Genomic DNA, 144,179 nt, shown 5'->3' with positions numbered 1-144,179 from the left:
TTACATCATGACTTTTACAATTTACATCTTAAGGGAAAAAACCCATTTAAAACAGACCCTCATAAACCACCCAGTTCTGCGACACAATTATAATCTAGCAGATTAACACACTAAGATTCTCCTAAAATTCTAATGACAAAATCCATCCCGGCTTTGGGATTAGGCTGAAGGAAAACTCTGCCGATCATGGATCGATGAGACGAAAAACCTTCCGGGACGTAGATTACCATTAGAAAGCTAGGTCCACCTAGGCAATTTACATACACGACTCATATCTGCTAAGATTATATCATACATGCAGACTGGGTTTACAATTAAAATGATCAAGCTGCTGATGACTGCAGGATGGCACGGACACGTCGATCAGGTGCTACCCCTTTTTGCAAAGAAAAAGGTGGTGTACTGCATGGGTAGTTGACCGGTAGTGGTCAACATCTGGCTCTACTTGGGGACACGTTGCTGCTCTGTAGGAATGTGAGAATCCAGAATCTGTATCCATACAACACAAAAAATAAGTAGCGTCCATCCAAAAATCATGATATACATTAAGCACATGAAAGATAAAAGCTCTTCATTTATTAACTATTTGGAAAAGCAAAATCTAATCCTAAAACAGAAATGAAATGCTGAAATGACAAGGAGTAGGGTTAGAAATACAATACAAAGGTTACCCTTGGCATCAGATGTGTTCAATATAGTGTATACTGAGCATTTGCCTGCTTTCAGGCAAATCTGTCGGCTGCTTGTCAAATGTGCCTGTCCAATTTTGCATATGGTAGGAATTTTTCCTATCCAAAAATCAAGCTGCTCGCGACCGTTTGATGCATCAAACCTTCTTCTCATTCTCTTTCTCTTGCGCTTTTTCTTTGTGGCAGGTTGTATCACTGATGACATGGAACTTTTTGTTTCAAAACTATCAGATGAAGTATGTAAGATATGCGTGATATATCTTTCTTTATCCTGCATCTGATCTTTATCATTTTTAAGTCTATCTGGATCACCTTCAATTAACCATCTTTCAATCGAACCAATGACCTCCTCATAATAAGATGGAGCCTGTTGCAACAAATGAGAAGGTTCCTGGTTTCTCTCATCCTCTGACCATTGTTGAAACTTTTGAACCTGTATTTTAATGGCATCCATTTGACTAGAGTGTTCAACCTTTATAGCACTGATTTGCCTGGCATGGTGTTCTTCCATATCTTTTATTACTTTATCGTTCTTTTCCTTTATGTTCATCAAGCAATGCTGCATGGAGTTTATTTCTTCTTTATGATTTGCTTGCATGGTGGCCAACTAATTATTATGATCGAACGTCATGATAGTCATTTCTTCATCCATAGTTAATAACTTGTTTTGCATAGAATTAATTTCCCTATCATGATCAGCTTTCATGGTCGCCATATTTTCCTCTAAGCCTGACATCTTGCTTTGCATGAATCTAATTTCTGTATCATGATTAGTCTTTGTAGCTTCAATTTCCTTAGCATGCTGATTTTACATAATCTCCATCTCCCTATTATGTTTTTCCAGGTGGGTGCATAAAGTTCTTACATCATTGATGTAATTAGTTTGATTAATCTCCATGTTTTTTACCAGCAGCATTAGTTCTTGTATAATTTGCCTTTGATCTTCCTTTTCATTGTCATTTGTCCCTGCTTTTCCACTATCATGGACTTGATCTGAAATAGTACAGGTGGATGACATATTCTGATATGAAGAATCGTCTTGGAATCTTTCACCGACAGCTGGACCTTTTATCAATTACTTTTATTCTGTTGCAGAATTTTTGGGGCAAAAGGCAAGCTGTTTGGATTACCATATCTATCTTTAAAAGCGTTGACAATGTCTTGTAAAGAAGTGAAAGAATCCTTAGGAAAATTATTAAACCAATTCAAAGCATCACCCTCTAAAGAAAAGACAAAAAGACGCATTTTGATATCTTCATGATTAAACTGAGGGGGTCTACAATATATGATCATTATGCGAGTAAACAAGCCTAGATGCCTTCTAACAGCGATTGAATCACCACCCGAGAACACAGGTAATTTAGAAATGGCCTCCTCCGGAAAATCATGGAGACGGTCAGTAAAATGACATGGTTTAAATGAATAATCCATGATGAATAATAAGGGATCAAATGGATGATAGAACAAGATCTCTACTCAAGAAAATTAATAGATGAAAGAAGTGGAGTCGCCACTTGAACAATGAATCTGATTCTAAGATCCAAAAAGCAACCAACAAACAGATATGAAAGAGGCTTCTTGCCTGGGAAAAAATAAGAAAATGGAGTCGCTACCCAAACAAGAAACAAAACGAAGAGAAGTTGCTGATATGACGAAAGATAAGATCCAAATGATGCCAAAAAAATGTTGAATCTGCCAGCTCAAATGAGAGATGAGAAAGATGAAAGATGATGATAAATGTCGAATAAACCAAGGACAGAAAAAAAACTCTGTCCCCGGCAACGGCGCCAAAAATGTTGGCGTTGCCGGCTCAAACGAATGATAGATAATGAATGATGAATGATAAAGAGTCGTTGAAACACCGAGAATAAAGTATCCCCGGCAACGGCGCCAAAAAATGTTGTCGCGCAGATTGACACGACAACCCTCAGACCGGGGGCTGTCACTCTGATCCCCGATCTCTCCGTTTAAGCCTGTCTCCCGCGGCTAAGGGGGGTAGACCCTATAGGAAAATGGGTGACCAACTGTGAACCAGTTGGGTTGGGAGACACGAAAGGAAACCAGCACTAAAATGATTTTATTAATTTTAGCGGACCAGTGCCTTATAAGATTTATGACTAAACGATTATTTGCTAGATGATATAGAAATATAAACTATGAACAACAATCATTTATCATCAAATAAATCGAACAATGCAAGATATCCAGTAAAACCACAATGCTCTTATAATGATTCAGCGATTAAAGCTCAATAATGATATCCAGTAATTAAAAATTTTTGAAGAGATAAATGCTTTTCAACAACCATGGAATTATGAATCATTAACCAGATATCACGTTCATGCAGTTAATTTTCAGATGAAAATTAAATCATATCAAATATTTACTTCCACATCAAAATTTTAGCCTCATCGTAAAAGATGAAACCTAAAAATTTCCCGAGCTAAGACTGAAATTGCAAAATTTATTTTTTATTTTCTACGATACCTTTTATGCTTTTCAATCAAAAATAAAATTTTAAAATCTAAACTAAAACAAAACTTTGAAATTTAAATCTAAATCTAAAGCTTAAAAAAGGGGAATGAATTTTTTATGATTTCTAATTTTTGTATTTTCATATATTTTTTATTAACATAAAACCAAATTTGAAACAAAAAATTGTTTTGATATTTTCATAAAGATTGAAAAAATCAAAATAAGAAAAATAAAAGAAACAAAATTAAATCTAAGTATACGCTAAGAAACTAACGAAATCTAAAAAAATTAACGCTTGGATCTAAACGAAAATAACTAGACTATGCTAAACTAAAACCTAACAGAACCATGATATTAAAATTTAAAACAAACAAAGATCAAACGCGCTAATGCCAATGTCTGCGTTAACAAAGAAATCGTGACCCCGACAAAAGATTGGACACACGTAGAAAGAAATCTCGAGAGCACAGTTCGACGACGGAGGGCAAAAACATGAATCGGTTTGAAACATTACCTGAGCACTGCATTGAACGACTTCGATTTGCTCGGATTAGCTACCTAGCGTTAAATGGTTCACATCGAATGGCTTTTCTTACGCAGTCATGTCAATACCTGATACAACCTCACGCCACTGTTTGAAACGGCTGTGAAAAATGCATGGGTATTTTCAGGTTTGAAGCAGACGCTGCTATCCAAATTGAAATGGCTGCGTGATGATGGTCGACTCGCCTGCGTAGCAACAAATTTGACGGCGGTAGACAGCAAAATGGTGTGGTCTCTTGTAGGATATTAAAGCCACGCAGATGCCATTCAGGACTTCATTTCCCAGTGAAACCCCAGGCGTGTTCCAAAACTGCGCTGACCCTATTAAAAAAAATGTTGAGCGCTGAGTGTATGCAGGACGCAATCTCAAAACGCCTACGCATATATAAACCAGCCCCCCATGTATATTTCGTTTTGCAGTTCCTTTTGTCTTGACGGCTATCAGCTACATGAAGCCACGGCGTGGAAGGAAATGCACAGATTTTGCAGATAGCCTGACGTTTTCACGTGGGTAACAGAAAAGGAAAACCCTTAAATCGAGATATGTTCCTTTCAATGCGTGATTTCTGGGCCTTATTGCTTCGACAACGCAGCACCCAGAGGACCGAGAAAATTGCAGGTTGAAGAGCTGATTTTTGGAAACCCTAATAATTGAGACAAAGACCCTGCGAAAAAAATAAACTTTCCTCCAGATCTTGTCTCAGGTCTGTAACCTGCAAGAAGAAAACAAAACCTGGCATATATACACAAAATTTTAAGGTAAAACCCTTCAAAACTAACCTAAAATCGCAAAAATTTACAGCTCTAAAACAGCCAGATTTAGTAATAACAACAAAAATATTTTAAGAAAAATTTGATTTTAACGTAAAACGCTTCAGAAAACCCTGCATGCATACATAAAAATATATTTCGAATGATAAGCCCGGGATCAAGAACTGGCTGGGCTCTTTCAGAAAACACAACCCGGGAGTTGGCTGGTTCAGCCGAGAACTTCCCCTAACGCCCGGTAATCTAAAAAGGGATTTCCTGCACAGCTTAAAATCAACCATCAACATAGAAGGAGAAAACAATAGTGAAACCCGATCAAATGGAGATACCTGCCAATATATTTCAGAATCTAAACTATCATTCAAACCTCAAAGATCAGACAAGATACCTGTGCCTAGATCAATCTTCATTAAGCTATCATTAATGGCTAAAAATAAAATTATGCAGAACAAATAGAACAATCTTACAGCATTTTCAGAAGAGTAACACGAGCAAGATTTTCAACCCCAAAGTCTTCTTTATTGCACAAAAAATGAACTACAAGAGAGCTTCTTCAGCACAAGACTCACAGATCCAATGAATTGAAAATGACCCCTAGCACCCTACTTAAAGGAAATGATCCCAACAGCTAGTTCGAGTGATCCATGTCAAAATGATCTCGACCGTCGATGAGGATCAAGACATCTCTTAATCTCATCCGTTGAATTAGTTAATTAAAAAATGATATTTTGCATGCATTCACTCAAAATACTATTATTTTATTATTTTAGGGTTTTTGCTTTATTTTATAATTTTTATATATATATTTTTAATTTCTTATTATTTTTCAATTATTTATTTATTTATTTTTTTAATTTTTTAATTTTTTAATTCATTTTAAAATGGATCCTCGAACTAGCCTTTGGAAAAATCACCTAGGACCTAGGGACTTAGGACTCATGAAGGGATTTAAAACATTTTCCAACCCTCAAAACACTTTACATCATGACTTTTACAATTTACATCTTAAGGGAGAAAACCCATTTAACACAGACCCTCATAAACCACCCAGTTCTGTGACACAATTATAATCTAGCAGATTAACACACTAGGATTCTCTTAAAATTCTAATGACAAAATCCATCCCGGTTTTGGGGTTAGGCTGAAGGAAAACTCTGCCGATCATGGATCGATGAGACGAAAAACCTTCCGGGACGTAGATTACCATTAGAAAGCTAGGTCCACCTAGGCAATTTACATACACGACTCATATCTGCTAAGATTATTTACAATTCATACATGCAGACTGGGTTTACAATTAAAATGATCAAGCTGCTGATGACTGCAGGATGGCACGAACACGTCGATCAGGTGCTACCCCTTTTTGCAAAGAAAAAGGTGGTGTACTGCATGGGTAGTTGACCGGTAGTGGTCAACATCTGGCTCTACTTGGGGACACATTGCTGCTCTGTAGGAATGTGAGAATCCAGAATCTGTATCCATACAACACAAAAAATAAGTAGCGTCCATCCAAAAATCATCATATACATTAAGCACATGAAAGATAAAAGCTCTTCATTTATTAACTATTTGGAAAAGCAAAATCTAATCCTAAAACAGAAATGAAATGCTAAAATGACAAGGAGTAGGGTTAGAAATACAATACAAAGGATGCCCTTGGCATCAGATGTGTTCAATATAGTGTATACTGAGCATTTGCCTGCTTTCAGGCAAATCTGTCGGCTGCTTGTCAGATGTGCCATGTCCAATTTTGCATATGGTAGGAATTTTTCCTATCCGAAAATCAAGCTGCTCGCGACCGTCTGATGCATCAAACCTTCTTCTCATTCTCTTTCTCTTGCGCTTTTTCTTTGTGGCAGGTTGTGTCACTGATGACATGGAACTTTCTGTTTTAAAACTATCAGATGAAGTATGTAAGATATGCGTGATATATCTTTCTTTATCCTGCATCTGATCTTTATCATTTTTAAGTCTATCTGGATCACCTTCAATTAACCATCTTTCAATCGAACCAATGACCTCCTCATAATAAGATGGAGCCTGTTGCAACAAATGAGAAGGTTCGTGGTTTCTCTCATCCTCTGACCATTGTTGAAACTTTTGAACCTGTATTTTAATGGCATCCATCTGACTAGAGTGTTCAACCTTTATAGCACTGATTTGCCTGGCATGGTGTTCTTCCATATCTTTTATTACTTTATCATTCTTTTCCTTTATGTTCATCAAGCAATGCTGCATGGAGTTTATTTCTTCTTTATGATTTTCTTGCATGGTGGCCAACTGATTATTATGATCGAACGTCATGATAGTCATTTCTTCATCCATAGTTAATAACTTGTTTTGCATAGAATTAATTTCCCTATCATGATCAGCTTTCATGGTCGCCATATTTTCCTCTAAGCCTGACATCTTGCTTTGCATGAATCTAATTTCTGTATCATGATTAGTCTTTATAGCTTCAATTTCCTTAGCATGCTGATTTTACATAATCTCCATCTCCCTATTACGTTTTTCCAGGTGGGTGCATAAAGTTCTTACATCATTGACGTAATTAGTTTGATTAATCTCCATCTTTTTTACCAGCAGCATTAGTTCTTGTATAATTTGTCTTTGATCTTCCTTTTCATTGTCATTTGTCCCTGCTTTTCCACTATCATGGACTTGATCTGAAATAGTACAGGTGGATGACATATTCTGATATGAAGAATCGTCTTGGAATCTTTCACCGACAGCTGGACCTTTTATCAAATTACTTTTATTCTGTTGCAGAATTTTTGGGGCAGAAGGCAAGCTGTTTGGATTACCATATCTATCTTTAAAAGCGTTGACAATGTCTTGTAAAGAAGTGAAAGAATCCTTAGGAAAATTATTAAACCAATTCAAAGCATCACCCTCTAAAGAAAAGACAAAAAGACGCATTTTGATATCTTCATGATTAAACTGAGGGGGTCTACAGTATATGATCATTATGCGAGTAAACAAGCCTAGATGCCTTCTAACAGCGATTGAATCACCACCCGAGAACACAGGTAATTTAGAAATGGCCTCCTCCGGAAAATCATGGAGACGGTCAGTAAAATGACATGGTTTAAATGAATAATCCATGATGAATAATAAGGGATCAAATGGATGATAGAACGAGATCTCTGCTCAAAAAAATTAATAGATGAAAGAAGTGGAGTCGCCACTTGAGCAATGAATCTAATTCTAAGATCCAAAAAGCAACCAACAAACAGATATGAGAGAGGCTTCTTGCCTGGGAAAAAATACGAAAATGGAGTCACTACCCAAACAAGAAACGAAACGAAGAGAAGTTGCTGATATGACGAAAGATAAGATCCAAATGATGCCAAAAAAATGTTGAATCTGCCAGCTCAAATGAGAGATGAGAAAGATGAAAGATGATGATAAATGTCGAATAAACCAAGGACAGAAAAAAAACTCTGTCCCCGGCAACGGCGCCAAAAAATGTTGGCTTTGCCGGCTCAAACGAATGATAGAAAGATGAATGATGAATGATAAAAAGTCATTGAAACACCGAGAATATAGTATCCCCGGCAACGGCGCCAAAAAATGTTGTCGCGCAGATTGACACGACAACCCTCAGACCGGGGGCTGTCACTCTGATCCCCGATCTCTCCGTTTAAGCCTGTCTCCCGCGGCTAAGGGGGGTAGACCCTATAGGAAAATGGGTGACCAACTGTGAACCAGTTGGGTTGGGAGACACGAAAGGAAACCAGCACTAAAATGATTTTATTAATTTTAGCAGACCAGTGCCTTATAAGATTTATGACTAAACGATTACTTGCTAGATGATATAGAAATATAAACTATGAACAACAATCATTTATCATCAAATAAATCGAACAATGCAAGATATCCAGTAAAACCACAATGCTCTTATAATGATTCAGCGATTAAAGCTCAATAACGATATCCAGTAATTAAAATTTTTTGAAGAGATAAATGCTTTTCAACAACCATGGAATTATGAATCATTAACCAGATATCACGTTCATGCAGTTAATTTTCAGATGAAAATTAAATCATATCAAACATTTACTTCCACATCAAAATTTTAGCCTCATCGTAAAAGATGAAACCTAAAAATTTCCCGGGCTAAGACTGAAATTGCAAAACTTATTTTTTATTTTCTACAATACCTTTTATGCTTTTCAATCAAAAATAAAATTTTAAAATCTAAACTAAAACAAAACTTTGAAATTTAAATCTAAATCTAAAACTTAAAAAAAAGGGAAAACTTTTTATTGCCTCTTTTGAATTTTTTATGATTTCTAATTTTTGTATTTTCATATATTTTTTATTAACATAAAACCAAATTTGAAACAAAAATTTGTTTTGATATTTTTATAAAGATTGAAAAAATAAAAATAAGAAAAATAAAAGAAACAAAATTAAATCTAAGTATACGCTAAGAAACTAACGAAATCTAAAAAAATTAACGCTTGGATCTAAACGAAAATAACTAGACTATGCTAAACTAAAACCTAACAGAACCATGATATTAAAATTTAAAACAAACAAAGATCAAACGCGCTGATGCCAATGTCTGCGTTAACAAAGAAATCGTGACCCCGACAAAAGATTGGACACACGTAGAAAGAAATCTCGAGAGCACAGTTCGACGGCGGAGGGCAAAAACATGAATCGGTTTGAAACATTACCTGAGCACTGCATTGAACGACTTCGATTTGCTCGGATTAGCTACCCGGCGTTAAATGGTTCACATCGAATGGCTTTTCTTACGTAGTCATGTCAATACCTGATACAACCTCACGCCACTGTTTGAAATGGCGGTGAAAAATGCGTGGGTATTTTCAGGTTTGAAGCAGACGCTGCTATCCAAATTGAAATGGCTGCGTGATGATGGTCGACTGGCCTGCGTAGCAACAAATTTGACGGCGGTAGACAGCAAAATGGTGTGGTCTCTTGCAGGATATTAAAGCCACGGAGATGCCATTCAGGACTTCATTTCCCAGTGAAACCCCAGGCGTGTTCCAAAACTGCGCTGACCCTGTTAAAAAAAATGCTGAGCGCTGAGTGTATGCAGGACGCAATCTCAAAACGCCTACGCATATATAAACCAACCCCCCGTGTATATTTCGTTTTGCAGTTCCTTTTGTCTTGACGGCTATCAGCTACATGAAGCCACGACGTGGAAGGAAATGCACAGATTTTGCAGATAGCCTGACGTTTTCACGTGGGTAACAGAAAAGGAAAACCCTTAAATCGAGATATGTTCCTTTCAATGCGTGATTTCTGGGCCTTATTGCTTCGACAACGCAGCACCCAGAGGACCGAGAAAATTGCAGGTTGAAGAGCTGATTTTTGGAAACCCTAATAATTGAGACAAAGACCCTGCAAAAAAAATAAACTTTCCTCCAGATCTTGTCTCAGGTCTGTAACCTACAAGAATAAAACAAAACCTGGCATATATACACAAAATTTTAAGGTAAAACCCTTCAAAACTAACCTAAAATCGCAAAAATTTACAGCTCTAAAACAGCCAGATTTAGTAATAACAGCAGAAATATTTTAAGAAAGTTTCAGAATTTGATTTTAACGTAAAACGCTTCAGAAAACCCTGCATGCATTCATAAAAATATATTTTGAATGATAAGCCCGGGATCAAGAACTGGCTGGGCTCTTTCAGAAAACACAACCCGGGAGTTGGCTGGTTCAGCCGAGAACTTCCCCTAACACCCGGTAATCTAAAAAGGGATTTCCTGCACAGCTTAAAATCAACCATCAACATAGAAGGAGAAAACAATAGTGAAACCTTGATCAAATGGAGATACCTGCCAATATATTTCAGGATCTAAACTATCATTCAAACCTCAAAGATCAGACAGGATACCTGTGCCTAGATCAATCTTCATTAAGCTATGATTAATGGCTGAAAATAAAATTATGCAGAACAAATAGAACAATCTTACAGCATTTTCAGAAGAGTAACACCAGCAAGATTTTTAACCCCAAAGTCTTCTTTATTGCACAAAAAATGAACTACAAGAGAGCTTCTTCAGCACAAGACTCACAGATCCAATGAATTGAAAATGACCCCTAGCACCCTACTTAAAGGAAATGATCCCAACGGCTAGTTCGAGTGATCCATGTCAAAATGATCTCGACCGTCGATGAGGATCAAGACATTTTTATATATATTTTTTTAATTTTTTATTATTTTTCAATTATTTATTTTTTTTTTTTTTTTTTTTTAATTTTTAATTCATTTTAAAATGGATCCTCGAACTAGCCTTTGGAAAAATCACCTAGGACCTAGGACTTAGGACTCATGAGGGGATTTAAAACATTTTCCAACCCTCAAGACACTTTACATCATGACTTTTACAATTTACATCTTAAGGGAAAAAACCCATTTAACACAGACCCTCATAAACCACCCAGTGCTGCGACACAATTATAATCTAGCAGATTAACACACTAGGATTCTCCTAAAATTCTAATGACAAAATCCATCCCGGCTTTGGGGTTAGGCTGAAGGAAAACTCTACCGATCATGGATCGGTGAGACGAAAAACCTTCCGGGACGTAGATTACCATTAGAAAGCTAGGTCCACCTAGGCAATTTACATACATGACTCATATCTGCTAAGATTATTTACAATTCATACATGCAGACTGGGTTTACAATTAAAATGATCAAGCTGCTGATGACTGCAGGATGGCACGGACACGTCGATTAGGTGCTACCCCTTTTTGCAAAGAAAAAGGTGGTGTATTGCATGGGTAGTTGACCGGTAGTGGTCAACAAACTCGTTCTGCTTTTTTTGCCTCTTTTTTTTCCTGGGTTTCTGGGTGCTAATCCAGGTATGGGTTTTGCCGTTTTTACCCCTTCATTGCTCTGCTTTTCTTTGCTCCTTTGCCTCTCCGATCCTTTGTTTTGGGTTTTCCATATATATAGTTGCTGGACTTTATTGAACTCCTCTAGAGGTAAAGAGTCAATCCCTTCTTTAGTTCCTTGAAACAAGAAATCTTCCAAGTCAAGATTCTCTTTCTCAAGAATTGCCTGAAGTTCTTGGTCCTCCGTTTCCATCTCACTTTGGGTCATCTCATGATCCATTTCTGTTTCTGCATCGCTCACCATCGTTTCTGTCTGCAGAATCTTTTCTGGTGTTTGTTCCTTGTCCTCTTCTTTCCTTTCTTCCATTAATTCTTCCCCCTTCGTCTGGTCTGCTGTGTTATCTTCTTCTTCCACTTCTAAGACTCGGAACCTGTTTTGGCTGGTTTGTTGTCCTTCAGATTTCTGTGCCTTTGTTCCCTTCTTGTTTCCTTTTCCTTTGTTTGCCATTTTGTGAAAGCTTTCGGAGTCTTTCATAGCATTATCCTTACTCTTATTCTCTATTTTAGTGAGAGGGCAATCCCTGAATAGGTGTCCATGTTCATGACATTTGCGGCATCTGAATGGAATATGTTCATAGTCTATGGTTTGAACCCATTCTTCATCATAAACTTCCAAGATTATCTCATCTGGAAGAGCTCCAGAGAGATCCATCTCCACACAGATCTGAGCAAAGGAAGTATACTTTCCCCTCCTAGTGGCTTCAGAAGCTTTAACAAACTGTCCTAGCTTATTTCCTATGGCTGTTAAGGATTCCGTTTGCCAATAATCAAGCGGAAGAGAATAGAGCCTTACCCAAACCGGGACTGAAGTAAAGGTCTCACGTTTTGGGACAAAATTCATGATCTAAGGTTGCATATAGAGACCTACAAAGAAGTAGGGCCTACCTTCAAAAACTCTATCCTTGTCTTCTATGTTCGCAAAAACCACGGTAAAGAAACCCTTTGAATCTAGGTGTAGGTCAATGCTTCCTTTTGGTTTCCAGTGGTATCTTATCCACATTTGTAAGGCTTTTTCAGTGGGCCATAAACCCATGAATTTGCAAATGATTGCATAGGTTTGCATATAATCCCTGTGCTCCTGCAGAGCAGGCTCATTTAACGTGACTCTGGGAGTTACAACAGCTTTGGGCTTACATGGGCCCATGTGTGCTTTGTTTTTTGTTCCCTGTTCCTTGTCTTCTTCCTCATTCTCTTTAATAATCATTTTCTCCTTGGATTCCTGTCCATTTTGTTCCTCTTCACTGTTCTTATTCCTTCCCGTTGAAGGTCCTCTATCATTCTCCATAGGTTTTTTCCCCCTGCTGGTCACGGCTTGCTTGAAGGAGGGAGTGGAGCTCCCTCCTTTGCGCCCCTCCATGGATCGCTGCCTCTGCAGCAACTCTGTAACCCTAGTTTTTTGATTTTTCACCTTCGCTCACCACCCGCTCAGGAAATTTTAACCTCGACGATATTTATCTTCTAGATTTAAATTTTATTCATTTAGACTTTAGTTTTGTTTTATTTAAAAAAAAAAGGTTCCTTTTCATTTATTTTTTTGGATCTTAGTCTAGAATTTAAAAAAAATAAAAAAAAATAATAAAATAATAAAAGGTTAAAAAGGGTTAGTCTTTAGGATTATTTTTAATTTAGATTTAATTTTAGATTAGATCTTGAAATTTTATAAAAAAGATTTAAAAATTAAAAATAAAATTTAACAAAGAATTGAAAATTCATTTTTGGTGTCTTTCGTGGTATCTATGTTCCACTTTTCTATGGTTAGATGCACTTAAATGTTTATTTAAAATTAGCTATGTGAAAGTGGTAACTTGTTAGCATTTAAATTTTATGATCATTTAAAGCATTTGATTTTTCTTGAAGTTTAATTGCTGAAACATTGTTAAAGCGTTGTGCATTTATCGAACATTTTGCATCGCTTGGGTTATTTGATGATAAATGATTGTTTTACATAGTTTATATTTCTGCAACATTTAATAAATAAGCATTTAATCATTAACTCCATAAGGCATTGGTACATTAATTTCTAAATCAATCAAGTGCTAAATTGCCTTGTTGTGTCTCCCAACCCAATTGGTCCACAGTTGGTTTTCATTCATCCCATAGGGTCTACCCCCCTTAGCCTCGGGAGACGGCTTAAATGGAGAGATCGGGGATCAAGGTGACAGCCCCCGGTCTGAGCGTTGTCGTGGCAATCTGTGTGACAACACACACCAACCTGTACCGGAAATCTCCAGCAATATCAAGATTGTGCCTGTGAGCATTGAAAAAACTTTGTAGAACATCACTCAGGGAAACCCTAGCACATGAGATGGCCATCCCTCTTCTCTGTCGTATTCAAGTCTATCAAACTTTACCAATTACTTTATTATATTAAAGTAATTTTTTTATGAGAAAAATGAGTTTAATCTAATGAAATGCAAAGTTTATTTAGATTAGTGAATTAGATAAATCACAACAGTTGATCTCAAGTGAAGTTGAAATTTAATCTTAATTGTCAATCACTTTGGATATTAGGGTTGTTAATTTAGTCATAACTCAAACTTATAAAAAAAAGGTTGGGCTAAGGGGGAAGACACATTATTGAGCATAAGGCATGGTGAGATAAATGAGAATCTTAGTAATTAGGTATGTTATTGATCCGAATAGTAGGGTTGCCAAAGTCCTTGCAACCTACTTGGATTGACACACACAGGATATGGGCCCATTGTCGCCTCGGCCCAAAACCCCATTTATTAGGCCCAACTTCCTTCTAAAAGGCCAAGGGAGGAGTCCTAGACTCCCACTTGATACCCAAACCAACTTCAAATAAGAATAGTGCCTTAAATGGGATCAAGGAGAGGTGGAGTTCATTTTTAAGGTTGCCTTTTGTTAGTTTTTGTAGCATCAAACAGGTGTTCTAATCTCGATTTGTGTCTAAGAAACAAAGGAACACGAGATCTCCGAAACCCAGAAAGGTTTCATGAGATAAACTTGTGAAACACCTTAATTAAATTAATTGATCAATAATTAAAAAATGCCTAAGTCTAACTTAGGAAAATTGATTAATTAATGAGAATTAATTGAGGATGATCAAGAATGCTCTAGAGACTCACATGGATCAAGTCTAAGATGATCTTAGCCATTGATGAGGATCTAATCATGGTTGTTGAAGCTCTAGTGAGAGATTATAAGAGCAAATCGATGGGATGAGGAGAGGAACAAGTGAGGGAGCTATTATCCAGGAAGTATGAATTTCCTAGTGCACAGTGATTGAGTGAGGGAAGAATTCTAGCCAGTGGAGGAGTTTCAATGATTGAGGGAGCAACAAAGAGAATTCCAGAGGAATTTCCCAGCAGATTTCTAGTGCCAGAAAGGCAGGAAAGAAGGAGGCCGGATTCTTTTGCAGAAAATCCTTCCAGGCAATGTAAGTGAGCTAAAAACCCCAGTGCAAGTGCCAGGAAGAGATTGATTCAGTTGTTGAAGTCTGACTACCTAGAAGGCAGAGCGAGTCATTTCTAGAGGCAGAGGGAGGCTATATGGCCCAGTTGCAGGCATTTTCAGGGGCTATCTAGACTTGTGCAGGTCAACACTGTGAGCAGCCAACAGGCAGTGCAAGTAGGCCAAAAAGAGGCCAGTTGATTTGCAGAGGGAGAAAATTCACTCCCAGAAATTTTGTCAGATTATTTGCCAGAGGATTGCTAGTGAGGCATCCAGAGTATTGTACTCAGATTTTATTGCTACATAATACTGATATAAACCCTCATCTGCTGCACCAATTTTCCCTTTGGGGTTTTTCTGGGGACATTAGTCCAAAATAATTGTGTTAATTGTGTCCATGAATTTCTCAGTTCCAATTTATTTTTCCACAACGTATTTATTTTTTTGTGAAGAATTGCAGTTCAAGGAATTTTCACACCTTGTTGTTTCTATGTATGATCATGCAGTAGAAAACTAAAAAAAAAAAATTAATTACAACAAATGATTTAAAATATAGCATGCGAATACTGAAATTTGGTAATTCTAACCTACAACAAAAATCCAAACCAAATATGGTCATAGTTCTTTGTTTGCACCGTGTGTTAAGGATTTATGGATCAAAATAGCTCAATGTACTTCTATATCAGACTGCAAAATTTGTGTAAAATGATAGGGACAACAACTTATTTTTCTCAATTTATCCACCCAAGAAGTGCCAAAGCACTCATAGATCACAAAACTAGGAGTGGGGAGGTTGGTGGATGTTAAATGAGTCCTTTAAACCCACTTTCCAATTGTAACAATAGAAAGAGGGAATTTCCAACAACCTAGAAATTGGTTTTTTCTGAAAAATGGGACTAAATCCTGGCAAGCCTTTTAATTACCTTTCTAATTGTTCAGAAAAACGACCAAAAGTTTGTACATTTAATTATCAACTGATGTTTGTATGGAACTTGTGAATTGCTGTGCACCGTCTTTGCTAGTACAATCTATAGTTGTAGTATTCCAAATAAATTTCACAGGGAAAGATAATGAGATGCTTTCTCAAGTCGCCAGAAGAAATCCACACCACAATTGCAATCCAAAACCACCCTTGCAGGAAAGTAAAGAACACACTTTGCAGGAAATTAAACACATTTTCAGGAAAGTAAACACTCTTGCAGCAAAATAAACGCACTGGTAGTAAGAGGTGACTTTCTCAATCATTTTAGATGATCTTGGATTTTGTAATAGAAATGCACATGAAATGCAATATCTAATAAATCTGTATCAAACCACATATGGTAAGAAACTCAAACCAAGCTATGCTAGAAATAATCACACCACAAAGGTAATTGCAATCTTGGAAAGAAGACGAAAAGTAAATTAGTGAATAGAGTAATTAGTTAAACTTGCAAAATAGAGTACTGTAGTGTTAATTGCAAAATCATAGCAACATGATTTGCAACATTAATATAATCCTTAAGCTCCAACTATAATCATACAAGAGTCACAATAATAACCAAACCATGAGTTAGATATGTATGCATTCAAGAGTTGCAACAATGTGTAAATATCTAGCTTAAATTTCAGAGTTGTAGCACTGTGTGAACAACAAAATTAGAGATGCATCAATATGTAATTAAAAAAATTAGAGTTGCAGCAGTGTGTAATTAACAGAATCAAAGTTGCAGGAATATGCTAAACAAAGTAATTGCTAGAAATAAAAAAATATAAGTAAATTTACAACCACTACAATGTAGCACAAGTGTCTTAAGGTCGGAGTTGCAGCAGCCCAGAATCATAGAACTTTGGAGTTGAAGTACTGTGTTGGAATGGTGAGTCGCAATAACTCATAATAGGGAGTCACAACACTCGCCAATTGGATGTTGCAACATCTACCAACTTGGAGTTGCAACATCTCGTGACTGAGAGTTGTAGCACCTAGTGACTGGGAGTTGCAACACCTGTGTCTAGCTTCTTTCTGTAGCTCTACCTTTTGAATACCAGTGGTTAGTGTTACCCACCATAATAGGTAACCCCATAGGAGAAAACTTTTCTCCTACACTTGATAGCTAATCATCCAACCAGATAGCCAACAACCCTTGATAGTTAACATTAGATGATGATATGCAATATATTTCTGCCACTTGCATCAACCACTTGCTTCTCAAGATACGCATTTGGCATGAGCACATTGATGAAGGTGGTTCAAAAGCCTAGGTCTTGGGCACCTTCTCCAAATTACCCACTACATGTGGGTAGTATGCATAGGAGAAATTTTTTTCTCCTAGATGGTCCTCGGTCGACAACCAACAACCCCTTGTAGCTACCAGATAGCTTGATGTGCCATTATCTTCGCCAGCCAAGCTAGCCATGTGGTCACTTGCCCATCTGTTATGATAGTATGTTTGAAGGTAGGCCTCTTGACCCCGAAGGTATAGCTCAGTGTAGATAATATCAGCGAAATATCGCCGAATAGCGTAAATATCGCGATATTTTCGGCGAGCCGAAATATCGCCGAGAAAATATTGCGATATTTTCGGCTCCATATCGTGCGACGATATAAAATATCGCCGAGCGTGTTTTTCCGCGGCTACAAAAAGGAAAAATTGGTTTTTTTTTTCTTCATTTCTGTTTCTGAGTGTTGGAGAAGGAAGGGAAAGAGTTTTGTGGTGCTTGTCAAGGAGGGTTTGAAGATCAAACAACGATTATCACCACCAATTAAGATTTTTTTGTGGATCAAAGATTGAAGAATAGTGAAACAAACTTCATTTCTTCCATTAACAGGTATGTTCTTAAAAACCCCTATGTTAATGATTTTTTCATAGATTTAGGGTTATGCTTGCTTGCCTCTTTGCCTACCAACATTTTGTTTTTTTGTTTTTTTCCATTTGCTATGATTTTCATGCCCACGAACCAATGCAAGGGTTTTCTCCATATTTGGACAGCAAGCTTCATTTTTTTTTTCAACTTTCTTATGCACCCTCTTATTGCCATTTTTCATTCACATTGCAAAATGCAAATAATGTAGTAATTTTTTTTGAATGAGGTGGTTATTACTTATTATTTTTTCATTTTGTGTTGGGGGGTTTAATGCCAATTTTTTGTTTTTTTGTGCCCTAGGTTTGAATTAGTTCACTACAAATGTCAAATATGCCAAAAGCCTTGGACCCATTTTGGGAGTATGGGGAGGTTGTTGGTGGGGCAAATCAGGCATATATATCATGCAACTTGTGTGGGACCAAGATGTCAGGAGGGGTTACATGATTGAAATACCATCTGGCTAGACTCTCTGCATATGATACAGATGTAATGCCTTGTATGGTTTCTAGTGCAGAGGTTATACAAAAAGCTTGTGAAGCAATTGCTGAACAAGACAGAAAGAAAGCTGCTAGGGAGAGGCCAATGGTCCCAGATAGATAGGTGCTAGTTTTATTTGTTTTGCAACTTTTGCTGCATATAAGTTTATAACTCATGATGATGAAATACTTTTAAAGTTTTATATATGTGATGTTATTTTGTTTGAGTCCTTGATTGGACAATTATCACTATCAGGGATCAGCAAGATATGTGATGTTATTTTGTTTGAGTCCTTGATTGGACAATTATCAAGGATCAGCGGGATTTGGTATCGCCTTTGAAGTTTGATCATGATGTATCATTTCTATTTGACATCATATATATCAATGCCTTCTTCATATTTATGTGCCAATGTGTTTAGTTCATGTTGTTATTGCTTTATATGTTTAGAAATCTGGAAAAAAAAAATGAATATATTATGTATTTTTTATGCTTGCCGATATTTTTGGCAATATTGCCAATAAGATATTTTTTGGACCCTCGCTGATATTTTCCCGATACTGATATTATCAACACTGGTATAAATTTTCATTAGTATAGTTGAGTAATTTTCCTTACTTATCATGGACACCTTTGGGCATGGATTGGTGGGGGGATTGGGCGGAATGAGTGGGCTAGGTCTGTACTCTTGTCTCCTCTACTCCATTTGGTGGTTACCCTTGTATCATAGTCTGTGGGATCTCCTTTATTGGCCATTAGATTTAGGGTTGGCACTACATGGCAAAACCTGATTTTGGTTGCGTGGTCCCACTTCCCGACACCATGTACATCACTCCCTTCCATTCATTCTAACCCCATTCATCATTTTTCCCATCCGGCTCTACATGCGTCCACTAGGTCCACATAGGCTTAGCCCCCCCCTCCCTTTGTCCACACCTTTGGTCGAGCCTTGAACGATGCCTTGGAGGTTGATGTAGCTTAAAAGAAAAGAAAAAACGTAATTTTGCCACCCTCAATAGGAAATGTACCACAAAATGCAAAAGATAGTTGGGACATACAAATTTAGCATGTGGGCAAAAGCCAAACATGAGCTCTACCTATTGTTTATGGTCATCACCCTGGTTCCTATGGGCCCTAGATGAGCCCCCTCCACATTAAGGAACCCATGATTGTCCCAACCCCTGGTGGGCAATCAAATGCCCCACCTTAAAAGGGGGTACCTACTGCTATATCCTACACATCATGCTCTCATCCCTGGATCCCAAGCAGTTATGAGGAAAAATCAATCAAAGGCAAAAGGAATATAAAGAAGGGTGGAAAAAAAAGGCCAAGGTAATTCATGTACCACGATTTTCTCCCTCCTACACTTATATAGCCAAGTGTGGGCTTCCCGCATTATAGCTACCATTGTACCATGACATGCGGTCTGGATCCTTCCCCTAATCCCCACTTCATTCCATCACTATTCAAAATTTGCAAAAGATCCCAATTCAAACAATATTGCCAGTATTTGAAGAGGAAGGAAAAATAATATTGTAACCTGGAGCAGTCACAGAAACAAGAACTCGACAGCTACGAAATCGATCAATTTCAAAGTATCTCATCATGTGGAAGAACTTACCCGCTGAAGATTCCACATGGGAGGACAAGAATTTTATACAGAAGCATCAAGAGCTACTCAAGCGTTGAGGACAACACTTTTTGAAGGAGAGGGGCATGTTAGGCCCCTATACTACTAGTGTAACCCCTTATTGTTATTAGTACAACCCCCTTATTATATTGTTGTACCCATGTAGCCCACTATTGTTATTATTGTGCCCTTACATTATTATTGTTATGTCGGCTCTGATTATATTATGACTCCTTAGACTCCTATATATAGAAAGGAGGTCCTGTTATTTGTATCATCCAAGAATTGTTCATTTGTGTAATGTAAAGGAGATTGCCCCCTCGAAGAGGCTGAATTCTAAGGCATTCAACTATCTTTTCTATCTTTTTGTGAGCTGGTTTCATAACATGACGGATGTACCATGGACATGTCACCCCCTTTAAAGGCTAAAACCACCTAGTAGGGTCCTTGGTTACCCTCCTTATTAAGCTTGGAGGCACTTGTACATGCTAAAGGCCACTATCGAAGGGCATGCCACCATGAAGTGCCCCATTGATTCCATGATTTATAATCTCTTTTACTCGATTATAATAATGATTTGTTGTATTGGAGGGAAAGGGGATGCATTGGATTTTATGTTGGATTGCAAGTGGCTCTCCATTTGGGGTTTGGTCACCCTATATGGGGTCCAAGCCCTCTAGAGGGCCACATTAGCACTTGTAGGGTGAGCGTTGACAGCTATGGCCTCCACCATAGTAGAGAGTACTTCATGGATCCCCAACACCATTTAGTGATTGTTCGTGTTCCATTATTTGGATGAGGATGATGCACCTGGATCACCACGCCCAACCGACTTCACACTTGTACCACACACTTGGCAGAAGTTCCAGAGTCCAGATTGTGAAAAATTGGTTACCCGATTCCTACTGCAGCAAACTAATAATATTTCACCTATTTGTTAAATTACTTGTAGTTTTCTACGACAAATACTGAAATACATACACTGCAGCCTACACAAAATAAAATATTGCGGAAACTAAATACTGCACTAGAGAGAAATAAACACACACATCAACACATTTGTTTTTGGACAATGTCTCTGGAAAAACCCAATGTGGTAAAACCGGTGCAATAGTTGAGGGTTTTAATTATTATGCAGTAGTAAATCTAAGTACAAATCATTGGATACCCAAATTGGATATCCGATACAAAGAAATGCTAGTAAAGAGATAGTGAGAAAAATCTCACACTGATTCAAGAGATCTGACACTGATCAGGGGCTGGCTGGTGGCCCCACGTTGCCTCTGCGCAGCTTTTGCGTTAAGCCTACGCAGATTTGCATCACACTGGCTAGGCTTTGCGTCACCTTCTCTGCTAATATCCTGCTATTTGGAAATTCGACCTTCTGGCCCTCTGGTCTCACACCTCGACTTTTGGCACTGGATCTCGAATCTCCCAACTGGATTTCGAACTCCCTCTGAAGCTCTGCGCTGCCTCACTGAGCTGCTCTATGCTCTCTCTACTTTGCACTCTCCGGATCTGGAAAATGTTAGTTTTTGGTAGCATCGGAAGTGATCTAGCCTTGAAAATTGGTGGAGAGGCTAAGGCGCATGAGTTCTAAAGAACCCAAAAACCGTTTGGTGAAATTCCACCTAGCTTGTATTTTATTAAAATAATTGATATTTTTAATGGAGTTCCCAAGTCTAAACTTAGGGAAATTAAAATATTATTGGGTATTAATCAAAATATGGGTGAGAATGATCTAGAAGGTGGATCAAGTCATGTTTTAATCTTAACCATTGATTAGAGACTTAATCTCGGTCGTGGAAGACTCAATAGGAAAAGTATAAGATGGAGGCTTGGGGTTCACTTGAAAATACATAGAGAGTGATCAGTTAGTTCGATTTTCCTAGGGCAGGGTTTGCTAAGGAATTCGAATCAATGATCGAGCAGTGAGGATCAGAGGCAGTACTGGAAGGAAGTGATTTCCAATTCCAGTGAATACATAGAGAAGGATAATAGAGCCAACGTTGGTCCAGGAAGGAACAATGCAACAATTGAAGGAGATTGACGTAGAGGGTCAGCACAAAATCTGGAAGAGGTTGACGCAGAAGTGTTGTGGATGAGCAAAGTTCAGTGTCGGGAATCACAATAGTAGATTGGCAAGAGAAATCTTGATTTCTTAGTAGCAGAAGCAACAACAGCCCAGGTTGATGCAGTCAGAGGGAGCCTCCTTGCAGAAATCACGTAGAGCCTACATAGGCTCACGTAGGGACTGCGCAGAGGGTAGTCCAAAAGCTGGGGACAGGGAAAAATCTCCAGAAAACGTAGAGAATTCTCAGTTATCTTCTCTGAGTGGATTGTTGTTTTTCTCTAGGGCATCCAAATTGTATTCAGATATTTACAAATTACTGCTAATAATAAGAACCCTTAGATCTCTTGCACCGGTTTTCCCACATTGGGTTTTTTCAGGGACACTTGTCCAAAAACAAGTGTGTCAATGTGATTGTTCATATGCTAATATTTCTCTTGCCTTTTAATTTTCAGTTCCTATTTGTGAAGTCTGCAACTGAATTTATTTTTGTATTTATTGAAGTATTGGTGAATAACTTATTTTAAATAAGTAGGAGAAATAAATCAATTATTGCAACAAATTTTCACATGGTATCAACACAAGGTTCAGGCAAGATGGAAGCAAAGAAAAAGGGCATGGAGAACAATAGGGATCAAAATATTTCCGAATTATCTTCCAGGCTGGAAGAGGAGTTTGCTTTCTTATCGAGTTTTGCATCAACCGAGGATTGGTACATTGATAGTGGGGCTTCAGCTCATATGACTGGAGAACGAGAATATTTCTTGAGCTATCAAGAAGAACAGATGAACTTCCAAATTACAATGGGTAACAAGATGAAATGCACCCTAGTAGGAAAATGAACCGTTATATTCCACACAGGAGCAGGAGATAGTCTTCGGGCCATGAATGTACTACATGTGCCAGGTATGGGAATGAATTTGATTTTTGTCTCTCAATTACAAGATAAGGGGTCTAATGTGTACTTCATTGGTAATAGAGTATATGTCAAACATCCAAAGTGGAAAAAGAGGGACCAGATTGGAACTCGAAGCAACGGATTATACAAGTTGCCACTCGAGTCTCCTATGGCATTGATAAGCAGTAATGTCGATGGAGAAAAAGAATTAAATTAGTTGTGGCATAGGAGGATGCGGCACTTACATCATGGGGCATTACAGATGCTCAAGGAAACTGCTACGGGGGTTCCAGTGCTTACTAATCATGATGATACATGTAGAGGCTGCGTACTAGGAAAGTACACCAAAGAAGCATACTCCAGAAGCAACAATAGAGCTAAGAGTGTATTGGGGTTAATACACTCAAACATCTGTGGTCCAGTGTCTACAAGGGCCATCAGTGGCACTGAGTATTTTGTTGCCTTCATAGATGACCATTCAAGGAAAACTTGGATCTATTTTGGGAGAACCAAGGATGAGACCTTTAGTCGGTTTAAAGAGTTTAAGGCTCTAGTGGAAAACCTGATAGGAAGGAAGATCAAGATATTGCGCTCAGATAATGGCGGAAAATACACGGATAAAAGCTTCACCGATTTCTGTGCAAAAGAAGGGATCTGAAGAGAATGGACAACACCTTATAATCCAAAACATAATGGAGTCGTAGAAAGGAAGAACAAAATTATTGTTGGAGTAGCAAAGGCGATGTTATACGATCAGAATCTACCCAAGTTTTTATGGGCAGAAGCATGCAGCACGACTGTACACATTCAAAACAGGGCTTTAAGAAAGAAGACGCCAGTGGGAGTTTTCACGGGAAAGAAGCCAGAAGTAAGTCACCTCAAGATATTCAGAAGTATAGCTTATTGCCATATTCAAGAAGAGAAGCAGAGCAAGTTAGAGCAGATTGCCGAAGTTGGGTATCTAGTAGGCTACAACGAGACTTCAAAGGCGTATCAGATCTACATTCTAAGCAGTAGGAAGATTGTAGTAAGGCGGGATACAAAGTTCATGGAAGATAGAGCCTTCAGGAAATCACGTGAGATGTCATTTGAAGAACAGGTTGAGGTCCGAGGATGCTCCTTTGGTCCAGCAACAGGGATTAGATCTGGTAGGAAGACAAGTGTTTGGTTCAAGCATAGTAACCAGTACTAGCATCTCCTCAAGAGAAGAGGAGCCAGGAGTGTCACAACAGGTACAAAAACATGAAGAGGAGCAGATGGAACCTCCCACCACCAATGGTAGAACTAGCCGAGAAGTACGACAGACTCTGAGGAATGCAAAGGAATTCGTTGGAGCAACTAGAGTCGAGAAAAGGCAGCTTAAACAACCTGATAGGTACCAAGCATTGGTAGCTCAAGTCAAAGAACCTTCTAGTTTTCAAGAAGCCATACAACACCAGGTATGGGTGGATGTCATGGTAGAAGAGTACAGTTCTATCATGACAAATGATGTCTGGGAAATTGTACCAAGACCAAAGAACATATCAGTTGTAGGTTCGAGATGGATCTACAAGATCAAATATGTTGCAAATGGCAGCGTAGACAAATACAAGACTAGGTTTGTTGCAAAAGGACATGCACAAAAGGAAGGAATAGACTATGAGGAAACCATTGCCCTATTAGCTCGGTATACCTCTATCAAATCCATTATATCCCTTGAAGCACAGATGGGATGGGAGATTCACCAAATGGATGTCAAGACAACGTTCTTGAATGGGGTCATAGAAGAAGAGGTATATATCGAACAACCAAAAGGTTTCAAAACACATGAAAAGAGAACTCATGTGTGCAGTTTAAAGAATGCCTTGTATGGGCTAAAACAAGCACCCAGAGCTTGGTATGGTCGAATTGACAGCTATTTACAGTAGTTGGGATTCATCAAAAGCGATGCTAATCCCAATCTTTATTATCTACTGGTAGAAGGTGAGCCGTTAATTCTGGTATTGTATGTGGATGATTTATTTTTGACAGGATCATCTAGACTCATAGAGGATTGTAAGAAGAACCTGGAAACTAAGTTTGATATGAAGGATTTGGGGCTAATGCATTATTTTCTGGGATTGGAAGTTTGGCAGTAGGATGGTGAGATCTTCCTTGGCCAAGGAAGTTATGCATCAAAAATTCTGGAAAGATTCAGAATGAAGGATTGTCGACCTATGGTTGTGCCTACAATTACCAATTGGAAGAAAATAGATGCTTTGGGAGACAAGGAAGTGGACCCCACCTTATATAGACAACTCATTGGGTCTCCTATGTATTTTGTCAACACAAGACTAGACTTATGTTATGCTGTCAACACCCTTAGTTAGTTCATGGTGGAACCAAAAAGGGCGCACTGGGCAACAACCAAGCACATTCGTAGCTATGTGCGGCGAACAATCAATTTTGGATTAAGATACACCAAGGGCAATGATATCGGATTGAGTGGATTCACTGATGCGGATTGGGCAGGAAGTTTAGTAGACAGGAAAAGTACCACTGGGTATTGCTTTGGTATTGGATCTGGGATGACCTCCTGGTGCAATGAGAAGCAGAAGTCAGTAGGTCTGAGCTCTGTTGAAGCTGAGTACATGGTAGCTAGCAAAGCAACATGTGAAGCTATATGGCTCAGGAAACTGCTTGTAAATCTATTTAAGAGAAGGATGGAAGCGACAAGGATCTTCTGAGGTAATTAGAGTTGTATCAAGCTCTCTAAAAATCCAGTTTTTCATGATTGCTCCAAACACATCGATATTCGATGTCACTTTATTAGAGTTTGGGTTCAGTGTGGAGCGGTACAGTTGGAGTACACTCCCACAGGAAATCAGGTGGCAGACATACTCATCAAGGCTCTAGGAAGAGCAAAGTTTGTTCAATTTTGGGAACAGATGGGTATGTTGGAAAATCCATTTCAATAGAATGATGCAGCGTTTGAGAGGGAGATGTAGTACAGATGTAGCGGTGGCAATGGCAATGTCATGGGCAGCAGTACAGTAGCAGCAGCAACAAAACAGTGTTTGTGGCAACAACAGTGTAGAAAGGAGGTGCTTCAAAAACAGAGCAGCATGTAGGTGGACATTGTTGCTAGAGCACTTTACTCGCTAAGAGGGAGTGTTAGTTTTTGGTAACATCAGAAGTGCTCTAGCCTTGAGAATTGGTGGAGAGGCTAAGGCACGTGAGTTCTAAAGAACCCAGAAACCGTATGATGAAATTCCACCCGAATTGTATTTTATTAAAATAATTAATATTTTCAATGGAGTTCCTAAGTCTAAACTTAGGGAAATTAAAATATTTATGGGTATTAATCAAAATATGGGTGACAATGATCTAGAAGGCGGATAAATTCATGTTTTAATATTAGTTGTTGATTAGAGACTTAATCTCGGTCGTTGAAGACTCAACAAGAAAAGTATAAGATGGAGGCTTGGGGTTCACTTGAAAATACACAGAGAGTGATCAGTCAGTTCGATTTTCCTAGGGTAAGATTTGCTAAGGAATTTGAATCAGTGATCAGACAGTGAGGATTAGAGACAATACTGGAAGGAAGTGATTTCCAGTTCCAGTGAATACACAGAGAAGGATAATAGAGCCAATGCTGGTCTGAGAAGGGGCAATGTAGCAGCTGAAGGAGATTGACGCAGAGGGTCAGCACAAAATCTGGAAGAGGTTGAAGCAAAAGTGTTGTGGATGAGCAGAGTTTAGTGTCGGGAATCATAGTAGTTGATTAGCAAGAGAAATCTCGATTTCTCAGTAGCAGAAGCAGCAACAATCCAGGTTGACGCAGTTAGAGGGAGCCTCCACACAGAAATCACGCAGAGCCTGCGTAGGCTCACACAGGGGCTGCGCAAAGAGCTATCCAGAAGCTGAGGACAGAGCAAAATCTCCAGAATCACCGTGAGAGAATTCTCAGTTATCCTCTCTAAGTGGATTTTCGTTTTTCTCTAGGGCATACAAATTGTATTCAAATATTTACTGCTAATAATAAGAACTGTCAGATCTACTGCACCGGTTTTCCCACATTGGCTTTTTCTAGGTAAACTTGTCCAAAAACAAGTGTGTCAATGTGATTGTTCATATGCTGATGTTTCTCTTGCCTTTTAATTTTCAGTTCTTATTTGTGAAGTCTGCTATTGAATGTATTTTGGTATTTATTGAAGTATTGGTGAATAACTTATTTTAAATAAGTAGAAGAAATAAATCAATTATTGCAGCAAGTTTTCACAGAAAACTCTCCTCCGGACTACTATCCCTACCCCTCATTGCAAGAAGATCACTTGATTTCACTCCGACAACTCAATGCTGCTACTCTTGAGAAATTCGATCTCTGATCTCTCATTCGATGTGTTCTCCAAGTGGCCATTGAACTCCTTATAATCTCTCGTTGGAGCTCCAATGACCAAGATTAAAACATAATCAAGGGCTAAGATTAACAGGGAGTTGATCTTCAATTTCTTCTAGAAAATTCACACCTGATTTAATTAATACCCTTTAATTAACTAGGTTTCCTAAGTTTAGAAGTAGAGAACCATTTAAAAATTTTAACTATTTTAATTAAATCATCTCTAGGTGGAATTTTCCCAAACGATTTCTGAGTGTTGGAGAATGCATGTGTCTTAGCCTCTCTGCAAAATCTCGAGGTAAGAGCACATCCGATGCTACAGAAATCAACACTCCCTCTTAGCGAGGAATGTGCTCTAGTGTTGCAACGTGCTGAATCATCACTTTGTCTCTGCACCATCTCTCGCTGTGTTGTTTATGTATGGTTCTACTGCCCACCAACTACTGCACAAATCTGATATGAGATGTATCTGTGCTGCTGTTGACCCTGCTGAACTGCTGTCAACTACTACATCTGCATTATAACCCTCTCCATCTACTACTGTTGCAACTGCAACCTCTGCAACGGAAAAAACATCCAAAATACTAAACCAATTGTGATTAGTATGATGCATCTGTCATCCAAGTTCTGACTGTTGCTAGCCTCTGCGGCGTCACTGACGCCTCTATGTTGTTGCTGACTCTGCATTGCTACCAACTCTGCTCTGTGCTACACTGCTCAGTCTCTAACCTGCTACTAGCTACTCCATCTGTCACTCAGGCACCTTACTGCACCAACTGCCTCTGACCAATCCTGTTACTGCATGACTATGGGCTTTCGTAGCAAGGTCTTGATCCAAGAGGTGGACTCCTCAAGGATCCTTCCCATCCTGTAGCTCTCTGGGGCTACAACTCCATATCGCCCCACCTCACCCTTGGAGGCATCTCGGAAATCATGGCAAACTCTTCCTCTAGTTTGGAGGACAACATATCGATTTCTATGGATGCAACTTGTTGATCTTGCTTCTCCTCCTTGTCCTTCTTCCTGAGAGGACACTGAGTGTTGTAGTGACCCAACTCACCACACCGGAAGCATTTGATCTTCAAAATGTCCTTCTTTCTTCTATGCTGCTCCTACCGTCCCTTTGATGCAAGGGCCACATCCTCCTCTTCCTTCACTGCTTTTGTCCCATTGCTGCTATTTCCACCGATGGTGGCCTTCACCAGATCACGCCTAATCTCCTCTTGTTACAGATCATCTCATACTCGTTCCCAATCTGGCAGTTTTTCTCTGACCAAGATGCTCTGGACGAAAACTTGCCAATCTTCTGAAACGCTATTCAACGCTAATCGTACAAACTCTGAGGGCTGGGGTGTTGTCCCTACTGAAGCCAGTTGGTCCTGGACATCCTGAAGCCTCGTAAGGAAGGGGTCTACACGCTCCCCTTTCTGCATCCTCATGCATCTCAGCTTCTCCTTTAAGTACAACTTCCATCACTCGGAATATCCTTCATATAGCGTAGCTAAGGCTTCCCACATATGTCGGGCAGTATCCTTGACGGCTATATGGGATACTACATGGTCTCGAACCCTGTCTAGAATGATCCTCTTAGTCTTCGCCATCTCAGCCTTGTACTTATTGAGTGGATCTGTATTGACAGGTACAACTACCACACTATCGACATAAGTTTTGAGATCATGCTCATCTAGAAGGCAGGAGATCCTAGCCTTCTAGATAACATAGTTGGAGGTTCCGTCCAACTGATCTTGATCTCTCAACCCAGCTGATGTCATCTCTCTTGAAAAAGTTGAACTGCTCCCTCTTCTTCTTTGCGCAACTGCTGCCTAGTTATTCGCACTCCCTTCTAGAGTGAGAAATCTCGCACACAGCTACTGCTGCTCTACTAGAAAAATTCAGACTTCTTGGCTGGAAGTCCTCTGAGGAAGAAATTCACTTAGTATGTGCTCTTCCCTCCCTCTGACGCTATTTTGCCAGCAACTATTGCAAAATATCTGTGTCCCAGTTGAAGATCTGCTCTGTAAGGAAAATACGCTACTCCCTTTTGCCTCTGGAAAGCTTCAATCTGGAATTCAAATTTCTCTGTCACCTCACTCACAAAAATTGATCTTCCCTAAAAAATTCGACCTCCTGTGCTGCTTCTGAGGTTTCGAATTGTTGCCTCTGCAGTAATTTCGAACTCCCTCTTCCTTTTTGCAACTGAGCTCTTTTGCTCACGATCTGTGCTCTGATACCATGTGAAAAATCGGTTACCCAATTCCTACTGCAGCAAATTGATAATATTTCTTCTTGTTAAATTACTTGAAGACGTTACTTGCAGTTTTCTATGACAAATATTGAAATACATACATTGCAGCCTACACAAAATAAAATACTAAGGAAACTAAATACTGCACTGGAGAGAAATAAACACACACATCAACACAGTTGTTTTTGGACAATGTCCCTAGAAAAACCTAATGTGAAAAAACCGGTGCAGCAACTGAGGGTTTTAATTATTATGCAGTAGTAAATCCGAGTACAAATCGTTGGATGCCCAAATTGGCTATCTGACTAAGAGAAATGTTGGCAAAGCGTTAGTGAGAAAAATCTCACACTAATTCGGGAGATTCAACACTGATCAGGGGCTAGATGGCTAGCCCCACGTTGCCTCTGGCAGCTTCTGCGTCAATCCTACACAGATATGTGTCACACTGTATGGGATTTGCATCAATCCTACGCAGATATGTGACACACTGGATGGGCTTTGTGTCACCTTCTCTGCTGATCTCCTGCTATCTAGAAATTCGACCTTCTAGCCCTCCGATCCAACACCCCGACTTCTGGCACTGGATCTCGACTCTCCCAGCTGGATTTTGAACTCCCTCTGAAGCTTTGTGTTGCCTCTACGTGGCACTGCACTGCCTCACTGAACTACTCTATGCCCTCTATGCTTTGCACTCTCTGGATCTGGAAAACTCTCCTTCGGACTATAATCCCTGCCCCTCATTGCAAGAAGATCACTCAATCTCACTCCGGCAACTCAATGTTGCTACTCTTGAGAAATTTGATCTCTGATCTCTCATTTGATGTGTTCTCCAAGTGCCCATCAAACTCCTTATAATCTCTCGTTAGAGCTCCAACAGACAAGATTAATACATAATCAAGGGCTAAGATTAATTGGGAGTTGATCCTCGTTTTCTTCTAGAAGATTCACACCTAATTTAATTAATACCTTTTAATTAACTAGATTTCCTAAGTTTAGACTTAGTGAACCATTTAAAAAAGTTAATTTTTTTAATTAAATCATCTCTAGGTGGAATTTTCTCAAACGATTTCTGGGTATTGGAGAATGCATGTGTTTTAGTCCCTCTGCAAAATCTCGAGGCAAGAGAACATCCCATGCTACAGAAATCAACACAGATGAGGATGTGTCTCACTATAGAAAACAGTGAGGGCTTATGTCATCATCCTAGCCCTTACAGATGGTTTATAGGCATTATCGATTCACTCGAAAACCTATGAGGATGTCCTTGTGCCACCACACCCACTTGGGAGCACCACAGGGACTTGCTTGGAAATCAAGGGGCCAACCCCTTGTCCACTATGTTTGGAGTCCATTCTCTCACCATGGCACACTTTCAACTTCATTAGGCCTTCTCAATGGCCCAACGATCCATTATGTTGATCATTCTACCCTCTTGAGAGGCTTATTTTTATCTTATTGAGCTATCTTGGTGGGCTTGCAACCAAGGGATGTTATTATTGCACATTATTTTATTATTTGGGGCTAAATTAGGCCAATTAGGCAAATCGAATCCCCTTTAGAGTTGTATAAATATGAGAGGCTCATTCTAACCTCTCATCATCACTTGGATTGGATTGCTATCTCTTGAGAGATTTTCGCACTTTTTTCTGGGATAACTTTTGGAGCTTTCTTGATGCACTGTGATGTTTGGATTGGTATCTCTTGAGATATTAAGAGATGACGCAGGTCCTCTCGTCACTTCTTCTCTGCTGCTTCTGCTTTGGAACAACGCTATCTCTCGGGACCGTTGTTACTACTGCAAATTCTTCATATTACTGCTAGCGCCTTCAATTCTCTTGTGATATGCAACCCTCTAATACCATGTTGAAATTTCTAAGTTTGACATGTTAGAAATCCCTACTGCATTATCTAGTTTAATTTCTCCTACTTGTTTATTCCATTAACAAGTTATTTATAAATATAAATACTGAAATAAACACAAATGCAACCTTAACTCGTATACAAATCAACAACTGAAATAACTGAGACAAACACATAAGGGACACCGTTATTTTTGGACGTCCCCGGAAAAACCCAATGCGGGAAAACCAGTGCAATAGATATGAGGTTTTTATTATTATGCAGTTTTTTAATACAACTAGGGTGCCAGAAATTGCTTACCAACAGAGAATGCTCTCGGCAGTAGTACCTCTCCCTGGAGACAGATATTCTAGCTGATTAATCATCGGATGAACGATCCCATAGCTACAATTGCAGCTCCTTAGCTGGACAGCGAAAGCTGCTCCAAGCTTCTCTGCTGCTCTACGTCACTCTGTAGGGATTGCGTCACCCTTCCCGGTTCACCAGCACTTAGTATGCCTCACAAAAATCTTCTGGCGCTGCCTCTTGGCCCTGCGTCAGCCTCTCCAGGCTCTGCACTGTCTCTCTGGCACTATCTCTACCTCTTTGTTATGTATTCTCTGCCTTGTGCCGAACTGCCTCTCATTGCAACAGATCACTAGCTCGATTCTCTCAGCAAAACCTCTCTCCAGAAAATCAAACTGACTTATCAATTAGGTGCATCTCCAACTGACCCTCAAGCCTTCTCTTATACTTTTCCTGTTGAGACTTCAACTGTTGATTTGGGGTAGCATCGAATGTGCTCTAGCCATGCAAATTGGTGGAGAGGCTAAAGCACAAGAGATCTCCAAGACCGAGAAATGGTTTGGGCAGATTCTAACCGATTTGGGAGATATTAAAATAATTAATATTTTTAATGAAGTTCCTAAGTCTAAACTTAAGAAAAATAAAATATTAATGGGTATTAATATAAAACTGGGTTAGAAGGGTCCAAAAGTCATGGATCAAACCAAATCTAATCTTAGTCGTTGATTAGAGATTTAATCTTGGTCGTTGATGGACCAACGAGAAAATTATAAGAACAGGCTTGAGGGTTAGTTGGAGAACACACTGAGGAAGACTAGTCAGTTTGATTTTTGGAGCAAGTATGGAATAGAGAGTCGGGAACAGCACCAGAAGACCAGCGCAGACATTGGAGAGGTAGATGCAGAGGCAGCAACAGACTGCGCAGTCACTGGAGGGCCTACATGGGTGACGCAGAGAGGCAGGGGCTGACGTAGAGTGTCTGGGAGCTACGCAGAGGTTAGCTAGGCTGACGCAGAGACTGGGAGAAGTGCTCGAGAATTTTCTCTCTATTGGGTAAGCCAGTTTGGCACCCTATTGTACTGAAGAATTGTTGTATAATAAAATCCTTCCTTGCTGCACCGTTTTTCCCACATTGGGTTTTTTCGGGGGCTGTTGTCCAGAATATCTATGTCAATGTGTTGATTCTTGTGTATGTGTTTGTTTCTGTATTATGGTGTGATATCTGTGGCATAATTTATTTTAATGTTTATTGAAGGAATTTCATAAATAACTTATTGGAAAGTAAGTAGGTAAAGAAAATCAGTTGTTGCAGTGATAGAATTTTCACATGGTATTAGAGGAAGTAATCAGAGACAGGAAGGGAAAATCAATTATGGGTCGAGACCATGATGCAGAGGCATCTACGTCAGGAGACTCACACAGATTTTCAGAAAATTGCACAAGAGAAAGTGATTTCGATTTCTCTATGTTGGCTTCCAGGCTGGAAGAAGAAGTGGCTTGTATGACTAGTTCTACATCATCAGAGGTATGGTATATAGACAATGGAGCCTCTTGGCATATGACGGGAATCCAGGAATGTTTCTCAGATTATCAGGAGGAGAGGATGAATTTTCAGACCACCATGGGGAACAAGGCAAAGTGTACTCCAGTAGGAAGGGGTACCATAGTTTTTCAAACAGAATCGGGAAAGCGGTTCCGTGCTACCAATCTGTTGCATGTACTAGGATTGGGGATGAACTTACTTTCCATGTCGCAACTTCAAGGAAAAATCTATGAATTCTTCTTCATCAAGGAGAAAGTATACGTCAAACACCCGAGCCGGAAAAAGAAAGTGCAGATCGAGATCAAAAGTCACAGGTTGTATAGACTACAACTAGAATCACCAATGACACTAATAGGCAGTTGTTGGGTGAAACTAAGTTCGTTTAGTTCCGTTGTAGTACTTACCTAACTATTTAATTTATCAATCCGAGGTCTGTAGACTTACGAGACACATGCACTATATATGCAGGACTGAAGTGGAACTAATCTAATCTAATCTAATCTAAATTATTGAAATCAAATTAAAGCATTGAAACACTAACTAGGAAAGCATGAAATTGCATAAAGGAAAATAAATACAACATGTGAAGAAGTGAATGGCAAACAACAGATATGAGCTCATGACAACAAAACTATGTCAAATTATATTACAAAAACTAAATTACAAATCATGAAAGAATTAAAGTTAATCTCCATTCTCTATTATTCATTATTCATCCCCCATCACAATGAAGAGAGAGCACTCTCTTATATACATGAGGAAGATAACCTTTCCATAATTACATTCAAATATTCTCTCAAGCACTTTCAACTAGTTTCCCATTATTACAAGATATCATCGCACAAATCTCTCAAACATGATCCCACAAATCTCTCATATCTTGGATAAGATATGTCTTCATGATTTTCTCCTTAGGATAAGATATGCTTCCATGATTTTCTCGATATGCCTCCATGATTTTCTCTGTAGAAAAAGGCTTGCATAATTATCTCCTTGATATGGTGGAGGAGATATTAATTCTTCACATATTTCCTACATCACAAAACTCACTTATTCTTGAGATATATATAAAAATATGTACATTTTCTAATAATTAATCATAAATTCACTTATAATACAAAAATGAATAAAATGGAAAATAAGAAGGTTAAACCCAAGTGTATGTAGGAAAGTGATATGATAACAGGTTAATGGAATGATGAAATGTAAGGAAAAAGGTGGATGAAAATATGACATTTCTGAGTCCCAACATCCTCCCCAACTGAACTTATTGCATGTCCTCATGCAACCATGCATGGGTATCTTTTAAGAACATTTGGCATATTGAGCTTTGGCTTTACATGATGATGTCTTAAATGTTTCCAGGATATGTGAGAGACATTGGTAACAATTTACATTTTCTTATGGTTGGTTCTTGTGTGACAACCATGAATATGGTTGGTTCTTGTGTGACAACCATGAATACAAAGAATGTTGGTTCTTGTGTTAACAACATTCATTTCATTTTCTGTTCTCTTTTCTTCAATAATGTAAACATTCACTGGAAATCATAATGTGCATAAGAAAGCCCTTTTGTAATATTAATGAAGCATGCCAATATTGCGTATGAAACAAAGTGCAACAAAGTATCATTGGAAAATAAATGTTGGTGAATGGTAAATGGAGTGATAGTGGTGAAGAAATGGAATCATGGAAGTGAATATGTAGTGAATGTAGTTCTCCCCCCCCTCAACTGAATTGGTTGCATGTCTGCATGCAACTTAACATGGCGTGTGAAAGGAAATGTAGCATGGTGAGGGAATTTTCCAAAATATTCAAGTTAGCATATAAGGAATTGCATGATTAAAGATTAGAAAACAACATACCTCTACTTACCCAAGAATGATGAAGTATGCAATAGGAATGTAGCTGCTGTTGCTGCTGGATCAGGAAAATGTGACTGATGTAACTGGATCCTGGAGAATGAAGGAATCTGAACTGCTCATGCCGAACCATGGAAAATGTGACTGATGTGAGTGGTACTCTCATAGATCAGAATGCATGCTGCTGTGACTGCTGAGGGAGTCATGAAAAAGTGTATAGTCTTCACCCGCTACAAACCCGATGGTACAATTCTAAACATGCGAATGAATGTGTCGATGTCGAGCATGAATAGAAATCATTGGATTACCGGCCATTGATGTATGCCGTTAACCAATGCGAGGCAACTCACCATTGATGTCAATGAGTGCCAAGGTACCGGAGTACATCTTGCGAAGTGCGAATGGATGTGTCGAGGTCGAGCCACTTGCAAGATCTGAAGATCAAGGGACATTGATGTATTCCCATGATCGCCAGCGAGAGAGCTTGCCATTAAGGCATGCAAGCCTCTAGGTACTCAAAATGAACTCTAGTCTATTTCCCAGATAAGGTGCTGATGTCGATGGGGCAAGACTTGTTGAAAGGTGGGCCTTAAGGAATCCCACATCAGTCAACGCGAGTTTGTATAAAAAGATTTGGTAGGACTATAAATGGAAAGAACTCACGGACAAGCAGTGTGGATCAGCATGGCTAGGAAATCAAGGTAATGTGATCATGGAAAGGGAATGAGTTTTATTCAGAAGGCAAACTAGAAGGAAAAACTAAACTGAAAAGGATAAATGGATGTATGCGATTCAGAAAAATAGGCGTGCATGAAGTCGTGAAAGATAAGGAAATGGAAGATGGGCTGCAACACAAGGATGGTCTAGGTATGTGGAAGGAAAAAGGGAAGTAATCATGACGCAAAAGGTGTGTAGTGGAAAATGTCATGATATGTGCAGTGAAGAATTTGTGTGCCATCTCCATCGAGCATTCCTGTATGAAGTGACTCAAAAACAAATTAGCGCATTTCAAGAAATTACAAAATGTCCATTTTTAATTATTTTCCGAAGTTACTCTTAATTGTGGATGAAAAAGGTGTTGCATCGTAATGTTGAGCTTTCTGCATAAGCTTCTCGTTGTCCTACACATAACACCAATCTCATTTCACGTGTTAGTATATGCATCCTACTTTTGCCCACAAATTCACAAAAAGTCCAACATACTTTTATTTCCCCCCAACTAAAATTATTGCATGTCCTCATGCAATTTACTCATTGATTGCACAACACTTTTTCAAAATGTTTTTATTGATGTGTAGGAAAGTTGATTGAAAACATTTGAAAAAGCGTTGTATTTGTTAGGGAACAAGTAGTGAGTGTGACAAGTTTTTATTTTTATTTTTTTTTATTTTTTTATTTATTTGTATTTTTTTTATATTTTTTTTTAAGTTTGCCAACTATATACATAACAAACAAAATATAGTGGGAAGATTACATGGGCTATGAAAAACGCTGCCCTTCACTCTCAAGTTCATAGCTATCATCCGTGTATAAACACTATGAATAGGCATAGGCATGGTTGTGACTTTGACAAATAACAAAAAGCCAGCACATAAAAACAGACATACACCAAGTCTTTAGGCATTTAAGACTAAACTTGGAACCAATCACTTGATTCATAGTATTGAGATAGGTCAAGATTCATTGATATAAGTCCATCAATTGCTCTCAACAAAATGACTTAGTGTGTTGTCCAGCTCTGCGCCACAAGTTCACGACCGCTTCTGTTACATTCCTGCTTATTTTCACTGAACATTCGGGCAGCCTCTGAATGTGCTAGAGAGTTTGAATTTGGTTGCCAATAAGAGTTTGGCTGCGCGTAAGAAGTGCGGGATCCTTTTTAACATTAGGGCGAAGCACATTCATTATATTTGGATGGACCGAACCACTATATAAGGGAGTGAGTCAATTCGTGGCTCGATTTGCTGATGCGATTATTCAGTGCAGCCTCATAGTCGGGGTCGAGTCACATTGCACAGGAATAGTGAATAAATGGAGGCAGAAATTTGTTATTGTTGTGAGACTGAGTTTATCACAGCGTTTAAACCAAAATGAAGGTCGATGTAACCTCCAGATTTTTGTTCAGATCGAAAACTTTGTGATAAGCAGCTTAAACCATGGATATTATTGAGAGCTTAGTGAATAATATCTGAGAAAATGCTAACACGACCTCGGAGAATTTTATGGCACTTGGCATGTCATCGAGGAATACAGCAGAAGAGCCAAATATTTGTTTCAGGTAATGATGAAAGTTTTAAAAACTTGCCATAGTAATACATCAAACCACGCAATAAATTTGAGAGCAAACCTGCAACTTTAATTACTGCATCATGTAATGAAAATCATCAGCAATCAGTCTAGTAATGAAAAATTGCTATAAAACCATCAGCAATCGACCACCCCTAATTCTCTGTACATTGATTTGAAAAACCGTTTTTTACGCAGTTACCAAAACAGGGTCTCAAAGAATCGCGATTCCCTCTCAAACCGTTAGGAATTCAAGCAAACAATTTCTGGGTTTTATAATTCATTCTATTAGGGAAAAAACCCATGTCTTCTTTTTTCTAAATCTGTCCTGGTTTGATCACAAACCGCTTTTGAAGATTGACGTTTTTAAAGGGTTGCGTTTCAAAACCTGTGAGGTGGAAGACTGAAACAGAGGAACATGAGATGGAGTCCAATGAATTGCTATCAGGGCAAGGATATGTAGAGGCAGATACAAGTGCTGGAAATACGACTGTTTCAAGCAAATGCGGACGAGCAAGCGGAAGAAGTCCAAGAAGGAAAGGAAAGTTTCAAAGAAACGCAGTGCGGATGCCTACAATAATGGGGATGATGATGAAGCTGTATTTTCACCCGATGCTTCCTTATCTCCAGTTTCCCATATGGATTGGTGTCCTCCTTCGGATAGTGGCAGCAGTGAAGGATCTGGAAATGTTTCACCTGCCAATGAGATGGTAGCAGATGGCAAAGTAGAGCTGACATCGTTGAGATGCCCAGCTACAGTCCAACCTGGAATTTCCACAGAGAGGCCAGTTTTGGATGATGCCAATGCAGTCCTACCTTCAGAAGGCAGCGCAGTGGAAATTGAAATCAAGAATGCGAGTTCCAACTCTTTTTCTGTTACTAAATTTTCACAGCCAATGAATTCTAATTCGCAAAATGAAGGTCAGAGAAATATTGCTATGCAAGCAATTCCAGGGGGCTTCTCACGTTTTGCAGGAAAGAACTATTGGACAGAAACTTTTCCATTCTCAGTTCAATGCTCAAATGCCTCATTCTGAGCTGTTCAGCCGGGAGAGATATAGTGATTCTTTCCCGCACGTCTCCCATCTCAGACCTAACATAAGCTTAGTTAGAAATGGGGCTGAATCGTCAGGCTATGCAACACCATTTTCTTTGATAAAATGCGGGTTTTAGGAATAGGATCCAATGAGATTTCATGGAATTCGCTGATTGCAGGATGTGCGCAGAGCGGGGATGGAGAAGAGGCCCTGAAGCTATTTTGAAGAAGGTGGAAAACCCAATTCTGTTACGATCAATCCGAGGGGTTGTCCGAATCACGTGGATCACTGTTATTATTTTTTTTTATTTTTTTTTATTTTTTTTTAATTTTATGTTATTATTTATTATTAACAGTCTAGAAAATGAAATTAATCCTATCTTTAAAAACAAAAATGGTTAGTTTTAAATTTTCTTTTTAACAAATGGACACAAAGATTTGCATATCGAAAAAATGTTGGTGATGAAGCACGTTGCAAAAAAAAATGAATTTATTCTTGAAATTAGTCATTATCATCCCTATTTTCTGATCCTCAAGATCGTACAAAGACGCAGGAGGAGAGCATACTTATTCTAAGCAAAACTGAAACCTATTTTCTGATCCTCGAGATCGTACAAAGACGCAGGAGGAGAGCATACTTATTCTAGGTAAAAGCAGAACTAAAAATGAAAGCAAAAACTAAAACTGAAAGCCTACCTACCCTATACTAGTTAGAATTTACAATTTAGTTACGTGTAGTTAAACTTCCAATGAAGCCATTCACGCAGCAGTAACAACAATAGATTCAGTAGCAATTTGTCAAATGAAAAATGACAATATTCGAGAGTGGATGAGTCTAGTTGTTGTAACTGCAAATTAACTAAAAAGTTAAAAGATAAATCTAATCTAGTACTTACCTGGAACCAGTGTTCGATGAAGCTTTGATAAGCACAGTTACTCTCACTCAGATCATGCTGTAACTTCTGTTCTTCTTCTTCTCCAATCTGCTGCTCTTCTTCCTTGATCTCCTGTTCGAATGATTGTTCGTCATCAGATACGCAGGATTCTTCAAATGTTGATATTTCTTGGGGAGTAGTTGAACCTTTAATTCTTGTCAAGATCTCCTCTTCCAAGGAAGAAGAGATCCCGACTTCTGCTAGGATCTGAGTGAGTAGTTCCAAGCTGAAACTCATTGTTAAATCATGTTGAAAAAAACAAAAAAAATCAGCACACTAAAAATTGAATTAAAAACAAAAGGGATCACAGAAATAATCTTGAATTCAATACTCAATTAAAACCTCTTACAAGGATTGCTCATTAATTGAGTAATTGAATGCTTCAATTATAACCATGAACCATGAATTCATCACACATTCTTCACAGTTGCGAAAATCAAACACACCTGCAGAAATCAAAATTCACACTTGCATAAATGTAAACACACCCTACATGCCCTGATCCATAAGAGGTCGAGCCCATTACGGTATCTCGAATGCGATGCGTAGGCTGTTCCCCACGTCTTACCGCATTTAACACCTCGGAGTTAGGAACATGTCTAAACACACTTGCAGAAAAATCAAACTAAACTTCAATCCATCGTGCCTCCCCGGCAACGGCACCAAAATGTTGGGTGAAACTATGTTCGTTCAGTTCCGTTGTAGTACTTACCCAACTATTTAATTTATCAATCCGAGGTCCGTAGACTTACGAGACACATGCACTATATATGCAGGACTGAAGTGGAACTAATCTAATCTAATCTAATCTAAATTATTGAAATCAAATTAAAGCATTGAAACACTAACTAGGAAAGCATGAAATTGCATAAAGGAAAATAAATACAACATGTGAAGAAGTGAATGGCAAACAACAGATATGAGCTCATGACAACAAAACTATGTCAAATTATATTACAAAAACTAAATTACAAATCATGAAAGAATTAAAGTTAATCTCCATTCTCTATTATTCATTATTCATCCCCCATCACAATGAAGAGAGAGCACTCTCTTATATACATGAGGAAGATAACCTTTCCATAATTACATTCAAATATTCTCTCAAGCACTTTCAACTAGTTTCCCATTATTACAAGATATCATCGCACAAATCTCTCAAACATGATCCCACAAATCTCTCATATCTTGGATAAGATATGTCTTCATGATTTTCTCCTTAGGATAAGATATGCTTCCATGATTTTCTCGATATGCCTCCATGATTTTCTCTGTAGAAAAAGGCTTGCATAATTATCTCCTTGATATGGTGGAGGAGATATTAATTCTTCACATATTTCCTACATCACAAAACTCACGTATTCTTGAGATATATATAAAAATATGTACATTTTCTAATAATTAATCGTAAATTCACTTATAATACAAAAATGAATAAAATGGAAAATAAGAAGGTTAAACCCAAGTGTATGTAGGAAAGTGATATGATAACAGGTTAATGGAATGATGAAATGTAAGGAAAAAGGTGGATGAAAATATGACATTTCTGAGTCCCAACAGCAGTCATGGAGACAAGGATTTGAACGAACTATGGCATAGAAGAATGGGGCATTTGCACCATGGGGCTCTGAGAATTCTCAGGAGCACTGTAATAGGAGTTCCAGATTTTAGTACGGAACGAGATGATGTATGCAGAGGATGTGCTCTAGGAAAGTATGCCAAAGCAGCATTTCCTAGAAGTAAAAACAGGGCCAAGAGTGTACTAGGATTATTACACTCAGATATCTGCAGACTTATAAACACTAAAGCTCTTAGTGGTGCCGAGTACTTCCATACCTTCATTGATGACCACTCAAGGAAAACTTGGATTTATTTTCTGAAAACCAAGGACGAGGTTTTCTGTCGATTCAAAGAGTTCAAGGCTCTGGTGGAGAATCTGACTGGGAAGGAAATAAAAGTTTTGTGCTCAAATAATGGTGGAGAGTATGTCGATAAGGACTTCACTGGTTTTTGCGCTAAGGAGGGCATCAGAAGGGAGTGGACAGATCCTTACAATCTGGAGCAGAATGGAGTAGCAGAAAGGAAGAACATGACTATTGTAGAAGCAACTAGGGTCATGATGTATGATCAAGATATGCCAAAATTCCTGTGGGCAGAAGCATGCAAGACAACAGTTTATGTATAGAATAGGACTCCTCATTGGGCATTGGGCAAGATAACTCCATAGAAAGTTTTCAGAGGGAAGACACCTGATGTCTATCATTTCAAGATATTTGGGAGTTTAGCATATTGCCGCGTACCCGAGGAAAAGAGGAAGAAGCTAGATCAAATTGCGGAAAAAGGATATCTAGTGGGATATAGCAAAAACGCTAAGGCATATAGAATCTATCTTCCAGGGAGCAAGAAGGTAGTGGTGTTGATTTTGGGTAGCATCAGATGTGCTCTAGCCACAAAATTTGGTGGAGAGGTTGGGGCACATGAGATCTCCAATACCCAGAAAGGGGTTGGGCAGATTCTAAATAGTTCAGGAGATATTATAATAATTAATATTTTTAATGGAGTTCCTAAGTCTAAACTTAGGGAAAATAAAATATTAATGTGTATTAATATGAAACTGTGTTAGAATGGTCCAAAAGACATGAATCAAGCCAAAGCTAATCTTAGCCATTGATTAGGGACTTCATCTCGACAGTTGATATGTTAACAAGAAAAGTATAAGAAGAGGCTTGAGGGTCACTTGGAGAGTACACCAGAGTGATCAGTCATTCTATTCTCGAGAGCGGGGTTTGCTAAGAGAGATAGAATTAGTGATCGTGAGTTGCAGCTAAGGGGCATTGAGTACAGAAGAACAGAGAGGTAGAGATAGTGCCGGGAGAGCAGCGCAGTAGCCGGGGAAAGGGATGCAGAGCCAGTCAGGGCCACCCAGAGGTAGTTGGGAGCTGCGTAGAGCCTTAGAGAGGCCAACGTTGTTGACGCAGGGCCTCCTAAGGCTGATGCAGACCCATACAGGGTGATGTAGGGCCAGCATTGGTAGAGAGGGGCTAACACAATCCAGAAAGGGAAGAAGCTAGGGTTTCTGGGACAGATTGGTGTTGAGGAACTGCCGGAAGGATTATCTGGGGTTTCAGTCGGGAAATTTGTCAGAAACTGAGAGGTATTACTGCTAAGGAAATCCTCTGTTGGGTAGGCCAGTTTGGAAACCCAGATTGTACTCTGATATTTCTTAATAAGAAAACCCTCAGATAGATGCATCGGTTTTCCCACATTGGGTTTTTCCGGGGACATTGGTCCAAATATAATGGTGTCATACGATGTGATTGTTTTTGTTTCCTTCAGTTGTTGATCTGTAATTTGTTGAGCATGCACTAGTGTTTATTTTCAGTATTTACATTGTAAATAACTTGTTAAGTAACATAAAAAGTAGGTAGGAATAAATCAGATAAAGTGCATGGAGGGTTTCTAACTAAGTAGACTTACAAACTTCAACAAGTGGTTCGATGAGATGTGAAATTCATGGAGGACAAGGCTTTCAGAAAATCTCGAGAAATGCCTTCCGAGGAGCAGTCAAAAGAGGAGTCGTTGGTTAAACCTCTTCAACCAATAGAAGTAAAGAATTCTTCCTCGGGTCAGGAAGATTCATGGGATGAGGAGGAGCTAACAGAAGCACCTGTTGGTAGAGGAAGAACTAGGAGGTAAATTTGTCAGATTCTGCAAGATGCAGAGGACTTCATCGGTGCGCCAAGAAACAATAAGAGGGAGTGAAAACAATCAGATAGATATCAGGCATTAGTAGCTCAGGATGGGGAGCTTGCCAGTTTCCAAGACGCAACTCAACTTCAGGTTTGGCTGGATGCGATGGTAGAGGAGTACAACTCCATAATGGTGAACGATGTCTGGGAGGTAGTGCCAAGGCCTCAAGACAGATCAGTGGTAGGTTCGATATGGATCTACAAGATCAAATATACTGTAGACGGCAGTGTTAAGAAATATAAAGCCAAGTGTGTGGCTAAGGAGTATGCTCAGAAGGAAGGAATTGATTATGCAGAAACCTTCGCCTCGGTAGCCAGGTATACATTTATTATAACCGTGATATCTCTTGCAGCACAGATGGGGTGGGAGATTCATCAGATGGATGTCAAAACAACATTTCTGAATGGGGTGAGAGAAGAAGAGGTATACATTGAACAACCAGAGGGCTTTGAGACACATGAGAAGAAGTCTCATGTATGCAGGTTGAAGAAAGCCTTGTATGGGCTGAAACAGGGACCTATAGCATGGTATGGTCGAATCGATGGCTACTTGCAGGAGATGGGATTTGTCAAGAGTGACGCAAATCCAAATCTCTACTATCTGTTCGTAGAGAATGAGCCGCTAATCTTAGTATTGTATGTGGGTTATCTCTTTCTGACAGGATCATCCAAGCTCATCGGGGACTGCAAGAAGAATCTAGCCACAAAATTCGGTATGAAGGACTTGGGACAAATGCATTATTTCCAAGGGTTGGAAGTTTGGCAACAAAAGGGAGAGATCTTCCTTGGGCAAGGGAGATATGCTACAGAAATCTTGAAGAGATTCAGGATGGAGGACTGTAGACCTATGGCTACTCCAATGATCACCAACTGGAAGAAGATTGATGCATCAGAATACAAGGATGTTGATCCCACCTTATACAGGCAGCTCATAGGGTCCTTGATGTATCTGGTCAATACCAGGCCAAACATTTGCTATGCTATCAACACCCTCAGTCAGTTCATGGTGGAACCGAAGAGGGCGCACTGGGCAGCAACCAAAAATGTTCTCAGATATTTACAAGGAACAGTCAATTATGGACTCTTGTACACCAGGAGTAAGGATACCAGATTGAGTGGATTTACTGATGCAGATTGGGCAGGAAGTTCAGTGGATCAGGAAAGTACCTCTGGGTACTGTTTCAACATTGGATGAGGAATGACCTCCTCGTGGCTCTGAGCTCATCTAAGGTAGAATATATGGCAGCGAGCACAACTTCGTGTGAGGCCATATGGCTTAGAAAACAGCTTATGAACCTATTCAGAAGAAAAATGGAGGCGACAAGGATCATGTGTGATAATTAGAGTTGCATCAAGCTCTATGAGAATCTAGTGTTTCGTCAAAGCATATTGATATCTGGTGTCACTTTGTCAGAGACTGTGTCCAACGAGGAGTTATACAGTTGAGCTACACTCTAACAGGAGAACAGGTGGCAGACATCCTCACCAAGGCCCTTGGAAGAACAAAGTTTGATTACTTCAGGGAAAAGATGGGGATGATAAGGAATCCATTTCAGTAGCAGAAATGGGGGTGATGTTGCAGTGCAGATACAGTGTTGGGAAGGACCAACAACAGCATGGATGCAGAGGGAGTTGCAGTGCAGATGTAGTGTTGGGAGAAAGGACCAGCAGTAGCACAGATGCAGAGGGAGCTACCGTACAGATGCAACAGTGGCAATAGCAGGGCCATGGGCAACAGTGTAGAGGATGTTGGGCAAGGAGGCCTAGCTCAACATAGGGACCGATGCTGGATGATCAGGGTGATACTCAGTGAGGAGTATTACTAGAGCACAATCCTCGTTAAGGAGTGTTGATTTGGGGTTGCATCAGATGTGCTCTAGCCATGAAAATTGGTGGAGAGGCTAAAGCACATGAGATCTCCAAGACCTAGAAATGCTTTGGGCAGATTCTAACCGGTTTGTGAGATATTAAAATAATTAATATTTTTAATGAAGTTCCTAAGTCTAAACTTAGGAAAAATAAAATATTAATGGGTATTAATAAAAAACTGTGTTAGAAGTGTCCAAAAGTCATCGATCAAACCAAATCTAATCGTAGCCGTTGATTAGAGATTTAATCTTGGTCGTTGATGGACTAATGAGAAAAGTATAAGAAGAGGCTTGAGGGTCAGTTGGAGAACGCACTGAGGAAGACCAGTGAGTTCAATTTTTGGAGCGGGGTTAGCTGAGAAATTTGAACTAGTGGTCTGGAGAGAAGCAGGAGGCAACAAGTATGGAACAGAGAGCCTGGAATAGCATTAGAAGATTAACGCAGACGTTGGAGAGGCAGACACAGAGCCTCTCAGGCAGAATCAGAGGCAACAGTAGACTGTGCAGTCACTGGAGGGCCTACATGGGTGACGCAAAGAGGCCCAATGTTGACACAGAGAGGCAAGGGCTAACGCAGAGTGTCTGGGAGCTACGCAGAGGTCACCTAGGCTGACGCAGAGACTAGGAGAAGTGCTGGAGAATTTTCTCTCTGTTGGGTAAGCCAGTTTGGCACCCTGTTGTACTGAAGAATTGATGTATAATAAAATCCTCCCTCGCTGCACCGGTTTCCCCACATTGGGTTTTTCCGGAGACTGTTGTCCAAAATATCTGTGTCAATGTGTTGATTCTTTTGCATGTGTTTGTTTCTTTATTATGGTGTGATATCTGCAACAAAATTTATTTTAATTTTTATTGAAGGAATTTCATAAATAAATTATTGGAAAATAAGTAGGTAAAGTAAATCAGTTGTTGGAGTGATAGAATTTTCACATCAATGGCCTAGATTAAGTCCCTAATCAACGACTAAGATTAGATTTGGCTTGATCCTCGTCTCTTGCAACCTTCTGAGCCAAAATTATATTAATACACATCCTAAGTTTATACTTAGGACCCAATTAAAAATATTAATTATTTTAATATCTCCTCATCTGGTTAGAATTTCTTCAAACGATTTGTGGGTTTTGGAGATATCATTTGCTTTAGCCTCTCCACCAATTTTCATGGCTAGAGCACATCCGATGCTACCACAAATCAACATAAATATGAGAGAGGCTCATTCTAAGAATCTAACCTCTCATCATCACTTGGATTTGATTGGTATCTCTTGAGAGATTTTTGCACTTTTTGTTGGGATAACTTTTGGGGCTTTCTTGATGCACTATGATGTTTAGATTTTCGCTATTGTCTTTGGAGCTTCTTTATAATGCGAAATTGATGAATGAATATACTCTTTCTCTCATGTAAGTCGAAATTTTGATGTTATTTTTGTTAACTTGTCAAATGCATGTATCTTGTTATCATTGTTATTGTATGGGTTAATGTAACGAGAAATTCTTGAGGGACCTTGAACAAGTGATTAAATGCATGCGTTGGGCTTTGAGGGATTGGATGAATGTTCCTAGAGGCACCTCTTAGGTTGAAGACCTCAAAACTTTGTCTCCTTCGCAAATTTGAAGTATAAATCCCTATTGACCTAGTTGCTTCCCTTGGAGAGGCTAGCAAAGATCAATTAGGGCTCCTTAGCTCATGAAAATTCTCAATCTATGTGTATCTTGACTCCATAAGGCCCAAGCAATAAGGCATTGATCCTCGTATCCCTTTGGTGGTAAAAATTACCTCTCTTCACTTTTCTAAATTCTAGTCCCAACCCTAGAGGGTCACCTAGGGCATCCAACGATTTTATTGTAGCCATTCAGACCCATCAATTTTCAGTCCACTAGAGGTCCTCCAAATTTCAAGCAAATCTGATGGTGGAGTCTCGAGATATAGCAAGCGCTAGTCATAAGGCCAATTATTTCCCTAGGTTGATGTGGGTTAGTGTCCTCACTTGGATCATTGCATTCAAATTTCAAAAGAACACTTGTTCTTTGATCTTATTCTTCCCCTAATTAGGTCAAGTCCCTCCTTGGTTGATCAACTCCATACCCTTGACCTGGTCAGGGATCACTTTGGTTCTTTGTGGTCCCATAACTCTACAACTCAAATTCCACAAGATGACATAGAATCCATTTCTTCACAAGGATCCTTAAGCCTAAGAAGCCCCTTGTCAAGGCATATCCTCCAACCCTAGGTCTAGGTATCATCATAACCCTTCTTAGAGAGCCAATCACCTTGCTTCTTAAGCAAGTAAGCCATATAATTGAGTCTCTCTTGTGAATAGGCCCTAGGAATCACCTTCCATCCATTCATTGATCTATTCATCCTTGTTATTCCTTTCATACCGGGACTCCTCCCATTTGTGAAAGTCCGTAAAGAGCAGGGAGCCTTATCTAAGGTGACAGTGGGCTATCACTCCATTATCACATGTTAACCTAGTAGTTGCTCTATAGGATCCCCTCATAAGATCCCTGCTAGTTTGAGTGGTAACATTTTTGGCGCCATTGCTAGGCACACAAGACGTGTGTCTTGTTCCCCATATGACAATATTGACATATCATTTTGGCGACATTGGAAGAACAAAGCCCTAGTTCTTCATTGAAATTTAAGGTCAATGCTTGTAGGGTGAAGCAAGCATCTCTCTAGGCATCTCTAAGTTCACCCTGGCGACCCCATATCTAAGATCTTACGAAGATTTGCATGGCAATAAATGGCTCATTGGAAAGTCCTATTTTATATGTTTCAAGATGATCCTCAATCCAATGATCATGATGTCATTAGAAGCCAAGAGGAGCTTGATACCCCTCTTAATGAATCTCTTGGGGGCCTTGAAATTGAGAAGCTTTCTCAATACCCTAAAAGGGGATTGTGGGTTTTCCCAAGATATGATGATCACAGTCCACCTAGTTCCTCCCTTGATAATCAGGATAATGTAAATGTCAATGTGAATGAGCAATCTATCTTGCTATGTTGTGAGGAGGATATGCTTGAGGTTGCTATTCATCGAAAGTTTATGAGCTTAGTCATTGAGTTCTCCATATTTTCATTGCAAGAAAGGGTGCACGAGTTGGATTCCTCTTTTCCCTCCTCGTATATGATCATTCATGCACGGTCCTCAAATGTTCCTGCTCTCCACCCTTACCATTCATCAAACAAATCTTACAATGGGAAAAATGATATTTGGGTCCGCTGCCTCATGATGGTTCATAAGGGAAAATGTTTTTATATTGATTTAATAGTATGTTGGTTACATTGGTTATATGATTAATCTTAGCATTTGCATAATGTAACATGCATGGTAGGGTAGGATGCATTGCATACTGATTTTTGCATAGCTATTATTATCATGTGATGTTATCATGCTAGAATAGCTGCATTTAGATTAAATTTCTACTTGTTGATTTTATGGCCTAATGCTAAGCATGGGTGATCATAAGACACCACAAAAACATGTTGCCCCGTGTGCTTGGTCTTTCATATGTGCAGGTAACAAGTCTTCTATACTAAGAGATTGTTGGTGTTATCATGACCTCCTGTTCGAGTAGCTTTGCACCTTTCCAAGAGCTCATGTCCCAGTTGGAGCCATATGTTACCCATTACCTATGGATAGTATGCATAAGAGAAATGTTTTCTCCTAGATGGTCCTTGTTGTCGCACAGATTGTCCAGGCAACGCGAATGCTCAGACCGGGGGCTGTCACCCTGATCCCCGATCTCTCCATTTAAGCCGTCTCCCTGAAGCAGGCTAAGGGGGGTACAACCTATGGGAAAAACGAAGACCAACTGGGAACCAGCTGGCTTGGGAGACACAACAGGGGGAAACAAGCACTTGATCGATGTTAGAATTTGATTAGATTTTTAAATTCTTAAGACCAGTGCCTTATGGAGTTAATGAAAACCAAGTAATTAATTAGCTGTTGCTGCTTATGAAGTAATTTAATGATTGCTTGAAAGCATTTACAAAATATCAAACATGTAATGATTATTATATAATCCAAGCAATGATTAATTTCACCAGATGCAAAATATTCAATAGATGCGCAATGTTCTAGCAAATAAATTTCAAAAGATCAAATACTTTAAGAAACCACGAAATTTAAATGCTAACTCATTTCGAATAGTTAATCTCCAGATATAAACATTTAAGCACATTTAACTATACATAAAAAGACTTTAAAAGGAATTTCCAATTTTCAATTAGTCTTTTTTCAAAAATTTCTTTAATTTTTAAATATATATATATATATATATATATATAGATGTATGTATTTTTTTTTTTAATTTTTTGATATTATTTTTAAAATCAAAATTTAAATAAAACAAAAATAAACTTAAATAAGTCTAATATCAAAACCAAAAATGAAACCCAAAAAAAAAAAAAAATCTAAAACTTAAACCTTTTAGGATTTTTTTTTCAACCCCAAAGTCTTTCTTTATTGCATATGAAAAATGACTACAAGAGAGCTTTCTTTAGCACAAGACTCATAGATCGAACGATCTCAAATGACCCTGTTGACCACTACCGGTCAACCGCCCATAGCAGTACCTTTGCAAAAAGGGTAGCGCTTGATCAACATGTCCGTGCCATCCTTCAGTCATCGACAGCTTGATCAATTTATGTTGTAAACCCAGTCTGCATGTATAAATTGTAAATAATCTTAGCAGATATGAGTCATGTCTGTAAATTGCCTAGGTGGACCTAATTTTCTAAGTGATAATCTACGTCCCGGAAGGTTTTTCATCTCACCGATCCATGATCGGCAGAGTTTTCCTTTAGCCTAACCCCAAAGCCGGGATGGATTTTGTCACTAGAATCTTAGGAGAATCCTAGTGTGTTAATCTGCTAGATTACAGTTGTGTCGCAGAACTTGGTGGTTTATGAGGGTCTATGTCAAATGGGTTTTTCCCCTTAAGATGTAAAATTGTAAAAGTCATGATGTAAAGTGTCTTGAGGGTTGGAAAATGTTTTAAATCCCCTCATGAGTCCTAATTCCTAGGTCCTAGGTGATTTTTTCCAAAGGCTAAGTTCGAGGATCCATTTAAAAATGAATTAAAAATTAAAAATAAATAAATAAATAACTGAAAAATAAAATAATAAATAAAAAAATAAAAAAATAAAAATAATAATGAAAAATAAAAAATTATATAAAAAATTATAAAATAAAGCAAAAACCCTAAAAAATAATAAAATAATAATATTTTGAGTAAATACATGCAAAATTTCATTTTTTAATGAATTAACAAATTCGACGGATGAGATTAAAAGATGTCTTGATCCTCATCGACGGTCGAGATCATTTCGACATGGATCACTCGAACTAGCCGTTGGAATCTTTTCCTTTAAATAGGGTGCTAGGGGTCATTTGAGATCAGATTCGATCTGTGAGTCTTGTGCTGAAGAAGCTCTCTTGTAGTTCATTTTTTGTGCAATAAAGAAGACTTTGGGGTTAAAAATCTTGCTGGTGTTACTCTTCTGAAAATGCTGTAAGATTGTTCTATTTGTTCTGCATAATTTTATTTTCAGCCATTAATGATAGTTTAATGAAGATTGATCTAGGCACAGGTATCTTGTCTGATTTTTGAGGTTTGAATGATAGTTTAGATTTTGAAATATATTGGCAGGTATCTCCATTTGATCGGGGTTTCACTATTGTTTTCTCCTTCTATGTTGATGGTTGATTTTAAGCTGTGCAGGAAATCCTTTTTTCAGATTACCGGGCGTTAGGGGAAGTTCTTGGCTGAACCAGCCAACTCCCGGGTTGTGTTTTCTGAAAGAGCCCAGCCAGTTCTTGATCCCGGGCTTATCATTCGAAATATTTTTTATGAATACACGCAAGGTTTTCTGAAGCATTTTACATTTAAATTAAATTCTGATAATATTACTGTGGTTATTGATAAATCTGGCTTCTGAAGAGCTTTCAGTTTGTAAATACTGTAAATTTTTTTGCTGGGTTTAGGGTTTTCAGTTTTTTATTTTGGGCACATTTTACTTCTTGGTGTTTTTTGTTTACATTTCAGGTTACAGATTTGACGGAGCAAGGATTCCCAGCTTTCACAGCTAGGGTTTGAGGTTCACATTGATCATAATTTCTGAGAGCAGCAAAGTGCTGTATCGTGGCTCCATCTTTGATCCTCAACGCTACCATTTGCTGCTGCCCACGTCCCCCTTCTGCCTGCATCTGTTTGCTCCTTATTCGCTTTTATTCGCAACCGGATTAGTTATCGATGTTCTCCCGTCGTCATCTGCAAAGGCCATAAGATCACAATTCTTTTATTTTACTAGTCATTTGATACAACTTGGAAGAACTGTGCAATCGTTTTGATCTCAGAACACATAGTACAAGACGAGATAGAAGACGAAATTGGAATTTAGGGCGTGTGGTGGCTGGATTATCGGCGTACAAATCGATCCCTTCAAGCAATTACTCCTCAGCGATTCTCTGCGTTCTGAAAGCCATCACGTGGTCCCGTTAGAGGCTGTAACACATACGCTGAGTTATCCTGGGCGATCTTTTCATGCATCGGTGCGTTGTCTGGATAAAGAAAAACGTGTTTACTCCATCCAGCGTGAAAAGCTTTCAAGTGAACCCGCGGTGGGCATTTTGCGTGGAAGCTTCGGGTTGACCAGGTAATATCTGAAATCGTAAGCTGTCCGCCATTTTCACTATCGGGCCAGGTAATTCCTTTGCAATGTCTGCGTATCGTTTTATCTTCTCAGCGTGAATGAAGCTTCAATATCCATCTAGGGTCACGATTTTTTTCCTTTGTTAGCTCAGATATTAGTGTCTGCATTTCGTTTAGTTTTATTTTTATTGCTTTAAATTTAATGTCATACGTTACATGTTAGGTTTTAGTTTCGCATAGTCTCGTTATTTTTGTTTAGACTTAAGCTTTAATTTCTTTTAGGTTTCACTTTCATTTTTTAGTGTAGACTTAGATTTAATTTTGTTTATTTTTATTTTTCAATCTTTATAAAAATACCAAAATCAATTTTTGTTTCAAATTTGGTTTTATTCCAACAAAAAAATATATGAAAATATAAAAGTTAAAAAAAAAAAAAATTGCAATTTCAATCTTGGCTCGGGAATTTCCTAGGTTTCATCTTTTATGCTGAGGCTGAAAATTTTAACGTGGGAATTAGTGTTTAATATGATTAAATTTTCAACTGAGAATTAATTGCATGAATGTGGTCTTTGGTTAGTATTTTAGGTGATTGTTCAAAGCACTTTCGAAATTTTAAATTGCTGGAGTATCATTAAGCCGTTAAGCATTTTCCCGCATTTGATAAAAGTTAATTTTCTCTCAGGCTTTGATGATAGATGATTTCTCTTAATGAGTTCATATTTCTGCAGCATCTGATAATTAATCGTTTAAACATTAACTCCACAAGGCACTGGTCTATTAATTCAGTAAAATATATTTAGTGCTGGTTTCCTTTTGTGTCTCCCAAACCAACTGGTCAACAGTTGGTCTTCGTCATTTCATAGGATCTACCCCCCTTAGCCGCGGGAGACAGGCTTAAATGGAGAGATCGGGGATCAGAGTGACAGCCCCCTGTCTAAGCGTTGTCGTGTCAATCTGTGCGACAACAGACCCCTAATACCCTATTTAAATGAAAAATTCCCAACGGCTAGTTTGAGTGATCCATGTCAAACTAATCTCGACCGTCGATGAGGATCAAAATCCCTTTTAATCTCATCCGTTGAAATTTTAAATGCATTTTAATATATTAAAAAATTAAAACTTTGCATTTATTCTCTCAAAACTTTGACTTATTATTATTTTATTAATTTATTAATTTTTTAATTTTTTAATTTTTGGACCCTTGAACTTAGCCTTTGGAAAAAAACACCTAAGACCTAGGACCCATGAGGAGATTAATTACTTTCTAACCCTCAAGACACCTAACATCATGACTTTAACAATTTTACATCTCAAGGAGGAGAACCTATTTGACAAAGACCCTCATGGACTACCCAGTTCCACGACACAAACATAATCCAGCAGATCAAGAAATTTGCAATAACCTAACCAAACAGTTAGAATTATTTCCAAATTACTTTTACATAGACGTGACCTAGCACACTAGGATTCTCCTAAGATTCTAGTGACAATCCATTCTGGCTTTGGGGTTAGGTTGAAGGGAAACTCTGCCGACCATGGGTTGGTGAGACAAAAAACCTTCCGGAACATATAGAAGATTAGGTTTACCTAGGCAAATACATACATGACACAAATATACTAAGATTATTTACAATTTACACATGCAGACTAGGTTTACAACATAACACGATCGGGCTGATGATGATAGTCGAATGGCACGGACACGTCGATCAAGCGCTATCATTTTTGCGAAAAAAGGGGGTATACTGCTATGGTAGTTGACACGTAGAGGTCAACATTTGGCTCTACTTGGGGACATGTTGCTGCACTGTAGGAATGTGAGAATCCAGAATCTGCATCCACGCAGCAGACAACAAAAAATAAGTAGTGTCCATCCAGAAAATCATCATATAACATTAGGCACATGAAAGATATAAGCTCTTCATTTATCATCTATCTAGTAATATGAAAAGTAAATCTAATCCTAAGACAGAAATAAAATGCTGAAATGACAAGGAGTAAGGTTAGAAATACAATGCAAAGGATGCCCCATGGCATCAAATATCATCTTTGAAGAACAGCTTGAGCATTTGGCCATTTGCAAGTAAATCAAGTGGTTCGCCATCCAATCTGCTCAAGTGGAATGAGTTTGGTCCAGCAATGACTCGGATGATGTACGGTCCCAGCCACAAACTGTCGAACTTCTTATGCTTTCCTGGTTTTTCATTCTTGCGATCCCAAAGAAGTACCATATCTCCAACCTGCAAAGATCTAGATCGAGATGATTTATCAAAGATTTTCTTAATGTTAGATTGATTTTTACATATAGCATCAAAAGTTGTCCTATGAGCTTCATCTAACTCCATAATCTGATCTATTCTATTTTGAACAATGTCTTTGTTAGTAGAAAGATGCTGAAGGAGCTGATAAACTGGTAATTTCAGGTGCACAGGTAAGGTTACATCCAAGCCATAAACCAATTCAAAGGGACTTTGTCCGGGTGGCGTCTCCACTTCATATATCATCTGCAAGAGTGTATACTAGAAGACATCCAAGTAGTTTGTTCAATCCTGCTCCTGATCCTGAAAGGGATCTCAGGGTACGATTACACAAACTCTCTTCTCGTACACTTCTTGTTAACCTCAGACAAGAAGCCCTATCTGATATCCATTTCCTTTTTACTAGCCCAGTTGAGCACGACATCATGGATATATATGCCCCTTGCGATTTTTCCAACATTCAAGGTTATCCCAATGATCTTCCAACACTTGGGATAGATAAATTGCCTAGATTTTAGGGAAATAACACAATTAGTGCTAATTCACATCTGAAAGCTTTTAGTTTATGGATGGCTAAGTACGCAAGGTCTGCTGATTTTGATCATGAAGATGTTAGAATGACTCTTTTTATTCTAACCTTGGAGGGCGATGCTCACGACTAGTTTTCAGAAAAGCCTCGGAATTCATTTAATTCCTTACAATCGATCATTAATGCCTTTAAGGAAAAGTATGGAGATAAGAGAGAAGGAAGACACCTCGTGAAAGCTATTAGCATAATAAAAAAGAGAGAGAATGAAACCATTGAAGAATTTAACAAAAGGTTTAATGATATTATTAAAGAATTACCTCAAGATTATAAACCTACCGACAAATCTCTTCGAGATTTTTATATTAATGCCTTTAGCCCTGAGCCCTCTTATGAGTTGAGACATACTAAACTTAATGATTATAGGGACTGCCAAGCCTTAGCAATAGAACTTGAAAAGGACAAGGTGGCATTTGGGAAGTCTGAGATCCCAGGTTTTGATAGGGCTGCTACGAAACTAAAAGAACCTAACGGAAAAGCGGTTCAAGAGCTTGATAGTGAGCTTGTTCAGAAATTACTCCAAATGATCGAAAGCATGGAAATTAATCATACTAAGGAGATAGCTAAGGACGAGAGGAAAGAAACAAGACGAATGTCGAAGGAACCAAGGACAGAAAAAACTCTATCCCCGACAATGGCGCCAAAAAATGTTGTTGCACAGATTGTCCAGGCAACGCAACAATGCTCAAACCGGGGGCTGCCACCTTGATCCCCGATCTCTCCATTTAAGCCGTCTCCCTGACGCAGGCTAAGGGGGGTACACCCTATGGGAAAAAGGAAGACCAACTGGGAACCAGCTGGCTTGGGAGACACAGCAGGGGAAACAAGCACTTGATCGATGTTAGAATTTGATTAGATTTTTAAATGCTTAAGATCAGTGCCTTATGGAGTTAATGAAAACCAAGTAATTAATTAGCTGCTACTACTTATGAAGTAATTTAATGATTGCTTAAAAATATTTACAAAATATCAAACATGTAACGATTATTATATAATCCAAGCAGTGATTAATTTCACCAGATGCATAATATTCAACAGATGCGCAATGTTCTAGCAAATAAATTTCAAAAGATCAAATACTCTAAGCAACCACGAAATTTAAATGCTAACCAGTTTCGAATAGTTAATCTCCAGATATAAACATTTAAGCACATTTAACTATACAGAAAAAAACTTTAAAAGGAATTTCCAATTTTCAATTAGCCTTTTTCAGAAATTTATTTACTTTTTAAATAAATATATATATATATATATATATATATTTGATATTATTTTTAAAATCAAAATTTAAATAAAACAAAATAAACTTAAATAAGTCTAATATCAAAACCAAAAATGAAACCCAAAAAAAAAAAATTAAAATCTAAAACTTAAAACTTTTAGGATTTTTTTTTTGCATATGAAAAATGACTACAAGAGAGCTTTCTTTAGAACAAGACTCACAGATCAAATGATCTCAAATAACCCCTAATACCCTATTTAAAGGGAAAATTCCCAACGGCTAGTTCGAGTGATCCATGTCAAACTAATCTCGACTGTCGATGAGGATCAAAATCCCTTTTAATCTCATCCGTCGAAATTTTAAATGCATTTTAATATATTAAAAAATTAAAACTTTTCATTTATTTTCTCAAAACTTTGACTTATTATTATTTTATTAATTTTTTAATTTTTAATTTTTTAATTTTTGGATCCTTGAACTTAGCCTTTGGAAAAAAACACCTATGACCTAGGACCCATGAGGGGATTAATTACTTTCTAACCCTCAAGACACTTAACATCATGACTTTAACAATTTTACATCTCAAGGAGGAGAACCTATTTGACAAAGACCCTCATGGACTACTCAATTCTATGACACAAACATAATCCAACAGATCAAGCAATTTGCAATAACCTAACCAAACAGTTAGAATTATTTCCAAATTACTTTTACATAGACGCGACCTAGCACACTAGGATTCCCCTAATATTCTAGTGACAAAATCCATTTCGGCTTTGGCGTTAGGCTGAAGGAAAACTCTGCCGACCAAGGGTCAATGAGACAAAAAACCTTCTAGAACGTAGATCATCACTAGAAGATTAGGTTTGCCTAGGCAAATACATACATGACATAGATTTTCTAAGATTATTTACAATTTACACATGCAGACTGGGTTTACAACATAACACGATCGGGCTGATGATGATAGTCGAATGGCATGGACATGTCGATCAAGCGCTATCCCTTTTGCGAAAAAAGGGGGTGTACTACTATGGGTAGTTGACACGTAATGGTCAACAGTCCTCAACCAGCAGCCAACAACCCCTTGTAGCCACTAGATAGCTCGATGTGCCATTGTCTTCGCCACCTGAGCCATCCATGTGATCCCTCGCCTATCTGTTATGATCATATGTTTGAAGGTGGGCCTCTCGACCCCAAAGGTATAACTTTGCATTGGTATAGTTGAGTAATTTTCCTTACTTATCATGGACAATTTTGGGCATGGATTGGTGGTGGGATTCAACAGAAGGAGTGGACTAGGCCTAAAATCTTGTTTCCTTGGCACTACATGGGAAATCCTAATTTTGGTTACGTGGTTCCCCTTACTGACACAATATACATCACTCCCTTCCACTCATTCTAACCCCATTCATCATTTTTCCCATCCAGGTCCACATGTGTCCATTGGGTCTACATAGGGTTAGCCTCCCCCTCCCCTTGTCTAGACCTTGGGTCAGGCTTGGAATGATGCCCCAGAGGTTAATGCAGCTAAAAAGAAAATAAAAAGCATAATTTGGTCACTCTCAACAGGAAATGTACCACAACATGCAAAAGATGGTTGGGACATACAAATTTATCATGTGGGCAAAAGCCAAACATGAGCTCTACCTCTTGTTAATGGCCATCACCCTATTTCCTATGGGCCCTAGATGAGCCCCCTCCACATTAAGGAACCCATTATGGTCCCAACCCCTGGTGGGCAATGAAATGCCCCACCTTAAAAGGGGTACCTACTGCTATATTCTACACATCATGCTCTCATCCTTGGAGCCCAAGCAGTTATAAGCAAAAATCAATAAAGGAAAAAGGCATATGAAGAAGGGTGGAAAAACAAAGGCGAGGGTAACTCATGACAACAATTTCTCCCTCCTAAACTCATATACACAAGTGTGTGCTTTCCTCATTATAGCTACCCTTGTACCATGACATGTGCCCTGGATCCTTCCCTTGATCCCCACTCTACTCCATCACTATATCACTTGACACCTACCACTTGATGGATGTACCATGGGCATGTCACCCCCTTTAAAGGCTGAAACCACCTAGTGGGGTCCTGGGTTACCCCCCATATTAAGCTTGGAGACACTTGTACATGTCAAAACCCATTATGGAAGGGCATGCCACCAAGAAGTGCTCCATTGATTCCATGATTTGTAAGCACTTTTACTTGATTATTCTAATGATTTGTTGTATTGGAGGGCAAGGGGACGCATTGGATCTTATGCAACATTGCAAGTGGGTCTCCATTTGGGGTTTGGTCTCCCTATACGGGGTCCAAGCCCTCCCAAGGGCCACATTCGCACTTGTATGGTGAGCGTTGAAATCCATGGGCCTCCACCATAACAGATATTACTTCGTGGATCCCCAACACCGTTTAGTGATTGTTTGTGTTCCATCATTTGGATGAAGATGATGCTCCTGGATCACCATGCTCAGTTAGCTTCACACTTGTACCAAACACTTGGTAAAAGTTCCAAGGTCCAGATGAGGATGTGTCTCACTGCAGGAGACAAAGGGAGGGCTTATGTCATCATCCTAGCCCTTACAGATGGTTTACATGCATTATCGATCCACTTGGAGACCCATGAGGATGTCCTTGTGCCCCCACACCCACTTGGGAGCACCACAGTGACTTGCTTGGAAATCAAGGGGCCAACCCCTTGTCCACTATGTTTGGAGTCCATTCTCTCACCATGGCACACTTTGGACTTCATTAGGCCTTCTCAATGGCCCAATGACCCATTATGTTGATCATTCTGCCCTCTTGAGAGGTTTATTTTTATGTTATTGAGCTATCTTGGTGGGCTTGTCACCAAGGGATGTCATTATTGCACATTATTTTATTATTTGGGGCTAAATTAAGCCAATTAGGCAAATCGAATCCCCTTTAGAGTTGTATAAATTGTTGAAATTTCTAAGTCTAACACGTTAGAAATCCCTACTACATTATCTAGTTTAATTTCTCCTACTTGTTTATTCCATTAACAAGTTATTTATAAATATAAATACTGAAATAAACACAAATGCAACCTTAACTCATATACAGATCAAAAGTTAAAATAACTGATACAAACACACAAGGGACACCATTATTTTTGGACAATCGTCCCCGAAAAAACCCAATGCGAGAAAACCGGTGCATCAGATATGAGGGTTTTATTATTATGCAGTTTTTGAATACAACTAGGGTGCCAGAAATGGCTCACCCAACAGAGAATGCCCTCGACAATAGTACCTCTCCTCGGAGATAGATATTCTCGCTGATCAATCACCAGATGAACAATCCCACAGCAACAATTGCAGCTCCTTAGCTGGACAACGAAAGCTGCTCCAAGCTTCTCTATTGCTCTACGTCACACTTCTCGGCTCACCAGCACTCAGTTTGCCTCACAAAAAACTTTCGGCGCTGCCTCTTGGCCCTGCGTCAGCTCTGCTAGCCTCTGCATCAACATCTCTAGGCTCTGCGTTGTCTCTCTGGCACTATCTCTGCCTCTCTGCTACGTATTCTAGGCCTCATGCCAAACTGTTCCTCGTTGCAACATATCACTACCTCGATTCTCTTAGCAAAACCCCGCTCCAGAAAATCGAATTGACTGATCAATTTGGTGTATCTCCAACTGACCCTCAAGCCTCCTCTTATACTTTTCTTGCTGACTCTTCAACGGCTGAGATTAAGTCCCTAATCAACGGATAAGATTATATTTGGCTTGATCCTCGTCTCTTGGAACCTTCTAACCCAAAATTATATTAATACACATTAATATTTTAATTTTCCTAAGTTTATACATATGACCCTATTAAAAATATTAATTATTTTAATATCTCCTCATACGAGTAGAATTTCTCCAAATGATTTCTGGGTTTTGGAGATCTCATGTGCTTTAGCCTTTCCACCAATTTTTAGGGCTAGAGCACATTCGATGCTACCACAAATCAACACTCCCTCTTAGCGAGGAATGTGCTCTAGTAATGCTTCACCATGGAAACATCACACTGATCCTCCGCACCGGTACCTGTGCTGATGTTTGGCTTGCTGTCTCACATCATCTGCATTGCTACTTCCTGTACTGCTACCGATGATACTGCCACTACCATTGCTACATCTGTACTGCAGCTCCCTCTCAATATGCTTCCCATGTTGCCCCTAGCACTGCCACTGCTAACTGCTACACTGCAACTCAGTTATGGAGAAGTAGGTAACTGACTTCTCCCAAATACTGACATCCCAATTAGTCTGGAAGCCTCATGAAACTGAAGTTGCCTCTACTGCTCTCCTGTGCTCCCTTTGTTGCCATTGCGTTGCTGTATACACCTCTGTGCCTCTCGCACTGCTACAACCTCCACTGCATTGCCTCAAATTTCTGCACCTAAGCACTACTTTGTTACTTCACTACACTATACACCACCCGACTCCTGTTATCCTGCTACTGTCGTTAAGGGCTCTCGTAGCCAGATATGATCCAAGAGTTTGCGAACCTCAAGGATCCTGCCCCTAGTATGTAGTCCCCCTGACTACAACTCGATGTCTCCCCACCTCTTCTCTAGAGGTGCATGAGCACTCATGGCACAATCGTCATCAGTCTCGACCTCTTTCTCTACCTTAGCTGGAGCTACCTTTGAATCGGAAGCCTATCCCTTGTTTTTCTTCTTGGGACAGTGGGATGCATAATGTTCCAGCTCCCCACAATGGAAGCACTTCATCTTGGAGATGTCCTTCTTCTTCCTCTTCCCTTGCTATCCCGCAGATGCTAGAGCTGCATCCTCTTCCTCCTCTTTCTTGATTTGACTTCCCTTGCCACTACTCCCCGCGTTGGTCAACCTCCTGATCTCTTCTTGGCAAAGAGCTGCCCACATCTCCTCCTATCCTAGAAGAGTAGCCCTACCCAAAATACTTTGGACAAATGTCTCCCACTCCTCGGAAACTGCATTCAGGGTGTCCTCACCATGAACTTCGGATCTGGTGTAGACCCTAGGGAAGTAAGTTGGTCACGAATCTCCTGCAATCTAAGGAGGAATGGATCTATCTACTCTCCCTTATGCATCTGATTCGATCGCAACTGATTCTCCAATAGCATTTTCCGCTAAATGGAAGTGCCCTGATACAAGGTCGTAAAAGTATCCCACATCTCATTTCCTGTGTTCTTTTTAGCAATATGCGGTATGGCATGATCTTAGACCCCATCTAGGATCATGCACTTTGCCCTGGCCATTGCATCCTCATACTTCTCATTCTCAGCTAGGTCGATTGTGATAGCCACGGTTCTCAAGGCAAAGTCCTTGATGTGATGTCAATCCAGAACTGCTAAGATCCTGGCCTTCCAGATGATAAAGTTGGAAGCCCCGTCCAACCTGTCCTGATCCCTCAGTCCGTTCACTGCCATTTCTGCTCCTTTTCTGAACTCCCTCTGAGTTTTGACTTCCCTCTTGGAAATCTCCCTCTAAGACCTGATTTCCCTATTGGAAATCCTCCCGCCAAATGTCGAACCGCTCCTCTCCAATCCTCCTTGCAACTGCAACTCGGATCTAGATTTCTTGGCTAGAATCCGTCAAGGTTGCGACTCCCTCTACCTTGGTTCTGTCCCCTTAAGTATTGCTCTACACCGACAGAAACAAAACCCCACCAACTTTTCTATCACAATCTGCCCACAACTCCACAAGCCCCGACAATTGAAGAAACTGAGCCTTTTAGGCTATGCGCAATCGCGACAACGACATAATATGCTCCTCTTAGTCATAGCGTCGATCCTTCTTCGCTGAGAAAGATGAACGGGCACTGCATAGGTCTGATCTGCCCGTCTTTTCCTCTCCGCTGACCCTCCTTCTGGCTCGAAATGATGACGCAGGTCCTCTGCGTGACTTCTCTGCTGCTTCTGCTCTGGAACAACACTGTTTCTCGGGACCACTGTTACTGTTGACACCTAATCATCAGGATTGGGTGAATGCAATTAATGTAAATAAATAATAAGAAATATGAACAGTCATCGGGAGATGAAGTGAACAGTCTCTCCCTCATGTATATAATAAAGACCAACCTAAAGGAATAATATACAAATTGATTTGTTTTGAGGAGTTACTGCCTAGTCTGACATGGTATCAGAGCCAGCTCCCGAAATTAGTCTTTATGTAACTCCTAGTGTCTGAGTGTCAGTTTTCTGCCTATATTCTGCCTGGTTTCCTGAAGCCTGCTCCAGGCAGTGTCATATATGCGTTCCTCTGTCATATGCGTTTTTTAAGTGAACGCCCTCTGTCATTTCCATTGTCCTCACTACAGGACTGGGCGCAGTCATCAGCAGCACCTACAATTTCAAGCAGCCTAATCCCTTCAAGGAACTTGAAGTTTTTGGTGGCTACCACAACGAAATACTAGTGGCTATCAAATATGCGACACCTTTAGTATTCTTGCTCTTCAGTTTTTTCTTCAGCTCACTGTCTCTCTGTTTCTTGACTCAGGTTAATATCCTCGTAAATATTCCACTGCGTGAGCCCTACTTGATCACTCTAGATTATGTTACTCAGCTCTTTTATAGGGGTTGTATCTTCAACACCATAGCCACCAGAACGCTGGTATCAGTTCTTGTATTTATGCTGCCTTAATACACAATCTTGTGTATTACATTGAACACAACATATATTGAACACTGCCCCACTCGTGTATGCGTTGAACGTTGGTTCCATTGAATGCTGGTATCATACGCTGCTTGTTGGAATACACCTCGGCCTCTCCATCGAACAGCCTCTCCATCTATACCTCAGCCTCTCCATCGAACTCCGGTATCCCCGCTCCTCTGGTTGACATAACACCCGTAGCAACCATACCACCTCTATTTCATCTAAATCCGTTATAGCACCTGAATCTGTTATAGTTGGGGGATTTTGGATGTAGTAGGTTTTATGGTGTTTGTATATTTTTCAGGATTTAAATGAGGTTTTAGAGGTGAAAGAAGAATTGGGATTTAAAGCGCTCTCTGGAATTTTGAGGTGCACTATGTACTAAAATGGGCCTTTCGTGATGTAAGAGGAAAAACCTGCATTTTATGTGATTAATGTCATATCGATCTGGGGCTGATTTGGAAGAGATTTTTTGACAGTGCATAGTTGGTTCGAAACGATGAACCACACGTCCTGACGATGAACCACACTAGTTGGTTCGAAACGCGTCGACAAATGGTATTCCATGTGATTTTCGCCGAAAAATCTCTCAGTGCATAGTTGATCTAAATATTTCTTTGGGAAATGTTTTATAATTTTCATTTAAAGTGTTTTGAAGACTTCGCCATTATCATATATTCTGGTACCTTTGATATATACATCAGAACTATATTTTACTACAGTGCATTTTTTTCTCTTTTACACAGCAAGTGCAAATTGTTTTACCAGTAGAAGAGTGATTTTTTTCCATTGTGCACAGATTTTACAATGCATTCAATCATATCCATTGTGGGAATAGTTCTCATTGGCAAGGAGAACTATCCGGAGTGGTCCAGGATGATAAAACACACCCTCATTTTCAATGAGTTGTGGAAAGGAATGTGTATTGGAGACGGAGACAAAGAACCAGAACAGCCTACCTCAGACAAAGAGCTCGCCATTTGGGAAAATAAGAACAACAAAGCTTATGCATTAATCGCAGCATCTATAAATGAAGAGGTGAGTCGCCATATTTCGCCATTTTCAACTGCTTTCAAAGCCTTACAAAAGCTGAAAGGACTCTATGACTCACATTCTGCACTTGAAGTTGTTCAAATCATGATTAAACTCTTCACTCTTGAATTACAAAATAATGATCCTCTTGCTCTTGCATTCGAAGTAAAATCTATAATGCATGATATCAAATCCAATAAGGTTGAATTGGATATTCCTCTTATGGCTTTTCTCAAGGCACTTTATCCTACTTACTCCAATTATCCTGAGTCATCGCAAGCAAATGGAAATCTCAAAGATATTACCTTTGAATTTCTTGTAAAAAAATTTGTTGAAAGAGAAAAAGCTTTTGGAAAGAAGACAGCCCCTGAATCTTCTGAAGAGGCTGTGTGCCTTGCTCATAAAGAAAAAGAATCCTGCTCAAGATTCTTCCAGAGGAAGAGGTGGTCAAAGAGGAAGAGGAATATATTTCAGAGGCAGGGGGGGCAGACACTCTCAAGGAGAAAAGGCAGATCTAGACTGCATATGCTGCAAAAGAAATGGATCACATGATGCCTCTACATGCAAGTTACCATGGGCCAAAATTGAGCAGCAAAGAAATCAACAAGAAGGTAAAACTAATGACACAGACAAAGGTAAAGCACCTAAATCCGCTCACTATGTTGTGGCACAATGTAATATTGGAGTAAATGAAGATTTATTTAATGCTTCACTTGCTTCTTGGAAAAATGACTAGTTGCTTGATTCAGAAGCAACTTGCCACATGACTCATAGAAAAGATTTTTTTGAAGAATTTATTGACAATGTTGATGGAGCAGTATCTTTGCAGACCAATAAAAAATCAAGCCATCAGGACTTGGCACAATTAGGCTTAAATTGCCTGGTCTTCCAGACTTTCTTCTGCATCATGTTCTATATCTCGCACAGCTGAAGAGAAACTTGCTGTCCTTGGTCCAAATCTGCCAGCAAGATCACTCTATTCATATGTTTGATGGCAAGCTTGAGGTAAGAAAAGCATCTGACCACTCACTTGTCATGAGGGGAATAGAAGAAGAAAGGCTTCTCAAGCTGTAAGGTACCTCTGCTCGTGCACAACATTTCTCATACAATTCTCATTATGAAGAAGGTACACTTCCATCAAGTTTATTATGGCATGCTAGACTTAGACATTTGAACTATGACAGCCTCCACTTGTTGAAGAAAAATGATGTTGCTATTTTGCCTACAATTCCTAGGAAATTTAAGCAATGTGATGCTTGCATTCTAGGAAAGCATAGCAAATAGTCTTTTCATGATTCACATTCAAGAGCACATAGAAAACTTGAACTCATTCATTCAGATTTATGTGGTCCAATGTCTGTTCCTTCTGCAAATGGAAATAAATATATGATGGCATTTATTGATGACTACACCAGATTGTGTTGGGTTTATTTATTGAAGAACAAATCTGATGCTTTTCAAACATTCAAGAACTTTCATAAATGGATTGAAAATGATGCACAATCTCATATTGGGTCTATTCGCACTGATAATGGAAAAGAATACACATCAAATGAATTTGAAAACTATCTTTGCCAACATGGGATCAAACATCAAACAACTGTACCTTATAATCCCCAACAGAATGGTGTAGCTGAAAGAATGAATAGGACAATCTTAAATATGGTACGCTCCATGCTCTTCTTCAAAAATGTAAAATAATGTTTTGGGCTGATGTTGTTCTATGTGCTGCATATATAAAGAATAGATGTCCATCTAACTCTATTAGAAACAGGACTCCACATGAAATGTGGTATGGGCATGTTCCTTTGGTAAATCATCTCAGGGTCTTTGGTTCCACCTGTTATGCCTTGATACCAAAGGTACATAGAAACAAACTTGGTGCAAGAAGTCGTAAGTGTATCTTTCTGTGGTATTCAAACACCTTCAAAGCATATCGTTTCTATGATGAAGTCAATAAAAAGTTTGTTGTATCTAGAGATGTAATTTTTCTTGAATCATCCAAAATTGACAATGTTGTTGAGCGGCAACTTGATCGCTTGGATAGATTTGCAAATGAAAAATCATTTCAAGAATTTGATAATCAGATTCCACATCTTGAAGGGAGGATTGCTATACTAGATCAACATGTGGAATCTTCTTTTGAAGAATCCTCTCCCCCGCATGAAACTCCAACAACGGATGATGCTTTAAGTGATGTGATTGATAGAATTGGGAGACTCAATCTTGATTTAGTCCCATCTCAATCAACGAAGCGGCCTGGACCATCTGAGAAAGGTCCTCCAAAGTGGCTAATAAAAACACTTGAAAGTGTTCATCCTGATGAGGTTGGAAAGACAAGAACTAGAAATTCAAACCGGCAAAATGGAGGTGATGTAGATGACTCTAATTCACCTATTGATATGGATGTTTCTTATGATTATGAATTGAATTTGTCTATAGATTTTGCACCAACTTCCTTCAAAGAAGTTGCTTCTCATGATGAATGGAAAGAAACAGTGAAAAAGGAGTATGATGCCCTCATAAAGAATGGCACTTGGAAGCTGGTTGATCCTCCATTAGGAATATTGAAATTTGGTACTGGAGGATAGGAGGTTCCCTAAGGCTTTGATCTTTGGCCTAGGGAAAAGTGTCCAAAAGAATTTAATTTTTCTCCTAAAGTGATTTTATAATTTTTATAAAGTCAAATCTAATTTAAAAGTGACTTTAAGTGATAAAGTTACTAAAGTCTAATTTTAAAGTGACTTTATTAAAGTCAATGAAAAATTAGAAAGGAAAAGTGACTTTGGAAATAAATGACTAAGTGGGTCTTTATTAAAGTGGGGTGAAGTAAAAAAATAGAAAGTGAGATTTAAATGAGCATTTAATCTCAGCCCTAGATCTCACTCTATTTCAGCCATTGGATTTAGGGATTACCCAAACGTCACTTAGGGTTAGATTAAGGGAGGAAAAGGTGGAAAAGGTCATTCATTCTTTCATGAGCAGATTGAGAGAAGGAGAGCAAGAGAGCAAGGGAGATTTATGGACAGGGAGGAGAAGGAGGCAGCAGCTTGGCACACATTCCAAGGCAGCGTTCCAACAAGTCCATACAACTGGGTTAGCACACAGTGAAAGGCAGGATTTTGGCACGATTTTCTAGAAAGGAAGTTCAGCGTTTTTGGAGCAGGCCGTACAGCGTTTTACAGCAGGCCTTACAGCAGTTTTCAGCAGTCCGTACAGCGATTTCCAGGTAGGCCGTACAGCAGAATTTCACACTGAAATTTGGCACAAAAATTGAGGAGGCCGTACAGCATTTATTGCTGTTCAATTCTGCTGTTTGCAGTTTTTCCAGTTGGCTGTGAGGCACGGAAAACGAGATAAGTTGTAAAATTTGCTTGCTGATTTTTTGCTGAATATTTATCACTATAAAAAGCATTTTCCAGAAATAAGAAAGAGCTCTCGAACTGGTTTTCCCCAAGAGTTGTAGGGGGTTTTTCCAGGGTCACCTTGACCAAAAATCACTGTGTTTCAATGTGTTGAATGGCTGTTTGTATGTGCTGATTTTTATTTCTGCATTTTCCAGCATTCTGTAATTTTTCCAGAATTTGTGTTTTCAGCAAAATTTATTTTCCAGTTGTTAAATGTATGGATATGGGAAAGAGCATTTAATTATTTTGGAGAAATAAGGTGAAACTGAAAACCGGGTGGGAAATGAGAAATTTTAACATGGTATCAGAGCTTGAGTGCTGAAGTGAAGTTTGGGACAGCAAGGAGGAAAATTACAACCTACTGATTTTTCACTAAGAAAATTCCAGCAAGCTGATTTTTCACAAACAACAGTTTTATCCTTGCTACAGCAGTGCTATATTTCAGTTTTAGGACAGCAGGATGTCATTGGGATTGAGGGTGGAGGATAGGTTGGATGGGCATTCCAATTACAGCGTTTGGAAGGAGAGAATGCAGAGTATCTTTAAGGAGGCAGAAGTCTGGGACATCATGGTGCATACCACATAGAACCCTGTTGTTGTGCCTACTGATGCTACTTAGTGGGCTGAGTATAATAAAAAGAACAACAAGGGTAAGACACTGATTCTAGACGGAGTCAAAGACCATTGCATTCTTCATGTGAGAGGAAAGAGAAATGCCCATGAGATGTGGATGACATTGTCCAATCTCTACCAGAGTACCAATGAGAACCGAAAAATGGTCCTGAAGGAGAAGCTGAAGACTATTAAGATGGGTAATGATAGTGCAGCTAGATATCTCACAAAGATTATTAATGTGAGAGATAAGTTGGCAGCGGTTGGAGAGGTCATTCCACCCACTGAGTTGGTGTGGATTGCAGTGAACGGCCTCCCCCGTTCATGGATGAACTTTGCTAATGGGGTTTGTGCACGTGAAACCCTTCCCACATGGGAGAGGTTTTGGGATGATTGCATTCAAAAAGAGATCAAGAAAGGTCAACTTGGGGCAGCCAAGCCAGCTGAGCAGGATGAGGATGTAGCACTGTTGGCAAGAGGAAAGAAAGGCAAAGGGAAGAAGCAGGTTTCCACAAGCAATGGTGGGGGCAAAGGCAAGGGCAAAGGTAAACAGGATAACACACAGAAGGACTATTCCAAGGTGAAGTGTTGGAATTGTCAAAAGATGGGACACTATGCAGTTGTGTGTCCGGAGAAGAAGAAGAAGAAGGGGAAGAACCAGAGCATGGAAGCTTCAGCAGAGGTTGAGGACTTTGCAGATCGTTTTGATCGGGAGTTTGCGTTCATTGCGTGTAAGTCCTCTAGTGCAGGATCACCTGCCACACAAGTTCAGAGGGAGCATGCTTTTCCCTTGATTAGCAGAGCATATTCGGGTATCTGGTATGTGGACAGTGGGGCTTCACGTCACATGACAGGAGTCCGTGAGTACTTTTCAGAGCTTTCAGAGAGTGGCACTGATATAGAGGTAGTATTCAGTGATGACAGAGTTGTTAGAGCAGTCGGGGTGGGGACACTGACATTTCAGAGGGAGTCCAAACCTCCCTTGAAGGTGTCAGATGTTCTTTATGTGCTAGGGATGAGGAAGAACCTCATATCCGTCTCAGCTTTGGAGGACAGAGGATATGAGGTACTGTTCATGGGAGGACAGGTGTTGATGTATCCCAGGGGCACTCCAGCTGATTCAGCTAAAGTGATAGGTGTACGCCATGCAAAGGTGTACAAGTTTGCATTCCAGCCCCTTTTGGCATTGAGCAGTAGTACCGACAGCAGAGCTAGCAGTTCTGAGCTGTGAGATTTGGCACCGCAGGATGGGGCATATGTATCATGGAGCCTTGAGGACATTGCGGGAGATCACTACAAGTGTGCCATATTTCAGTACTGATCACTTTGATACTTGCAGAGGATGTGCGATGGCCAAGTTTGCCAAATCCCCTTTTCCCAGCAGTGACAGCAGAGCGATTGGGATACTTGATTTGATTCATTCTGATGTGAGCGGTCGGATGTCTCATGTTTTCTTGAGTGGATATGAGAACTATGTTTTATTCATTGATGATCACTCCAGGAGGACCTGGATTTATTTCTTGAAGACCAAGAGTGAGGTCTTCAAGCGGTTTCAGGAGTTCAGAGCTCTTGTGGAGACACAGACAGGTCGGAAGATCAAGTCCCTGAGGTCGGACAATGGGGGAGAGTACACCCTTGGAGAGTTTGTTGACTTAGGCAGGCATTAGGAGGGAGTTCATTGTTCCTTACAACCCCCAGCAGAACAGGGTTGCAGAGAGGAAGAACAGATCCATCGTAGGGGCTGCCAAAGCCATGTTACATGATCAGGGGTTGCCATTGTTCTTGTGGGCAGAGGCCTACAACACAACTGTTTATTTGCAGAACAGGAGTCCACATCGTGCCTTGGGGCACATGACTCCGGAGGAGGCTTTTTCTAGGAAGAAGCCTGATATTTGTCATCTTCGTATCTTTAGGTGCATCACATACTCCTACATACCCAAGGAGAAGAGGACCAAACTAGAGCCCACCGCAGAGAAGGGTATCTTTGTGGGCTACAGTGAGACCTCAAAGGCCTTTCGAATTTACATTCCTGCACAGAGGAAAGTTGTTGTCAGACGGGATGTGAAGTTCGAGGAGGACAGGGCCTTTAGGAGGTCATGGGAGTTAGAGTATCTGGATCAGCCAGACCCTCAGCAACAGTTGAGTCAGTCGTAGGGATCCAGTGGGCAGGGATCAGGAGGATCTAGAGGTACATCTATGAGGATGTCAGGTCCGTCAGTGAGCAGTGGCTCGCTAAGCCAGAGAGGTGGTGCTCCGGGCAGCATGCAGAGCAATTCACAGAGCAGTTCACTAGGGAGTCCACTGATGGACAGTTCACACGGTACCTCAGCTTCTACAGGTTCAGGTGCAGGTAGGAGGACAACAGACAGACAGTCAGGAGTTCAGGCTCCTGATGATGATGATGAGGAGGAGTTTCATTCTCCTATGGGAGAAGTGCGCTCAGCGAAGAGGAAGCCCAAGTGGCTTCAGGACACCTTGAGAGATGCCACATCTGTTGCTGAGCCTAAGAGGCCAGTCAGAGAGAGTAGACCACCTGAGAGGTTTTGTAGCTATATGGCAATGGTTACCAGCATCCTTGACTCTAAGCCTTCTAGCTATGAGGAGGCAGCTAGCCAGCGGGTCTAGAGAGAGGCCATGCAGGAGGAGTATTCTTCTATCATGAAGAATGATGTTTGGGAGGTGGTGCCGAGGCCTGAGGGCAAATCTGTGGTTACTTCTAGATGGCTTTACAAGGTAAAGCATGCGGCAGATGGTAGCATTAAGAAATTCAAAGCGAGATTTGTGGCTAGAGGGTTCTCCCAGGTAGAGGGAGTTGATTATGAGGAGACCTTCGCTCCCGTGGCTCGATATACTTCGATCCGCTCCATTATATCAATAGCAACAGAGATGGGTTGGAAGATCCACTAGATGGATGTGAAGACTGCATTTCTCAATGGCTTCATACATGAGGAGGTGTACATTGAGCAGCCACAGGGCTTTGAGGTGCATGGGAAGGAGTCCCATGTGTGCAGACTGAAGAAGGCCCTTAATGGCCTGAAGCAAGTTCCCAGAGCTTGGTACTCTAGGATAGATACATACTTGCAGGGGATGGGTTTCACAAAGAGTGAGGCAGATCCGAACCTTTACTTTATTGTGATAGGTGAGGAGCCTCTCATTCTGGTGTTGTTTGTGGATGACTTGGTCATTACAGGTGGAGAGAGACTCATAGAGCACTGCAAGAGAGATCTTGTGGCGGAGTTTGAGATGAAGGACATCGGCTTGAAGCATTACTTTTTGGGTTTGGAGGTGTGGCAGGAGGAGGGGCATTTCTTCCTGGGGCAGGGGAAGTATATTGTGGACATCCTTGGCAGATTCCACATGGAGGATTGTAAACCCATGTCGACACCGATGATTACCAACTGGAAGAAGCTTCATGCTTCGGATTCCGAGTTGGTGGATCCCACATTGTACAGGCAGCTGATTGGTTCCTTGATGTATTTGGTCAACGCTAGACCAGATATTTGTTTTGTAGTCAACACAATGAGTCAGTTTATGTGTCAGCCTAGGAAGGTTCACTGGGTGGCTGCAAAACACATTTTGTGGTACTTCCAAGGGACAGTGGATTATGGTCTGGACTACAGGCAGGGGGATGGAGTGAGATTGGCAGGTTATACTAATTCTGATTGGGCAGGTTGTGCTTTTGATAGGAAGAGCACTTCAGGGTGTTGTTTTGGGTTGGGTTCGGCAGTAGTGTCATGGTTCAGCTGAAAGCAGCAGTCAGTAGCATTGAGTTCAGTGGAAGCAGAGTATATGGCAGCCAGTCTAGCTAGTTGTGAGGCCATTTGGCTTCGCAAGATGTTGTTTGGCTTATTTGGTCAGCCGTTGAGACCTTCAGTGATTTACTGTGATAATTAGAGTTGCATTAAACTCACGGAGAATCTAGTATTTCATGACAGGTCAAAGCATATCGGGATCAAATATCATTTCATCAGAGACTGTGTTCAGAAGGGCGCTGTGAAGCTTGAGTATATTCCCATTGATGAGCAGGTTGCAGATATTCTTACCAAAGCCTTACCACGGGGCAAGCATGACTACTTCAGAGACAAGATGGGTGTGGTGAGGAACACCTTCCTCGGTAAGAGGGAGTGTTGAAATTTGGTACTGGAGGACAGGTGGTTCCCTAAGGCTTTGATCTTTGGCCTAGGGAAAAGTGTCCAAAAAAATTTATTTTTTCTCATAAAGTGACTTTATAATTTTTATAAAGTCAAATCTAATTTAAAAGTGACTTTAAGTGATAAAGGTACTAAAGTCTAATTTTAAAGTGACTTTATTAAAGTCAATGAAAAATTAGAAAGGAAAAGTGATTTTGGAAATAAATGACTAAGTGGGTCTTTATTAAAGTTGGGTGAATTAAAAAAAATAGAAAGTGAGATTTAAATGAGCATTTAATCTCAACCCTAGATCTCAATCTATTTCAGCCATTGGATTTAGGGATTACACAAAAGTCACTTAGGGTTAGATTAAGGGAGGAAAATGAGGAAAAGGTCATTCATTCTTTCATGAGCAGATTGAGAGAAGGAGAGCAAGAGAGCAAGAGAGATTTTTGGATAGGGAGGAGAAGGAGGCAGCAGCTTGGCACACATTCCAAGGCAGCATTCCAGCAAGTCCATACAACTGAGTTAGCACACAGTGAAAGGCAGGATTTTGGCACGATTTTCTAGAAAGGCAGTTCAGTGTTTTTAGAGCAGGCCGTACAGCGTTTTTGGAGCAGGTCGTACAGCGTCTTTGGAGCAGGTCGTACAGCGTTTTACAGCAGGCTGTACAACAGTATTCAGCAGTCCATACAACAGTTTCCAGGTAGGCCGTACAACAGAATTTCACGCTGAAATTTGGCACAAAAATCGAGGAGGCCGTACATCATTTATTGCTGTTTAGTTTTGTTGTTTGCAGTTTTTCCTGTTGGCTATGAGGCACAGAAAACGAGATAAGTGTAAAATTTGCTTGCTGATTTTTTGCTGAATATTTCTCACTATAAAAACCATTTTCCAGAAATAAAAAAGAGCTCTCGAACTGGTTTTCCCCAAGAGTTGTAGGGGGTTTTTCCAGGGTCACCTTGACCAAAAATCACTGTGTTTAAATGTGTTGAATGGTTGTTTGTATGTGCTGATCTTTATTTCTGCATTTTCCAGCATTCTGCAATTTTTCCAAAATTTGTGTTTTCAGCAAAATTTATTTTCCAGTTGTTAAATGTATGGATATGGGAAAGGACATTTAACTATTTTGGAGAAATAAGGTGAAACTGAAAACCGGGGTAGGAAATGAGAAATTTTAACAAGAAACCAAACCAATTCGCTGCAAGTGGGTCTACAAGAACAAGTATAAAGCTGATGGCTTACTTGACAAGCACAAAGCCAGGCTTGTGGCAAAAGGTTTTGCACATAAGGAATGGGTCGATTATGAGGAGACTTTTGCCACCACAGCAAAATGGGCTACCATCTGGACACTCTTTGCCTTAGCAACTCAGAACGGTTGGAAAGTTCATCAAATGGATGTAAAAACTGCTTTCTTGAATGGAGATCTAAAAGGGAATGTTTTTATGTCCCAGCCTGAAGGATTTGCTGCGGAAGGACATGAACATAAAGTATGCAAACTTGTGAAGCCCTTGTATGGCCTCAAACAAGCACCGTGAGCCTAGTATGAAAAACTAACTGAGCATCTTCTGAAACTCAATTTCAAACATTATGATCTTGATGATGCAACTTTATTTGTCAAGAAAGTTGGCAAAATAGTTGTATATCTTGTGGTATATGTAGATGATCTTTTGATGACAGGGAAAAATGAAAGATACATTGCATCCATAAAGAAGGAATTGGGGAAAAGTTTTGAAATGATTGATTTGGGCTATGTTCATTACTATCTTGGTATTGAAGTAACTCAACATCCAAAGTCCATATTTCTTTCTCAAAAGAAGTACATTGGAGATCTGTTGAACAGATTTGGCATAACAGAATGCAATCCTCTTACTACTCCAATAGAACAAAACTTCAAGCTCACATCTATTGAAGGAAAAGAATTTGAAGATGCAACAAAGTATAGACAACTTGTAGGAAGTCTCAACTACCTAACTACTACCATACCAGACATTTTGTTTGCTGTTGGAATCCTCTCCAGGTTTATGCAAAAGCCTTGTGAGGGACATTGGTCTGCTACAAAAAGAGTTCTAAGGTACTTTAAGGGAACTCAAGACATTGGAATCAAGTATACACAGGTGGACGACTTCAGCTTGATTGGATACTCTGATTCAGACTTCGATGGAGACAAAGAAACTGGGTTATCCACTTCAGGATATGCTATGAGTCTTGGATCAGGAGCTGTCTCTTGGAGATCACGCAAAGAATTAGTTCCAACAGATTCCACAACAAAAACAGAATACGTGGCAGCAACTGAAGCAACAAAAAAAATTGCATGGCTCAGGAAAATTCTTGAAGATTTGCAAGTGAAACAAGTACAATCAACTCCACTCATGTTGACAATACCTCTGCAATAAAGTTGGCCAAGAACCCAAAGTTCCATGATCGAACGAAACACATCAATACTAAATATCATCTGATTCGACATCATGTTGAGGCCAAAACAATCCATCTCCTTCATTGTTCCACTAATGAGCAAATTGCAGACATCTTCACCAAAGCGCTTGGAAGAGAAAAGCTTGAACGATTCAGAATGATGCTTGGACTCACCAACATCCCTTCAGATTAAGGGGGGGAATGCTGACACCTAATCATCAGGATTGGGTGAATGTAATTAATGTAAATAAATAATAAAAAATATGAACAGTCATCGGGAGATGAAGTTGTTAGGATATTCCGACACATAGGATATAGTTAAGTTCAACTTGGTCTAGTATAGAGTTAGGTTAGAGTTAGGTAAAGTGTGTTTCTTTACCGTTGTACATTTTGTAACTTACAATCCGACGGTCACGATATGTAGTGATCCGACGGTTCACTCTCACCTCGGTATTACCGACACTTAATCCGTGGCTTGACACCCGATTGGTCCATGAGTTCTATTTAAAGCGCATGGAGGGTCATTGTTCGAGTAATCCGTGCATGAGAGAAGCTTATGTAAATTTTCATTCTTTGATTAATAAATTGCCTGTAGTACCCACGTTGGGACAGGCCGTGGACTGTTTCCCTCCTTGCACTTTGAGGGTTTTAACCACGTCAAAAATACTGGTGTATTGATTTGAGATCTGGTTGTGAGCGGTGTCCTTTTGGTATTCTTTCTGAGGAACTTACCCTGTAAATTCCTACATGGTATCAGAGCTATTTGAGGGCCGCGTCCATTGGTGATCCAAATTTGAAGCCGGTAGAACTGCATGCGGCTGTCGTTTCCTAGATCTGCTGTTTCTGACTGCTTTCGGGCCGAGAGGACTGCTCTGTTGCGTTCGGAGCATCTGTTCCAGTGAGGAACCCCTTTCGTTTCACGCGAAAAGGTTTCCGGTAGCCCTAGCTGCGTCATTTTTCAGATCGGGAGGTATACAGTGTTTTTTTTGCAGTTTACTGTTATTTTCTCTCTGCTTATTTCGGTCTCAGTTTATTTAGCCTTTTTTTTAACCGGATCTATACCTTTCATTTCTGTATGCTCTTTGCCCTGCGACTCTGTGCGATCTGGGCAAATCAGAAACAGAAAGGAAGGATTTTTCTCATGCGTATGCTCTTTTCCCTGCACCTTAGTGTGATCTCGGAAAATCAGAAACATTGAGAAAAATATTTAGTTTTTCGGCTAAAGCTAACTTTGAGATTTTTTTTTAAAAATTTCTAGTTTTTTGGCTAAAGCTAACTTCGAGCCCCAAGGTTCGTTTTTCTTTGCATATTCGTGTTGGGTTTTGTGTTTTGTGTTTTGTAGGGAAAAAGAGCTTTCTCAAGGCAAGCACGCAAACCAAGGCCCCCCCCCCTCTCTCTCTCTCTCTCTCTCTCAAATTTTTTGTATAGATCAATTGGTTCAAAGCTATTTTAAGAGAGTAGAGGTCTTGGGTTCAAGTCTCCATTTTGTGGGGGCGGATTTTTTCATTCCCGCACATTCGCGCACTTTGCCGGCAACGTCAACAATTTTTTTTTAAAAAGCCATAACTTCTTCATCCGGAAGCCTTTTTCAGAGCCGTTTTTTTTTAAACCGCCTATTTTTTCGAGATCTATCCATTGGAACACTTACTTTCAGCATCTTCAGCTTCAGTTTTTAAAAAAAATGGAAAGTCCATGCCAAGTCATTCTTGACAGCACTAACTACTTCCAATGGGTAGCCTACATGGAAGATTTACTTAGAAGTAAAGGTCTCTACAGAATAGCCACAGACCAAGAGAAGAAACCAAAAGATGAAGACAAGGCGGCAAAATGGGAAAATAGACAAGATCAAGCACGTGGTTTGATAGGGATGTCTATTTCTCCTGATCTTAGATTCCACATTGCAGAACTTGAGACTCCTCATGAAGCATTAGAAAAACTTGCTAAAGTTTTTGGGATTAAAAATGAAATTAGAGCCCATCAACTTGAAAATGAGCTGCTTACTTTGGATCCTAATAATTTTTCTTGCATTGAAGATTTCTTGTCCAAATTCAAGACCCTTAGATATCTCTTGGAAGGTGTTAAAGTTAAGAAAGAAGATGGTAACCTTATTTATTCCATCCTTACTAAGTTGGGACCAGCCTACTCTGTATTTGTTTCCACTTTCCATTCTACAAGGGAAGCTTTCATTTGTCAAGGACAAGACTACAAGGCCCCTTCCTTTGACTCCTTTTGTGATTCCTTAATAAGAGAACAAGAAAAACTCTTACACCTTGGTCTTCTTAATCTTGGAAACTCTTCCACGAAAGCGTTAGCCGCCCAGCAGCAACCAAATTCAAAGAATCCTAAGAAGTCATATCCTCAAAAGAATGGTCCTAAACCATCTCAGCCTCAAAATGAAAGATCATTTCAGCAAAATGATAAGACCAATAAAAACAAATGGAAGAAGACTGATAGACATTGTAACTTTTGTAATCGAGATGGCCACTTAGAATCTAAATGCTTTAAGAAGATGGAAGCCTTGGAAGCCGCAATGAAGAAACATAACATCCATGTGGAGCCTACTTCAACTTCAACTTCCGGAATGGCACTTTCTGCATGTCATTGTCAATCATCTCAGTCTGGTTATGCATTAAATGTATCTTCTTCTTCTTCTCATTCTCATGAGTGGCTCATTGATTCTGGAGCCTCTTGTCACATGGCCAAAAACCAAGCCATGTTTTCTTCTTTAAATGATTGTAACACCAAAAATATATATATTGGTGATGATAGATCTCTTAATGTTGTAGGGACTGGAACTGTTCATCTAGACAATGGTCAGTTTAATGATGTATTATGTGTTCCAACCTTATCCTGCAACCTTCTATCTGTCTATCAGATAACTCATTCAGGTGAAGGTAAAATTGTTGAATTTTCACCTCATGATGTTGTAATCAAGGATCTAAAAGATCCTAAACAGATTCTAGCTACTGGTCTTGCTGATGATTCCAAAAGGTTGTATAAGTTTCACAACTTTGGGTCATCAAATCTTCCCTCAGTATTTGTTGCTCATAATGATGAAGTGAGCAAACTTTGGCATGAGCGATTTGGTCACTTAAACTATCGCTCCCTTCAGCATCTATGTAAAGAAAATATGGTGACAGGTCTTCCTATGGTATCTTGCAGAGATGGTGTTTGTTCCGGATGTGTACTCGGAAAACATCATCGGGACAGTTTTGACAAACGTGCCTCTTGGCACGCCTCAGCCCCTTTACAGCTTGTGCACAGTGATTTATGTGGTCCTCTTCCTGTTGCTTCATTCTCTGGCTGCAAGTACTTCTTAACTTTCATTGATGATTTCTCCAGACGCACTTGGGTATACTTCTTAAAACTCAAGAGCGAAGTATTTAACACTTTTTTGGCCTTCAAAGCCTTTGTTGAAAAACAATCTGGACATCAAATTCTTAAGCTAAGAACTGATAATGGTGGAGAATATGTTAAAAACACATTCATCAACTTTTGCACCGAAAATGGAATTCAAATGCAACATACTGTTCCATACACTCCACAACAAAATGGTGTAGCTGAAAGGAAAAATCGCACCTTAAAGGAAATGGCTAATTGTATGCTGCAATCTAAAGGACTCAGTCTTAGTTTTTGGGCCGAAGCAATTAATTGTGCAAATTATATAATCAATCGCACTCCTACTAAGGTTCTAGAGAATATCACTCCAGAAGAAGCTTGGAGTTCCATTAAACCAGATGTAAGTCACTTTCGTGTGTTTGGAAGTGAAGCATGGGCCCATATTCCAGATGAAAAGCATAAAGCTTTAGAACCTAAGAGTGAGAAATGTACTTTTGTTGGATATTCTGAAGATGTAAAAGGTTATAGACTTATTCCATTTAAGTCCAAAAATGTTATCATTAGAAGAGATGTAAAATTTGATGAAAATAAATCGGCCTGCGAGCCTAGTCCGGCGGATGTGCCACCTCTTCCTATCTCTTCTACCTTTGAAAACATTTCTTCTTCAGATGATGAAAGCGAGGATGATAATCCTCCCCCACCTTCTCAGGATCCTCAACTTCCAAGATGGGTCCGTGCTACTCGGGATGCAGCAGGTGATCTTGCCGGTGATCCTACAGATCAGCGACGTACACGTTCTCAGTTTGAAAGAGCCTCTTCTTTACTGGCTCAAGCTCCAGTAAATCATGATCCTGACACTTTTGCAGAAGCTTCAGGCCATCCACATTGGGAAGCAGCTATGAATGAAGAATATCATTCATTGATGACAAATGATACATGGGATCTTGTTCCTCTACCAAAGGGACGCAAACTTGTTAGATGTAAATGGGTTTACAGAACCAAGTATGGACCAGATGGGAAAGTTGATAAACATAAAGCTCGTCTCGTTGCTAAGGGCTTTTCACAGGTTGAAGGCATTGACTACACTGAAACCTTCTCCCCTGTTGCCAAAATGAACTCTATCCGCCTTGTTCTTTCCCTTGCTGCCTCTTTAAAATGGGAAGTCCATCAGATGGATGTTAAATCTGCCTTCTTGCATGGGGACTTGCAGGAAGAAATCTATATGGAACAACCCATTGGCTTCATACAAACAGACTCCAGCCTTGTTTGTCGACTTAAGAAATCCCTTTATGGCCTCAAGCAAGCTCCTCGGGCTTGGTATGCCAAAATGGATAGCTTTCTTTTAGAATCTGGCTTTTCTAGGTGTCATTCTGACAATACTGTCTACACCAAGAAAGTGGGCAACTCTCTTATCATCCTTGTTCTTTATGTTGATGATCTTATTCTTACTGGTAGTGATCCCAACCTTATAAACCATGTGAAGTCCAGCCTTAAAAAGAAATTTGAAATGACAGACTTAGGACACTTACACTATTTTCTCGGTCTTCAAGTCTTGCAATCCCAGGAGGGTATTTTCCTTTCCCAGTCCAAGTATGCTTGTGATATTCTTCGTCATTTTCACATGGAAGACTGTAAGCCAGCCCCTTCTCCCTTTCAGTCTGGAGTCAAACTTTCAGTCTCTTGTACTTCTCCTGAAGTTGATGCTACCTTATACCGTCAACTTGTCGGAAAACTCTTGTATTTAACCCATACTCGTCCTGATCTTTCCTTTGCTGTTGGCCTTGTTGCTCGTTTTATGCAAAACCCCCGTGAAAGTCATTGGAAAGCAGCTAAAAGAATACTTCGTTATGTTCGAGGTACAGTACAGTTTGGGATTCATTACAGTGCCAAAGCAGCTCCTCTGTTAGTTGGTTTCACTGATTCTGATTGGGCTGGTGACCCTGATGATCGGAAGTCTACTGCCGGTTATGTCTTCACTCTTGGTTCAGGACCTATTACATGGGCTTGTAAGAAACAGGCTGCCATTTCTCTTTCGTCAGCAGAAGCAGAGTATCGTGGTGCCGTGGAAGCTAGTAAGGAAGCCTTGTGGCTTCGTCAGATCCTATCAGAGTTTGGCTTTGAGCAGCAGCATCCAACCACACTTTGGTGTGATAATCAAAGTGCCATTCAGCTATGCAAAGATCCAGTCCAGCATCAGCGCAGCAAACACATTGAACTACACATGCACTTCATCAGAAAGCTCATTCATGACCATGTTCTTGAAGTGCAATATTGTCCAACAGATGATCAGGTTGCAGACATCTTCACAAAGGCTCTCACAGAGGCGAAGTTCACTAAACTTCGATATATGCTTGGAGTTCAGGAAGTTGTCACTAAGGGGGGATAGGCTCTAGTGCCTCCTTCCTTCTCCTATTGTGTCATATTTGTAAATCCTTCAATCCTATCCCAAGTTGTTCTTAAGGGGGGATGTTAGGATATTCCGACACATAGAATATAGTTAAGTTCAACTTGGTCTAGTATAGAGTTAGGTTAGAGTTAGGTAAAGTGTGTTTCTTTACCGTTGTACATTTTGTAACTTACAATCCGACGGTCACGATATGTAGTGATCCGACGGTTCACTCTCACCTCGGTATTACCGACACTTGATCCGTGGCTTGACACCCGATTGGTCCATGAGTTCTATTTAAAGCGCATGGAGGGTCATTGTTCGGGTAATCCGTGCATGAGAGAAGCTTATGTAAATTTTCATTCTTTGATTAATAAATTTCCTGTAGTACCCACGTTGGGACAGGCCGTGGACTGTTTCCCTCCTTGCACTTTGAGGGTTTTAACCACGTCAAAAATACTGGTGTATTGATTTGAGATCTGGTTGTGAGCGGTGTCCTTTTGGTATTCTTTCTGAGGAACTTACCCTGTAAATTCCTACAGAAGTGAACAGTCTCTCCCTCATGTATATAATAAAGACCAACCTAAAGGAATAATATACAAATTGATTTGTTTCGAGGAGTTACTGCCTAGTTTGACAGTTATTGTTGTAAATTATTTAGATTACTGTTGGTGCCTTCAGTTCTCCTGTGATCTGCAACCCTCTAATACCATATTGAAATTTCTGTCTGACACGTTAGAAATCCCTACTGCATTATCTGGTTTAATTTCTCCTACTTGTTTAATCCATTAACAAGCTATTTATAAATATAAATATTGAAATAAACACAAAGGCAGCCTTAACTCATATACAGATCAGCAACTAAAATAACTAAGACAAACACACAAGGGACACCGTTAATTTTGGACAATTGTCCCCGGAAAAACCCAATGCAGGAAAACCAGTGCAGCAGAATTGAGGGTTTTATTATTATGAAGTTTCTGAATACAGCTAGGGTGCCAGAAATGGTTCACCCAACAGAGAATGCCCTTAGCAATAGTACCTCTCCTCGGAGACAGATATTCTGGCTGATCAATTACCGGATGAACAATCCCACAACAACAATTGCAGCTCCTTAGCTGTACAGTGAAATTTGCTCCAAGCTTCTCTGCTGCTCTGTGTCACTCTTTAGAGACTGCATCACCCTTCCTGGCTCAGCAACACTCAATTTGCCTCACGAAAATCTTCTAGCGTTGCCTCTTGCCCTGCATTAGCTCTGCTAGCCTTTGCGTCAGCCTCTCCAGGCTCTGCACTCTCTCTCTGGCACTATCTCTGCCTCTATGCTATGTATTCGCGGCCACGTGCTGAACTACCCCTCACTGCAATAGATCACTAGCTCGATTCTCTCAGCAAAACCCCACTTCAGAAAATCGAACTGACTGATCAATTTGCTACATCTCCAACTGACCCTCAAGCCTCCTCTTATACTATTCCTGTTGTGTCTACAACGTCTGAGATGAAGTCCCTAATCAAGGGCTAAGATTAGGTTTGGCTTGATCCCTGTCTCTTGGAACCTTCTAACCCAAAATTATATCAATACACATTAATATTTTAATTTTCGTAAGTTTATACATAGGACCCCATTAAAAATATTAATTATTTTAATATCTCCTCATCTGGGTAGAATTTCTCCAAACGATTTCTGGGTTTTGGAAATCTCATTTGTTTTAGCCTTTCCACCAATTTTCATGGCTAGGGCACATCTGATGCTACCACAAATCAACATAAATATGAGAGAGGCTCATTCTAACCTCTCATCATCACTTGGATTTGATTGGTATCTCTTGAGAGATTTTTGCACTTTTTGTTGGGATAAATTTTGGAGCTTTCTTGATGCACTATGATGTTTGGATTTTCGCTATTGTCCTTGGAGCTTCTTTATAATGGGAAATTGATGAATTAATATACTCTTTCTCTCATGTAAGTCAAAATTTTAATGCTATTCTTGTTATCTTACTTTTCAAATGCATGTATCTTGTTATCATAGTTCTTGTATGGGTTAATGTAATGCGAAATTCTTCTGGAACGTTGAACAAGTGATTAAATTCATGCGTTGGGCTTTAAGGGATTGGTTGAATATTCCTAGAGGCACCTCTTAGGTTGAAGACCTCGAAATTGTCTCCTTCACAAATTTGAAGTTTAGATCCCTATTGACCTAGTTGTTGCCCTTGGAGAGGCTAGAAAAGATCAATTAGGGCTCCTTAGCTCATGCAAATTCTCAATCTATGTGTATCTTGACTCCATTAGGCCCAAGCAATAAGGCATTGATCCTCGTATCCCTTTGATGGTAAAATTTACCTCTCTTTCTTCCCTTTTCTAAATTCTAGTCCTAACCCTAGAGGGTCACCTAGGGAATCCAACGAATTTTATTGTAGCCATTCAAACCCTTCGATTTTTGGTCCACTACTGTGCTAGGATTTTCTCTAGAGGTCCTCCAAATTTCAAGCAAATTAGACGGTGGAATCCTGAGATATAGCAAGCCCTAGTCATAAGACCAATTTTTGCCCTAGGTTGATGTGGGTTAGTGTCCTCACTTGGATCATTGCATTCAAATCTCAAAAGAAAACTTGTCCTTCGATCCTATTCTTTCCCCTAATTTAGTCAAGTCCCTCCTTAGTTGATCAACTCCATACCCTTGACCTGATCAGGGTCCACTTGGGTTCTTTGTGGTATCGTGGGCCGCAACTTCACGACTCAATTTCCACAATGATTACATAGAATCCATTTCTTCACAAGGATCCTTAAGCTTGGGAAGCCCCTTGACAAGGCATATCCTCCAACCCCAGGTCTAGGTATCCTCATAGCCCTTCTTAGAGAGCCAATCACCTTGCTTCTTAAGCAAGTAAGCCATATAATTGAGTATCTCTTGTGAATAGGCCCTAGGAATCACCTTCCACCCATTCATTGATCTATTCATATTTGTGATTCCATTCATACCAGGACTCCTCCCACCAGTGAAAGCGTGTAAAGAGTAGGTGTTATGCTCTTGACCTACGAGAAATTCCAGAATACCAGAAATGCGCAGAAATATAGCCCAGAACATAGAATAAAATGAGAAAAACAACAATTATTTTATTATTCAAAAAAATATTCAATGCTCACTTGCCTCTTCGAGGGGGCAACTTGCAGTAGAGCAGAGCTCCATTACCATAAGACTCAATGATCTTTCCTTTAGTAACTAAGACTATTTATAGCTAAATGACATCCAAAACCCTAAATACTAGTGGTCCCTTGCATAACACGGGTTAACCACTTTATTTATTAACTATGACTCGTTTACAACTAACCCTAATTACAAGGAAAGGAGCATTAGCCTAATTGCAGATTTGAAAGCACCATTCATTTGATGTAAAATACTAACTGTAATTGCAAGAAAGGAAATAACTATACTAGTTGCAGAAATAAACCATGCTACTCTATTTGCAAACAAATCAAGTCAATATTCTACTTGCAAAATGGAAATCATTAATCTAATTACAAATTGCTTGGGAAGAAGAAATTTAATCTACAACACATTACTAGGAAATTCAATAACTAAGTCTAATTCACTTGCATTGAAGAGTTTCAAATGTGAAAATTTGCTTCCTAACTCTATTTTCTGTTTTGTGTTTGCAGTCGAGCAAGGAGGGGTCTAGATTGGTCCTTGGGTCTCCCTAATCATGGATTCAAAGCCTTGAGGTCGTCATTCAATCTCAAGATACAAAATCAGAATTCTAGGGCAAATCTGGCTATGTTTGGCTAGTGCTATTGGACTGCTATAGGGTGCAACAGGAAACTTTGTTTTGCTACAAGAGTGCTATGTTTTGCTACAAGAGTGGGTCCGAAAGATTTTTGAGGCCAAGGAAGGTGTTTTGAAGGTGGAGGGAGGTGGATGAGGGTGGATGAAGGATGTGTGAGGCCTTTTTCCAGGCTTAGCACCCCTCAGAGTCCTATCTTTCACAAAAGTTCATGGCCACAGTGTACTTCACTGACCATGAAAAGATGATCTTGGTGGTAGAGCTTGAGAGCAGTGTGAGGTGTCCAGGAGGAGGATGGAAATGTCTAAGTGGATGTGAATGAGTGTGCCAACCCCTGCAAGTCACTGGCAGCTCTTGCAGACTAGCAATCAAGGACATACATCTACTAATCAATACTATGGTAAATTAATCAAAGTGGAAAGGATGAGTTGAATTTTATTTCTTCAAGATTTATTCTATCCTACAACATGCATCTAATCTATTTGCCAAATCATGATATTAAATTCTAAGGTGCAAGAACCAAGCATGCAAAAGAATTTCAATCCAAATCCTAGCAATTTCCAAGGAATTATAAACACATATTCTTGGCTTGTTGTTGTAGACTCTTCACCCACACTTCCCACAAAAGAGGTTGTGATCAGACCTGCAACCACAATTTTTGCAATCTAATTTCTACTTAAACAACAAAAGAAATACAACAACTTGAACAAGAAAGAAAAAGGAAAAATACATGAGAGGGGATAAAGCCTTTGGGTTGGGCCCGATCCTAAGAGTTCCAACCCTCTTAAGCTAACTCATATGTAGATCAACAAAATACCTTTCATTAAAAGAAAATAGAGTGCAAATACATAATCTCAAAATGGAGATAACAGTCTCAAGTACTCGACCTTCAATAGCTCTTCCTAGCTCCAAGAGTTCGAATCCTAATGAGCCCTTAGGCTTGTTTATTTATACAAAAAGTGATTGAGGGGCAGCTCCCTTGAGAGGAGGACTGCTTCCCTCCAAAATCTCGAAATTGGTGGATTTGGTTCCCTTAGATCTCCACATGCACTTGAGTTCCTCGGTTACTAGTGGACTTCGAGCTGTTGGTGAGGAATCTTGGGACTCAAGTCGAGTTGGAGAGTTAATGTAGTGGACAAGCCTCCTATATTCTCTCTAGATGCCTCCAACGAGCCCCTGCATAGTAAATGTCTCAAAAAATGCTTCTTTTTCCTGCATATTAACCACATTAGGCCATGAAATATGACATGCACCCTTTAGTCTCCCTACTAAGCACATTATGGCTAAAAATGTAAATTAATGTGAGAAAAAGAGAATTTAAGGGCTGGAGGATAGCACAATGGGCCTCAAAATATACCTATTGATGGGACCCATCATCACCTCGTTGTTGAAGGTGTTTCTCATCCTTTGAGAAAATCGCTCATTGATGTGAAGTTCATTCATGGCCTTGGTGGCCTCTCTGACATCCCAAGGCATCTTAGATGGTGCGCCTTCCTTTGGATAAAACCCTACATTTGCTTCTATGTCTGCCCACTCCTATTTCTCTTCTCCCTAGTCTCTTCTCTCCTATAGGCACAATAGTTAGGGAGGACTGAGTTTGAGCCCTATACAATTGATCTTCAACCTTTGAATGATCCTTTTGTAAAGTGGGGTTCTCTCCAGGGCATTCCTTAGTTTTTCAGGAAAGTGATACTCTTTGATTTGCAAACTATAAGGCAGAGCATGCCATCTCCTTTGGCAAGCTTGCAAGCTTTCAGTCCCTAACAATCTAAAGGTGTCCTCGAAGTGGAGGATAACTTGTTCCTGTGTTGCCATGTACCGAGGGGCCAATTGGGGATCGATGGATATGATGTTGTGGTTACTGATGATAGCCTTGGGGTTCACTAACTTTGCTCTGATGTACAAGGGCTCATTTTCTTCATTGATCATTACCCTCTTCACTTCCTCAACCCTTGTTTTTTCATGGGTCAACCAAGAGGTTAGTTCCATTAGTTGCATGTCCCCCAATCTTGAGTTGGGGTCCCAAAGTTCATATCTGTGAGGATCATGTTATGCATATAGAACTTAGTCATTTTGGCTTTGTCTTCAGTACTTACCTTCTGACGAAAGTCAATGAGCTTCCTGTAATCTTGGAATGGTAGAGAGCCATACTATGCTAATGTTTTTATCTGGAATTGCAGCCATTTCTCCTTGAGGAAGATGGCATAGGACTTGGATGGTTGCTTGCATTGTATGGCTTCCATGGACAAACTCACCATGGTGGCCAGTTGTACCTCTTTTTCCTGCAGCTTCTCCCTTAGCCTCTTGTTCTCTGATTGCAGTTTTTCCCTCATGCTTGAATCCCTTAATCTTAGGTTAACCATTTCTCTGCCCATTTGTTCCAATTTCTCCTCCATAAGACCCACATCCTCTACCTTCTTTGATTTTGCAATCTACATCCATTTGTGAGTTTTGCCCCTCTCTCTTTCCAATTCGAATAAGAGGGGGACTGCAAATTTCTCGGGTATAATTCTCCCTCCCTCAACAAATTTGTAGTAGGATCCAAGGTTAGGTTGTGGTTCAAGGTCTTGGAGTTCTTGGAGACCTTCTTCTTCCCTTTTTGATGTGGATGCCATTTCTTGTAGAATTCCCTATTGATCCTATAGCAGAGTTGTTCCTTCCTGTACCAACCCTGTTTTTGCCTATAGCTCCTCTATTTTCTCCTGTAGCAAGGTAGCTTCTGCTTTGAACTTCTTATATGTGACTGCTCTAGTGGCGGGCCTTCCTGTGGGTGGTAAGGACCGTTTACCCTTGGCTTTAGGGGAGGTGACCTCCTCAATTTTCCCCTCACTAGGTCCCAATTTCCCTTCCTGGCTGGCTGACTCATCAATTTTGATTGGGACTATTTGTAATGTTCGAAATTGACATTCACGCAAATAATAGTTCCATGAACTAAGCTATTGCAAACAATTATTTCCACATAGGCATCAATGAATAAAACACAAGAAATAGGGTGAATAACTTAGCCATTTTATTAATGTGGAGACTGAGTACATCAGATGATAAGAAAGATAGAACTTGGGTTTGCAACAACAAGCAAGGCAAGATCCTAGGTGAATATGATGGTACCCAAATGCTGGAAATGGCTCTGCTACCAAATCTGCGTCCACCCAAAAAAAGCTATTGCTACTGCTAGAAAGGAACTATTAATTTATCCCTCCAAACCGCTTCAAAATTTTTAAGAAATTAGCCACAAGCTCTACTCCACTAGCTCAACAAAACCCAAAAATATCTTGCGACCCCAAGTGGTCAAAATGGTCCCAGAATTAACTGCGTCCTCCTCTAACCATTTCTACTGTTGAGTGTTGCATGGAACTAGAAATTCTTCCCTCAGGAGTGCTCATATATTTTTGCAAAATTATTCCTAGCCTCCTCTCATAAAACCCACAAAAACCCAAAAAGGGTTTGGATTGAATCCAGCGTGCCTCGGTGACCCCAATTTGTGCGTGGACCTCTAACTGGCTTGCAAACTTCTTGTAGATGAAATCTGCTACAAAATGCTCCAAATGCCCCAAATTTTCACTTATTCCTCCATAGCCACACCATAGATTCTCCTTGCCCAAGTGATTGTGCAACAATGCTCAGTGAGCACCTACGCAGGCCAAGAATTGGAGCAACTCAGCTCTCCCAAATGCCTCACCAACAGACCTGCAATTTGACAAGAAACTCCAGCCCTCTTTGTGGAATAATTCTCTGCTAATTGGCTGGCCCAAATTCCCCTTTTTGCTGGCCCTTCCAAGAGCCACGAATTTCTCTCCTGCGCCCAAGGAAAACTCACTCCAATTGAAGGAAATGACTGTAAATATGCCCAATGGAAACTTTGAATTGAGCTCCCAAATTGCCTCACTAGGGAGACACTCGAAGTTCTTTGAAATGAGGATGGAATTCCCACTCGGTAAATCCTTGTGCTAAACAGCACGAGTTGTCTTGGCTTAGTAGCTCAAGAGAACTAGTGATTAAAGTTAAAATGATCCAAGATGTCCAAATGAGAGCCTCCATGCTCTATTTATAATTGTTGGCCCTCTCTTACTTGGTGGCCCCCACTCTCCACTAGTTTTGCACCCTTTCTCTTTCTCTCTCCTCTAGGAAGTGCGAATTGCTCCATTGGGTCGAATTTACTTCTCTTGTGGCCCCCACATTCCACTAGAGTTGTAATTTTATATTTCTCTAAGTCCCATACGCCAAAAATGTCCCCCATGGCCATATTAAAAAATTGTGCTATGCTTAGCACCACCCCAAGGATATCGTTGACCTTCTCAAGTGAAAAAAATCAAAATTGGGAAAATTACACTATTGAAGGAGGTTGGGGTTTCCCTTGCTTGATCCTGGTGCCCTTTCCCATGTTATAGTAAAAGGGACCCTGCTTGGGCTGCCTTCTCTTGGGCTTGACAGGTGTGCTAAGTGTGGCCAAGGTAGAAACCACCTCTTGTTCTGTGTTCCCTGGTGAGGCTTATTTGTTTCCTCGATTTTCCTGTCTTTTGAGGTCTAGAGGGCTCCTCAGGGGTTTCTTCTTCTGTTTTTTGTTCTCCTCCTTCTTCCCTTCTTCCATCACTAGATTTTGGTGTCTCTTCTTGTTGTGTTGAGGTAAGGGCTTGTGTCTCAATGAAGGCCTCCCTATCCATGTCCACAAAGTCAACCCACAACACAAGACTTCTGAGATGGCTTAAGGAATTCATGGCAATGATCTTGATGAGGCCATGATAGGCAATGTGTTGATGCTTCCCTTCCCTCACTCTCTAGCTCATTTCAATGATGGACTAAAAGAGGAAATGTGGAACACTGAGCCTGCTTGGAATTGGTAACTATGTTTGGAACCTTAACTCATAGAGCAACCTAAATTGATAGTCATACACAATACTCAACCTCCCCTCACAAGATATGTACTTGAGGATGTTATAGGCTACTTCATCCCAAGGGTAAGGGAGGCTCTCTCTTCTCACCCCATTTTTGTCTTCAACAGGCTCCTCTTTAGGGAGAAAGAAGTTTTTCTTGGTTGTGACATTTATTGTCCTATCCTCTTTGCCCCATCGAACTCCTAAGGGTATGGTGGTCACTCTGCTGATGAGCTCTGCGTTCAAATGGATGGCCAACCCCCTTATAATAGTGGTAGCACTATCTTCTCCCTGAGAATTGAGGGCCATGGCAAACTCATGGGTTACCTCATCATCATACCCCTTCAATTGTTCTAACAGGACAATGTTGATGGATTCTTTTGGTTTCTGTGGGCTCTCTTCAATTGAAACCTCCCCCCATGGCTCCTATTGCTCTTTCCTTAAATTATCTGAGGGGAATTTTTCAAGGTTTTCCTCTGAGTAGTCTAGGGTGCAAAGGTAGAGATAGGGTGGATAATGATTTTTGGTCAGAGAAGAAGGATGATACCCTTTATTGTAGTGAAAAAAAAACTTCCTTTGCTCTTGCCTTGCCTTTCTTATGTGATAAGATAATTTTTTCAAAGGAATTTACTTGCACAAGGGTTTTCTATAGGATGCTTGTAGCAAGCGAAATTCTCTATGTATGGAAAGTGAGGAGGGAGAAGGCCACTTACCCTTCTCTGGATGACTTCTTTATGTTCATGGGGATTTGAGGAAAATTCCTGGTGGTTTGGACTCCTTTTCTCCTCTTAATTCAACACTACAACACCTTTGCGTTCCTGTAGCTATTCAGGTGTTCCTGTAGCAGTGGTGTCCGTTGTTGTAGCACTTGCAAATCAACTTTGTAGCTTGTCTATTGCACCCTAGGCAACCTCTAGTGGCATCTAGCTCTTCCTTCGATATCTTAATGGGCCTCTCTAACCATTTCTTGGGAACGAGCATCGGTGTAGTGAAATCGAGCCTTGTCCGTTTAGTCCTTTTTTTGGTAATGGACTCGGAGTGCTTGGTGACCTGGCCTCTGCAAGTATTTCCTCTTTTAGTCATTGTCCCCATTCCTCATAATTATCAATCCCTCTACTTTGACTTTTCCATGTTCCATGGGTGGCTGAGTAGACTACAACTTACTAATCGAAGGTGACCAAGTTTACTGGCCACCTCCAACCCATAAAAAATTTATTCTCATTCATTAAACACATTTTCTTACCATTATGCACATAAGGAAGGAGTGAGGGGTGTCATACCTGAGCCTACCTATGATGTTGAGTTGTTGGAGATGAATGCATACTGTTGTTGAACTTGATGATCGATCAAATGCTCTTTGAAGGTGTTGTCTTCCATTGTCTCACTTATGCACAGGTCCTCTTTAAACAAAATAGCATGGTGATGTATTTGATTGATGAAATCTCTCTTCCATGTAGGTTTTTTCCAATGTTTGATCTGTTGGTGTTGGAGTGGATTGGTGACCTTGTAGCTGTTCCCCAGGGATGGTGTGACTTCTCTAAGCCTCAAGGATGGTCTCTTGATGCTTCAAAGTGGCCAAATTTCATTCTGGAGCTGCAACAGTCCTTTGTCTATGGCTTTGCTGGATCTGTGTAGGCTACTACAGGACTGATCTCCTTCTTGTAGCAGTCACTCATTTCCTTCTCAAAACCTCATACTACATTCAGGGACTTGGATAAATCATAGTGAGTCTAGGGACAGGAACAAAAACTTCTGAAGGTGGTGAAATTTTGTGAAAAAGAGTGAAGGCAGAGTCCTGTATTTTATGTGTGTTTTTTTAATGGTTAGAGGTGGAATCTTGAGGATGGAATTAGCTGAATGGAGTGGATGAGAGGTGAAGGAAGTTGGGTGGATCTCTCCTAAAATTTCCAAAGGAAAAACATGAGTTTTTGCCCCTTTCTCCAAGTGGATCTCAATCCTGTAGCATTTATGGTCGATCCTGTAGTAGTTTAGGAAAGTCATATCGCAGTTTAGGACAATCTTGTATCATTGCAGGATTGAGGCAAAATTGGGGGCAGTTGCTTGCTAAGTGATGGAGAGAGGTAGCAAGATGGATGAATGTTGATGGAAATGTAGTGGTTGGCTGAGGGGAATGGAGAAATGGACCGTGGAATCTATTCTTCAACTTCTGTCCTCTTGACTGCCTGGAGTCCTGCAAAAGAAAAATGTTAGCAGAATTGATGTAAGGACTCCTCGTGTTTATTTTTCTCTTTTTTTTTAGACATGCAGACTGCCTCTGGAGAGATTTTCAATTTGCATGCCTGCCTCAGATGCCTCAGAGAATTTTTTCACCTGGGGATCTTTTCATCCTATTTTATTTTTATTTTATTTTTATTTTTTTTGCTCTTGGGTTTCCTCATAGAGGTTTTCAACCCTAGAGTTAGCCTCAGATACCTCATGGAGGTTTTCACCTAGGCCCTTTATTGTATTATTTATTTATTTATTTGTTGATGAGAACCTTGGTGAACTAAGGGCTATGAGCCTCCCAACCACATTTAGCTCCTTGCTAATTGAACTAATAAACTCCTCTTTGGACATATGTCTTTTGTACACTTTCAATTGGTAAACATTGACAAGCAAAGGGATACCTTCTTCATCAATTGTTCTGATTTGGACAAACCCATTCTCATGACATTTTTCCATTAGATGAGGGTCCAACCATATTGTCATTAATTTTCCTTTGAAATCCTTGAATCTTGAATCATATAGAAGGGTCCAATCACCTTCTTGAAAATCTCTCTCCCTAATGTGTTTGTCATGCCAAATCTTCCTCTGTAGCTGGACTACCTCAGTGTGTAGGAGAGCTTGCAATCTGAATTCATCTAAACCATTGAGTTGGAGCAACCTCTCTTGTTGTGCTACAGTGAGGTCCAAGTCTAATTGAGTTTCCATTCTTAGGGTATTGTATTCAAATTCAATGGACAACGATGCCTTCTTCCCATAAACTAATTCAAATGGGGTAAATCTAGTGGTGGTCTTCCAAGTGGTATTGTAGGCCCAAGTGGATTCTATAAGTCTGTCTGCCCAATCCTTTCTGCTACTGCTAACAACCTTGGTCAAAATGTTCTCCAAGGCTCTATTTGTGACCTCTAGTTGTCCATTTGCTTGAAGGTGATAGGCAGTGGATATCCTGTGCTTGATGTGGTGTTGATTCATGATGTCTTCGATCAAATTTGAGGTGAATTGTGTCCCTTGATTAGTGACCAACTCCCCAGGAAAATAAACTTGTAGAAAATGTTCTCCCTCAGAAAATCAACCACCTTCTGCTCAGTTGTTGCCTTTACTACCTTTGTTTCAGCTCATTTAGTCAGGTAATCAATGCACACAATGATATACTTCTTCTATCCTGATGGGGGATCAACGGTCCTAATGAAGTCCATGCCCCTTTTGTCAAATGCCTCTAAAGTTACTTGAGGTTGTAAGGGAATTTCATCCTTAGGTGTGGGCTTACCCATCCTTTGGCACTGATCACACCTGGTGGTATACCTTCTTGCATTTTGATGTAGAGTGGGCTAGTAGTAACCAACTTGTAGAACTTTGAAGGTTGTTCTCTTAGCAACAAAGTGGCCTCCATAAGGCCCATCATGGCATGCTAAGAGGATGTCAAAGACCTCCTCTTCCCTCACACATCTTCTCAAAATCTGATTTGGCCCCAACTTGAAAAGATTTCCCCCAATCCAGGTGAATGGGGCACTCTTCCTAATAATCTTTCTCTTCTCCCTAGAGGATAGATTAGGAGGGAACCTCCTAGCAACCAAGTAATTTTATATATCAACAAACCAAGGAGATAGCACCGAGATGGCAAAGAGGTTTTCATCTGGGAGTTGATCATCTACCATATCCTCATTCCCTACAGGTAAGGTCAGTCTTGACAAGAAATCTCCAACCACATTTTCTTTCCTTGGTTTGTCAACAATGGTTAAATCAAACTTTTGCAATAATAACAACCATCTAATTATCTTAGCATTGACATCAGGTTTATTCACTAAATACTTGATGACTGCATGATCAGTTTGGACAAAAACTTGACTTGTTCAAGAGTGTACCACAACCAGGAGTTCCTTTCCAGTGGTTGTATAATTTAGCTCAGCTTTAGAAAGGTTATCACTGATGAAATAGATAACATAGGGAAATTTATCTTCCACTTGTCCTAAGGCTGCTCCTACAGCTTTATCTGATGCATCTGTGTGTATATGGAAAGGAAATGCTCAATTGGGATCCCCAAGGATGGGTGTAATGGTCAGCTTCTCCTTTAGCACTTCGAAGGCCTCTTGACATTCATCTGTCCAACAAAAGTATGAATCTTTAGCCAATAGTCGAAATAAGAGTGAAGCCAACTTACTGGAGTCCTTAATGAATCTTCTATAGTACTTGGCCAATCCAAGGAAGCTTCTAACCTCTCTTTGTTTTTGAGGGATAGGGACCCATTTAATGATGGCAACTTTGTTAGGGTTGTGAAAATTTATGAATCTACAAATCAGAAACCCCTACTACAATTACTGGTTTAACATCTCCTATTTGTTCTTTGCATTAACAAGTTATTTAATTACATAAATATCGATGTAAAACACTATTGCAGCCTACACATACATACAGATCATGAATTGAAATACATTGAGACAATCACACAAGGGACACCGTTATTTTTGGACAATCGTCCCCAAAAAAACCAAATTCGGGAAAACCAGTGCAGCATATAGAGGGTTTGTATTATTAAGTAGATTCTTGAATACAACTAGGGTGCTAGATATGGCTCACCCAACAGAGAAAAATCCTGGCAGAAGTACCTCTATCCGGACACAAATATTCCGGCAATTTCAGCAACTGGATGATCAAACCCCACAGATGACCTGGCGGTTCTCAGTGCCGGGTAGCGATGGTTGCTCCAAGCTCTGCACTGGAACTGCATCACCTCCTCTAGGAGCTGCGTCATGCCCGCAATGAGGCTCCTTTGCTCAGAAAGTTGATGTGCTAAACTGCTCCCTCTCTGCCCCACAAAATCTCCCCAATGCTACCTCTAAGGACCCGTATCAGCCCCTACGGCTTCTGCGTCACCTTCGTCAACCCCTACGAGCTCTGCTTCACCCTCTCTGGAACTGCGTTGTCTCTCCCGGTGCCTCTTTGCCCCTCTGCTTTGTATTTTTCAGCTTCGGACTGAAGTTTCCTTGCCGAACTGCCCCTCACTGCAACTCAGACCACTAGCTTGAATTTCTCAACAAACCACGCCTCAGAAAAATCGAACTCTTTCATCTCGTCAGTGTATCTCCAACTGACCCTCAAGCATCCTCTTATACTTTTCTCGTTGATGAATCAACGGCCGTGATCTAATCCCTAATCAACGGCTAAGATTAAAACAGGTTTGATCCTCATCACTGAGAACCTTCTCACCCATATTTTTATTAATACACATTAATATTTTTATTTTCCTAAGTTTAGACTTAGGAACCCATTAAGAATATTAATTATTTTAATAACTCCTCATCTAGGTGGAATTTCTCCAAATGATTTCTGGGTTTTAGAGATCTCATATGTTCTAGCCCTCCACAAAATTTCAGAGCTAGAGCACATCCGATGTTATCCAAAATCAACACTCCCTCTTAGCGAGGAATGTGCTCTAGTAATACTTCAACAAAAGTACTACACTGATCTACTGCATTGGTCCTTTGTGCTGCGGATGCTCAGCCTAATGCCCTTCATCCACTACACCCCTACTTCCTGTACTGTTGCCCATAACTCTACCACTGCCACTGCTACATCTGTACTACAACTTCGTCTCAAATTGTTGCATCATGCTGCCCATAGCACTGCCACTGCTAACTGCTGCATTGCAACTCAGTTACTGAGAAGTAAGTAACTGAAATTCCACCCAACACTGACATCCTGGTCAATATGGATGCCTCGTGATCCTGAAACTATCTCTGCTGCTATTCTGTGTTAACCCTCTACTACCACTGCGCTGCTGCAAACTGCTTTGTGCCTCTTGCACTGCTACAACATCCACTACGTTGCCTTAGACTTTGGCACTCTAGCAATGCCATTGTTGCTCCATCACACCTCGCTCCAACCAACACCCATCATTATGCTACTGTCATTAAGGGCTCCCATAGCTGTATGTGATCCAAGAGTTTGGGCACCTCAAGGATCCTGCCCTTATGTAGTCCTCTCGACTACAACTCCATATCGCCCCACCTCTTCTCTAGAGGCATATGAGCACTCATGGCACAATCGTCATCCTCACCATCCTTGTCCACTTTTGCTGGAGTAGCCTTTGATTCAGAAGCCTCCCCCTTGCCCTTCTTCTGGGGACACTGAGTGGCATAATGTCCCAGCTCCCCACAGTTGAAGCATTTGACCTTGGTGATGTCTTTCTTCTTCCTCTTCTGCTGCCCTTGTTGTTCTGCTGATGCGAGAGCTTCATCCTCCTCCTCCTCCTTCTTGACCCAGGTTCCCTTGCTGCTACTCCCTACCTTGGTCAATCTCCTAAGCTCTTCTTGTCGAAGAGATGCCCACATCTCCTCCCAACTGGGGAGAGTCGCTCTGCCCAAAATACTTTGGACAAATGTCTCCTAGTCCTCGGTGACTGCATTCAGGGCAGTCCTGACCATGAACTTAGAATCTGGTGTAGACTCCACAGAAGTCAACTGGTCGTGAATCCCTTGCAACTTGAGAAGGAAGGGATCTATCTCCTCTCCTTTCTGCATCTGACACTGTCTTAGCTGATTTTCTAATAGCATCTTCCGTTGCACAGAAGAGCCCTGATACAAGGTGATCAGGGTCTCCCACATCTCCCTTGCTATGTTCTTCTCAGCAATGTGTGGTACCACATTATCTTTGACCCGTCTAGGATCATGCACTTGGCCTTAGCCTGGGCCTCCTCGTATTTCTTCAATGGATCAACGTCGATCGGTTCAGCAACAACATTCAAGGCATAGTCCTTGATGCGATGTTTGTCTAGGATTGCTAGGATCCTGGCCTTCCAGATGAAAAATTTGGATGCTCCATCCAACCTGTCCTGATCCCTCAACCCATTCATTTCCATCTCTCCTAAAAAATAGGACTGGTTCTCTTCTCCCTCTCCTGCTGTCAATCGAGCAAGACTTGGATCTGTATTCCTTGGAAGCAAGAAACCCTCTAGGGAACAACTACTCTCTAGACCCTCTGAGTCTTGATCTCCCTCTTGAAAATGTTTCGGCCAACTGTCGAATCGTTCCTCTCAAATCCTCTTTTGCTGCTACAACCCGGATTTTAGATTTCTTGGCTAGAAATCTGTTAAGGCAGTGATTCCCTCTACCTTGGTTCAGTCTCCTTAGACATTGTTATGTACCAACAAAAACAGTGTCGCACCAGCTCCTCAAACTGAAAATTTTCTCAGCTTCGTTAGCCTCAACAACTTGAAAAATCTGAGCCCTTTAGGCTTTGCGCAATCACTACGTGGGTTGGATCAGCTCCTCTTGGCCAACTACGTCAATCTTTCCTAGCTCAAAAAGATGACATGGCTTTGCGTGAGCCTAATTTGCTCCCCTCTGCCTATGCATTGGCCTTGACGGCTGACATAGCTACTGTGTGGGCTCTTCCCAGCTACTGCATCACCTCCACCTGGCTCAGAGTGCTGACACAGGGACTACGTGAGCCTCTGCATCACTTTCTTTGCATTGCGTCACTCCTTCTACATCTTTGGCTCTAGAACAGCGTTGTCACTCGGGACAACTGCTTTTCTGTTGCAAATTCTCTGTATTTCCTGGCTGGTGTCTTCAGTTGCCTATGATCTGCAATCGCTCTAATACCATGTGAAAATTTCTGAATCTACACATCAGAAACCCCTACTACAATTACTGGTTTAACATCTCCTACTTGTTCTTTGCATTAACAATTTATTTAATTACATAAATAGCGATGTAAAAAACTATTGCAACCTACACATACATACAGATCATGAACTGAAATACACTGAGACAATCACACAAAGGACACTGTTATTTTAGGAAAATTGTTCTCGGAAAAACCCAATTCGAGAAAACCGGTGCAACATATAGAAGGTTTGTATTATTAAGCAGATTCTTGAATACAACTAGGGTGCCAGATATGGCTCACCCAATAGAGAAAAAACCTCGCAGATGTACCTCTATCCGGAGACAGATATTCCGGCAATCTCAGCAACTAGATGATCAAACCCCACAGATGACCCGACAGTTCCTAGTGCTGGGCAGCGATAGCTGCTCCAAGCTCTGTGCTGGAACTGTGTCACCTCCTCTAGGAGTTGCGTCACCCCCACAATGAGCGGTCCCTTGCTCAGAAATTCAATTTGCTGAACTACTCCCTCTCCGCCCCACAAAATCTCCCCAGCTGCCTCTAAGGGCTTGCGTCAGCCCCTACGGCTTCTGCGTCAACCCCTACGGCCTCTGCGTCACCCTCTCTGGGACTGCGTTGTCTCTCCTGGTGCCGCTCTGCCTCTCTGCTATGCATTCTTCAACCTTAGATTGAAGTTCCCTTGCCGAACTGCCCCTCACTGCAACTCAGACCATTAGCTCGATTTTCTTAGCAAACCACACCCCAGAAAAATCGAACTCTTTGATCTCCTTAGTGTATCTCCAACTGACCCTCAAGCCTCCTTTTATACTTTTCCTGTTGATGAATCAATGACCGTGATCTAATCTCTAATCAACGGCTAAGATTAAAACAAGCATGATCCTTGTCACTTAGAACCTTCTCACCCATATTTTTATTAATACACTTTAATATTTTCATTTTCTTAAGTTTAGATTTAGGAACCCATTAAAAATATTAATTATTTTACTAACTCCTCATTCGGGTGGAATTCCTCCAAACGATTTCTGGGGTTTGGAGATCTCTTGTGTTCTAGCCCCTCCACAAAATTTCAGAGCTAGAGCAAATCCAATGCTACCAAAAATCAACAGGGGTCAACCTATATCCCATCCTTAGATATGGAATGGCCTAGGCAATCCTTGCAATTCACATTTCTCAAGGCTTAATGAAAGGTTCATCTCAATGCATTTCTTTAAGACTTTACACAGGTTAGAAGGATCTTCGTGGAAGTCACAACTATAAGGGGTGAAGTCACCCATGTATATCTCAATAGTGTCATGAACAAGGTCAACAATGATACTTAAAATTGGCCTCTGGAAGGTAGCAAGGGCATTGCACAAACCAAATGGAAGGATCCTATAGGAAAAGGTACCCCAAGGACATGTGAATTTGGTCTTGTCTTGGTCCTCGGGGCTAATCTATATCTGGTTGTACCCACTAAACCCATCTAGGAAGGAAAATAATCTTTTTCCTATAAGGTCATCTAGGACTTGGTCAATGAAAGGCAAAGGGAAGTGGTCCTTCTTTGTAGCCTTGTTAAGTTCTTGATAATCAACACAAATCCTCCACTTCCCATTTTTCTTAGGGACTATGACGAGGGAGGACACCCACTCACTATCTGAAATGGGGTATATGAACCCTACATCCAATAGCTTTTGTAATTCCTCTTTCACAATGTCCTTAAGAGTTGGATTCATCCTTCTCTGAGGTTGGTGCACAGGCTTGCATCCCTCTTTGATGTAGATATGATGAGTACAAACCAAGGGATGCACACCTTTCATCTCCTTATAGTCCCAAGCAAAAGCATCCAGGTGTTGCCTCAACACACTGCATAATTGTTCTTCCTACTCAGATGAGAGAGAGGGGTTGATCTTTAGAGTTCTGGATGGGATAATCTCTACAACCTTGGCATGTTCTAGGTTAGGGTCAACAGAGCACAAATCAGTCCATGGGTTACTCTTGGATTCCTTCATTATTTCATCAATTAGCATGGCAGTGGGAGGCTGATTCTACAAGATATTGTCAATAAGTTCATCTTCATGAAGCTTCCTCCCTCCTACAGTAGTGTCTAGTGTGCAGGGTGGGTAGAGGGATGCATAATAAAATTCTTCCTCTTCCTCATCCTCTAACCATAAGGGCAAGTCATGCTCAATAGAAGGTTGAGTAAGAGGATACAACACAAGCTATTTTGATAGATGCCCATTCTTGATGGTCATGTTCCCAGCCCTGTAACTAATGTAGGCATCAACAGTGGCCAACCAAGGTCTTCCTAGGATGAGAGGGTAGCCATTAAACTTGGTTTTGGGCTGGAGGACAAGGAAATCAGTGGGGTACTCCTAGGAGTCAATGGAGACCATTACATCCTCAATAACTCCCTCAGGAGCTACTATGGATCTGTCTGCAAGCTGCAGCACTGTAGTGGTCTTCCTCAAGGCCCCTTGGAGGTTGAGCTTGAGCATGGTTTCCTTGGTCATCACATTGATTGCAACCCCAAGGTCAATCAAGGTATTAGGGACCATAATGCTATCTATGTGCACATCCACTACTAAGTTACCAGGATCCAAGTACTTTGGGGAGATTACCCTCCCAAACATTAGATCAGATAACTGCCCAACAACATTGATAGTGGGGGTATCTCCTTCTTCTCCCAGGCATTTTAAAACACTCTTCCTTGATAAGCCTGTTGTAAATAGGAACATCTTTGATGGCTTTTAGAAGGGATATTTTAACATAAACTCTTCAATTCTCCCAGAAGTTCATCCTCTTCCGAGGTGTACTGTTTGGGGTGGACCAACCTCTTAGGGTAAGGAGGTGCATTGGCTTGAGGTGCACTTTCTTCCTTCTCTTCTTCAAGCTCTTTAGGTGGAGAAGGTGGGTGAACATCTGGAAGTACCTTCCCATACCGAAGGTTGATCTCTTAGATCTCCATAACATAGGCGGGATAGGATGTCTCCCCACTGTACACTTGTTGACCCTGCTTATTGTTCGGGTTCGGATTGGGTTGGGCAGGCAGTTGAGGTTGCTTAGGTGGGTTATGGTGAGGGAGTTGTGGTTGAGGTTGAGGTGGAGGCATTAAAGCAAGAGGTTGGGTTGTTTGAGGCCTCCACCCTTGTGAGGAGTTGCCCCATTGAGGAGATTGAGGTGGATATGGTTGGAAAGGAGTGTTGATAGGTTGAGGAGGATATTGAGGAGTATAAGGCCAAGGAGAGGGTATGGACCATAATGGATGAGTGGAAGGTACCAAGACTGGAAATGTGCATTTTGATTTGGATTGTAAGGAGGATAATGTGCACCTTGCATTCCCTATTGATATGGCCGAGGGCCTTGGGGCCTCCTTTGGTTAATGAAGCAGAGTTGCTTCGAACCACCTTCTACCCCTTGGTTTACAATTTCCAGGTCTGGCAGAGAAGAACATTTTTCTGTTGTATGGTTTTCCTCATAGACAACGCATACTTCTATGACATTCAGTGGGCACTCATTTCTAGGATGTCTCTTAGTGCATCTAGGGCAAAAGATAGCTAGTGCTCTTTCTGCTTCCTCTTGCTTCTTTTTGTTATCCATCTGTAGGGAAAAGGTATGCAATATTTCACTCTCAAAATCCTCCAACATACTTCCTATCTCATGTTTGATGGCTGATGCAGAGGGAGATGAACTAACCAAGCCTTGACTAGACCTACCCTTTTTCCTAGCAGCCCTAGAGTGATTCTTGAATACTGTCTTGATGTCATCATAAGGAAACTAGTAGATGTATCCTCCAAACAACATGTTGAGGGTCTCCATTACATCCTCCCTGATCCCTCAGAGAAGAACTAGCTTGAATGACTAAAGGTCAAGGGTATCGTTAGCCTCCTATAATAGAGTTGGAATCTCTTCTCATAGTCCTCTAAGATTCTTCTGGTCCTAGGGTCATCCTAAAGATTTCTTCCTTTGTTTCTTTGGACCTACAATGATCCCTATATTTTTCATTAAAGCTTGCTACATTTGGGCGAAGTAGGGCTTATATTCTTCATTCTGGCCTCCCCATTGGTTTCTCAGATAGGGAAAAACTCATTTTGTCTGTTTTCAGCCATGGTTTGGGTAGGTGAGTTAGGCTCTTCTTCTCCTATGGGTTCCTCAAAATTTTAAGGTTGGTCATCTCGAGGGCCTTCTAACTCCCCTGTAGTCAAAGAGGGAAGTTAACAACAACCAAAGAAGAATGATGGTTGGCTGCTTGAAGAGGTGGGGGCTTTTGGTAGAATTTTCCGTTGACTATCCCTACTCCTACGAGGCATGAAAGAACTAACTCTGTTTTTTATCTTTTTTTTAAGCTTTCAAATCAATAATATCAATGCAAAAAAAATAAAAAAAAAATAAATAAAGCAACTTCTAAGTAGAAACACCACCTACTTGGACACCTCCCCGGCAAGAACGCCAAAAAGTGATGAGCCCTGGTATTGCATCAGGGATGTTGCAACTCCCAAGACTCTCAACTTAAATCTTCAACCCAAGGTTTGTACAAACATAGAGGTGACAACGCTATATGCACAGTAGGTCAAGTTGTACTCATGCCACCCTCATTCATTAGATCAGATCAAGGCAAGAAGAGACCACTCCTTCCACTAACTACAAGGAGAATTTTTGTCGAAAGGCAAAAAAACATACCCTAATTGCAAGGAAAGGAGCATTAACCTAATTGCAAAAATGATAGTACCATTCATTTGACGTAAAAGACTAACTGTAATTGCAGGAAAGGGAATGATTGCACTAGTTGTAGAAGTAAACCATGCTACTCTATTTGCAAACAAATCAAATCAATATTCTACTTGCAAAATGGAAATCATTAATCTAATTGAAAATTGCTTGGGAAGAAGAGATTTAATCTACAACACAACTAGAAAATTCAAAAACTAAGTCTAATTCACTTACATTGAAGAGTTTCAAATGTGAAAATTTGCTTCCTAACTCTATTTGTTGTTTTGTGCTTGCAATGGAGGAAGGAGGGGTCTAGAGTGGTCCTTGGGTCTCCCTAATCATGGATTCAAAGCCTAGAGGTCATCATTCAATCTCAAGATACAAAAATCAAGATCCTAGGGAAAATTTGGTTGCGTTTGGCTAGTGCTATAGGACTGTTACAGGGTGTTACAGGAAACTCTGTTTTGCCACCTGAGTGCCCTGTTTTGCTATAGGGGTGGGTACAAAAGATTTTTGAGGAGGGCAAGGAAGGTGTTTTGAAGGTGGATGAGGGTGGATGAAGGATGCGTGAGGCCTTTTGCCAATCTTAGCACCTCTTATAGGCCTATCTTGCACAAAATTTCATGCCCACGGTGTCCTTCACTGGCCTTGAAAAGATGATCTCGGTGGCAGAGCTTGAGAGCAGTGTGAGGTTTCTAGGAGGAGGATGGAAATGTCTAAGTGGATGTGAATGAGTGTGCCAACCCCTACAAGTCACTGGAAGATCTGACAGACTAGCAATCAAGGACATACATCTACTAATCAATATTGTAGTAAAATTAATCAAAGTAGAAAGGATGAGTTAAATTTTATTTCTTCAAGATTTATTCTATCCTGCAACATGCATCCAATCTATTTGCCAAATCATGATAATAACTTCTAAGGTGCAGGAACCAAGCATGCAAAAGAACTTAAATCCAAAGCCTAGCAATTTCCAAGGAATCATATACACATATTTTTCGCTTGTTGTTGTAGACTCTTCACTTGCACTTCCCACAAAAGAGGTGGTGATCAGACCCGCAACTACAATTTTTGCAATCTAATTTCTACTTAAACAAAGAAAGAAATACAACAACTTGAACAAGAAAGAAAAAGGAAAAATACATGAGAGGGGCTAAATCCTCTAGGTTGGGCCCTAACCCAAGAGTTTCATCCCTCTTAAGCTAACTTAGATGTAGATCAACAAAAGACCTTTCATTAACAGAAGATAGAGTGCAAATACATAATCTCAAAATGGAGATAGCAGTCTCAAGTACTCAACCTTCAATATCTCTTCCTAGCTCCCAAAGTTCGAATCCTAATGAGGCCTTAGGCCTGTTTATTTATACAAAAAGTGATTGAAGGGCAGCTCCCTTGAGAGGAGGACTGCTTCCCTCCAAAATCTCAAAATTGGTGGATTTGGATTCCTTATATCTCCACATGCACTTACGTTCCTCGGCTACTAGTGGACTTCGAGTTGTTGGTGAATAATCTTGGGACTCATGTCGCGTTGGAGAGTTAATGTAGTGGACAAGCCTCCTATATTCTCTCTAGATGCCTCCAACGAGCCCCTTCATAGTAAATGTCTCCAAAAATGCTTCTTTTGCCTATATATTAACCACATTAGGCCATGAAATATGACATGCACCCTTTAGTCTTCCTACTAAGCACATTATGGCAAAAAATGTAAATTAATGTGAGAAAAAGAGAGTTTAAAGGTTGGAGGATAGCACAATGGGCCTCAAAATATACCTATTGATGGGACCTGTTGACCACTACGTGTTAACTACCCATAGCAGTACACTCCCTTTTTTCGCAAAAGGGATAGCTCTTGATCAATGTGTCCATGCCATTCGACTATCATCATCACCCTGATCATGTTATTTTGTAAACCTAGTTTGCATGTGTAAATTGTAAATAATCTTAACAGATCTGTGTCATGTATGTAATTGCCTAGGTAAACCTAATATTCTAGTGATGATCTAGGTTCTGGAAGGTTTTTTGTCTCACCAATCCATGATTGGCAGAGTTTTCCTTCAGCCTAACCTCAAAGCCGGAGTGCATTTTGTCATTAGAATCTTAGGGGAATCCTAGTGTGCTAAATCGAGTCTATGTAAAAGTGATTTGGGAATAATCCTAACTATTTGGTTAGGTTATTTTATTACAAATTGCTTGATCTGCTAGATTATGTTTGTGTCGCAGAACTGGGTAGTCTATGAGGGTCTATGTCAAATGGGTTTTTCCCCTTGAGATGTAAAAATGTAAAAATCATGATGTAAAATGTCTTGAGGGTTAGAAAAATAATTTATCCCCTCATAAGTCCTAGGTCCTAGGTAATTTTTTCAAGGGCTAAGTTCAAGGATCCCTTTAAAAAAAAAAAAACAAAAAATTATAAAATAAATAAATTTTGAAAAAATAAATAAAAAATAAAAATAAAATAACATAATAAATAATAAGAAGTCAAAGTTTTGAGGAAATAAATGCAAAATTTTAATTTTTTAATATATTAAAATGCATTTAATTTAAAAAATGTGAAATTTCCTCAACATTTAAAATTTCGACGGATGAGATTAAAAGAGATTTTGATCCTCATCAATGGTCGAGATCACTTTGACATGGATCACTCGAACTAGCTGTTGGGAAATCTATCTTTAAATAGGGGGTCAGGGGTCATTTGAGATCATTCGATATGAGAGTCTTGTGCTAAAGAAAGCTCTCTTGTAATTGTTTTTTTTTTATGTGCAATAAAGAAAGACTTTAGGGTTGAAATCTTGCTGGTGTTACTCTTCTGAAAATGCTGTAAGATGTTTTATTTTTCTTCATAAATTTAATTTCAGCCATTGATGATAGCTTGATGAAGAGTGATTTTAAACACAGGTATCTTGTTTAGTCACTAGGGTTTGAATGGTAGTTAAATTTTTGAATATGATGGCAGGGATCTCCATTAGATCTGGATTTTAGTATCATTTTCTCCCTCTTTGTTAATGGTTGAAGTAAGCTGTGCAGGAAAATCTTGATTTCGGAGATCAACGGGCATTTGGGGAAGTTCTTGGCTGAACCAGCCAACTCCTGAGAAGCATTTTCTGAAGAGCCCAGCTAGTGTTGATCCCGAGCTTATCATTTGAATTTTTCTTGTGAATGCATGAAGGGTTTTCTTAAGCATTTCATATTAAATTTAAAATTTTGAAAATATTTATGTGGCATAACGATAAATCTAGCTGCTTAGAGCCTTCAGTTTGTAATTACTGTAATTATTTAGCTGTTTTTTTAGGGTTTTTAGTTTCATCCTTGCATATTTTGTTTTTGGGTGTTTGTTTTTGTCATTACAGGGTGCAGATCTGAAGGTGTAGTTTTGTTCCGAAGCCAGATCTAGGCCCTGGAGGGTAAAATCTGGCCTCAACATCATTTTTGCAGGGATACTCTTCAAAGGATTTTCAAATTTTCTGAAGAAATTCGAGGGTTTGTCCAAGCTATCTGTCTGCTGTTGCCCAAGGTTTCATTGAGTTACAGGAAGATTTTCGAAATTCTTTTAAGGAAATTGTGTAAAACCCTCGTTGCCTTTTCCCTTGTGGATCCATCCCTGCAACTCCTTACTCCTCCACCCACGTTTATTCTCGTTGCCTGTCTTGCTATCCACACAGCCCTCTCCATTGCTCTCCTCGACTGCTGCCAAAAAATATGAAAAAAAAATAATAAAAATATATAAAAATTATTATTATTTTTTTTTTAAATTGAAAATTCCTTTTGATGTCTTTTTTTTGTGGTATCAATGTTTCACTTCTCTATAGTTTTTTTTTTTTTTTTGGACATTAACGGTTATATTGAAATGGCGGTAAATAAGCTACCGCGTGCTTTACAATTCAGGTGAGTCCATGACAGAGAACAGAGGATGCAAGGGAATGCTGATCCAATCCGAGAGGAATGCTGTTCAAAACGAGGGTTTGGAGTGAAGAAATAAACTACTTCGGCTTATTGGCTGTAGATGAGACGTCGCCCCCTGTAAAGTTCTCAAATGACAGATTGCTCCTCAGAGAATAGAGGGATTTCTCTGCAAATAACCTATGGCACTTTCCATTTGTTTGTCAATACTTATTAACTCGAGTCTCTGTCGCTGTCGTCCCCCATTTTGTAGAAGGAGTGCGTACTTGGCTTTGTCCTGATGCTTGGGCGTGGCACTTAAGTTCCAGTAGATGAGCTTTTAGGAATCCTTGCAATGAAATTTTCGAACCCCAGGAATTGATTCTGTGACTGAAATCTGCGGCTTTCCTCCATAACTGAGCGCATATAGGGGCGTGCAGCAAAGGGAAGGATGCAGGATTCGATCTGGCAGATTTGATCTCACTGGAATGAATACGTTCAGCAGCAGCAGGATGAGGTATGGAGTCCTTTCAGAAAACGGATGGAGAAGTCGCCCGGCAGGTTTCGGTCAACAGATGCAAAAAGAGCAGAGGGATCCTTTCATTAAACGTTAGGTTGCATTGATTTGTTTCTGTGTATCCTGGATGTTTGAAGAACCTGGAGTAAGACGTTAGTCCGATCATGAGCTAGCTGTGTATCAGAACTTCGCTTTTGGTGGCTATCTGCGGATCTTTTAAGTGCAATCCCAGCAGACATCGAATCTGAGTGACCTCAGAGTAAGAGGAAGTCATCAACGACTTGAGTCTCCAATGCAGAACTTGGGAGAAATCACAAATGCCACTTCCCAGGGAAGACTGACTCTGAGATTTCTGATCCTATCCTTCAGAAGAGAGAGACAGAGGGAATGCAAAACTTCACTGAGATATACCCTTTAGGAACCTTTAAATTCGTTGGAGAAACAGGGACAAATCAAGCAACAGAAGAAATTCGGAATCTTGGATCAGCCTTGGGATGTCGGATTACAAAATGGATGAGCAGAGAACCCCTATTTCAAAAGGAAAGGAAGGACCGGGCTGGAGATTTAAGGTATTGAGCAAGTTGATTCTGATGAGTTAATTACCAGGGATCTTCGAGAACAGAGGACACCAAGGTTGGCCTCAGTATCAGCTAGAGAGTTGAGGTTCCTTAGGATATGAAAGAATGAGATTTTGTTAAATTTGGGCAGCAGAAGTCTGATTTTCCTGATGATGGGGGCTAACTGGACCTGGTGAGAGTTCTTAGGACTTATCATGGCCTGGATGATGAGTCTTGAATCTCCGAAGACTGAGAGAGAAAGGATATTTCTTTTGATCGCCTGTGTCAGCCCTTGCCACAGAGCCAGAGCCTCCGCTCTGTTGTTAGATTCAATTCCAAGACCCCAATGGAATCTCAGTTCCGGGGAGCCTCCTGGGCTCAATAAAACTCCCCCGCTGCCAGCAACCCCAGGGTTTCCTTTAGAAGCCCCATCAAAGAATAAACAGTGATCTTCCAAGGCCGATCTCCACTTGATAAACTCTTGTTCTTCCAGTCTAATCTCCCAACTGGAATGTACGGGAACAGCTTGTGGGGGTCTTTCCTTTAGCATTGGAGCTAGTTCTTTGAACCATTTCTCTTCTTCTCTGAGCAGTCCCGTTTCATTCCTTGATGAAGTGTTGGCTTCCAGTGCCTCTCCCAACAATGCTTTTATTTTAGAAATAACTTTTATTGTGCTGCAGCTTTCTTCTCGGAAAATTCTATTGTTTCTTTCCAACCATAGTTTCCAGCAAATAAACTTAGGGATCCACATCCAGCTGGTTTTAAGAAGACTTTTTTTTTTCAGGCAGAAAGGAGATAAGCTGGCCCAGGTTCTGAACAAGGCAGGAATGTTGTCTGGGAGAGCAAGGATGGGCTCTAACATCAGCACCCCCCTCCAGACTTCTTGAGCGTAGGGGCATAGCAGCAGCAGGTGATTGGTAGTTTCTTCATCAGACTTGCAAAGAGGACATCTAGAAGGTCCTTCCATCCCTCTTCTTCTCAAGTTATCTCTGGTGAGGATGCTTTGATGTGCCACGGTCCAGCAGAAGAAGTCTATTTTTGGGAGAGCTGGAAAGTCCCATATAAATTTCCATTGGGCCGGGTTTGGAGGAACATGAGGAACAACCATAATTCTTTTGTAACCCTCAGAAACAGTATAATGGCCAGAGCTGGACCCCCAGCCTCTTTTGTCTTTAGCAGTGGTTTTTGAAGGCGATTTTCCTTGGAGCATATCTAGTAATAATGAGACTTCCCCCTGCAGCATTATGGGGACCTCTCCCAGGTTCCACCCATCCCAGGTTCTGTTAGGAGCTGCTTTCCAGTTCGAAATGTCCCACAAAGTGTGCAGATTACGAGATTGAAGCCAATTTTTAATGTTTGCAAGCCCATTTACATTCTTCATTGGCTGGTCACCCAAGATCGAGTCGTCCCAGATATTGATTTTCTTTCCATTACCCGGGATCCAATATAGATATTGGCTGAATTGTTCCCTTGCAGCATTGCAAAGATTGAATATTGGGGAACCTTTTAGAGTTCTTGGAGGTTTGTCCAGGCATCTCAATCGCTGCCCGTGGAAGTATTTCTTCCAAATGACTCTTTTACTCCAGCTAGTATTTCCAGAGACTAAATTCCAAAGAATCTTGGAACCCAAAGCAAGATTTTGAGCCGCCAAATTGCGCAGCTGGAGGCCTCCTTCCTGAAAGGGATTTCTGAGGATTTCCCAGTTCACTAAATGGATTCTTCTATCATTGTTATTCCCACCTTCCCACAGAAATCTTCTCAACAGGCTATCTAGCTTACTGAGGAAGGTTTTTGGGGCAAGGAGGATTGAGTTCTGGAATAGAGGCATGCTTATTAGGACCGATTTCATGAGGATGACTTTCCCTGCATTGTTCAACCATGAGGCACCCCAGGCTTGGATTCTATTTTTTATTTTGTCAAGCAGCGGCAGCCAGTGAGCAACTTTAGGCTTAGATTTGAAGATTGGTATTCCGAGATATTTAAATGACTCCCAATTTCGGATTCCTTCCATTTCTAAAAGTCTTGCTATGTCAAATAGCTCTTTATTCGAGCAATTCCAGCCGTAGATAGAACATTTTCTATAATTTATTTTGCTGCCCGAAATCAGCCTGTAAGTGTCCAGTTCCCTCTTGAAATGTCTTGCAGAGATCAAGCTTGCTCCTCCAAGCAGCAGAGTGTCGTCAGCAAATTGGGCATGATTAATGTCTTTCACCTTGTGAGTGGTTCTGAGGCCAGGCAATGTTTGGATTTGCTGATTATGATCTAGTTGGAAGCTTAACACCGAGGCTTGGACAGCATATAGGAGCGGAGATAAAGGGCATCCCTGTCTCAGGCCCCTGGAAGCTTGGAAGAAATCAGTAGAACGGCCATTAACCAAGGGCGCAATCCAAGGCGAGGCAATACAGGCTTTCACCCAGTTGATGAAATTTGTTGAAAAGCCTAGCTTCGTCATCACAGCAAACAGAAATTCATGCCTCACCCTATCGAATGCATTCGCCAAGTCGAGCTTAATCACCATGCCTTTCTCCTTTCTTTGACAACTAGAGTGGACTGCTTCTTGGACCAGCACTATGTTATCCAAAATCTTTCTGCCTTTAATGAAACCGCCTTGATTTTCAGGGATGATGTCAGGCAAGATATTTTTCAGCCTGTTGGCTATTATTTTTGAGACCAATTTATAGCTGGAATTACACAAAGATATTGGCCTAAATCTACTAAAGTCAGAGGCGCCTTTCTCTTTTGGAATCAGAGCTAGGAAGGCTGAGTTGATGCCACCACCTATCTTGACACAATTCTGGGATTTTCTGACCATCCTTAGAAGATCTTTTTTGATTATTGACCAGCAAGTCACAAAGAACCTTACAGAGAACCCATCTGGCCCTGGGGCTTTATCAGGCTCCATATTGTTCAGTGCCTCCTCAAGCTCTTCCATACTAATCGGTGCTGTCAGCATATCGTTGTCCGAATCCTTGACACAAGTGGGTATTAAATTGATCGGATAAGAGTGGGGATCAATAGCTGGTTCTTCAGGAGCCGAATACAGATCTTGGAAGTAGGAGTATGCAGCTTTCTTGATGCCTTCGAAATCCTTGACCACAGTATTTTGGAATTTAATCTCTGAGACTGATTTGAAGTTCTTTCGGGCTTCCGCTTGCTTATGAAAAAAGCTGGTGTTCTTATCGCCGGATTTCAGCCAGAGAATTCTAGACTTCTGCCGCCAGTATTCTTCCTCCTCCCTGCTAGATCTATGAACCTCTTTTTGGAGCTCGATTTCTTTTAGTAGCATACTTTGGGAAACCGGATTTTGCTCCATTTCTAGTTGATGATCAGCAAGCCTATTTGTATTTTCTTTTCTTTTGGAAGAGGGGGATTGCAGTCTTTTAGCCCAGGCTTTTAGATTTCTTTTTAGAGTCCTAATTTTCTCTTCCCACACAAAGAAAGGAGAACCATGGACAGGCCTATTCCAAGAGTCGGAGACCACATCTTGGAAGCCTTCTTGCTGGATCCACAAAGGGCTGAACCGGAAAGGAATGGGGCCAAGATTGCAATCAAGGGAAAGCTCGAGAAGAATGGGTTTATGGTCAGAGGTGAGATTTGGAAGAATTTTTGAAGAAGCCAAGAGACCGCTGGTTAGGAAGGAGGAGTGGACAAGAAATCTGTCCAGTCGGGCAGCAATATGATTGGGGCCTGTTCTTTTATTGGACCAAGTGAATTTTCCTGAAGATGGTTTAATATCCTCCAGGTCCCAGCCCAACAATATGTCTTCCACCCATTCTCTGGCAGGATCCCTAACAATGGAACCTCCCTTTTTCTCATCAATATTGAGGGTGACATTAAGGTCACCAGCTATTATGATATTCTCGGGGTTTTGCTCTAAAAGAAAAGTATGGAGCGAATTCCAGCAGATTTTTTTCTCACTTGACAAAACTGGAGCATAAACATTAAACATACTTACTTGCTGACCAGAATCCTTGTGGAGTAGCTGAGTGAAGAGCCAGTGAGAGCTGCTTTTTTCTTGAATAAAGTCATATATGGTGCTGTTCCAGAAGGTGGCTATTCCGCCAGAGGCACCTCTTGCACTAACCGCTTTTCCATGGCCTTTGTTCCAAAAAACTTTACTAGATTGGAGGAGGGGAAGTTCCTCCAGCTTTGTCTCCTGGATGAGGAGGATTTCAGGCGAGTATATTCTCACTAAATCTTTCAGGGCTTCCTCTTTCGACCTGCTACCTAAACCTCTGCAGTTCCAGGAGACGTATTTCATTATTTACTTTTGTGGGGGGAGGAGGCTCCCATTGGAGCCTTGTTGCTTTTGCGCCCAGATCTGGTATTCATCATTGATTTGAGAGTTTTTTGGGATCCCTGGAGGACATCTTTGTAAGTTTCTTCCTCTCTCTGTTTCTTCTTGGATTTCCGCCCTCTGGTCGTCTTGATTGGAGTGGCTAACGAATTGTCTGATTCCGAATCTCTCTCTTCTGAATCGCCTTCAGAGTCTGAGGCTAGACTAATGTGTTCTTCATTACCTTCATTTCCCCTCTGACCTTCCTCTGGTGTGGGGATTGATGATTCTGCTTCGTTTGTTTTTCCTTGTTTCTCCATATTTCCGGTTCCTTCTTGGTTCTCCTTATCATCCATCTTTTCTCCAGATGGAGATCCGTCTTTAGAAGTAGCAGCGGCTTTTGGATTGATGTGAGGCTTTCCCGATGGGCCGGTAGTTTTCTGTCCGGGAGGCTTTGGGATGGCCTTTCCCTTTCTGATTTCTTTCCATCCCTCTTCTTCAACTGTGTTCCCTGATGGGGCTTTTGGGCAGTTTCTCTGGAAGTGTCCATGCTCATGACAAGTTCTACATTTGAACGGCAGCTGCTCGTAGTCCAACTTCTGGTAGTGCTGCCATTCTCCAACCTTGAGTTTAATTGCTTCTGGTAGCCCGGCTTCCAGATCAACTTCTACGCAGATTCTGGCACAAGTATATTGGCCCTTGTGATCGGCTTTGTCAATGAATCGGCCCAGCCCATTCCCGATCTTCTGCAGGGATTGATAGCTCCAACAGTGAAGAGGGAGGTTGGGTAACCGCACCCAGACCGGCGCCTCCTTGGGGACATCAACGGATGGATCGAAATCAGGACTCCATTTATTGAGATAAAATCCCTGATTTCCCATAAAGTACGGCCCATTTCTGAAAACCAGGTCGCGATCTTCCTTGGTGGTAAATTCAAAGATGAAATAGCCTCGCCCTACAGCGTAACAAATCACATTATTTTCCAGCTGTGGCCTCCAGTTTCATTGTATCCAATCGTCCGTGGACTTAGTGGATGGCCATCGGCCCATAAACTGCCCTACCAGGCCTCTGTCAGACAATGCAAGAGCGATTTTTATTGATTGTTCCTCTGGGAGTGCGATCTCTGGAATTTCGTCCAGCTTTTTAATGAATTTAGGCACTTCAGCATGTTGGTGCTTCTTCCCTTTCTGAGTTAGCAGCCTGTGGAAGGCATCTGCGGAGGTAAGAGGAGGGGTGGGAGCAGACTCCCCACCCCCAGGACCGCTCATGGCGGCGTCCAAGGGTTTGGCTGCGGCGGCAATCTACAGACGGCTTCACGGCTCCAGAGCAGCGCGCGCGCGATTAATCAACCATCGTTTCACTTCTCTATAGTTAAATGCGCTTAAATGTTTATTTAAAGATTAGCTATCTGAAAGTGGTGATTCATTTTATGAACTGGTTAGCATTTTGTGGTCATTCAAAGTATTCTATCTTTTGAAAATCTAATTGTTGGAGCTTTGCTAAGTTATTAAAATTGATCATGGTTGCTTGAATGTTTAAATGCTCATCGTATGCTAGACAATTCAGTAAATATTTTCAAGCTATTGTTGAAAGGTTTGTTCGTGTTTGTATTTCCTAAGCATCAAATCAATTATTCGATTTTCACTTCATCTATCGAAGGCACTGGTCTTAAGTATTGAAAGGGTTAATCAATTTTTAAAGTCTCCAGGTGCTTGTTTTCGTGTTTGTATTTCCTAAGCATCAAATCAATTATTCGATTTTCACTTCATCTATCGAAGGCACTGGTCTTAAGTATTGAAAGGGTTAATCAATTTTTAAAGTCTCCAGGTGCTTGTTTGCCTCGTTGTGTCTCCCAACCCAGTTGGTTCCCAGTTGGTCTTCCTTATCCCATAGGGTATACCCCCCTTAGCCTAGGGAGATGGCTTAAACGGAGAGATCGGGGATTAGGGTGACAGCCCCCGGTCTGAGCGTTGTCGTGGTGCCTAGACACTCTGCGCGACAACATTTTTTTGGCGCCGCTGCCGAGGATAGAGTTTTTTCTGTCCTTGGTTCCTTTGACATTCGTATCGTTTCTTTCCTCTCGTCCTTTCATGTCCTTAGCTCCTTCCTTCCGAGTTTTTCCGTGTTACACTTTTTGTCCGAGTGGCGACTCCACTTCATATATCCTCTGCAAGAGTGTATACTAGAAGACATCCAAGTAGTTTGGTTAATCCTGCTCCTGATCCTGAAAGGGCTCTCAGAGTACGATTACACAAACTATCTTCTCGTACACTTCTTGTTAACCTCGGACAAGAAGCCCTATCTGATATCCATTTCCTTTTTACTAACCCGGTTGAGCACGACATCATGGATATATTTGCCCCTTGCGATTTTTCTAACATTCAAGGTTATCCCAATGATATTCCAACACATGGGATGGATAAATTGCCTATCTTTCAGGGAAATAACGCAATTAGTGCTAATTCACATCTGAAAGCTTTTAGTTTATGGATGGGTAAGTACGCAATAGCTATTGATTTTAATCATGAAGATGTTAGAATGACTCTTTTTGTTTTGACCTTGGAGGGCGATGCTCACAAATGGTTTGCAGAAAAGCCTCGGAATTCATTTGATTCTTTGCAATCGATCGTTAATGCCTTTAAGGAAAAGTATGGAGATAAGAGAGAAGGAAGACACCTCGTGAAAGCTATTAGCATAATCAAAAAGAGAGAGAATGAAACCGCTAAAGAATTTAACAAAAGGTTTAATGATATTATTAAGGAATTACTTCAAGACTATAAACCTACCGACAAATCTCTTCAAGATTTTTATATTGATGCCTTTAGCCCTGAGCCCTCTTATGAGTTGAGACGTGCTAAACTTCCTAATTATAGGGATTGTCAAGATTTAGCCATAGAGCTTGAAAAGGATAAGTCAACATCTGGGAAGTCTAAAACCCCAAGTTTTGATAGGCATTCAACGAAATTGAAAAAACCTAAAGGAAAATAGGTTCAATAACCTGATAGCGAGCTTGTTCAGAAATTGCTCCAAAAGATCGAAAGCATGGAAATTAATCAAGCAAATTAACATCTAACCATGCTAAGGAGATAGCTACTTTGCAGAATAGGTTGGTCCAAATGGAAAGAGCGCAAATGCAAAATTTCCAGCCTAGAAATAATAATAATAGAAATAACAATTGGCAAAAGAAGGGACAATCTAGTGAGTAGAGACCTCCTAATCCGCTTACAAATTTGGTCGACAATGCTTCGCCTTATTGTCGGGTTTGTGATGCTCTTCATGAAGAGGTTACTTGTCCCATCATTAGAAGAATTTTGGATAATGGAATGTTTGGGGCGGGTGATCAAATAAATGTAGTGGGTAACGAGTTTCCTTTGTCTATGAACGATTGGATGGAGGTTAAGGAAAATAGTCGAGATGTTATGCATCCCTCATCAGCTTTTGGTATAAATAACCTTGAAAATGAAGATGACATTTTGGCTAAGTTATATGGCGAAAAACCCTCTCTAGAGCAAATCATGGAAATTGCTAGAGATAAAGGTTTAACTTATCAGAGAAGGGATAAAGATCAGAGCGGGAATCAAATTCCCCCTCGAACTTTTAACCCTGGTTTAAACTCTAGATTAGATGTCGATTTGGGAAGCTGGTTTAATAATGCGAAAATCTGGGTTCCTGTCTTCGAGATTGTGAAAATCCCTTCCCAGAGAGATAAGTTACTAAAAGCTATTCAAGGTCCTCAAGCAAATATTTCTCAACAGAAAACCTCGGAAGTTGATTATCACGATGCTCCCATATATTTGCAAAGTTTAGATTCGGATAACAAAGATCATCAGCCTTTCTTTATCACTTTGATGGTTAATGGGTATAAATTAAATAATTGCATGCTGGATTCTGGTGCATCAGCTTGTGTCATGACTAAGAGGGTCATGGAACAGCTTAACTTAAGAGTTTCTAGACCCTACTATAATATATGCGCCATGGATTCTAAAAAGATTGAAGTTCATGGTCTAATCAAGGATTTACAGGTCCACTTATCTGTTTACCCTGACATTATGATTGTTATGGACATTGTTGTTGTTGATGTGCCTGATGCTTGGGGTATGCTTTTATCTAGGAAATGGGCCTCTAATTTAGGAGGGAGTATTCAAATGAATTGGTCATATGCTATGATTCCTTCCCCTAGAGGTGATGGTTTCGTGAGACTTAATAGAGAGCCCAAGAGAAAATTCCATATTGAAGATCCTAAGAGACCTCATAATGAGATAATTAAAGAACAATTTGACATTGGGAATTACACTATCATGTCTAATTCAATAGTTCTTCCCGATGATAAGATTGATAAACAGGTTGGGGATCTCGATGATAAAGTTTGGTACATGTATTTTGATGGTGCATCATCTAGACATGGTAAAGGTGCGGGTATAGTTTTGAAATCGCCCCCGGGTCATATCTTCAAGTTTGCTTACCGATTAGAATTTGAAGCAACCAACAACGTTGCCGAATACGAAGCTTTGTTGTTGGGTCTTGAGTTCGCAAAGTCTTTAAAAATTAAGTTTCTTAGCATCAAGGGGGGTTCTGACTTAATTATCATGCAGCTTACAAATAAATTTACGTGTAAAAATCAGAGATTAAGGAATTATCAAAATGCTGTGTGGGATACTATAGAACACTTTGATGCCCTTGACCTTGAAGCTATCCCAAGAGAGCATAATAGTTTGGCTGATGAACTTGCCGTAGTTGCTACTACCTTGAATTTATCTGATGGGCTAATTGAGGATAAGATTAAAATGGAAGTTATATTTAGACCTTCTGTTCCAGATAACTCAGAGCATCGACAAGTCTTTAATGATGAAAAGAAAGTGATTAGTTTTCTTGATAATTTGGATGAGTTTGAAAATTTTCGGAATAATTTTGAGGATGGATTTGATAATCATGAGCATATCACGAATCCTACTCCTAGGAATGTGGTTTCTTTAGAACAACACTTTGATAGGAATGATGCCACGAAGTTGAAAGAGGAGAATAAAATGGATCCGGGCGAATACCTCGAGGTAAACATTGGCACTCCTAACCCAAAGATTGTTAAAATAGGTAAGGGTACTAGTGTTGAGGAAAGAAAAAAGTTAACCAATTTACTTCACCAATATCGGGATGTTTTAGCGTTTTCTTATGATGAATTAAAAGGTTATAGGGAGGATGTCATGGAACACACTATCCCTCTGAAAGATGAAAATGCTAAACCCTTTTGTCAGAAGCTTAGGCAGATTAATCCTAAGTTAGCCCCTTTGGTTCAAAAGGAGCTTTCGAAGATGCTTGCAGTAGGAATTATTGCTCAAATGAGGCATTCAACATGGTGTTCCAACCCGGTGATTGTTAGGAAAAAGAACGATACGATAAGACTTTGTGTCAATTTTCGAAACCTTAATCTAGCATGTAAGAAAGATAATTACCCTTTGCCAAACATGGAGACTCTGTTGCAAAGAGTAAACGGTTATGGAATGATGTCATTGCTAGATGGTTTTTCTAGGTATAATCAAGTATGGGTTAAAAAAGAATATCGTCACAAAACCACATTCACCACACCATGGGGTACTTTCGAATACATTAGAATGCCGTTTGGATTAACCAACACTGGGGCTACATTTCAAAGGGTTATGGATTATGCCTTCAAGGGTTTAATTGAGAAATTTATCGAAATTTACCAAGATGATCTTACTGTTTTTTCTAAGGATGGTATTAGTCATATAAGTCATCTTCGGCAAGTTTTTGATAGATGTAGAGAGTACGGGATTTCTTTAAATCCGGCTAAGTCTGTTTTTGGAGTAACCGAAGGGAAATTACTTGGCCATATCATTTCTAAAGATGGAATTAAGATTGATCCTGAAAGAGTTGAGGCTATCCAAAAGATTCCTCTTCCCCATAATCTTAAATCCCTTCAGTCTTTCCTTGGAAAAACAAACTTTCTTAGAAGGTTTATTCCAAATTACGCAGAAATAGCTAAGCCTATTCAAAGTCTTCTGAAGAAAGATGTAAGATTTGTTTGGCAAGAAGACAGCAAAAGGGCTTTTCAGGAAATCAAAGGTGCTATTGCAAAAGCCCCTGTTTTAGTTAGTCCCGATTACTCTAAGGATTTCATGATTTTCTCTTTCGCTTTTGAAGATACCATTGCTGGTGTCTTATTACAGAAAAATAAAGATGGTCACGAGCAGCCTATTGCTTTCATGAGTAGAGTGCTTCAAAATTCTGAATTAAAGTACAATACCATGGAAAAGCAAGCCTATGCCTTAGTCAAATCTCTTAAGCATTTCAAAACTTATGTGGGTTATTCTAAAATCATTACTTTTGTCCCACATTTTGTTGTTAAAGATATATTAACTCAAACTGATTTCTTAGGGACTCGTGCTAGGTGGGTTACTAAAATACAAGAATATGATTTAGAGATTAGACCCACCAAGCTAGTCAAAGGCCAAGGCTTGGCTCAAATGTTGACCGAAGGTAATGAAAAGGCTCTTGGTTTGATTTGTCTTAACGATCTATCTTCGCCTGAGCTGCAGAGATTAGGAGAGCATGAGTGGTACAAGGACATTATTTATTACTTGTTAAATCTTACATGTCCTAACCATTTAGTCGCTCATAAGAGAAGGGCTCTTATACTAAAAGCCACAAGTATTGCCTTATGAAGGATGGCCTTGGATGGATAAATCTTGAGGGCATAGTACTTAGATGTGTTGATGAAATTGAGTCCAGGAAGTTAATTTCTGAGTTTCATTCAGGATTTTGTGGTGGTCATTATGCTGCTAGAACTACTGCCCACAAAATTCTGAGAGCTGGTTATTATTGGCCTTCAATTTTTTCTGATGTGCATAAGTTTGTTAGAAGTTGTCAAGCTTGTCAACTATTCACTGGGAAACAGAAGCTTGTTGCCCTGCCCTTACAACCTGTCGTTGTGGAGGCACCTTTTCAGCATTGGGGTCTGGACTTCATCGGGAAGTTTCATGAAAATTCTAGCAATGGCTACTCATGGATTTTGACTGCTACTGATTATTTCACTAAATGGGTTGAAGCCATCCCTGTTAAGAATGCCATTGAAAAGGTCATTATGGATTTCATTGAAAATAATATCATTACTAGATTTGGTGTCCTTGCTAAGATCACTACGGATAATGCCAAGGCTTTTAGTTTTTCAGAGTTTTCGTCTTTCTGTTTCAAATATGGCATTATCTTATCTCCTCTTATCTCATTCATCAAATTACTATCCTTAGGGTAATGGTCTTGCTGAATCAAGTAATAAAAATCTCATAACCATTATCAAGAAGATAGTAGGAGATAATAAAAGATCTTGGGATAGCAAAATCAAGTATGCTTTATGGGCAGATAGGATCACTAAAAAGAAAGCTACTGGTAAAAGTCCCTTTGAATTAGTTTATGGCTTGGATGTAACTTTACCTGTGCACCTGAAATTGCCAGCTTATTAGCTCCTTCAGCATTTTTCTACTAATAAAGATGTCGTTCAAAATAGAATAGATCAGATTGTGGAGTTAGATGAAGCTCATAGGACAGCTTTTGATACTATATGTAAAAGTCAATCTAACATTAAGAAAAGCTTTGATAAATCCTCTCTATCTAGATCTTTGCAGGTTGGAGATATGGTACTTCTTTGGGATCGCAAGAATGAAAAACTAGGAAAACATAAGAAGTTCGACAGTTATGTGAAGAGCTTATATCTTTTCTGTGCTTAATGTTATATGATGATTTTTGGATGGACGCTACTTATGTTTTGTTGTGTGTTGCGTGGATGCAAATTCTGGATTCTCACATTCCTACAGTGCAGCAACGTGTCCCCAAGTAGAGCCAGATGTTGACCACTACTTGTCAACTACCCATAGTAGTACACCCCCTTTTTTCGTAAAAGGGATAGCGCTTGATCAATGTGTCCATGCCATTCGACTATCATCATCAGCTTGATCATGTTATTTTGTAAACCCAGTCTGCATGTGTAAATTGTAAATAATCTTAGCAGATCTGTGTCATGTTTGTAATTTCCTAGGTAAACCTAATCTTCTAGTGATGATCTACGTTCTGGAAGGTTTTTTGTCTCACCAATCCATGATCAACAGAATTTTCCTTCAGCCTAACCCCAAAGCCGGAATGGATTTTGTCATTAGAATCTTAGGGGAGTCCTAGTGTGCTAGATTGAGTCTATGTAAAAGTGATTTGGAAATAATCCTAACTATTTGGTTAGGTTATTTTATTACAAATTGCTTAATCTGCTAGATTATGTTTGTGTCGCAGAACTGGATAGTCTATCAGGGTCTATGTCAAATGGGTTTTTCCCCTTGAGATGTAAAAATGTAAAATGTAAAATGTCTTGAGAGTTAGAAAAATAATTTATCCCCTCATAAGTCCTACGTCCTAGGTAATTTTTCCAAAGGCTAAGTTCGAGGGTCTCTTTAAATAAAATAAACAAAAAATTATAAAAAAATAATAAATTTTGAAAAAATAAATAAAAAATAAAAATAAAATAAAATAATAAAATAATAATAAGTCAAAGTTTTGAGGAAATAAATGCAAACTTTTAATTTTTTAATATATTAAAATGCATTTAATATAAAAAATGTGAAATTTCCTCAACATTTAAAATTTCGACGGATGAGATTAAAAAAGATTTTGATCGTCATCAATGGTCGAGATCGCTTTGACATGGATCACTCGAACTAGTCGTTGGGAAATTTATCTTTAAATAGGGGGTCAGGGGTCATTTGAGATCATTCGATCTGTGAGTCTTGTGCTAAAGAAAGCTCTCTTGTAATCGTTTTTTATGTGCAATAAAGAAAGACTTTGGGGTTGAAATCTTGCTGGTGTTACTCTTCTGGAAATGTTGTAAGATGTTTTATTTTTCTGCATAAATTTAATTTCAGCCATTGATGATAGCTTGATGAAGAGTGATTTTAAACACAGGTATCTTGTTTAGTCACTAGGGTTTGAATGGTAGTTAAATTTCTGAATATGATGGCAGGTATCTCCATTAGATCTGGATTTTAGTATCGTTTTCTCCCTCTTTGTTAATGGTTGAAGTAAGTTGTGCAGGAAAATCTTGATTTCGAAGATCAACGGGCGTTTGGGGAAGTTCTTGGCTGAACCAGCCAACTCTTGAGAAGCATTTTTTGAAGAGCCCAGCTAGTGTTGATCCCGGGCTTATCATTTGAATTTTTCTTGTGAATGCATGAAGGGTTTTCTTAAGCACCTCATATTAAATTTAAAATTTTGAAAATATTTCTGTGGCATAACGATCAATCTAGCTGCTTAGAGCCTTCAGTTTGTAATTACTGTAATTATTTTGCTGGTTTTTTAGGGTTTTTAGCTTCATCCTTGCATATTTTGTTTTTGGGTGTTTGATTTTGCCATTACAAGTTGCAGATCTGAAGGTGTAGTCTTGTTCCGAAGCCAAATCTAGGCCTTGGAGGGTAAGATCTGGCCTTAGCATCATTTTTGCAGGGATACTCTTCGAAGGATTTTCAAATTTTCTGAAGAAATTCGAGGGTTTGTCCAAGCTATCTGTCTACTGTTGCCCAAGGTTTCATTGTGTTACAGGAAGATTTTCGAATTTTTTTTAAGGAAATTTTGTAAAACCCTCGCTGCCTTTTCCCTTGGGGATCCATCCCTGCAACTCCTTGCTCCTCCACCTACGTTTCTTCTCGCTGCCTATACTGCTATCCACGCAGCCCTCTCCATTGCTCTCCTCGACTGCTGCCATTCACTGCATGCAGTCTTCACTGCCAAGCTCCCGACAACCATCCACTTCTCCCATCGTTTCTCCTCTTTTATCTTGCGTATTCCTCATGCAGCTGTATTCCCTCTGTCTGCAGCTCTCTCATCGAGCCACGCATCTCCTAAACTTGCGTATCACCTCACCTGCAGCTCCTTCTCTTGCCGCGACTCTGCTTCATGGTCCTCCAGATGCTCGTTCTCCCTCCGTTCCTCACGCAGTCACCTCTTCTCTGCCCACGCACTCCTCCAGCATCCTCCACGCATTTCACTTCCACACCAGCCCACTGCTAGCCTCTCGCGCAGTTCCTCCCTTTCATCATTGCTCCTTTGCACTCCATACCCCGCTGCCTGCCTGCACAAGGAAACCCAAAGCCGTCGAACTCTCCTCCGCCGTCAACCTGTATGCACATCAACAAGTTTTTCGATTTTTTCTGATTTACATACTTTACGTTTAGAGTTTACCTATCATTTCGATTTTTTGTATATGCGTTATAAGTTAGGGTTTGTAGAGTTTATTTTCATGATGTGTATAACTTGTTAACTTAGGACTTCAATGAAAATCAATTTTTGATTTGTTTTTGTTTTTGTTTTTTTTTTTTTTTTTTTTTTTAAATCATAAAAGGCATAAAAAAGTTCCTTTTAGGTTTTTGATTAGGTCTTAGTTTAGATTAGATTTTAATTTTATTTAGGTTTTAGTTTTAGATACTTTATATTTTAGCTTTGTTCTATTTTGATTTTAAATTTAGAATTTTATAATCATCAAAAAATAAAAAAATAATAAAAATATATAAATTTTTTTTTTTTAATTGAAAATTCCTTTTGATGTCTTTTTTTTGTGGTATCATTATTTCACTTCTCTATAGTTAAATGCACTTAAATGTTTATTTAAAGATTAGCTATCTGAAAGTGGTGATTCATTTTATGAACTGGTTAGCATTTTGTGGTCATTCAAAGTATTCTATCTTTTGAAAATCTAATTACTGGAGCTTTGCTAAGTTATTAAAACTGTTCATGGTTGCTTGAATGTTTAAATGCTCATAGTATGCTAGACATTTTAGTAAATATTTTCAATCTATTGTTGAAAGGTTTGTTTGTGTTTGTATTTCCTAAGCATCAAATCAATTATTCGATTTTCACTTCATCTAGCGAAGGCACTAGTCTTAAGTATTTAAAGGTTTAATCAATTTTTAAAGTCTCCAGGTGCTTGTTTGCCTCGTTGTGTCTCCCAACCCAGCTAGTTCCCAATTGGTCTTCCTTATCCCATAGGGTCTACCCCCCTTAGCCTAGGGAGACGGCTTAAACGAAGAAATCGGGGATTAGGGTGACAGCCCCCGGTCTGAGCGTTGTCACAGTGCCTAGACACTCTGTGTGACAACAGGACCCATTACCAGCCTTGACACCAATTGACGGATGGAAGCCAATTCAAATACCAGATGAGGATGGTCTCATATTGAGAGACTAGGGAGGGCACATTGCACCTATGAACCCCATAACACTGGAGTAGAGGAGGTCACTTTTAACAATTATAGACCAATGGTGATCACTTTGTTGTGCCCCAACTAGATCTTGGGACCCCACTGAAGGCAATGAGATGGATTTGAGGGCCAACCGTCAAATCATGGACTTGACATGCTTCTACACCACCTTGGAAACCTCATCACCATTGGACAATCCATTTGGAGCACTTTCATTGGATGACATCAGCCCTATAGATCTTACAACTCAAACGTGTAGGCTAATTAGGGCATATTTCTTAAAGTTAAATGGTTGACTTGTAACTCAAGCATATTTTAGTATTAAATTTGTTGCAGGGGATTTGATTAGGCTAATTATTAGTCCTACTCCTCATATAAATAGAGGAGAGGCTCATTTTGTTAGATCATCATCACTTATGATATATTTTGGCCCTCTTAGAGATTTTAGCCTTCTTGGATTCTTGTGGTGATGAGATTCTATGGTGTATTTTACTAGTTGGAGCTATTTCTTTGGCATTGGAGACATTACTTTGGATCAATAAAGGATTGTTCATGCATTTTATCTTGTAAGTAAGTCTTGTATTTGATAAATCTTTGTTCTTGTGTCTAATGTATGGAAATCAATGTATAGAATCTTGATAATGGCATTGTATGCAATACTCATGTATAGTATGTGAATGGAAATCCCCTTGGTGAACCTTTAAACTAGCTCTTCCAATTGACCTTGATCCCTCACAAAGGTAATAGTTAGGGTTTTGAGCTAGGGTTTCCCTTACTCGTCAAGATTTATCTTTTCTCTCCCATAGACTCCATCATCCCAAGGATTAGGCATTAGTCTTGTCACTTCATTGATCATTCACAAATTCAACCATAAAACTTATTTTCGCTCTCTTTTTTTCTAATTTGCGGCCCTCTTAAGGTCAAGTCGTAGTTAGGGCTAGGGAACGAGTTGACCTAGAGTGGGATTGAAGGAGCCTTGATTTCCTCAAAATCAACTCCTTTTAGTAGCCAACCTATCCATTTTACAACTAAAATCTCTTTCCCTAGGTAGATTTTGCCCTAGAACACCCTAGTTTGCCCTGGGGGGCTTATTGAAGGTTTCTTGTGCCATTTGATTGCTAAATTTTGTGAAAATTCCTAGATCTAACAATCTCAGGAATCCTACTGCAACCAGCGGAATCTACTTCACCTAAATTGAAAATTACATTACAAACTTATTTCATATTTCTTCTTGAAAGATTGAAGCAAATTACTGAAGCAGCCTATACCAGATTAAATATGATTTTGAAACATAGAAACTGAGCAAGGAAATACAAACACATAGGACACTGTTATTTTTGGACAAATGTCCCTGGAAAAATCCAATGCGGGAAAACCGGTGCAGCATCTCTGAGGGTTTATTATTATTAAGCAGTAGCAAATTGTGAATACATCTCTGAATACCTCACAGGGTTATTCTGTTACAAAGAGAAATACTGGTAGAAGCTTTGTGAGATTACCTCACACAATCACTGAGAAAAAACTCCTGGCTGATTTGGTCAATGGATGAGGTGCCCCTTGTAGGCCATGCGCTGCCTCTGCACTGTCCCAACGTCAACTCTCCTAGGCACTGCATCACCCAACTAGGGAATCGATCTGCAGCCAAGAGTCACTGCTCTTAGCCTCTCGGTGTCACACCCCGGATTCTGGAGACTGAAACTAACTCTACTGCTAGATTTTCAACTCTCTCTCACCCTTTGTGCTACCTCTACGTGGCCCTACTAGCCCTGCGTCAACCTCTACATCTGGGCTACTAGATCACCCTCTGCCTCTCTCTGCTGATGATTCTTCGACTGAGAAAATCTCTCTCTCCGGAAGCCATCCCTGCCCCAAATTGCAAGAGATTTCCTCAATCGAATTTTCCTCCTGAGAACTTCTCACTTCAGAAAATTGATTTCTTGATCTTTATCGTTGTATTTTCCAAATGACCCTTAAGCCCCTTCTTATATCTTCCTGTTGGGCAACGAACGGCCTAGATTAACTCCTAATTACAAGCTTAGATCATTTTGACTTGTTCTCCGTGTTTTTTTAGAAGTTACACCCACAATTAGTTTAATACCCATTAATATTTTAATTTTCCTAAGTTTAGACTTAGGAACTCCATTACAAATATTAATTATTTTAATATAATCATATCTGGGTGGAATTTCTCAAAACAGTTTCTGGGTTCTTTGGAATGCATGTGCCCAAGCCTGCCTTCAAAATTTGAGGCCTAGAGCACATTCGATGCTACCCCAAATCAACCCTCCCTCTTAGCGAGGAATGTGTTCTAGCAATGTACTACTGCTGCACATTGCTCTAACTTTGAAGCATCGTCCTATGCACTGCTGATGTCTGACATGTTGTCCACCAACTACTACGCTGTTGTTGCAACTGTACTGCTACCTTTGACACTGCCACTACCAATGCTACATCTGTACTACAACTCCCTCTCAAATGCTGCATCTGCTATGCTGCTAGCACTGCCACTGCTAACACTGCATCCGTATTGCAACTCAGTTGCTGAGAGAAGCAACTGAAAAACATCTAAAATTACTGAACTAACTATTTTCAGTATGATACCACGTGAATGATAGAACTCATTGCTGCTAGTCTCTGCACTAACCCTCTGAATCTATTGCATTGTTGCTTATGCTTGCTTTGTGCCATCTGCACTTCTATCAACTATACTCTGCGCTGCTCAGATTCTGGTGCTCCTAGCAACTGCAACTATCTCCTCGGCACTCCTCGGCAACATCTGACACTAGTCCATCCTATTACTCCTAATCTGGGCTCCTGTAGCAAGGTATTGATCCAAGAGGTGGACTCCTCAAGGATCTTGCCCATCTGTAGCTCTTTCGAAATACCAGTCCAAATCAGCCCACCTCCTTCCTGGAGGTATCTTGGATGTCATGGCGAACTCCTCCTTTCTGATCTTTGCGGCTGCAACCTTAGGATCGTGCTTCTCATCCTTGTCCTTTTTCTTCAAGGGACACTGGGATGCATAGTGCCCCATCTCACCACATATGAAACACTTCACCTTGGAGATGTCCTTCTTTCGTCTCTGTGGCTCCTGCTATCCCTTCGATGTAAGGGTTGCATTCTCCTCCTCCTCCTTGGGCTTCAACCCACTGCTGCTGTTGCTTCCGTCAAGTTTGACCTTGACCAGGTCTCTCCTCAGCTCCTCTTGTTTTAGAGCTGTCCACATCTCGTCCCAATTAGGCAATGATTCTCTACCCAGGATACTCTGGACAAAGACTTGCCACTCATCTGAGATAGAATTGAGGGCCAGTCTCACTAACTCTGAATCCTGAGGTGTATGCCCTGCAGCCGACAACTCATCACGGGTCTCTTTCAGCTTCGTGAGGAAGGGATCCACACGCTCTCCCTTCTGCATCTGAGCAGATCTCAGCTTCTGCTCTAAGTACATCTTCCGCTGCTTAGAATATCCCTGATACAACATGGCCAAGGCATCCCACATCTCCTTAGCAGTTGCTCTACTAACAACGTGGCACACCACGCGATCCTTGACTCCATCCAGGATCATCTTGTTGGCCTTCGCCATCTCAACCTTGTACTTCTTTAGCAAATCTGCATCTGCAGGTTCAGCCACCACACTGTCGACTTACGTCTTGAGGGCATGCTCATCTAGAGGGAAAGACATTCTAGCCTTCCAAATGATGTAATTGGTGTTGATTTTTGGTAGCATCGAATGTTCTCTAGCCATGAAAATTGGTGGAGAGGCTAAGGCAGATGTGATCTCCAAGACTCAGAAATTGTTTAGGGAAATTTCACCCGGATGAAGACATATTAAAATAATTAATATTTTTAATGGGGTTCCTAAGTATAAACTTAGGAAAATTAAATATTAATGTGTGTTAATATAATATAGGTGAGAAAGTTCTAAATAACGAGGATCAAGCCAGATCTAATCTTAGCCGTTGTTTAGGGACTTAATATTGGTCGTTGAATCATCAACAGGAAAAGTATAAGAGGAGGCTGAAGGGTCAGTTGGAGCCACACCAAGAGAGATCAAGAATTCGATTTTCTGGGGCTAGGTTTGCTAAGAAATCGAGTTAGTGATCTATTGCAGCAAGGGGTAGTTCGGCAAGAGGCCAAGAATACATATCAGAGAGGCAGAGAAAGTGCCAAAGAGACAGCGCAGAGCCTAGGAAGGCTGATGCAGAGGCAGCAAGGGTTGACACAGAGGCTGAAGAGGCCAGCGCAGAGGACGCAAAGGGCCAAGAGGCTAACGTAGGAAGCGCAGAGAGCTGCAAAGCTGACGCTAGGCTGAAGAGGTTGCGCTTATGTGATTTCATGGGCCAAACTGGGAGCTGATCAGCTAACACAGAGCTATAGGAGGGTGACGCAGTTCCAGAAGATAGCTTGAAGCAACTTTTGTTGTCCAGCTAAGGAACAATCGAAGTTGCTGTGGGGCCAATCATCCAGTTGTTGGTTAGCCGTAATATCTGTCTCCGTAGAAAGGTACTTTTGCCGAGGATAATCTTTGAAGGGTGATCCATTTCTGGCACCCTAGTTGTATTCAGAAAACCGCATAATAATAAAAACCTCATCTGCTGCACCGGTTTTCCCGCATTGGGTTTTTCCTGGGACGATTGTCCAAAAATAACGGTGTCCCTTGTGTTCTCTCAGTTTATTTCAGTTGCTGATGTGTTTTTTTGTGAAGGCTGCAATTGTGTTTATTTTGATATTTATGTATATAAATAACTTGTTAATGTAAAGAACAAGTAGGAGATAATAAACCAGATATTGCAGTAGGGGTTTCTGATGTGTTAGATTTAGAATTTTTCACATGGCATCAGAGCATTTGCAGATCACAAGACTGAAGATGCTGGCAGAAGAAATCTGAAAAATTTGCTGCAGAAAAAGTTGTACCGAGAGACAATGTTGTTCCAAAGCTAAAGCGGCAAGAGAAGAGGTGACGTAGTGCTTAGAGGGTGATGCAGAAGCTCACGCAGAGCCTGAGTCAACATTTCAAGCCAAGGGAAGGGCCAGCGCAGAGGTAGAGAGAGGCAAAAGAGGCTTACGCAGAGCCACGTCATCCTACTAAGCCAGGTAGGATTGACGCAGTTGGCCGAAGGAGCAGATTTCAGGCTTTGTCGTGATTTCCCAAAGCTTGAAGGGCTCAAATTCTTCAGTTGTTGGCACTAAGGGAGTTGTGCAGATTGTGATTTGAGCAGCTGGTGGGACGATGTTTCTGTTTGAGCAGAAAAGTGTCTAAGGAGACAGAACCAAGGTAGAGGGAAGCACTACCTCGACGAATTTCTAGCCAAGAGATCCATATTCGAGTTGCAGCGGCAAAGGAGGATTGGAGAGGAGTGGTTCGAAAGTTGGATGGAGGATTTCTAGGTGGGAAGTCGAGACTCAGAGGGAGTCTAGAAAAGGAGTAGAGATGGCAGTGAATGGATTGAGGGATCAGGACAGATTGGACGGTGCTTCCAATTTTGTCATCTGGAAGGCCAGGATCCTGGCAATCCTGGATAAACATCGCATCAAAGACTATGCCTTAAAAACCGTAGCTATCCTAGTTGACCCAGCTACTAATGAAAAGTATGAGGAGGCTGTGGCGAAGGCAAAATGCATGATCCTAAACAGGGTCAAAAACCATGTCATACCACATATTGCTGAGAAGAACACAACAAGGGAGATGTGGGAATCCTTGACCACCTTATCCCAAGGATCTTCCATGTAGCGGAAGATGCTGTTGGAGAATCAGCTGAGGTCATATCAGATGCAGAAAGGAGAGGAGATAGATCACTTCCTCCTCTGGTTGCAAGGAATTCGCTACCAACTTACTTCCGTGGGGTCTACACCGGATCCAGAGTTTATGGTCAAGACTGCCCTAAATGTAGTCTCCCAGGACTAGGAGACGTTTGTCCAAAGCATCTTGGGCAGAGCGACTCTCCCCAGTTGGGAAGCGATGTGGGCAACTCTTCGACAAGAAGAGATTAGGAGGTTGACCAAGGCGGGGAGTAGTGGTAAGGGAGTTCGAGTCAAGAAAGAGGAGGGTGATGCAGCTCTAGCATCTACAGGACAACAAGGGAAGAGGAAGAAGAAGGACATATCCAAGGTCAAGTGCTTCAACTGTGGGGAGTTGGGACATTATGCATCTCAGTGCCCTAAGAAGAAAGGCAAGGGAGAAGCTTCCGATTCAAAGGGAGCTCCAGCTAAGGCGGAGAAAGAGGTCGAAACTGATGATGATTGTGCCATTAGTGCTCATGCACCTCTAGAGAAGAGGTCGGGAGACATCGAGTTTTAGTCAGGAGGACTACATGTTAGGGTAGGATCCTTGAGGTGCCCAAACTCTTGGATCACATCCGGCTACGGGAGCCCTTAACGACAATAGCATGATGACAGGTGTTGGGTGGAGCAAAGTGTGGTGGAGCAGCAAGGCGGGGCTAGAGTGCAGAAGTATGTAGTAGCGCAGTAGAGGTTGCAACAGTGCGAGAGGCACATAAGATGTTGCCGCAATGCGGTGGCAACGGAGGGAGCTCGGGTTAGCAACAAAGGCATCTTCAAAATCATGAAGCTTCCAAACTGACCAGGATGTCAATGATTGGGTGAAGTCAGTTACTTACTTCTCGGTAATTGAGTTGCAGTGCAGCAGTTAGCAGTGGCAATGCTATGGGAAGAATGATGCAGCATGTTGAGAGGGAGCTGAAATACAAATCTAGCAGTGGAAATGGCAGTCTCATGGGCGGCAATACAGGAAGCAACAGTGCAGAGGATGTGAGGCAATGGGCCAAGCATTAGCACATGTACCAATGTGGAGGATCAGTGTGATGTTTCTATGGCAAAGCATTACTAGAGCACATTCCTCCCTAGGAAGGAGTGTTTATTTTGGGTAGCATCGGATGTGCTCTAGCCATGAACATTGGTGGAGAGGCTAAGGCACATGAGATCTCCAAGACCCAGAAATAGTTTGGGGAATTTCCACCTGGATGAAGAGATATTAAAATAATTAATATTTTTAATGGGGTTCCTAAGTATAAACTTAGGAAAATTAAAATATTAATGTGTTTTAATATAATATGGGTGAGAAAGTTCTAAATAACGGGGATCAAGCCAGATCTAATCTTATCCGTTGATTAGGGACTTAATTTCGGTCGTTGAATCATCAACAGGAAAAGTATAAGAGGAGGCTTGAGGGTCAATTGGAGACACACCAAGAGAGATCAAGAATTCAAATTTCTGGGGCGAGGTTTGCTGAGAAATCGAGTTAGTCATCTATTGCAGAGAGAGGCAGTTCGGCAAGAGGCCGAGAATACATCTCAAAGAGGCAAAGAAAGTGCCAAACAGATAGCATAGAGCCTAGGAAGGTTGACGCAGAGGCAACAAGGGTTGATGTAGAGGTTGAAGAGGCCAGTGAAGAGGACACAGAGGGCCAAGAGGCTGGTGCAGAAGTTGATGCAGGTAGTGCAGAGAGCTGCAGAGCTGACGCTGGGCTGAAGAGGTTGCACTGAGGTGATTTCGTGGGCCAGACTGGGAGCTAATCAGTTGACGCAAAGCCGTAGGAGGGTAACGCAATCCCTGGAGGGTGACACCATTCTAGAAGATAGCTTGGAGCAGCTTTCGTTGTCCAGCTAAGAAATAGTCGAAGTTGTTGTGGGGCCAATCATCCAGTTGCTGATTAGCCGGAATATCTCTCTGGAGAAATCAATGTTTTTAAAACCGGAACCGGTGACCAGACCAGTCCACCTAATGAACCGGTTTACCGACCGGAACCGGTCTAACCGGGACTGGTTTGGTCTAAACGAACCGGTTTTAAAAAAATACATTAAATAATTAATTTTTAATGAAACAAAACTATTTTTAAGATGTAAAACCATGATTCCAAGCCAATAGAGATAAAATATGCAAAGTTTGCTCATTTATATACCATGCAAAGGTGAATATATCAAAATGGCACCGAGTGCAATACATATCATCGACAAAATAGCAAAATACATAAGAAATGAGGCTCTAAATGGCCTATAAAGTCCAAAAACAATGCTGCAAGCTATGAGGCCATTGGCCTACTACAAGTCTACAGTGTACACATGATCAATCATCAAGTCCATCACCACTACTAGACACAAGATCATCATCAGGAGCTACATAGACATCATCTGGTTCAGAGTCTGAGGATGCCTCAGCCTGATTTGCAACATCAGTATCAATGCCACCATTGACAATAGAAGTGGACCTAATGGAAGCACGAGTTTGTCGACCTGCACGACTAGTGCCTTCCATTGGTTCCTTGCCTTTCCTTGATGCCGCTACTGATCCTGGTTCTGATGCCGCCACATAATCTGCCTCATCCCCCGCTAAAGCCATGTCGATATCAAAATCAACCTCAAACACAGGATCTTCAGTCTCCTCCACCCATTCTGATGTTGGATCAATATCGTCCAACACAATGGGATCTAGATCAGGTGATTTGCTCATCATTTGGTTCCTCCTCAGTCGAAGGTTGTATTGCACAAAAACAAGATCATTTAACCGTTTTTGTTCCAAACGGTTTCTCTTCTTCGTGTGTATGCGCTCAAAAACAGACCAATTGCGCTCACAACCTGAAGCACTGCAAGTTTGACTGAGGACTCTAATTGCAAACCTTTGCAATTGAGGACACTGGCCACCAAATGACTCCCACCAATGTGTTGCAAAGAAAAAGACAATAATTAGTAACTTAGTTTATAATTTGAATTGTAAAGAACGTAAACAATTTTAACTTGAAATGAAAAACAAAATGGAAATTGGAATTGCTTACTTGGTTGGTCCACATCTCTTGCCATCTTTGCCAAGTTTTTGCCAAAAGTACCACTTGCCATATTGAAAATAGTAAGCTGTCTATGTATTTCCAATTGGTCTACATGGTTAGGGACCATGCGCTCCAAGCAATCAATCAATCTAGCTCTGACCTCCCCATCATGCTGATCTCCTAGCCGATTTTTATAGTGATACCTTGGGTTCAAAAAATACCCGGCTGCATGTATAGGACGATGGAGTTGATTGTTCCATCTGTTATCAATGATCTCCCATATACGTCCATATTTAGCTAACCTGTCCTTGTAAGCTGCCCGTATCTGCTCCTTTGCCTGATCCATAGCTTCATAAATGTAGCCCATGGCCAATCTTTCCCCATCCACCAACCTTAGCACCTTAACAAGGGGCTCGGTAATTTTCACAAGCTCTACAGACCTTTTCCAAAAATAAGTGTCTAACACTTTCTTTGTGGTGTCTTTTCCATCTGGTCTACGAGCCCACCCAGATTCAGACCATTCTTCAGAGGAAAACATTTTCTGCAAGTTTTTATGTTGACCATTGAGACATTGCAACTTGAGGAAGTGAGTTGCAAATCTCGTAATTGCAGGCCTAACAAGCTCTTTGCCTCCAGTGTGTTTCCTCATTAGGTTCAATACCCATGAGTGGTTGTAAATGTATTTTGTAATGCACTTGGCATGCTCTACAGTGTTTTTTACCCACTCCACTTTGCCTATATCCTCAAGCATGAGGTCTATGCAATGTGCAGCACATGGAGTCCAAAATATGGTCTTATATTTGGCCTCAAGCATCTTTCCAGCAAGAACATAGTTTGAGGCATTATCAGTGATGACCTGCAAAACATGCTGCTCCCCAACTTCCTGAATAACGTTATCCAAAAGCTCAAATAGAAGGATTGCATCCTTTACCTTATCAGATGCATCAATTGATTTCAAAAACATGGTTCCTTGAGGGCAAGAAACAAGGAAATTAATGATAGTGCGGTTCTTTCCATCGGTCCATCCATCTGACATAATGGAACAACCTGTTTTGAGCCATGACTCTTTAAACTCAACCAAATACTCATCAATGGAAGATATCTCTTTTTGCAAAAGAGCTCCCCTTAAGTCATGCATACTAGGGCCTTTGAAGCCCTTTCCTGCAGCTATAACAGAGTCCCACATAGCTTGGTAATAAGGTGAGCGAGCAGCATTAAATGGGATATCTGAATCATACCACCATCTAGCAATGTATTGGTGAGAAGTTTCTTTGCATTGTTTTTTCCAATGTTGATCCAAAGTGGGTTGATAACTTGGCTGGGAGGAAGTGGGATTAGATTTAGAAGAGGCAATGTTGGCAGAAGATGAGAAATAACTTTGGATGTTTGCTCTCTTTGTTCCTTTTGATGGTTGGCCAAGTCCAACAGAAGGATGAACATAGTGAAAGGGGTCATTGGTGGAAGGGATAGAAGTGGAGTCTTGAATCTCATAATCATCATACCCACTCTCTTTCATGGCTTCTAATAATTCCCTCTTCCTTGCAATTTCATCTTGGATGGCCTTCTCCCTAGCCTTATCCTCATAAAATTTTTCAAGCTTGGCAATGTATTCTGCCCTAATAGGACCTAACAGTGCATTTGGTGCATCACATGGCTTTACTTGGCCTCTTACCCCAGCCAAGTGTTGTTTCAACCTAAGAATACCCCCACCTCCAATAGATTTATGGCATAATTTGCATATCATTTTTCCATCAATTACATCACAATGAGCCCATGCACTGTCCTTTCCTTTTGGAGCCATGTTTGCTTGAAATAATAACAATTTGCAAAGAAATCTGCCATTTAAAAAAAAAATTGCAGCTAAGCAAAATGGAAAACCAAAGATAAATGTAGGAAAACAAATGCACATGCAAGGCTCAAGCTACAAAATTTGATAGCATAGAGCTAGAGAGTTTATAGCATACATGATAGATCATAGAAGTGAGAAGTTTATAAGTATAACACATTAAAAAAAAATTCATGGACAGCAGACTCAAATGAGGAATTATCAAGTGCAAATCCTTACCTGGAAATGCAAACTAGCTCCCTTAGCCTCCTCTTGAAGATGGCAACTCCACTGACAGCTACACACTATCTCCAAAATAGCTCCAACTCCAACTCCAAGATGACTACTTCAGCAAAAACTCCACACTCTCCAAGCTCACAAACAAACTCACAAACACTCCAAATCAGTTGTGTGAGACAAATGAGAGTGAGAGGGGTCTCTTATAGCTTGGAGAGGGTGTTTTTGGAGGGAAAATACCTTTACCTCCCCCCCAGAACCCCTAAACCACAAACCAACAGCGCTTTTTTTCATGAATCGGTGGGCATGTCATAAACCGGCCGGTTTAGGACGGAACCGGCCGGTTTTCACCGGTTAGGGCCAAAAAGCGGGCAAATGAAGGGTCTGACCGGGTTTTAGGCCGGTTCGGACCGGCCAACTAGCTAACCGGCCGGTTTGACCGGTTACCAGTTTTTCTGAGCGGTTTTTAAAACTATGGGAGAAAGGTACTTCTGCCAAGGATAATCTCTGAAGGGTGAGCCATTTCTGGCACCCTAGTTGTATTCAAAAAATTGCGTAAAAATAAAACCCTCATCTGCTGCACTGATTTTCCCGCATTGGGTTTTTCCGCGGACGATTGTCCAAAAATAACAATGTCCCTTATGTTGTCTCAGTTTATTTCAGTTGTTGATTTGTATGTTTGTGAAGGCTGAAATTGTGTTTATTTCGATATTTATGCATATAAATAACTTGTTAATCTAAAGAACAAGTAGGAGATAATAAACCAGATATTGCAGTAGGGGTTCCTGATGTGTTAGATTAAGAAATTCTCACAGTTGGATGCTCCGTCCAACCTGTCTTGATCCCTCAAGCCACTAGTTGCCATATCCTCCAAAAACTATCGAACAATCCCTCTTTCTCCCTACTGCGTAGCTTCTAGGATGGCTTATGTACTCCTTGATGGAGCTGGTAAGTCTGTTGCTTCTCTACTGGCCAACAAATAAGAAATATTGATTTCCTCAACAAGAAACCACTGAGGAAGTATTCCCTCATTATGTGATCTGTTTCCTTCTTCTGACTGCTTTTCTGTCCAACACAGCTTACATGAAACTGTGTCCCTCTAGCTTTGCGTGGCTCCATTTTCCTTGGCAAATTCTCAATCCGACAGTCTTACCTCTCTGTCGACTCACTCAGAGAGAGACAACCTCGAAAATATAGCCCTCCTCGTTAGAACTGCGCAATCCCTCAGGGGATTTGAACCATTGCTTGCTGCAGCAAGTTGGCCCTTGCTTCAGTGCTCGATCTGCTCTTCATGTTTCACATCAAATGCTCTGATACCATGTGAATATTCCTAGATCTAACAATATCAGGAATCCTACAACAACCAACTGAATCTACTTCACCTAGATTGTAAATTACATTACAAACTTATTTTAGGTTTCTTCTTGAAATATGAAGCAAATTACTAAAGCAGCCTACACCAAATTAAATATGATTCCAAAACATAGGAACTGAGCAAGGAAATACAAACACATAGGACACCGTTATTTTTGGACAAATGTCCCTAGAAAATCCCAATGCGGGAAAACTGGTGCAGGAACTCTGAGGGTTTATTATTATTAAGTAGTAGCAAATTGTGAATACATCTCAGAATACCTCACAGGGTTATATAGTTACAAAGAGAAATACTGGCAGAAGCTTTGTGAGATTACCTCACACAATCATTGAGAAAAAGTCATGGCTGATCCGGTCATTGGATGAGGTGCCCCTGGTAGGCTTTGTGTTGCCTTTGCGATGCCTCTATGCTGTCCCTGTGTCAACTCTCCTAAGCACTGCATCACCCAGCTGGGGAATCGATCTGCAGCCCAGAGTCACTACTCTTAGTCTCTCGTTCTCACACCCCAAATTTCGGCTACTGAAACTGATTCTGCTACTATATTTTCGACTTTCTCTCTCACCCTCTACACCGCCTCTATGTGGCCCTGCTGGCCCTGCGTCAGCGTTTGCATCTGGGCTACTAGATCACCCTTTGCCTCTCTCTGCTGATGATTCTTCAGCTAAGAAAATCTCTCTCTCCGGAAGCTATCACTACCCCTCAACTGCGAGAGATTTCCTCAAACGAATTTTCCTCCTGAGAACTTCTTACTTCAGAAAATCGATTTCTTGATCTCTATTGGTGTATTTTCCAAATGACGGTAAATTTTTGAATCCACATCATTCCTACACCCTTTGTTAAGGAAATCTGATATGGTTCTACGCCTTAAAGGGATGTTTGTTCCTGTGCCTCCATTTCCACTGCCATGGGAGGATGTTGATGGAGTTCTTACTCTATGTGAATATGGGATTGTGGTGTCATGTTCAAAGTGACCCTTTGATCTTTTAGATTTGTTTTGGGCCTCCTTTTCTTTCCTTATGTATTTGGTTCTTTTTTGTTGTTACACATTTACATAAGTTTTGATTCCTATTTGTTTATTTCCATCCAATGGCATTTTGCCACAGAGATGCTTTCAGGCACGGGTGTATGAACCTGTGTAAGTCTTTTTGCAATGGAGGCACGTAAATTTAGTGGTTCCACCTCCTTTCCCTCCTTCAGGCCTAGAAACATATTTCCGCAATGGGGTTTGGTTTGATTTGGTTTTTGTGCCCTCATCATCTCCACTCTCCTCCTCCTCCTCCTCTCCAAGATTTTCAAATCCACCACTACACATTTCTTTATCCTCTTCATCATGATCAACCCTCCTCCTACTCTCCAACACCATAATAACAAAAAAAGGAACCAACATCAAGAGAAGGCCAAGCCATATAACCATGATGTTTGAAGTTTTGATTCTTTGAAATTTGGTGGAGCTATAGTTTCTTTCCTGCAATAAAATGAAGGAATGGGAATGGGAAACTTGAAAGAGAGAAGACAACATATTTATTTATCAATGAACATATAAGAAACACAGATGCTAGATTAGAGTCTAAATCCTACCTCTTTGGCCTTCAATCCCAAGTTCCAATCTCCCTTGCAAGCCCAAGCAACCCTCTCAATCTTCCTCACAATCTTCCTCCTCAACTCTTTCTCCAATTCCAAAAGCCCTCTCCTTGCTCTCTCATATGCAAATGGTGAATTATGAGAGGGGAGGAGGGTCTTTTATTTCTTTTTTCCCTTCCCTCCCTACAAAATATCCCCCACGCGGCCGCGCCTTTTTCGCCCACGGGGAGTGAATGGGAGCGGTCAAGGAGCGACCACTCCTCGACCACTCCCTTGTTCACTCCCAAGAAATCGAGGAGCAATTTTTTTTTAAGAGAGTGTGCTCCCAAGGTCTCTCCCAAACAACTCCTGAGCGGAGCGTGCTCTGGGAGTGGGTTTGAGGGGGAGGGTTGCTCCCTTGCAATGTTGCTCTGGACTCACTGTCTTTTCCCTTCTCTATCTCTGCGTCCCTTCTCTGGCTTGAATTCTTTTGATAGAATGTTGCTGCTTTGTGGAAAATGAAACTAGTCCTAGGAAATCGATCTCAAGTGTGTTCCTCCATCTACCCATCGACCTCTTCTTATAACCTTCAATTGGAACTAAATCAACCAAGATTAAAACTTAATCAATGGCTGAGATCATTTCCTAGTTGATTCGTATGAGTTTCTAGAGAAATCCCACCTTCCTCAATTAATTGTTATTAATTAATCATTTTCCTAAGTTAGACTTAGGAAAAATTTAATTATTGATTAATTAACTTAATTAAGGCATTTCTAGGTGGATTTTCTTGAAACCTTTTCTAGGTTTTGGAGTCCTAATGTTTCTTAGCCTCTCTGACAACTGTCGAGACTAGAACACCATCCAATGCTACAAAAGCTAACAAATTATATTGTGAATTATTTGCTATTTGTCGTAATAATAATTACAAAAGACAAATAAAATTTTAAGCTAGGAGAAAAATATCTAGTTGTTGTAGTTCAAGGAATTTTCACAAACTTGACATTCTTGGAGCCAAAAATTCAATTTTAGAAATTCAAAAAATTCGCTCTTTAGAAGCCAACATGAAGAACATGGCTTGTATTTATTACTACATATATTTGAAGAGCTAAAACATTAATTATGAAGATCAATGATAGCTACAAAATTCAACGTCTTCTTTCTCTAGACAAGTTTGTGTCTTGGGAATTGTAACCCTAGCCTAGCTTCAACTTGAGGCTTATCTTGAGGGTTTGCTCTATTATTTTTTCGACCTTATCTTTTAGTAAACCCTTTATTTGACTCATATGTGTCTAGGTACTCCTTTATTGTTGCATATCAACAAACCCTAAGTCATATAAGTCCTTACTAGTTTAGGTGGATGATTCACAATTGCTTATTGAGAAGTGTTGAGCCATTGTCCATTATCGAGTGTCTTAACTTGGACTATGCCTTCATCATCTTGAACCCTATAACTAAGAATATCCTCATAGGTGATCAATGGGAATCCTCCTTGATGATGAAATTCCACTAAAGAGGAGGAGGAATATTGTTGAGGTGATAGTGGCAATCTCATTCATTTTGCAACAGGGTCTAGCCCTTGCCTTGTGAGTGTGAAAATTTCAAGTATGAAATCCTATTGTAGCAACTGGTATTATTTCTTCTAACAATTGATTATATTAGCATTTTATTGCTATGACAACAACGAAATAAACACACTGCAATCCTCACAAAAATACCGCAGAAAATAGTAGTGTTGGAAACTGAGAAATGCTAGCACACACACAAAATTTGACACAATTATTTTTTGACAAAAGTCCCCACAAAAACCCAACTTGCAAAAACCAGTGCAGTAGCTGAGGGTTTCATATTATTAAGAAACAGTGAATTTATCCGAGTACAATCTGGATGTCGAATACTGGCTATCTTGTAGAGAAAATACTGGCGAAAATATCTTGAGGGAAATTACCCTCACTCCAAGCAATCCTAACACTTGATTGCCACTGAAAATCAAGTTGTCTACCTAGCCTTGCGCAACTTTTGTGTCTCCCTGGCGTAGTCTGCTACACAGTCAATGCACACTTGCATTTCTTGCACTTGCATTGCCTGCACTTACTCTGATTTGAACAACTGAAAATCAAGCCGCCCTGCTTGCTATTGACTGGGAAAATGCTTCTCCAACCCTCTAGAACCTTTGTTTGACCTCTGGAACTGAAAACATCTTCTTCCTTCAACAAATCGAACAACCCTCTAAAGATTTTGCACTGCCTTTGCACAATTTACTGGAGAAATTTAGGCCTCTCTGCAAATGCACTCACTGCTTGTGTCACTGGATCCTTCTACAACAACTAGAACTAATCTAACTCAGCTCCTTGTTGCTTTTGCACTGGATCCTGCCCATCTGGCAAACAAGAGTTTCATACTCCTCCTCTTGGATTTGGTGCCCCACTATCTCCTTTTGAGCCTAGTCCTTGGTTGAGACCCTTCTCTACTTTGCAATTCGCACTAGACAATTCGTACTCCATTTGGCACCTACCTCACGCAACTAGAAGTCAGTCTATTGCCCAGATTTGCATTCTAGCTAACTTGCACAACCTCCTCTGGAAATCTTGTACGACCATCTCTAGAAAGCTACAAAATCTACGAAACTCAAAAATTGGGAAAATAAACAGGAATCTCCTCCTTGCTCGGCTGCTAGCACTGCTACTCACACTCCTTTCTGAAATGCGTAGTCCTGCCTGCTTACTCTGCCTCTGCAATTGGAAATTTGGATTTCTGAAGCTAGAAACCTTCTGAGAGAAATTCCCTCTGTATGTGCACTCTCTTCCACTCGGTGTTGATTTTGCTACTGCAAATTGCTGCAAAACCCCTTCTGCGCCGAAACATGAAATTTGCCCAGTGAAAATCCTTGATCTGTTGTTCCCTTTTCTTGTTGGAATCACTGAATCTGGCAAGCCGAATTTTTCTGCCAACCTGCAATGGAAAACCAATCTGCCCAACAATTCGATCTACCTAGCTTAGGCTCTGCATAGCCTCCAGCAATTCGTCTGGCTGCTCCCTTTGAACAGTGAATTTTTGCTTTTGCTTCCGAGATCCTATTGCAACAATTGGTATTATTTCTTTGAATTGTTAATAAAATTAGCAGTTTATTGCTACGAAAACAACGAAATAAACACACTGCGATCTTCACAAAAATACTGCAGAAAATAATGGCCCTAGAAATTGAGAAATGCTAGCACACACATAAAATTTGACACAATTACTTTTGGACAAAAGTCCTTGGAAATGCCCAACTTGGGAGAACCAGTGCAACAATTGAGGGTTTTATATTATTAAGAAGTAGTGAATTTATCTGAGTAGAATTTGGATGTTGAATACTGGCTATCTTGCAGAGAAAATACTAACGAAAATATCTTGAGGGAAATTACCCTTACTCCGAGCAATCCCGACACTTGACTACCACTAAAAATAAAGTTGTTCACCTATCCTTGCGCAACTTCTATGTCACCCTGGCGCAATATGCTACACGCTCAGCCTGCACTCATGCTACCTGCACTTACACTACCTGCACTCGCTTTTCTCAGAACAACTGAAAATCAAACCATCCTGTTTGTTACTGAATGGGAAAATGCTTCTCTGTCCCTCTCGAACCTTTGTCTGACCTCTCGAACTGAAAACGTGTTCTTCCTTCAACAAATCACATTGCCCTCTGAAGCTTTTGTGCTGCCTCTGCGCAACTTCCTGGAGAAATTTTGGCAGCTCTGCAAATGCACTCACGGATCTAGAAATCTTCCTCCGGCTTCACTGTCCTTGCCCCTCTCTGTCTCTGCTTCCTTTTGGCTCGAACTCTTCCAGCTGTTGCCTCTGGAAAATCAAACTGCCCAAGGAAATTGATCTTTGTTTCTCCACAAGCATGTTCTCCATCTACCCATTGACTTCTTCTTATAATCTTCTGTTGGACCTCCAACGACCAAGATTAAAACGTAATTAATGGTCCATATTATTTCCTTGTAAATCCCTATGAGTTTCTAGATGATTCACACCTTATCCGAGTTAACTCTTATTAATTAACCAGATTTCCTAAGTTTGGACTTAGGAAATTTTAAAAAATAGGCTAATAATGTAATTGAGACACTTCTAGGTGGAATTTCCAGAAATGATTTCAGGGTTATGGAGAGCTCATGTGTTTTAGCCTCTCCACGAAGTTTCAAGGCTAGAACACCTACAATGCTACAAAAACTAACAGTCTGTGTTGATTTTTGGTAGCATTGGATGTGCTCTAAGTCTCAAATTTTGCAGGGAGGCTTGGGCACATGTTGTTGAAGTTTCTAAGTCTACCAGTTAGAAACCATCCATGCACTTTACTGATTTATTCCTACCTACTTGTTCTGTTACTTAACAAGTTATTTACAATGTAAATACTGAAAATAAACACTAGTGCATGCTCAACATATTACAGATCAACAACTGAACGAAACAGAAACAATCACACCAAATGACATTGTTATTTTTGGACCAATGTCCTCGGAAAAAACCCAATGCGGGAAAACTGGTGCAACTATTTGAGGGTTTTCTAATTAAGCAATTTCAGAGTACAATCTGGGTGCCAAATCTGGCTTACCCAATAGAGAATTTCCTTAGCAGTAGTACCTCTCAGTCTGAGACAAATGTCCCGGTTGAAACCCCGAATAAACCTTCCGGCAACTCCTCAACTCCAATTTGCCCCAGAAACCCCAGCGTCTTCCTTCCTGGACTGCGTCAACCTTTCTCTACCCAGTGCTGGCCCTGCGTCACCCTGAATGGACTTGCGTTAGCCTCAGGAGGCCCTACATCAGCCTTCTGGCCCTCTGCGTCAGCAACGCTCGGCTCTCTGAAGCACTACGCAGCTCCCGGCCGCCTCTGCGTGGCCCTGCGTGAGCCCTGGCTGCTACTACGTCACTCTCTCTGGCTCCTACGCTGATCTCCCAACACTATCTCTGCCTCTCTATCTCTCTGTACTCAATGCCCCTCAGTTGCAACTCCAATCATTGATTCTATCTCTCTTAGCAAACCCCGTTGTAGAGAATAGAATGACTAATTACTCTGGTGTACTCTCTAAGTGACCCTCAAGCCCCCTCTTATATTTTTCTCGTTGACATATCAACGACCGAGATTAAGTCCCTAATCAACGACTAAGATTAGATCTGGCTTGATCCATGTCTTTTGGACCATTCTAACACAGTTTCATATTAATTCACATTAATATTTAAATTATCCATTAAAAATATTAATTATTATAATATCTCCTAAACTGTTTAGAATCTGCCCAAACCCTTTCTGGCTATTGGAGATCTCATGTTCCCCAACCTCTCCACCAATTTCGTGGCTAGAGCACATCCGATGCTACCCCAAATCAACACATGTATTCCAAAGAACCCATAAATCATTTTGGGAAATTCCACCCGAAGACAGTTTTATTAAAATAATTAATTATTTTTAATGGGACCTTAAGTCTAAACATAGGAAATTAAAATAATTAATGGGTATTAATCTAACTGTGGGTGTAACTTTTAGAAGAAGATGAGGATTAAGCGGAGATGATCTTAGCCATTGATTAGCTTCTAATCTGGGCCATTTAATGTCAACGAGAAGATTATTTAAGGAATCTTGAGGGTCATTTGGAAGATATACAGAGTTGATCAGTCAGATCGAATTGTTGAAGCTAGAGGTAGCGCAGTGATTTGTAGTGATCACGCAAAGAGGGGCAGAAGGAGTTTTCATTGGAGGATCTTCTCCGGAGCCAAGAATACTCAGTAGAGAGGCAAAGAGACACACAGAGGAGGCAGCACAGAGGCTAGAGAGGGTGACGCAGAGCTAGGAAGGGCTCACTCAAAGAAGCACAAAGGCTTCACGTAGAAGTCCGAATTTGCTAAAGAGGTTGATGTTTTTGAGCCGAGAGGGCTGGAATCAGCTCCAGAAGGCAAATCGATTCCTAGTAGAGGTGACATAGTGCCTTAGAGGCCGACATAGGCCCACATAGGGGCAACGCAAAAGTAGTTGGGGAACTCGTTGGTTCAGCTATCGGATCAGCCGGGACTTGCAGTGTAGAGTGAGGTAATCTCACTAATTTCTTCTGCCAAGTGATATTCGTTGTACTGGATTGCCAGCAAGGCATCCAAAGATTGTATTCAAAAATGACTTTAGCTTAGTAATAAAAACCCTGAGATCTATGTTGGTTTTCCCGCATTGGGTTTTTCCAGGGACATTTGTCCAAAAACAACTGTCATTTGTGTTATATCTTTCTCTATTGTTTAGTTTCTTCTTTTGATATATTATTTAATTGGTGTAGGCTGTAGTGTATACATTTCGATGTTTACCGTAGGAAACTGCAAATAACTTGTTCATGTAAATCTAACATGTAGGAGAAATATTGTCAGTTGCTGCAGTTGGGATTCTTGGGTTTAAGGAATTTTCACATGGTATCAGAGTAGTGCATGGAAGACAAGAAGAACAGTGCCAGAGAACACATCGCTAAGTAGAAAAGGAGATCAAAATAGCTGCAGGAGGCAGCAGTTTGAATCCCCAGAGGGGTTTGTGCAGTCCAAGCCAGGAGGGCTGAATTTTCGAGGCAATCTCTCTTTGAGTGAGTCGATAGAGAGGAAGGGCTTCCAGATCGAAAATTTTTCGTGGCAAAGTGAGCAACGCTAAGCCTCAGTGTGAGGAAGAGCTAGTGGGATGCAATTTTTGTTGGGTAGAAAGACATTAGAAGAGAGAAGAGAAGCACAGTGAGGGATTTTTTCCTTAGTAGACTTCCTGCCAAGACGTCTATTTTCTTATTGGATGAGTAGCATCAGTAAGAAGCAGAGAGGAGCAATTTGACATTTTTGTGGCAGAGATGGCAACTAGTGGGCTGAGAGATCAGGACAGGGTGGATGGGGCATCCAACTACGTCATCTGGAAGGAAAGAATGTCATTCCTTATAGATGAGCATTCTCTCAAGACCTATGTCGACAGCATGGTGGTTGTGCCTGCAAATCGAGATCTGCTGAAGAAGTATCAAGCAGAAACGGTGAAGGCCAAGAGGATGATCCTCGATGGATTAAAGGATCATGTAGTCTGTCACATCGCTAGTAGAGGGGCTGTTAAGGAGATGTGGGATGCCTTGGCAACGCTATATCAAGGATCTTTCGAGCAATAGAAGATGTACTTAGAGTAGAAACTGAGATTTTCACAGATGCAGAATGGGGAGCGCATAGATCCATTCCTCACAAAGCTTCAGGAGACCCGAGATGAGTTAGCAGTTGTGGGGTCTACACCTCAAGGGTTCGAGTTAGACTAGGCCTCATTTCAGTCTCAGATGAGTGCAAGTCTTTGTCCAAAAAGTATCCTGGGTAGGGCAACTTTGCCAAATTGGGATGAGATGTGGGCAGCTCTTAAGCAAGAGGAGCTGAGGAGAGTTCTAGTCAAGTGTAAGCTTGATGGAAGCAACAACAGTGGGTCAAAGCCCAAGGAGTAGGAAGAGAATGCAACCCTTGCATCCAAGGGGCAACGAAGGTGGAAGAAGGATGTCTCAAAGATCAAATGCTTCAGGTGTGGTGAAATGGGTCACTACGCAACACAATGTCCTCTCTGGAAGAAGGAAAAGGGTGAGAAGCACGATCTGAACACTGCATCCATGAAGATCGAAGAGGAGTTTGTCATGACAACCGAGATACCTCCAGGAGGGAGGTGGGCTGATTTGGAGCTGTAGTTTGAAAGAGATACAGATGGGCAGGATCCTTGAGGAGTCCACCTCTCGGATCAATTCCTTACTACGAGAGCCCAGATCAGAAGTAGCAGGATGGACCAATGTCAGTTGGTGCAGAGGGGTTCCAGAGTGACATTTACGGTGGCTAGGAGCGCCAGAGACTGAGCAACGCAGGGCAGAGTTGACAACAGTGCAATTGGCACAGAGCAGAGGTCAGCGACAACGTAGAGGCTTCAGAGGGTCAGCGTAGAGACTAGCAACAGTCAAAACTCCAGCAATGAGATGCTTCATACTAAACACCAATTCAGTAATTTGGGATGTTTTTCCACTGATGATGCAGTAGCAGCAGCAGTTTGCAGTGCAAGGGCAGTTGGCAATGGTAGTGCCAACAACAGCACTGATGCAGAAATTAAGAGGGAGATGTAGTACAGATGTAGTGTTGACAGTGGTAGTATCAACAACAATACAGTTGCAGCAGCAATGCAGTAGTTGGTGGATAGCATGTTAGACATCAGCAGTGCAGGGGACGATGTTTATGAAGTCAGGGAGATGCTTCAGTTAGAGGCATTGCTAGAGCACATTCCTTGCTAAGAGGGAGTGCTGATTTCTGGTAGCATTGGATGTTCTCTAAGTCTCAAATTTTGCAGAGAGGCTTGGGCACATGTATTCCAAAGAACCCAAAAAGTGTTTTGGGAAATTCCACCCGAAGACAGTTTTATTAAAATAATTAATTATTTTTAATGGGACCCTAAGTCTAAACTTAGGAAATTAAAATAATTAATAGGTATTAATCTAACTGTGGGTGTAACTTCTAGAAGAAGACGAGGATCAAGTAGAAATGATCTTAGTCATTGATTAGCTTTTAATCTGGGTCGTTGAATGTCAATGAGAAGATTATTTAAGGAGGCTTGAGGGTCATTTGGAAGACATACAGAGAGTTGATCAGTCAGATTGAATTGCTGAAGCTAGAGGCAATGCAGTGATTTATAGTGATCACACACAGAGGGGCAGAAGGAGTTTTGGCTAGAGGATCTTCTTTGGAGCCAAGAATACTCAGTAGAGAGGCAGAGAGACACACAAAGGAGGCAGCGCAGAGGCCAGAGAGGGTGATGCAAAGCCAGGAAGGGCTCACGCAAGCCCGACGCGGAGCAGCGCAGAAGCTTCATGCAAAAGTTTGAATTTGCTAAGGCGACTGACGTTTCTGAGCCAGGAGGGATGGAATCAGCTCCATAAGGCAAATCGATTCCCAACAGAGGTGACATAGTGCCTTAGAGGCTGACGCAGTGGTAGCACAGAAGTAGCTGAGGAACTCGTTCGTTCAGTTGCCGGATCAACCGGGACTTGTAGTGTAGAGTGAGGTAATCTCACTAATTTCTTCTGCTGAGTGATATTCTCTGTACTGGATTGCCAACAAGGCATCCGAAGATTGTATTCAGAAATAACTTCAACTTAATAATAAAAGCCCTCCGGTTTTTTGCATCGATTTTCGCGCATTAGGTTTTTTTTTGGGACGTTTATCCAAAAAACAACTTTGTCATTTGTGTTGTATCTTTCTCTATTGTTCAGTTTCTTGTTTCGGTATATTATTTAATTGGTGTAGGTTGTAGTGTATCTATTTCAATGTTTGTTGTAGGAAA

Source organism: Pinus tabuliformis, chromosome 5_1, assembly GCF_031772625.1.
Source record: "Pinus tabuliformis cultivar Carrire ecotype Pingquan chromosome 5_1, CPIR1, whole genome shotgun sequence".
In the NCBI taxonomy this organism is placed as follows: domain Eukaryota; kingdom Viridiplantae; phylum Streptophyta; class Pinopsida; order Pinales; family Pinaceae; genus Pinus; species Pinus tabuliformis.
This window is presented reverse-complemented; position numbering follows the sequence as displayed.